Source organism: Equus asinus, chromosome 15 (assembly GCF_041296235.1).
Source record: "Equus asinus isolate D_3611 breed Donkey chromosome 15, EquAss-T2T_v2, whole genome shotgun sequence".
Classification (NCBI taxonomy): Eukaryota; Metazoa; Chordata; class Mammalia; order Perissodactyla; family Equidae; genus Equus; species Equus asinus.
Window position 1 is genome coordinate 42,614,069 of NC_091804.1, and position 144,179 is coordinate 42,758,247.

At 41.7% G+C, this 144,179-nt stretch overlaps 2 protein-coding genes and 1 long non-coding RNA gene across 4 annotated transcripts; 2 read left to right on the forward strand and 1 right to left on the reverse strand.

The window, feature by feature from the left end:
- Positions 1-303: 303 nt before the first annotated feature.
- Positions 304-18,219, reverse strand: CYP24A1 (cytochrome P450 family 24 subfamily A member 1). The gene is made up of 12 exons (XM_014832194.3): positions 17,293-18,219; positions 16,902-17,092; positions 15,647-15,740; positions 13,707-13,803; positions 11,191-11,282; positions 10,149-10,260; positions 8,591-8,736; positions 5,282-5,448; positions 4,394-4,472; positions 3,714-3,911; positions 3,497-3,616; positions 304-1,731 (listed from the first exon to the last, which is right to left on the reverse strand). Exons 1-11 carry the CDS (start codon positions 17,548-17,550, stop codon positions 3,506-3,508), a joined length of 1,545 nt encoding a protein of 514 aa, XP_014687680.2. The 5' UTR covers positions 17,551-18,219; the 3' UTR covers positions 304-1,731; positions 3,497-3,505.
- A 1,948-nt stretch (positions 18,220-20,167) lies between these two features.
- On the forward strand, positions 20,168-35,835 carry LOC139040274 (uncharacterized). Of its 2 annotated transcripts, XR_011494446.1 has the most exons (4): positions 20,168-20,251; positions 23,650-23,805; positions 31,950-32,274; positions 34,659-35,835. It is a non-coding gene; the product is annotated as an uncharacterized lncRNA (long non-coding RNA). The 2 variants fall into 2 exon arrangements; XR_011494447.1 differs by lacking the exon at positions 31,950-32,274.
- Positions 35,836-51,149: 15,314 nt separating this feature from the next.
- On the forward strand, positions 51,150-64,219 carry PFDN4 (prefoldin subunit 4). Its single transcript, XM_044748429.2, has 6 exons — positions 51,150-51,498; positions 52,234-52,402; positions 52,898-53,417; positions 59,897-60,004; positions 60,749-60,889; positions 64,028-64,219. Exons 3-6 carry the CDS (start codon positions 53,394-53,396, stop codon positions 64,157-64,159), a joined length of 405 nt encoding a protein of 134 aa, XP_044604364.1. The 5' UTR covers positions 51,150-51,498; positions 52,234-52,402; positions 52,898-53,393; the 3' UTR covers positions 64,160-64,219.
- The last annotated feature ends 79,960 nt before the right edge of the window (positions 64,220-144,179 follow it).

Sequence of the window (144,179 nt, forward strand, 5' to 3'; positions counted from 1 at the left end):
TTCTGCAGTGGTCCAGGCAAGAGATAGCAGTGGCCACAACCAGTGTGAAGGGGGTGGAGGGTGGAGATAGAAGTAAATGGACTGGAAAAATACTTAAGCACCAAAAAATGGAAAATTATTTTGCCATCCAAATGATCATCTTTCTTCAAAGTTCGATAGGAACTCCAGATTTTTGTAAGGGTAGATTTCGAGAAATAGGGCCTGTAAAATGGCCACGTGAGAAAATTTTCTAGTGAGACAAAGTCTGAATTTTTAAATTTTATTGTAGCAAATGCAATAAGAGGAAACATCTCGAATTTTTTTAAACTTTTATTCTTACTTTCAGAGAATTCAAAGAAGACACACAGATGAAATCTGACAACACAGGTGGATTTATAATCCTACATGTAATTCCACAGCAGGGAGAAAGCATATACTTATTCTAGTTATATGTACATACTTATTAAAATATGAAGATATGAATGTATACTTCTGAAATAGTCTAAAAATATAAACTAAAAAGAAATCTTTATCAAATATACAGAGATCCACCGTCTGCTTTTAGGAAACGTAGTAGTAAAAATATGTGAAAATAAACCATATGTAAACACAATTTTTTAGAAAGTTTTATAAGTATTGCATAAATGTCTATACATTTTCCATTTATAAAATCATATTTTCCCCAAGAAGTTCAAATCACATAAGTGTTATATGGTGAATCTATAATGTATGCACATTTTACTACTGTCCCATTTTATACATGGGAAAATTGAGGCAGGGGAAGTCCCTTTCTTAAGATCACACTGAACATTTTTAAGCTGTGACTGAACTTTACCACAGATCCTGAATCAAATACCATATATGTTTTTAAGTCTGAGTTAAGCAAACTGCCATCAGAACATACACACACACAATTTGAAACCTGTTGATCTGCTCCTTAATGCCACAGAGGAACTACATTAACTAAATAAAAGATTTCAGGGTCCTTTAACAAAATGATGTCACAGTCAATCATCAAGATATTCTTAGATAAGAGGTTTTGACTTCATTCAAGTACTTCTTAAAATAGAGATATTTTCTAATTTCCTGATGTTTTCATTTCAACACAGGAAAAACACAGTTTCCTGGGGGCCTGCTAACTTTAACCAACATTTAACTTTGATTACATTATTAGCAAGTATTTTCCCAAATACTACATTAAATGGAGTTACAATAAATGGATTGTCCATAATACCCTGAGCTCCAGAAAATTGAGCTGTAGCAGCCCTTCCATTGTGAAATGTACACTTAATCCTGAGAAGAGTCAAGCAGTGAATTTGGTAGGGCAGGAACAGAAACATTCAGTGACTTTTACCAGACTAACTGACAAGCGCTCAGCGTCCCTGTCATGTCATGGAAGATGCAAGAGAAAAGAGGATCATGGACAATTCTATATAAGTCTGGGTGGTGCTGACATTGGTTAAGCGTAAGCCAGCAGTATATACCCTGAGAGCGCCTCGGATTCTGCTTGGAATCCACTTCCCTGAGTCAGATACAACCTTAATAAATACCATCATCTATATGGACAGTACAGCTTCTGGAACAATTGTACAGAAGACAGAGTATAGACACCTGTGTCTAAATGTTCTTATGTGCTGCTTCGTGCTCTGGCTTTTGAGGTTTGCCTTCCAGGAATGTAGAAGTCATAAGCACCATTCTTCCAGGAGAATAAAAATTGCTGTTTTTGGTCTTCGTAAAAAAAAAAAAAAAATTCTGGAAAATAAAGTATATCCCAATTACATATCAAAGAAATGTAACTAAATAAGAGGAATTATTAGCAAAAAATAAACGCTAAAACCAAAAGTGCCACAGGCTCTTGCCCAAGGTGTGGTCCACTGTGATAAACGTGGTGCTGTCCTCGCTGATGCCTGGGAGTTTCTAAATTAACCTAGATTTCCGTCGTTATGCTACTCGATTCAGCTCTGTTGGATGCTCAGAATCTGACAATTGCCTAGTGGTACCAGATGCTTATAGAGGAGTTCATTTGGGCCTTATTCAGAAATTTCATCTATAACTGCGTATTTCCCAAAATAATCTATCCATCAGCAAATACCCCGTAACTTGCAGTCAGCAAACAGCAACTAGTTCCAGGCAAAGTCTAGGAGCTGCTGTTCACAGGGCAGAGTCATTGAGACCGGGTGTGAATATTGACAGGCAATTCTGTAAAGCCGTATGTCGGAAATGTCCTATTTCCACAGAAGATGATATTAAAGGTTTCCCAGGTTAACTTATCACTTTAATAGTTAAAAATTCATTTTATTGTGTAGTTGGGGAAAATAACAACATTGACAAGCATAGCATTTCACCCAGGAAATTATTGCTTGGGAATAAGGCTAAAGTATACTATTACAGCTGTGTTCATTTGAAGAAAATAATGAAGTAGTAATTAAATAGTAGTCGGTATATGGATATGACAAAAGTTGTGAAGATGGTATGAGAACACCTATATTGTCAGAAAAGGTAGAAAATGGTATACTGCAGAAGAAAGTATTACACTATATTTAATATAGGCTGGTAAATGTATACCCTTATATGCCAGGAGTATGTAAACCAAGGCCCTGTGGTCAAATAAGGCCTACCACCTGTTTTTATAAATACAGTTTTTTGGGAACATAGTGTTGGTAGACAAATAATGGCCCTCAAAAAATGCCTATGCTCCAATCCCCAGAACCTGTGTATATGTTACTTTGCATGGCAAAAGGAACTTTGCAGGTGTGATGAAGGTTATGGACCTCGAGGTGGGGAGATTATCCCAAATAGTGTCCTGTCAGAGAGATTCGACAGAAGGAGGAGGAGAGAGTCAAAGCATGGAGAGGGACTCAATTCCCTCCGGCTGACTTTGAAGGTGGAGGAAGAGGTCATGGGTCAAGGAATGTGGGTGGCCTCTAGAAGCTGAGAATAGCCCTCAGCTGACGGCAGGAAAATGGGGACCTCAGTCCTACAACCACAGGAAACTAAATTCTGCAACAACACAAACTGGCCAAGGAATGGATTCTTCCCTAGACCTCTAGAAAGGAACGCAGCCCTGCTGACACCTGGTTTCAGCCTAGTAAGAGCTGTGTCAGATTTCTGACCTACATAAGGTAATAAATGTGTGCTATATAATGCAAGTTTTAGTAATTTGTTACGGCAGCACTGGAAGACTAATACAACGGTCACACGTATTCATCGACAAACTGTTTGAGGCTGCTTTCAAGCTGCAAGGCAGATTTAAGTGGAAGTGAGAGACGCTTACTGCCAGCAAAGCCTGAAATATTTGCCAACTGGCCCTTTACAGAAAAAGCTTGTCCTCCCCCGATATTCACATGCAAAAACTCTAACAGCAGCTTGCATTACTGAGCAGCTGGTTGATGACAGACTCTGGGCTAAGTATTTAGTCACCCCTTGAATCAGTGGCGAGCAGGGATTCAAACCCGAGTCTGGCTGACTTCCGAGCTTGGCTCACCCCTTGGTCATCCACAGCTCCCTAGATGCTCACCTGAGCCTCTTATCGCTGGCAGAAAGCGATGGGGAGCTCCCGGCTGGGCACCAGGATGCCCAGGTGCAGCATCTCCACAGGCTCATTGTCCGTGGCCACGATGTCATATTTGCGGACGATCTGGAACACACGTGCACAAAAAAGCAGGATTACCCCTCCTGTCCCGCCCTGTGGAATAACGCAGAACACAAGTGCAGAAATCCAGACAGGGTTTTACCCAGCAGACAGCCAAGTGGAGCTGGAGCTCAGCTAATCGGCGGCCAATGCACATTCTTTTCCCGATGCCAAAAGGAAGATGCGCAAAAGCATTAATCTTTTTCTTCTCTTGAAGCCACCGTTCAGGCCTAAACTCACTTGAATTTTCAAAATTTTCTTCATTGGATCCCAACACCTGGGTATTTAGCATCAGCACTGTCTAAAGACACAGAAGAACACAAGGCATTTAAGTTAAACAGAAGAAAATGCTGGAATAGCAAAATTCACAAAAGTGATCACCTTCTAAACGTAAAAGTAACCCCAAAATTTGTAATAATGACGGTTGCCAAATGTACTAAGTGCCTGAAATGTGCCAGGTAACAAATAGGTAAAGAACTTACAAATTTTATATTGCTTTCTCATAACAACCCCACGTGGTAGATTCTATTATGACCCCATTTTACAGACGAGAAAGCTGAGGCTCACGGAGGTGATGTAAGTCACTCCAGGCTCTGCGTGAATCCAGGTCTCTCTGTCTCCAGCCATGACTCCCAATACTATGCTGTGCAACTATGTCCTAGAATCTACATATTTCCAAAGTGAATGCTCTCCCAGTAAAAAATTTTAGGGAGATCTGATGAATATTTGGAAAGTATATCTTTCAAAGCTCTGCAAGGTACAGACTGTACAAATTCTACTTACTCCTTTGGGTAAAGCATATTCACCCAAGACTATCGCCTTGTCAAGGGTCCGAGTTGTAAATGGCACGCTCGGGGTAAGCCTGAAAAAAACAAGATCAAAGATGTCCACGTGGCCACAGACCAAGTCCTGGCTCCAAGGTGGATGGGAATGCAGATTCTGGTTAAACAAATAGTGCTGCCTAACTTCATCCTCAAAAAGAGAACAGGATCCCAACTCCTCATAAAGAAGTTCTGTCTCTTTCTGCTCAATATTTACACCTCCTGTTTGGATTCCTGTCGTCTTGTGTTGGTTAAACCCCCAGCACAAGCCTGCTGAGCTGCTGTTAACACTGGTTTTCCCTGTTTCAATCCAGACTTCAACTGTGTACGTTTTCATGCTGCACCTTAAGCTGGATGTTTGCTCTAGGTTTCTCCTATCCACCCTTCATGAAGTTAAAGCTATTTCCTTCTCATCCTAAGGGGCTGTGAGTTTTTGTTTTCCAGAAACGGTGTAAAAAGAATTTAAAAAGAACATTTTATCCCAGAGGCTCAAAAACAAAGATGTCTCTATGTCTTATCATATAATAATATGGTTCCCTAGCTGAGCTTTCATCTCAGAGCCTTCAATCATGCCTCCAATCTTAATTAGTGCCCACAGCACTCATTAGAGTTTTATTATTACTGATTTAAAGGGGAAGGCACTGACTTTCCAAGATTTAATAGAAGTTGCCCAAATGATTTAGGAAATGAGTAATAGAAAAGGAATATGGTCCTAAGGCTCTTTTTTTGCAGTTTGATAACTGTTTATGAATCCACTGTGGGAGCTGTTTATGGGGGAGGGGCCCCTTCTTATGTACTTAAGAGAGGAGCTTTCCAACATATTTATATTGGCTTGGGCCTGAGTGCTCACCTCATAGATTCTTTCAGACAGGCTTTTAAATATGGCATATTCCTCAAATCCTCGGCCCGTGGTATCTGATTTTCAGGCAGCACACTCTGAATCTCCTTTAGAAGCTTTTGTTGCACATGGGGATTGCGGGATAAATTGTAGAGAAGCCACATTAAGCTGTTTGCTGTCTGAAAGCCAAATGGACACAAACTTGAGTTTCTGCAATAAACTGCCTTACAACCAGTATGAGCTGAACAAAAGGTGACGCCAACCACCTTGCTCTGCAAATATGTTAGTGATGCTTTTCCATGTGTCCTTATTTGCTGTGCCTTACACAAGTACAATATATGAAAAGTCAGATTTCTTTTACAAAACATCAATGAAGGATAGCTTACTTACTGAGGGAGTCAAAATAGAATCCTTTAAATAATCAGCTGTATTAGGGTTTTAATATAAACTCAAAATATAGTTTGATATAAAAATTGAGGACAAAGGAGTGCACATAAAACTAGTGAATGAAAACAAGACGGCTGGATTGTAGCCATGTCAATTTCCCAGTTATGCTAATGAGTTATTGTTATACAAGATGTTAACATGGGGGAAACTGGGTGAAAGATACAAAGGACCCCTCTCGATTTTTTCTTAGAACTGCATGCAAATCTCTAATTATCTTAAAATAAAAAAAGTTTAATTAAAGAATTGTTTAAAGGAAAAAAACTGCTATAAAAATTAAGTGGAGAGACAGGGATGGAGATCCTACGAGTATTGCTAATAAGAGTTTGCTTTTTTGTTAATTTTACAGTGCAAATGCACAAGAAACTGCATGTCTGGAATTTAAAAGAAAGCCTTTTTTTGCCACACCCTAAAACATTACCGCAAAAATATAAAGGCATTGTCTATACCCAGGGTTTCAGCCACATGCAAAGAGCCCTCAAAGGAGGGTGCCAACCCGAAAATAAGAAATTCTAGCTTCAGGTTGAATATTTCAAGGAAGCAGCCACAGTTTCTGACAAAGGCTCATTGCCTTTTAAGTGGCATCTTTTATTTCCTTTCCAAAGGCAATGAGAAGAGAAAAAAATATTGGCAGAAACAGCCAGGGTAGCTTTTAGCTTCATAATCTTCACCACTGGTAGTCATATGTATTTGTTTTTTAGGCCTTTTTTTAGCTAATTTAAGCCAAATATTCCTGTAAAAATGGTCGTTGTGTCCTCCCTCTGCAGACATGAAGACGCTTTTGCTAAGTGCCAGGTCCCACTCATGTAAACGAGCAGAGTGCAAGACGCTTTGGAGCCAACGGTATCTATTATTTTTGGAAGAAGATGCTTTGAGGCAGGCTTCCTCATGTCAGAGGCCGGCAGGCTCAGCTGCAAATACACTGTAGCCGGCAGTATTACGAGTCCAATTTACAAAACAGGAAGAGGGCGCGGCCACCAAACTAGATACACTTTCAAATTTCTCTGATTTTCCAAATGTGACTTCCCAGGACTAAAAAAGAAACATTTAACCATATCAGTGGGTCCCTTACCGCAAATGCCAAATAGAGTTCCCGAAAGGCAGATAACTGCAGCTTTCACCAAAGCCCTGTAAGACAGCCCAGGCCTGTGAGTATAATGGCAACGGCTGAATCCAGGCAAGCGGCCTGAGAAAACTCACTGATGCAAACTATCCCAGCTCTACCTCCATGGAGGAGACTGCTGGCCTTCTTGCTTCCACTCTCCCTCTGCTAGGTGCATTCTCCACCCAGCAGCCAGAGCCCACTTTACAAAACATGAATTTGATCAGGCTACTCCTTTGCTTAAAACCCTCCCAGAGCTTTCCATCACTGGTGTAATGATATCCCAATGCCTCGCTAAGACTCCTGGTTAACATGGCGCCTTGACTTCTCCAATGTCAACTTGACCACATTTTCTAGGTCTCCAGCTCCATCCCTCTTCCTGCCCCAGGGCCTTTGCACCTGCTGTTTCCTCTCTATGGAGTGCTCTTCCACCAGATCATCCCTTCTCATTCCAGAGTCAGCTCCAGTATCACTTCTTCAGCAAGGGAACCCCACCCCGCCATCTCCATCTCTGTTACAAGACCCTGATGGTTTCCTCTATGTTCCGCACCACTATCTGGAATGATCATATTTACTTGTTTGTTTACATGTCTATTGTCTGTCTTCTCCATTAGCATTTAAGTTCCATGAAGGTGAGGACCTTTGTCTCTGGCTCATGGTGGTCTCTCAAGCACCTGGAACAGTGCCTGGCACAGAGTAGGCACTCAAGAGTTCCTGAATTTTTTCATTTATTGAACAAGTGTTTACTAAGCAGCTACTATAGGCCAAGTGCTATTCCACATCCTGGAAACACAGCAGGGGAGAAACCAAGTCATCACCCTCCTGGAGCGCGCATTCCAGTGGGGGAAGAAAAGAATGGGTGAAGCTTTCCTTTGATCCTCCAAGGATCAGTGAGTCAACACTCAGGATAAGTGAGTCGATAGGAAGGTGAGCTGGAATGAATTTCCTCTGTCGACGGCCTTCTGGGGCATGAGGAGAAACTACAACCTTGCTATTCCCCATGATACAGAAAACCCTACTTTTTCTTCAGGCTACAGAAACACTACAGAAAGGAGAAAACAAGGAAAAGAAATGAACTAGGAACATTCTTCTCAGAGACTACAGGTGTATGAGATGTTGCGCCTGTCAGGGATATTAACATGCACCTGTCCCACGACAGCTCGAAGAAGGAATCAAAGACAACTAAACCACCTGGATGCTTGTCAGAAGTGGTGTTTGGAGTCTGGCTGCACTGAGTATTTACTGGGAGTATCAGCCACATCAGGGACAGAATTTTGATATTTAAAATGAGCTGTTTCACTTAAATTGAAACCAACTTTTCCCAAACTCACTATATTTACAATTTTAAGCAGAAAAAAATATTACTGGACTGGCAGAGAGTATCCCAATATTTTTATGATAAATGATAGACGAAGTTTAGGGGTAACGTGCAACCATCTAAAATATAACCAAATTTTAGAAACCTCGATTATGTGGCTATGGGGTGGAATCTTACTGCTTCTGAATTCGCATGGCGGTGCGCACATCTGTCATGGCACTGGGATCCTGCTCTGGATTTTCGTCACCAGAGGACATGAATCCTTCCACCATATGTCTAAGTACAAAGCCTGTGCATTGGGCCTCACTCAACATCCAGGAGGAGACTTTTTATTTTGCTAAGTTAGGGTTCAGTTAATCACCGTGGAACGAGTGAGCTGAATGACAAGTTAAAATTCATCACGAAAAAGATTTTACAGACTGTTTATTTAGCAAACTAAAATCAGGCCCACTCTTACCGTCTCTACTGCAGCCAGCTGGAGCTCTGTGACAGCAGCGTACAACTCTTTCTTTGAAAGCTGATTGTGGTGATAAATATCACAAAGGAAATCCACGCTGGGCTGCTCCGAATATTTTTCTAATCGGTTGTTGACACAAGATTTGACTATTGGAGCAGAGAAAAGGGAGAGGAAGTTAGCTGAAAACTAGGATGAGGAAAAGAACGAAAAGGAACCTCAGATCAAATCCTCCTTGCAACATCTAAAGGGGCTTTTCAGGGACACTGACAATTTGTTAGACAAGCTCAGATTGCCTTGCTGTTAAGTTGGCAAGGGTTGATCAATGTCCACACGAGTAGGGCTTCTCAAACCTTAATGTGCACAAGAACCACCTGGGCATCTTCTTAAAATGCAGATTCTGAATCAGGGGTCTGGGGTGAGCCTGGAAACCTGCATTTCTAACCAGCTCCCAGGGGTGCTGATGCTGCTGGTCTGCCGGTCACATTTTGAGTAGTCAGAGCTGGGAGCTTAGAAGAGAGCATCGTGAGACAGAGGTGGGACGTGGGACTGCCCTCGGAATCAGAACTTGGACCCAGATCCAGGGGTCTGGCTCATATGGTCACTAATACAGGCAAAGTGGGATTTGGCTCCCAAATCTTGGCAGTAGAGGAGGGGAGAATCCCCTCCCCTAAGTTATTAAACATACACACACACACACACACACACACGTGCAGTGCCCATGCGTGTTGACAATAATGGTAAAAATTTCTAACGTTTGTAAAGTACCTTCTGGGCATGTGTCTCCCTCACTTTAATCCTTTATATAAACCACCACCAGAAAAATAATAATGGTGATGATGGCAATAATAACAGCGATGACAATAAATGCTACAGCGGTTGGAGTCTGTCTGAGCTTTGGGAGCCCTTCTGCCCAGCTTCAAGCCATGGCTTTGCCATCAGCGAGCATGTTATCTTGAGAAAGTTACTTCTTTGTGCCTCAGTTCTGTCACTCGGGGCAAATAGACGGATCTACCTTACAGGGTTTTTGTGAGGATTAAATGACTGTGTGCGCGTGTGTGCATACTGATAGAACAACACCTAGCACCAACTATTCCCTCCATAACGTAGCAGAAATAGCTCTGATCCATTGAGATATTGTGATATGCCAGGATTTTACGTTATCTATATTAGACCTAGAAATAGTTGCATCCAGGTAGGTATTATCATTATGATTATTAGCCCATTTTGGAGGCAAGACAACTGAGGATGAAAAGGAGATAGCACATTTGGCCAACCCACCACACCAATGGCAGAGCTTGAACCCAGGTATCTCTGATTCCAAAGGCCTGGCTTTTAACCACTCCTCGTTCCCAAAGAAGACCACAGAGAGCTGCCTCCTGCCTTTCCCTTAGAATTCATCTACACCAGGCGATCCCCAGACCCAGGTCTTTGCAAAGCCTAAAGAATCGGTAGGCACAACTCCACTGAAGGATCAAGGTGGTCAGGCCAAGAAGATCATTCCAGACCTTCCAGCAGCAGCTCCAGAGACAGGGCTGCCGGGCGTGTGTGGCCAGATTACCTGACTTGAAAATGGTGTCCCAGGCCTGCGTGTGGGCCTGCCAGACCCTGGTGTTGAGGGTCTTGTGCAGCTCGACTGGGGTGACCATCATCCTCCCGAACGTGCTCATCATCTGTGAGGAAGCAAACACCTTTTCACGCCCGCTTCTCCTCTCAAAGACAACTTTTGCTCTAAGAGGAGCATTCTTTTTTTTTTTTCCTTTTAGGAAGATTAGCCCTGAGCTAACATCTGCTGCCAATCCTTCTCTTTTTTCTGAGGAAGACTGGCCCTGAGCTAACATCCGTGCCCATCTTCCTCTACTTTATATGTGGGACACCTGCCATAGCATGGCTTGCCAACCGGTGCCATGCCCGCACCCGGGATCCGAACCGGCGAACCTTGGGCCTCTGAAGGGGAATGTGCGCTCTTAACTGCTGCGTCACCGGGCCGGCCCCCAAGAGGAGCATTCTAAACAACCACCCCCAAACCGGGCTCCCCCAAGGGCTGGATTCAAAGGAGGCCCCAGGCCTCTCTGCACCAGTCCTGGAAGCTGTACCACCCCACCCCAGGGACAGATTGAAATTCATCTTTGGGATGATTTTCCACTAGATGTGTTCAAGAAAAATTTTCATCTTACCACCTAAACATAAAAATAAAAAAGAAGGAAAACTATGATTTTCATATTTACTTCAATTTCCAATCATCTGCGAACTTCAGCCATTCCTAAACCGTTTTCACAGTGTCTACCATATCCGTGTAAGACCTAAACTAAAAGTTAAAATCTGAACATTTTCAGACTCTTTCTTAAATAGTACTTTTAATCAGCTGACCTTTAACTGAAATATCTACTTTAGCTTTGCCTAAACAATCGTTGAACGTGCTTTATTATATGTTCAGCCACGAACGTACATACATGAAAATACAGAACACACGTTAAAATGGACCCTAACGGCTGTAAGAGAGCAGGTGTGTGTGCCACTCCCGGGGAAACACTGTGAGGCACGTTTGTTCAGTTCTGTGAAAGATCAATAAGGAAAAGCGCCCGCCCCGAGTGGCTGCTTACTGTTTTGATGGCCGCGATGAAGTTCAGAGCGTCAGCCCCTGCGTTCTGCTGGAGGAGCCCGAATCTCTTCTCATACAGCACCAGGCAGATGCCTGTTATTTAAAACAGTCAACACCGTTACACAATCACAGTCATGCTGGAGTGTGTGATTAGCTGGCTACGGAAGGCTCGATTCTGTCTCTTGTAGAAGTGAGGCCTTGTCTAAGAACGCAGAGGAAAGGCAAAGAGTCTGGGAGAAAGGGGCGTGATCACTTTCTTCTCTTTCTAGAAATTATCTGCGGGTGTAATGACCCGCCCCCTGCAGAACCTCCAGGTCAGAAGTGCACTGTGCCCATGTAGCTGGTTTTATACATGCATGAACCTCTCCTGGAATATCTTGCTTTTGCCATGGTTTATCCCTGATATCACGTGTGGCAGACATTGTTAACAGCCTACTCAATACTCCTTTCCCACTTCTTCCCTAACAGAGCCCCGATTTTATTTAGGCTGTCAGTGTTTCAGTCCTCAGGCAATAAAGTAGGAATGATGGAAGACTCTGATGACAGTTCTGTTCCCTGAATTCCCAGGCTTCCTGTAGCAGCCAGAGCAGCCACATGACCCAGGTCTGGCCACTAAGACCTAGGGAAATACTCATTTGCTTTTTTTTTTTTTTGTGAGGAAGATTGTTGCTGAGCTGTGCCAATCTTCCTTTATTTTTATATGTGGGATGCTGCCTCAGCATGGCTTGATGAGTGGTGTGTAGGTCTGTGCCCAGGATCCGAACCCATGAACCCTGGGCTCCTGAAGCCTAGCACACAAACTTAACCACCAGGCCACCGAGCTGGCCCTCATTTTCTTTCTTAATAAAGGGGGACAAGTATAGTTGGCTTAGCTCTTCCCTCTTTCCTTCTTGTTTTTGCCTAGAATGCAGAGGTGAGGCCAGGAGGAGTGTAGCCATTTTGCACAAGCCAACAAGCTAAGTATGGATGAGTAAAAGAAAGCATGAGCTTGAGTCCCTGATGACAACATTGAGTGCCAGCTGGCGACTGCCTTCCTTCAGACTTCTCATAATGCTGGACAATAACTTTTAAACTACCCTAGTCAGGTTTTCTTCGATTTGCAACTCAATGCATTCAATACTCCTTAATTTGGGTATTACCAGCAGAAAATTTCCAAATCATACACTTCTTTTCTCTTCTGTAATCACTCCCTCTCTTTACTCCTCTTTCCCTTAACACCTTCTGTGGATTTCTTATTTGCATGGAGCTTTCTAACATGCTAAGATGACTGCCCAAAACTTTAAAGTGAGGCTGATGTCATGAGGAAGACAGTCGCGACAAAGTCTCCATCTTGGGGTACCCTCTCCAATCCCTCACACCAGCAGCCAGAGCAATCCTTCCAGCAAATCAGACCACGACACTCTCCTGCTAAAAGCACTCTACTATCACTCCCAGCTACTCCCAGGCTCAAAGCCAAACATCGATTGCTGGTGTATGGATTTCCCCATCCTCCGCCCTCGCCAGGCCCTTCCCTTGCAGGACGTGCTGCCATCATTCTGAGCTCCTCTACTGTGCCTGCAACAGAACACTCTCTGTTCCTTCTGCCTGGAACATTCCTCCTTAACTCACTTTCACCTGGCCAACTCCTACCCATCCACCAGGCCTTAGCTCAGACGGCACCACCTCCATGAAGCATTCCCTGACCAAGCTCAGCTGAGGCAGCCCTCTCAGACTCTCCCACAACCTTCCGCCTCAGTTAGGTGCTCACTCACTAGACCGAAACTGTCCGCTCCCTTGCCTGCACCCCCACTGGGCAGCAGGCCCATCCAGGTGGGGCTCTGCTTTTATTCCCAGAGGGATCCATGGAGACTGTGATCATGCCTCCTTCTGTTAGGACCCCTCCGTGGTGCCCCATCTGACTCAGACTAGAAGTTCTTGCCAGGACCTACATGCCCTGACTTGATCTTTCTCAGCTCCTCCTTCCCTCCCCTACGATCCATTCATACTAACATCCTCAGAGTTCCTCAAAGGCATGGGGAATGCTTCCACCTCAGGGCATTTGAACATCCCAGCTCCTCGGGAACAATCTACCCACAGATACCCTTGTGGCTTACTCCTTCTCTTCCTTTAGGTCTTGTCTCAAACGTCTCCTGACCAAAGCAGACTTGCCTCATCTAGGCACCTAGGTTCTTAACTCCCCTACCCCTTGGCAGAGTATATATTAAAATGCATTTACTTGTTGATTGTCACCCCTGCTAGAATCTAAGCTCCATGTGAGCAGGGATGTTGACTGTCTTGTTTGCTGCCTGTCCCTAGTACCAAGCATGGTGTCTGGCACATAGCAGGTGTTTAATGAATGTTTGTTGAATGACTAAATAAACAACCCATAGTGAGAAGCATAACTTAAGTGCCTGAAAGGCTGCCATGGCCTTTTCTGGACCGTTAGTATATGATCACAGAAAAGCTGTCCATAGAGCCACATTTTATCTGCAAAATCACTTGCAAAATCAAATGAACAAGACTGTGAAGACAACTTACTTTCAAATGACCATTTGTTCAGTTCGCTGTACAAGTCTTCAATGTGGCCTCTTTCATCACACAGTTCATCTATTCTACCCACAAAATCAGCTAAGACCTTAAAAGAAAGAAATCACAAGAGATGCATTTGAGTCATTGAAGAAAAACAAAAGTTTAGAGCTAGTACGCTAACTGCAGGCTTGCTACCCTGTGCATTCATTGCCCATGACGTTATTCACGCCGAGGCAACACTCATTATGCGCTCTCCCTGGGTGCTCACCTTTCATCCTAACAACCTTATCCTGGGTTATTTCCTGAGCTTTTCCTGCAGCTACCTCGAAGCTTAAGTTTCAGCTTTTGATCTAAATTTAAAGAAAAAGAAAACATTTCTTCTAAACAGAATGGGGACTAAACCACGAAGGAGGCATCAGGTAAGTGTCCCTGACAGCACAACATCTCAAGGATGCTGCTGCTGTAACCATCCCGAGGCTGGTCCCTTCCACACGTGAGCAAACTCACATCTCCTCACTGGCTGGAATTGTGTTAAGCATGTTGAACTTGGAGCCAAGAAATCTGCAAATTCTGGATGCAGCTCATTCACTAAATGGCTCCGTGACCTTGGGCAAGTCATGGAAGGCTTCTAGATGCCAGCTTCCAAAATCAGGGTTTTAGATAACTAATGCTTCGCATTTAACAAGGCTTGTATTGAACCGAGCACTGCATGGAATGTGTTCTCTGAGCTGCTCCTCACCACTCCCTCACAAGCCGAGCCGGGAAGTCCCGTCGTCCCTCCCAGCTCCTGGGTAACAAATGAGAAGACTGAGGCTCAGAGGGAGGCTGAGGCACGCCCCCTTGGACACACAGCTGCAAAGTGGCCCTATGGGGCTTGAAAGAAGGTAAATGTGACTACAAAGCCCACAGATGTAACCAAGGGGCATGGTTAGTTTGCCTACACAGGGCACTAAAAAGTTCCCTAATTTGTTACCATAAAAAAATCCAGAGATTTCACAGGAACATACGAATTTTCCACTACTCATCAAAAAATAATAATAATTACAAGATCTGACGACACTGGGATCCCGTGAGCAGTCATTGCTGGAGGTGGGGCAGCTGTCCCCTCTACGGGCACGCACTGTTCTGTTTGCCAAGATCCCTACTGGGCCTGCCTTACACGTTTATATTAGCTCCCTGGCCCCCGGAAGCTTCTGAGTTTGTGATCTGTTACCTATACGATCCCATATGGGTCCAGTTCAAAATAAACACCCAGAGTGAACAGGAGTGAAAAGAGGTTGCTATACGCTTGACTCTCTCCTCCTTTGGCCCCCCATTGGCTAAAGAGAATGTCTGAATACCTTAGCACGGCACAAAAAACATTGTCAAGATCTGCCTTCTGTCCAGCATCATTTCAGAGAAAGCCTCACTTCACCTGCACTGAATGGACCGTTCTCTGAACACACCATGCCATCTCATGCCCCCAGATTTTCAGCAGGCTATTCTCTCTGCCTGAATGCCTTTCTCCACCTTCTCCGGCCTATAGACTCCTACTTATCCTGCAAACCCCAGCTCATATGTCACTTCCTAGGAATTTTGTAAGTACTATCTCATTTAATCTTCACAGCAAACCTGTGGAGTGGGAATTGTTATAGATTGGGAATTTGAGTCTTAGGGAAGTTAAATGGTATAGTCAAGTTACATAGCTAAGGGCTGGAGAGCTGAGGTTCAGATCTGGACTGCGGAATGCCAAAGCCATGCCCATAACTGCTCCCTCGTTGTGATATTACTTAAAAAGAGAGTGGAGGAGGAGGAGTGAGGGTTTAGGGGGAGAAACATGAGGAGAGGAATGAGGAGAAAGGGAAGCCCCCTGAATCATCCAAATTGCCTGTTCTTCCCTCTGTACTTTGTCGCTGTGACTTGAGCCCCATAAACGTCCCTTCCTGCCTCCGGAGCCCCAGCCCACAAACCTCATTGATTTTGTTGTCCAGCTTCATTATTTCCACCGGTTTCATCAGTTTCTTTTGAAAGGCGCTCCGAACCCTCTGCCAATCTTCTCCCTCCCTGGGCGAAAAACAGAACTATATTCAGATAAAACTGAAAAGAAAGAAGGGGAAAGCAGATATACCTCCAGCTCTGTAACTGTGTGAACTATATAAGCAAATGAACGCTGATAATCGTGCCCAGAAATATCCAGAGAATATGAGCATTGGAATATTTGGACTGGTTTGACAATAGGATGAAAAAGCGCATTTTCTCCCAGCCAAAGATTGCACCAGAAAGGGGAAGCCAGATGATTTGGGCTCAGGGCGTTTGAGGTGCCCTTGCTGGGGCTGGGCTGGGAGGTCAGCAGTCTCAAGTCCCTGCGGTGACCTTGGGCATGTGAACAAGCTCCCCTCACCAACCCAAATCTGTTTGAGGAAAAATCTTGTCACATTCACAAAACACCTCAAATGCCGAATTCTGCCATTGCCTTTGAACAACACACAGTCAGAGGTTCAGTGGCGTCGTAAAAGCCTGTTCTCATCACGCACCCTTTTCACGTGCCCCGCAGCAGACCACACAGCCTGAGACGCGCCACGCTTTTACTACGGCTTTTAATTTCAGTAACTATATCCTGAAAAATACAACTATGAGGCATTACATTGTGGGAGTAAAAAAAGTGCTAACTTGTTAAATGCTAACGATTAAAGCGCAGAGGACTCGCATCACCGTATAGCAATTGTCTGTCTAAAATGCAGGTTTGACACCCCTCCTCATTCCCCCTTTCCAAGCAGACCTGGGTCATAAGCCCCCACTCCCCTCCAGAAAGGAAGGTCACTGTCAAAACCCAAAGAAGGTCAGTTCTGGCGTTTGAGCTCCCAAGAGGGGGTTACACAGAATTCTAAGGGGTAATTTTGTTTGTATAAGACGTTTGCCCGGGACGCCGACTTCAGAACCTCATCTCGCCCAAGAGTCTGAACGCCCCAGTTTGCATAATGCTGTTTGCCGTTTCTTTGAGGACAGGCACGGCCCTGCTCAGGCGCCAGGGAGAAGGCAGGTGCTGGGTGCGCAGCATAGCTCTCCCTCGACCCACTCTAGTCCGTGCAGAAGCCCGCGACTGCGCCGGGGAGGGGCTTATCCTATTCGTCCTGCGTAGGAGCGGTCCAAGCCCAGGGAACCCCTTTCCAATTTCCAACCGCATCAGGCCCCGCCACCGGGCCCCATCCTGCCGCCTGGACTCACAGAATCAGCAGCCCGTAGCCCTCCTTGCGGTAGTCGCGATAGGCCTTCCAGGGTTTGATCTCCAGCCGCTGCGGGTGGGCGCTCTCGGTGCGGTACAGCGCTTCCAGCAGGCACGGCGAGCCCAGGTGCACCGAGTCGAAGGAGCCCAACTTCATGCGGAAAATCTTGCCGTACTTCTTGTGGTACTCCGCCTGCAGCGGGCCGGGCGTGTCGCGAAGTCAGGGCGCATCCCCTGCAGTCTCAGGAGCGTCTCTCCCTCCTCCTTCCTCCCGGGGGACCGCCGCTGCCGGGATACCCGAGCGCCCCGTGCGCCCCGGCTGCTTGCCTTGGGGAGGGTTTGGAGCGCAGGGAAAGGAGGGGAGAAGGAATTGGGGCGCGACGAGGCATTTACCAGCGTGTCGTGCTGTTTCTTGAGTCCTCCTTTCCAGAGAATCTCCAGCAGGCTGCCCAGCAGCGGCCACTTGGTGGGGCCGGGGAGGTCGGCCGCGTTCTGCGCCTCGCCGCGCTCCATCAGCGGGCAGAGGGGCACCTCACGTGGCTGAGCGGGCGCGCACGCCCTGGATGTCACGGCTCTGGGGGGCTGCCCGAGGCTGCGCAGCTGCTGTAGGAAGGCTGCAAGGGAGCGGCTCTTGCTAATGGGGGAGGTCATGACAGTGCAGGAGACCGGGCACTTGGGAATGCACGGGGACCGGCAAGGGCGAGGTTGCTAAAGAGGCGCCGGCGGGATTTGGGGGCTTGACGATTCTGGGAAAGAGAGGCAAAGAGGACCAGCAGGTGTGATGGAGGGTGCGGAGGAGGAACAGACAGCAGAAAGGACCTTGGCGAGGATGCTCAACGCTGCACCGGGAGGCAGGCTCAAGGTGCGGGTGTTCCCCGAGCGGTGGCCGCGGGGGCTGGAGGAGTGCAGCCGGGAGTTGAGTGGCTCTTGGAAGAGGAAAGAAAAGGATGTGGGTCTGCCTGCCGGTCTGCAAGTCTGACTTCCAGATCTGGAGCCACGAAGTGGAGGTGTCAAGGAGTAGAAGAGATGCTGCTGGCGCTGCGGTGTCCTCCTGTCCCTCTTCATGCTTCATGCTCCGGGGACCAAGTATTTATGGAGACAGGGCAGGCCTTGGGTGGCCAATGAGCGCGCCGAGTAGGGCGGAGTGGGCCCCAGCTGGCCTGGCCCGCAGGGACGCGGGGCCCGGGGGTTGGGGGCGGAGGTGGAAATAGGATGGAGTCAGCGAGGTGAGCGAGGGCGCCCGGGCCTCGGGTGACCGATGCGCTGTTCTCCGGGCGGGAGCGCTGCGGACTCCACCCCGGAGATAACCCCCCCGCAGGCACGCTGAGCAGGGAGTTCACCGGGTGCGCGCCCGGCGCGCCTCCCCGCCCTCCCCCGGCGGGCAGGAGCCGGTCCCGGCGGCCGCGTCTGCAGCCCTGCGCTTGCACAATCGCGCTGCTGGGCGGGCGAGGTCTCCGAGTGCGGCCCCGGGAAGGCAGCCGGCGCCTGGCGGGGGCCCCAGGAGCACGCGCGCCTCCCCGGAGCCAGGTTTTGCCAGCCTGGATGGAACTCTTTTTGGAGGAAAGTTCGCTTTCTGCACCTCCCAAGGTGGGGAAGTTTTGAGACTTCCTGAAATGCAAGCATTTCAGGTAATAGGGGATTTCACTTTCGGGTCTTAACTTGGGCAAGGAGGGCCCGGTGAGTTTGTAGAATTTCCTTCCTGGCTGCTCCATTTTTTGGTTGTTATGAAGATTTAACGAATTAATGCAGGTAAAGTGCCTACAACAGAGCCTTGTCCGCAGTCAGCAAGCACCATGAGCACGCGGAATGCGATCTAAAGGCGTGGCTGGCAGTGGCGGGGCCGGGCTACTTCTCCAGGTCCATCAGCCCCCTCCCTCTTTTTGGACACCGACGACTCTGCGCAAAGGATACGCACGTGCTGCTTCAAACCACCTGGCCCCGCCATCCCCACCCCTCTCCACAAAGTCCATCCTAAGCAAGCTCTAGGCGCGCGCCCGCGCGCGCACACACACACAATTTCTAGAGTCTTCGTAGCTGGCAAGAGTAGAACTTGTTTTACTAATTCAGGAAGAGATGTTGGAGATTTTTGTTGATTGTTTTAAAGTGGTTTTAAATACAAGAACTGCCACCAGCTAGGGAAGAGCTGAGAGAAATCGTGTTTCCTCGCCCTGCCTTCCAGTCACGTGACTGGATCTGTTTTGACCCTAGTGTTCGCAAATCCTTCCCTGGTAAGCTTCTTGTACACTTTTAGTTTGTTTCTTGAAAACCTTCTGTAGGCCAGCTTGAACTTAAATACTGTCATTCCAGATTTTTTCATTGTCCAGAGAGGTTAATAAAAATAATAGCTATTGATACATAATACAATTTACATATAATGTATTATCTATCTATACACTATGTAGTACGTATTATATAGCATATACTATAGATTATATACCATATGTGATATACGCTATATCTTATATACAATACGTTTCATAGTGTACAAATGAAAGCTTTCTAGAGCTTATGATAAACCAGGCACTGAGCTGGACATTTTACATACATTTCTTATTTAGTTCAGCCCAATAACAATAAATAAATAAACAAATAAATAAAACTGAAGTTTAGGGAGTTAAATAATTTGCCCAATGTCACAGATCTTACTATTGGCTCATGTGGGATTCAGACCCAGATTTTCTGATTCTAGCCTGGGCCCCTACTATAAACATCCATGTATGTCATGCTATATTATATCACTTTTTCTTAAGCCAGGAATATCGGAAATACTCCCAAAGCAGGGTGGGTAGTGTCAGTATGTGTGGGACTATGTGACGCAAATGTTGTTTCATACGCTAATGATGGTTAAAAAGAATAGCCCCAAGGCTGCCTTGGTGGTGCAGCCGGTAGGCTTACACATTCTGCTTCAGCGGCCCTGGGTTCGCCCGTTCGGATCCCGCGTGCGGACCTACACACCACTTGTCAAGCCATGCTGTGGCAGGCCTCCCACATATAAAGTAGAGGAAGGTGGGCATGGATGTTAGCTCAAGGCCAGTCTTCCTCAGCAAAAAGAGAAGGATTGGCAGCAGATGTTAGCTCAGGGCTAAACTTCCTCAAAAAAAAAAAAAAAGTCCCAAAGAGAAGATCCATTTTAGTTCCCCACTGTGTGCCTTACTTCTACCGCTCGCTTAGCACAGGGTGAATGCTCAATAAATGACAGCTCCTATTGCTATGTCAGCCATTGAGTAATTTTCCCCCCTTATTCTCCCCTTTCTTTCTCTCTCTGCAGGTGTGCTCAAGAACAAAGGGAAATGATTCCGGGTTTGCTAGGTTTTCATATGAGGTTAGCACTGTGTTGCTGTGTAAACTCCAGGTGGGTCCTTGGAAGTGCAGGCACTCCTTAGTCTCATAATAGCCAGCAAGAAAATTCTTATTTCAGGGAAGTGGTTTCTCATGTGCATTGGAGAAAGTCCTCAGTAATGTTTATACTGGATTGCAGAAGAAAGCAACACTGGTCCTTTGAAACTTAATGGCCATCAACACGTAGCCAGCCTTCATGAAGTGCAGCTAAATTCAAAATGACTGCTTTGCGCCTGGTGCCGGAAACCCACTCTCCCTCACTCGGCCTTGTCCCTAACGTAGCCTCTGTGAGTCATCCTGACAGGGATCCTGCTGGGAATTACTGATGAGAGATCTTGAAGTGGCTCGTAAATGCCCACCGTCATTACTGAGGCAGGCCCAGGGCCCTCTTTTGTTCTGAGAAATCTTACCAAGTCCTGAATGGATAATTATACTCCCGCCCTCACACCAAGCAAGCACAGATGACAAAGTGTGTGTGCACACATGTGTGAGCGCGTGTGATGAGGGTGGGCCGGAGGAGCCCTTAGGAGGGCAATGGCTGGTTTCTCTGCGATGAAAAGCACAAAACTTTCTCACATATCAAATGATGACATAGTTTTGTGCTTAAAAGCTTTGGCTCAACTTGGGTGTGAGTCCTAATCCACTTTCTGATTGTGGAAATTTAGAGGATTTACTTTCCAGATCTGTAGAATGGACAGTGTTGTGTAGGGAGGAAGAACTATTTCTCTGCCCTCTGGGTCCTTCTGGCTGGTCTAGGAATTAAGTTGACATGAGACAGAATAACAGGAGAAAATCAAACAGAGTTTAATAACATGTGCACATAGGAGAAACCCAGGAAAACTGAGTAACTCGCCAAAATGATAGAAGCCACCACCTTAAATACCATCTTCAGCTAAAGACAAAGGGGGATGTTGGGGGTAGTGGTTTGGGACTTGAAATGGGAGGAAGGCAATTTACATGGAGAGGAAAAGCTAATGTTTGATAAACAAATGTTTGCTGGGCCATCTATAGATAATGCTTTTAGGCAGTTAGGAGGATGGTCAAAGTTTCCTTCAGAGTCTTTTGTCTTTAAAAATAATCAAGCCAAAGAGACACATTTTGGGGTGGCATATTCTGATGCTCCACAGTTGGAACCAGCTTCACAGTAAAGCTCAAGCCTCATGGAAATAGCAGTCATAATCACAGCCAGTCTCCTGGGGTTGCTGTGAGAAGAATGCACGGACAGTTTGTAGCACAGGAAAGTGCTCGCAAGTGCTCGCAAACGTGACCTCCAAACGTGACCTCCAAGCGCTACTGTATTGCAGGCCTTGGTTTTTGCGTGCAGAAACTATTTACTGGAGAGGCAACTTAGATGTCTCAATTATTATACCTTGTGTTCCACTTCATATTGTAATTTCAACTAAGGAAACTGTATAAATGAATAAAGCCAAAGGAAGATTAGCAAAGGGACGCTGGTGAGTTCCCATCCCAGCTCAGCCACTTAGCAGCCAGACGAACCAGGCATAGTTGACTCATCTCTGTAAGCCTCAGTACCTTATCTCAAAGTGATGATAAAGGTGCTACCCACCCAATAGGGTTTTTCTAAGGATAACGAATCATCGAAAGTCCCTGGCATAGAGAAAAGGCTCTAAAATGTTTATGGTTACTTATTAAGAACTACAGAGATTGGGCTCTCAAACAATGAAGGTCGCAATCTCTATTGCATTTGTCTTGGGGTTCTCTGCCTAATTAGATGAAAATCTTGAAAGTGCAGACATCGTCTCCTTGTTATTGTCTCTCCCAGAGAATATGACACAGTGCTATTTACCTTGGCCAGCACCCAAGAAGCAAATAATAGGCAATTGATTATTGATTATTTTCTCATTTGCAAGTGAAAAGAGAAAGATCAGTGTCAATATATTCTTTGTTTTCTGAGGAAGAAGTTGTTGGTAAATCCTGGAGGGCTTTATTTGTGTGTCATATAGAATGCAATTCTATGTAACAAAGATAATAGTTTTTGTCTCCAAAGCTTGGATTGAATCCATGGCTCCACTGGTCACAAGCTGTGTGGCCTTCGGCAAGTTATCTAACCTCTCTGAGTCTAGTTTCCCCCTTAATAAAATTGGGGATTACTATACCTATATCTCAGGAAGGTTAAGATGAATACTTGAAATAGGTGAAACATAATTAACCATTGTCTTCACAAACAGCCATTTGACCCCATATATGCTTGATAATTTCTGAGTAGAATTCAGTCCTGTTGGCAACTTAAAATTATATTGTGGGAAAAAAGTATCTTAAAAAGTCCTCCAAAGCACAGTTTCATGGGGAGAACTTTCGGAGAGAATTATTATTAAAAGAGCTGCTCCATTCTGAAGGAGATGAAAAATATAGGATGTACATTCAAGTTTATGAATCGTTTTCCTCTTACTACAAATTATAATTTATTGAGGAGCTACTATGTGTGTGCCAGATATTTTGGCTATCTCTGCCCACACAATAATACCGTAAGGTAAGCATTATTTTCCATTTTATATGAGAAAAACTGTCTTTTACAGAGTTTAAGCCAGACCTGAGTTTGAATCTACCCTGCTAGTTAGTTCACTTTGTCCTCATCTATAAAATGGAAATAATAATAGTGACTCAGATATTATTAGAATGTTATAGGTATAATAATATTATGTATTTACCATCTTGTAACTTGAATTCTAGCTTGCTTCAGGATGTCAGCTCCCTCAGGGCAGGAAGACTGTCTGTCTTGTTCTCTGCTAAATTCTTATACCTATAACTCTGCTTGGATCAGTTTTGGTTCTCAATAAATATTTGTCAAGTAATATATTGCAAAATAACAGATTAAATATCTTGCTTGCTACAACTGTACTTGTTCGATTTGATTGATTCTATGGTTCCAGTGAAACACAGTTCCTGGTAAGAGATGTGTTTAATTACAAAGCTTATATATAAAGGAGAATTTTATTTCATTTTTCCTTTTTTCGAAATGTCTGGGAAAATAAAGATCTGTATGAAGATGTGCCTTCTTTAAAGCAATAAAGTACCTCCACAGGAAAATGGAAAGAATCAATTAAATGAGTGAATGTTTTGAATATTATTTGGTACATTGAAAATAGTATTAGCTCTTATTATTATTAATAATAATAATTTTGGAAGATATAGATGTAACTATCTGATCTAGATAAGTTAAGCTAGCTAGTAAAAAAGATCCATTGATTTTGAAGAGTTCCATTGGTACTATATATGTTTCATAATTGGCTTTTAAAATTACATCATCACATGGATACCTATTCTATGCTTTCTTGCATGATATTACTTGGTTAGTTCCATCAGGGTGAAAATCGGGGAAATTCCATAACAGAATTATTATGCAAATTATTTTGGACCCAAAGTACATTTTGTTTCCTCCTCAATGTCAAGAGCCTGCCTTGACATATCTGATGATGGCCGTTGTCTTGGATGAAGCTTTGCTGAGCTCTGACGGATCTGCCAGCGCTCTGATGTGAGCCACCAGGTGCGAACTTCATGAGGGATCGGCCCGAAAGGGAACTGGTGGAAAGCACCTCCGTAGTCAGGGTGAGTAAATTCCAGGGGGAATGGAAATGGATATCTGGTTGTCCGTCAATATTCATGGAGTGGGCCGAGTGAACAATTCTAAATCGAGAAAACTCTAGAAGAGTCCTTTTATCTTTGGGGAAAAAAAGGTTTCTTTAGCAGAGTACTTAAGCAGCCTTTGTGTAGCAGGAAATGTCAAATAGCTCTCACAATCTAGATCCTAATACCGGATTTTCCACTGACAGAGAACAGCTATGCAACCTCCTATGTCTTGGTTGTTGTGCGACATAGAATGACGACGTTTACAGTACCAAGGAGGAAGTCACTCAGAGTGCAATCCTATTGCAACTTGCATAGAATAATTTGGGATCTCGTATGTTTCCATGAACACTCACAGATTCCTCCAACATAATGGGATTTTCCATTGAAAAGGAATTTAATGTACATTTCCAGTAATTTGTTTTTTCACTCTATCCAGCTAGTATGTAATTCTTTGGAAGTGGAGTCATTCAATAAATGGTTATTGAGCACCTACTGTTTGCCAGGCACCATTCTTGGCACTGGAGCTACAGTGACAAAGAAGACAGACAAGGCCTCTGACTTCTTGGAGCTCACATTCTGCTGGGGATGACAGGCAACATACATGTAACCAAAGAAGTAGTGTAATTTCAGATAGGCATGAAATAGGGAGAATGAATGGAGATGAAATGCGAGTGTGTGGTTCCTGTGCTTCGGCTTCTACTAAGGCCTTTCCAAGGAACTGACATCAGAGCTCAGACTTCAATTAGGAGACGCAATCAGCCTCATCAAGACATAGAGGAACTGAGACAGGTGCCCCTTAGCGTGACAGCTGACAGCTCAAAGAGACCCACACAGAGTCACACATAGAATCCTGATCAGAAGCACAAATATATGTTATTCACCCCAAAGGCAAAGGGACAACATTTCCTACTGTCATCTTTAAACCTGATCATCAAATGGCTCCTGGTTGCCATGCTCTCGTCTTGTAGAGGTGTTTCATTATTTCCAGGTTGTTTTGTTCGGTGGCACAGGTGTAAAACTTAAGATTATTTAAATATACATGAGTCACTTAAAATAAGAATTAAACTGAATAACGCTGTTGGGACTATCTTCTGTGCTTTCTTCAGTTCACAGGTGGAGCAAGCTTCTATAAGGTAAGCACTGGAACAAATGAACTTTGGTCAGTTTCTTAGGTCCCCAAATATTGCCTTTAGAAGTTATTTGTGGGCTGTTTGATCAACCAAACACTGCAAAAAATACTCTTGAGCACTGCCAAGGTTAGAAGCACGTGATCAGCCTCTCGGCTAGTCCCTGAGAAATATGATTGTTCTCAGGGCATTTGTTTAAAATAAAACAAAACAGGGCTGAGATCAGTGTGATGAAGTTTTGTGGGTTTTGCCTGCCCATCATCCAGGCTCTCTTGTGACTTCTGTTCGAGTGGCTGCTTCTCTCACCAGCAGTCTAGCTGATTATAAGGGCTCATCTCATCCTCCAAGGGGGCCCGTGACTTAGGACCAAGTAGCATATTCCATCCCCTCAGCTAAGATTGGGTGCCTCCATCTGGGATGAGTTCATGACCCAAGTCAGTCAAATCAGTGAATCTTGGGACTTTTGTTGGAGCAACTTGGAAGAAGAATCTTCCCACTGGGAGGGTTAGCTGATAGCTGGATTTGCTGGGAGCCACCATGTAGAGAAGGCTGGCCTAATGGCAAAGCCAACACACAGGAAAGCAGAGCTAAGAGGCAGAGGTGAGGGAGAGAGAAGGGAATGTGGAATCCTGAGGACATCATCGGGACCAGCCATCCACCCCTGATTTTCTGGTCATGGGCCAAGAAATGCCTCATTTTTGCTAATTACATTTTAATCCAGATTTCTCCTCTTGCATCTTAAAGGGTGCAGACTCCTACAGTCACCCTAAACATCGTGTTGCAATCAGACCTTCTTCACTTTCAATAATAAGAAAAATCATCCAGAACTAGTATAGGATATAAATTTTCTGGCCTCAGGCAGTTTAATGAAACACAATTCTGCATGGACCTAGAGATCTCAGTCCTGAAATAAACAGTATTTTATTTCTTTGCTTTTATTCATTTTACATAAATGTTCCATACAGTCTGCTTTTCTTTTCTTTTTCTTTTTATTGAGTTAATGATAGGTTACAATCTTGTGAAATTTCAGTTGTACATTAACGTTTGTCAGTCATGTTGTAGGTGCACCACTTCACCCTTTGTGCCCACCCCCCACCCCACCTTTCCCCTGGTATCCACTAAACTGTTCTTAGTCCATAATTTTAAATTCCTCATATGAGTGGAGTCATACACAGATTATCCTTCTCTCGCTGGCTTATTTCACTTAACATAATTCCCTCAAGGTCCATCCATGTTATTGCAAATGGAATGATTTTGTTCTGTTTTGCAGCTGAGTAGTATTCCATTGTATAAATGTACCACATCTTCTTTATCCATTCGTCTGTTGCTGGGCACTTAGGTTGCTTCCACGTCTTGGCTATTGTAAAGAGTGCTGCAATAAACATTGGGGTGCACAGGACTTTTGGGATGGCTGACTTCAGGCTCTTTGGATAAATACCCAGTAGTGGGATGGCTGGATCGTATGGCAGTTCTATTTTTAATTTTTTGAGGAATCTGCATACTGTTTTCCATAGTGGCTGCACCAGTTTGCATTCCCACCAGCAGTGTATGAGGGTTCCTTTTTCTCCACAACCTCTCCAACATTTGTTATTATTAGTTTTAGATATTTTTGTCATTCTAATGGGTGTAAGGTGATATCTTAGTGTAGTTTTGATTTGCATTTCCCTGATGATCAGCATGATGAGCATCTTTTCATGTGCCTATTGGTCATCAGTATATCTTCTTTGGAGAAATCTGTTCATGTCTCCAGCCCATTTTTTGATTGGGTTGTTTGATGTTTTGTTGTTGAGTTGTGAGAGTTCTTTATATATTATGGATATTAAGCTTTTGTCAGATATATGACTTGCAAATATTTTTTCCCAGTTAGTGGGTTGTTTTTTTGTTTCAATCCTGTTTTCATTTGCCTTGAAGAAGCTCTTTAGGCTGATGAAGTCCCATTTGTTTATTCTTTCTATTGTTTCCCTTCTCTGAGAAGACATGGTGTCCGAAAAGATCCTTTTAATACTGATGTCAAAGAGTGTACTGCCTACGTTTTCTTCCAGAAGCCTTATGATTTCAGGTCTCACCTTTAGGTCTTTGATCCATTTTGAGTTTATTTTGGTGAATGGTGAAAAAGAATGGTCAATTTTCATTCTTTTACATGTGGCTTTCCAGTTTTCCCAGCATCACTTGTTGAAAAGACTTTCTTTTCTCCATTGTATGCCCTCAGCTCCTTTGTCAAAGATAAGCTGTCCATAGATGTGTGGTTTTATTTCTGGGCTTTCAATTCTGTTCCATTGATCTGTGAACCTGTTTTTGTACCAGTACCATGCTGTTTTGATTACTGTAGCTTTGTAGTATGTTTTGAAGTCAGGGATTGTGATGCCTCCCGTTTTGTTCTTTTTTCTCAGGATTGCTTTAGAAATTCGGGGTCTTTTGTTGCCCCATATGAATTTTAGGATTCTTTGTTCTAATTCTGTAAAGAATGTCATTGGGATTCTGATTGGGATGGCATTGAATCTGTAGATTGCTTTAGGTAGAACAGACATTTTAACTATGTTTATTCTTCCAATCCATGTACATCGAATGTCTTTCCATCTCCTTATGTCGTCATCCAATTCTCTCAGAAAGGCCTTGTAATTTTCATTATATAGGTCCTTCACTTCCTTAGTTAAATTACCCCAAGGTATTTTATTCCTTTTGTTGTGATTGTGAATGGTATTGTGTTCTTGAGTTCTTTTTCTCTTGGTTCATTACTGGAGTATAGAAATGCTACTGATTTATGCAAATTGATTTTATACCCTGCAACTTTGCTGTAGTTGTTGATTACTTCTAACAGTTTTCTAATGGATTCTTTGGGGTTCTCTATATATAAAATCATGTCGTCTGCAAACAGCGAGAGTTTCACTTCTTCCCTCCCTATTTGGATTCCTCTTATTCCTTTTTCTGGCCTGATTGCTCTGGCCAGGACCTCCAGTACTATGTTAAATAAGAGTGGTGATAGAGGGCATCCTTGTCTCATTCCTGTTTTCAGGGGGATGGCGTTCAGTTTTTGCCCATTGAGTATGATGTTGGCTATGGGCATACAGTCTGCTTTTCAAAAATATATTTAGGGGCTGGCCTGGTGGCACAGTGGTTAAGTTCGCACATTCTGCTTCTCAGTGGCCTGGGGTTTGCTGGTTCCGATCCTGGGTGCGGACATGGCACCGCTTGGCAAAAAGCCATGCTGTGGTAGGCGTCCCACATATAAAGTAGTGGAAGATGGGCACAGATGTTAGCTCAGGGCCAGTCTTCCTCAGCAAAAAGAGGAGGACTGGCAGTAGTTAGCTCAGGGCTAACCTTCCACAAAAAAAAAAGAAAAAAAAAATATATATTTAATTGTTCATTTGTAGGTATTATGTGGTGGCTATAAATGTGGGCTCCGTATTAGGCTGGCATCTTTATTCTATCACTTTTCAGTTGTGTGAGCCTTTCTTCATATCTCCTTTAAAACTGGGAAAGTAATATTTACCTCTTAGAGTACTACAAAAATTATTATCTGGCCACAGATAATATAAGTCAATCACTTAGCATAGTGCTTGGTAGAGGGTAGGCACTTACTTATATCAGCTCTTATTATTTAGTTGATAATAAGATGACATATCTGATTTGACATGCTTCAATATGGTATCATTTATGTTCACCACATATATTTTCTTTCCAAATCAACCACAGGTCACTTCCATTTATCACTCGGTTTTTCCTTTTGGGTCCCTCCTCTTGAGATGAATACAAGTTCAATGGACATGACCTGTCTGGATCATTAGTAAGGAGTCTGTCCACTCTGATGTACTTGAAAATGACATGACTCGTTAACATGCATTGAGAGTTTATTATGTACCAGTCACATCTCATCTCACCTAATTCTCACACCAAACTTATAAAGAAGATGCAGCTGAGGTCAAGAAACTTAGGAAGACACTAACTTACATAGCACTAAGTTGCAATTTGAATGCCCAGGGCTACCTGACTCCTGAGTCGTCACTTCTTCTTCTTTTTTTTTTTTTGAGGAAGATTGGCCCTGAGCTAACATCTGTGCCCATCTTCCTCCATTTTATATGTGGGACACCTGCCACAGCATGGCTTGATAAGCAGTGTGTAGGTCCATGCCTGGAATCCAAACTGGTGAACCCCCGGCCACCAAAGCAGAGTGTGTGAACTTAACCACTATGTCACTCGGCCAGCCCCATGAGTTGTCACTTCTTGTTCTCTTTGAAAGTGCCTGGGCCTCTGCCTTTCCACAAAGAATAGTAGTAACCCGTAGGGCTTAAAATGCACATGCCTTGACTTTGATATGAAAAAAGAATAACTCTGTTTTCCATAACTGGCTTCATGTGGCCCTGGAAACTCATTCTTGTTGTGTCACTCTTGGACAAACACTTAGGAGTAGAATGGCTGGATTGTGTGGTGGGTGAGTGTTTCACTTTTTAAGAAACTGCCAAGTTGCTTCCCAGAGTGGTTGTACTATTTCACATTCACGCCTGCAGCATGTGAGGGTTCCAGCTCCTCTGCGTCCTCTCCAGCACTACAAGTGGTCTTTCTTTTTGAGGAAGATCAGCCCCGAACTAACATCCTCCGCCAATCCTCCCCTTTTTGCTGAGAAAGATTGGCCCTGAGCTAACATCTGTGCCCATCTTTCTCTCTTTTATAAGTGGGATGCCTGCCACAGTGTGGCTTGATAAGCCGTGAGCAAGTCCGTGCCAGGGCTGCCGAAGTGGAGCACATGAACTTAACCGCTATGGCACCAGGCCGGCCCCTACATATTGTCTTTTGATTTTAGCTATTCTCATAGGTATGCAGTTCTACTTATTGAGTCAGTTTTTATATTGTGATTTGCAAGGAATTTATCCATTTTGTCTAAGATATTGATGTTTGATATATAATTGTTCATTGTATCCCTTTATTATCGTTTTAATGTCTGTCAAAGCTGTAATAATATCTGTTCTCATATTCTTGGTATTGGGTTTTTGTGTATTTCTCTTTTTTTTCCCCTTGATTGGTCTTAAGTGTAGTTTACCAAATACGGTATTTTTTAAAAAAATATCCAATTGTTGTCTTTGTTAATTTTCTCCAGTATTTGTTATATCATTAATTTCTGCTGTGATATTTATTATTTCATTCCTTCTACTTTGGTTTTAATTTGCGCTTAACTTCCCAATATTTGGAGATTATTTTGATGATCTTATATCTTTATTGATTTCTAAATTAATTCCAATGTAGTAGAGGACATACTCTTTAAGATTTCAATCTTTTAAACTATATCGAGACTTATTTTTTGACCCAGGATTTAGTTCATCTGCGTGAACATACCATGAGCACTTGAAAAGAAGATGTATTTTGCAGTTGTTGAATGTAGTGTTCTATAAATATTAAAATTTAAATAGATGTTTATAATATAAAAATAATAAGCTTAAATGTTACATTAAGATATTTGTTTTCCATTCATTGCTTTTGTTGTTGTTATCGGTATTGGTACAACTGCTGTTTCACTATGGCTCCTTTCTTGCCAGTGTTTGAGAGCGTGAATCAAATCTTTTAGGATTCCATCTTATTTCTTTTATTGGCTCCTTTGCTGCATCCTTTAATTTTTCTGTCTCTCTAGGGCAAATAATTTGCATCCTTAATATACAAAAGTCCCTTTAGAGTCAGAAGATGTCACGGCCTTCAATAGTATAATTCTATTTACACACCCCATTTTTTGTGCTATTAATGTCATCTCAATTACTTCTATATATGTTATAAATCCCACCTTACAATGTTAGGAATTTTGTTTTAAATAGTCATCTGTCTTTTAAGGGAATTACCAGAATTAAAATAAGCATAGACTTTAATATTTACCCATTTATTGAATGTCTCTGGTGCCATTCTCTCCCTCTGGAGGTCCACTGGTTTCCATCTGGTGTCACTGTTTTCAGCCTGAAGACCGTCCTTGAACATTTCTTCTGGTGGAGCTCTGCTCCTGCCTTTCCACTTAATCCAGCCATTTGGGAAAAGGCATCAGTCCCTGGGTTTTGTTTCCTGGTACATTTTCTTGATGTCATGCCCTAAGGGTGCCTTAGCCAATATTGTGAAAGTGAACAAAAGCTAAGTTTAAGCAGTGCTTGGCACTCCTCTCAAAACTTCAAGTCACCATGCAGGAAGTGGACTGGAGAAAAGGATTGGCCATCTCCCCATTGACCCAGGCTGCCTTTCAAACCAATAGCTGATGCAGCCAGTTCTACCCTCAGAGAGAGCCCTGGCGTTCCAGTTGTTGTCATCCCACATATTATACCAGAAGTCATGTGGGGAATTGGATTTGATAGTTTGGGATAGTCAGTGCAAAAATCTTAGGAGTCTGTGTCTGCAGAATGAGTTTAAAAGAGTTGAATTAGGTTGTTCAATGTATCATTTAATAATAAGCATGACAACTGCCATTTATGACTTATTTATTGTTCTACTATCCCCTAATACTCAAAAAGTACTCCACGGACCAGCATCATCAGCGCCACATGGGAGTTTCTTGGAAAAACAGAGTCTCGAACCCGACCCCAGACCTACTGAATGGGAGTCTGTATTTTCCCAAGACCACCCTGCACATTAAAGTCTGAGAAGCATGCATAAGTAGTATTCTCATCTTACAGGAGAGAGAAATGAAGCTCAGAAAGGTTAAATATTTTGTCTGAATTAGAAAGTGGTAGATTCAAGCCCAGGTCTGTCCATCTCCAAAGCTACTCTGCGTTATTGCCCAAAAACAAGTTTACTGGCCCTAAAATATAAGTGCTTCCTCTTAGCTGCAAACACTTCCATGCTGGCACCTTTTCTTTCTCTTTTCTTTTTTCCTTTCTTTCTGCTCTTCTATTATTCTTAATGAATGAGTCCTTATATTCTCTTAAAAGTCAATGGTAGACATGTGACGATTTCTTACCGAAAGGTAATAAGGGAAAAGAAGAGAAGCCCACGATTCTTACTCCAGCAATAACCTTTCTGCCCTGCCAACAGGAAAACTGGATGGATATGTCAAAGTGAAGGAGTCAGAAACTCTGTCAGAAGTGAAATAAAAAGAGAAAAGTTTCTGACAATCATCCTTAGTTAATTTATGGCCACTTAGATGACTACCCCAGGAAAAGTCCAGTTCACCACTCAGGAGTTCTCTGGGACCTGACTTCCATAACCTACTAGAAAAGAAGTTATCACCAGAAAAGCTCTTCCCTACCAGCTAGAAACTTGAGATAAATGAATATTTCAACAGGAATCATTTCACACAGTGATTATGTGAAAGGATATATTAGTGGCCAGAATCGTGCTCCTCCTTCTCGATGGAAAGGTAAAATTACGGGGACCTTCAGAAGTCTCATACAGCAAGATTAAATCCTGACTTCATCTCAAAGTCTCAGATACTCAAATTTGCACTACAATGTTAGAAACCCAGTGTGTTCCCTCTATGGAGGAAGCTGTTTCAACCACAGAGCACGCACGCCTTTCCCTCACACGCACACCCCCCTGGGGCACTCCCCTACGCACACGCCCACATACGTACCTGTGCGCCCACCCATGCCCCCACATTCACACCCTCCCATACACGCACATTGCCCCCAAACCTGCCACAAGCACACCCCCCAGCAACTTTTCCTCCAACACATGGACACATACCCCTCCCACTTATGCCCCCCTAAAAGCACACCTTTCCACACAACACCCCCTGAGGCACAACCCTCATGTGCACACCCACACATGCACGCCTCCTCCACATCCCTCTGTCTATACCCCCCTTACACCCTTTCTCACATGCACCTACAGATTTAACAGCACTAGCTATTCTGAACGTCTAAGACGTCATTTTCCAACCTGTTTTTGGAATCACATGTGATTCTCAGTCCAAAAGATAATGGGTCTGTATTTCCAGAAAAACATGAAAACAGGAATTATGCATTCTCCTAATATCCCCCTCCCAAGACATTTCTTTGAGCCTGACTGTACGCCATTCTTAATATCAGATACAACCCTTGGAGGCCTCAGCATCATACAGCAAGAAGGGGGTGTCCTCGGATCTGGGACCCACCTCTGGGGAATATCTTGCTTAAGTGACAGATTGTTGATCTTGTTACCTTTGTTGCTGCCACCCTTTAAGAGGAAAACCTCCATAGGTTAGAAGGAATGGTGTTGATCAAGCTGGATCTGATCCTTTAGCAGCCCAGCCACAAGTGACAAGCTACAGGGAATTGGTATTTTGAAAGAAGGCAATGCTTAACCCAAAGCATCAACAGCAACTCTACCGTGGCACTGTAGGCGTGGGCAGGAGGACATTCCAGGGTGAGGCTGCCTTTCCAGCATCCTTCAAATCGAACACTGTATGGCAGTGGTTCCAAACCAAAGCTGTGCCCCAGAAGTCCCTGGGAAGCATTTTGTTTTGTTCATACTGATTTTTAGCTCCTACCTCAGACCTATACAATTTGAGACTCTGGAGATGGGACTTCCAAATCAGTATTTAGTTAAAACCCTCTGGGCAATTAGAAGGGGCCATCCGCTGGCCAATATGACGTCTGTCTGGAGACTGGAGTCCAGAATCCAGTGATGTCTACCACCGAACATTTCACCCGTTGTGCTTTGAGATGTGGATCCACGCACGGGGGAGCACTCCACCTGAACTGAAGACTCTGATCCAGCTCCCCAGGGGGTCAATGGTGGAAGAGAGTCGGGGGTGGCACCTCCCTTGAGCAGAGGGGTCACTGTAGCGTGGTGGAACACCAGAGGGGATTTCTCTGTGCCCACGGTGGTGTGGAGAGAGGCAGAGCCCCTGTACTGTGCAGGGGGGCTAAGGACCGGGCACTCCCCGCCATGTTTCCCTCCCTTGCACCACCCGATGGAAGGTAGACACCCCACACGCAGCATCTAACTAACGCCTGAGAGGGAATTTCTTGATAACCACAGGAGGGAACATTGAGAAACTTTCCATTTCTGGTACACACCCAAGTTTGTGGGGAAGAGGTGAGAGTAGCTATGTTAATTCTGCCTCTAGTGGAAATGGAGAATGACTATATAATGGTATGTTAAACATTTAGGTGTAACTTTTAAAGGTCGTGGATTTCCAAGTCTCATCATCTCCACAGATCATCGCAAATCCATGAGGAAAATACTGCATTGACTATTTACAAATGAAGAAATTCAGGCTCAGAAACTTTAAGTGACCTTCCTAAGGTCACACAGTGAATTAGTAAAATTGCTAAGAATCAAAATCCCGTCTTTACTCAGCTTTTTTAATACTCGCCCATTTTCCATCTTCAGCATAGTATCTTTCCATACTTTTGATGATTATTTTTTCCTTAAGCCTAGATGGCAGATGCACCACTGAAATGCGCATGTACCTTTAGTTTAGCTCTTTCCTGCCCAGCATTTGAACCTAGACTATTTTGAGAAATCCTAAAACAGGAGCCAATTTGCATGAACTATGGAAGCTGAAAAGGCTCAAAAAAACCCCTCCCAGTTCTCTGATGGCTAGAGATCATGTGACTAACCTCAGCCAATCAGGTGCTCTAGCTAGGGGTTTTCGGTGAGGAGCCTGTGAAAAGAAGCTGGCAGATTTGAGATTTATTTGGTTGGTGGCAGCGACAGAATTCAGTGTCCACTGCCAGCAGTGCTGTTGCTGCTTGTCGTAGTCTCAGGGAATACGAATCTAACCAGACTTTTCTTTCTGTTTAATTTTGGCCACAGATTGGCTTAACCTCCCTTGAGGCCTGCTTATTTATGTCCAGCCTTCCTGTCAATTCTGGGGACTCTCCAATATCCATCAACAAATTCCTTACCTGCTTTTGTTAACCACACTGGTCATCTGTGCTTCACAAACAAGAAATCTGACCAACTGCAACCACGTGATAAAGGAAACAGGCCGTATTCTTTCCAAATACTTCAGGACATCTGTGATCAAACCTTTCACAGATTTGGAGCAGCTGCCTATTTCTGAGATGTGCCAAACCATGACAGTAAACAGACTTTTAATAAAGACTCTCTGAATATTTAGATTTTTCTTTTTGAATTAATAACAGAATGGTCAGTTTTCTTTTCAGATCTTAATAAATACACGCAGAGCTGAAGGACATCCTCAGTATAGTTCGGAGGCTGACTAGTCGCTTTGTGCTTCACCTTGTCTGTGCAGTGGTCTTGTCTCCATCTGGCACCTCTCCCACCCCATCTCAATGGTCTAGTTAGTGGAGTGGTTAAGAGGGACTGACTTAAGCCAGACTGCTGTTTGAATCCAGCTCTGCTGCACCCTGGCTGTGCAACCTTGGGCAAAGTGCTCAGTATCTCTGAGTCTCGATTTCTTCATCTGTAAAATATGGATTATGATAATACTTACCTCCTAAGGCTGTTAAAATGATTAAATAAGTTCATTCATGTAAAGCGTTTAGAACAGTGCCTGGCCAGTAGGAAATGCAAAGCAAATGTTGGCTTTTTATGTATTTTCATGACATCAAATGCACACTTGCTCTCTTACCCTTTCTTTTATTAAAACCAGCCCTCAGAAAAGAATCCAATATTGCTTATTGATCTCATTCTGAATTTGTTTCTCTCCCCGGAGCATCCTTGAATGAAGCCCTTTCCCTAATTGTGAAATTTCTGGTGAGGGAATCTGAGCCATTTGTAGGTCAGGAGGCATTTTCAAGGGCAGAGGAGTCTCTACCCATTGAATTCGATGAGAATCCCACCTACACAAGGCCAAGGCTGCACGTGGATGCAGAGGAATTAAATTCAGACTTCGAAAGGTACCTGAAGACATGGGATGGAGGGAAATTATTTTTTATCCTCAAGATAAATAGCCATTTTAGGCATTGCAACAAGCAGGCTCCCCTGCCCTGTTCTAAAGGCTTGTGATCAATAAGTCCAGAGAGTTTCATCGCTAACAATATCCCTGGGGGTGTCAACCTGTTCTCTATTACTTATATAACACTCACAATCAGCTCATCTCGTGAACATAAATAAATATATTATCTTCATGCCTGAGCTTGTGACTTGATTTCAAAACCATTCAATTACAAGTAAAGCTCTGCATGTTTGTTCTATATGAAGCCTAAGTGACTCAGATATTTTGTTATCCAACAAGAGGACTGCCGTGACTCAGGCAAATGGGCCATTAACATTTTCTGAAGTCTACAGTCTGCAGTCTAAAATAAAATGAGTAGTTTTATAAAATAACTTTTCTCTAAAATGAAAATGTGTGTGTTGCTTGGCTGTCAAAGTCCTTGTTTGAATCTTAAAGGAGAAAAGTAACGGTTTGGAAAGTGGACTTGGGCATCAGATATAGTTGGGATCTAATCCTAGCTCCAGAATTCATCAGCCTCTATGTCTGCGGGCAAGTGACATTACCTCTCCCAGCCTTGGCCTCCTCATCAGTGAAAAAGAGAATCTTACCAAGCTCATGAGTGGTTGTGGGGGTACCACGTAGCAGAGTGCCTGGCACCTGGCAAGCAGGTGCTAGAAGGCTCTGTTTGGCTTCCAGCTAGAACTTGATGGCACAGGAAGACAACACACTCTGATGCAGGAACATGCCCTCCTTTCTGTAGAAAACCGCATTTGCAGGAGGGGAGAATTCTAATGGAAGTGGTTTTGTCTTTAGCCCCAGTTTAAACTTCACACTCTGGAAAGGTAGCCCGTGTTCTGGAGTCGATTCCAAGCGCAGGTTTGCTGGAAAGGGTTGCTGGGAGCTCTGCTGCTTCAGTGGCCCGGGATTTTAAAGAGTTGGAACAAGGTTATCAACACTACTCTATTGGGGAGGATTGTTTTCTATTCTGTTCTTGCCTTTTTCTTTTTTTATGGTCAAGACTTTGTTTTTATACTGTTGATTTTAGATTTCAGCTTCTCTGGTTTCATGTCTTTCCTTAGCAAAATGAGTGGGCTCCTCTCTGATGTTACTGCTCTGGAGTCTATGTTTCAAAAAATTGACTGGGATGCGAAATTCAAATGTTTGAGAACTACTCGTATCAGTAGCAAGCAATTCTCCCTTTTATCCCCAAGTATAATATTCTTGTATGTTCCTCTGCTTCCTTCATGTCTATAGCCCAGGAGATACAAATAGACCAGTTCTTTTTTTCAGATCAGGTAAAATGAACAAGGACATTTTACTTAGAACAATGAACGAAGGCACAAAAGACCAAGCCTAGTTTCTAAAATGATTATTTTGTATTGTTTTATTTACCATCAACTTTCAAGAAACTATCTTCCATGACACTTACAAAATTATGGTCTCTGCTGATGATCTTATGAAACGCAGAGAGGACCATGCCAGGTAGCAGGCAGTGATCACAGATCTCAACGCAGAGCTTCCCAGATTCATGGCTCAAGGAAGCCCATGTGGAAAGACAAAAGAGTGAGTGTTAAAAACCAGAAGTTAAAGGCAGTAGAAATGCTTCCAGGGAAACATGTCACTTCTGGAAGCTCTAGAAGAGCAGGAAGAGATTAAACATGCAGTGGTTAAGATGTTAAAGGGTTAGGAGGAATGTGGGAAAAAACTGGAGGTAGAGGTGAAAAGGCAGAGAAGTTATCCAGGGCTACATTTTGGAGAGCAGGAAGATCACAGAAAAAAATCATTATAGAGGTAACAGTGGCCTCTTGAATGAAGCGGACCTCTTTGACGGGGTTTGCTCAGCCTGTGAAGGGGTACGTCTCTGCCCCAGTGTCTCGAAATGGCTTCTTTCCCTCACCCCAAAGGCCTGGGCCCTTGGCAGGCATGATGGCACAGCATGGCAATGGGTTCTGGCCATAGATGAACAGGGAGGGGTGAACAGTTGACCCAAGCTGGGTCACTTGGAATCTCACTCTGAAGCATTGCTTTGGGATTTGGGAAATAGCCAGCTCATCAGTGTGAACTCATTTCTTGATCAGGAGGTATGGGGAGACCATTTTTTGCCCCCACATAACTGAAGCAGTAGAAGAATGAGGTTTTCAGAGATGAAGAAGGTTGAAGCAGCTGAGTAGAGAGCGGAGAGGAGGAATGAGGCAGGGGGTGGTGACGACCTAACAGTTCCCATTTTCACATCCTTTTTGAGGCCTGGTGGAGACTGAACTTTCAGATTTGGTTGCAGCTTAGAATCTTTCGATTGTAAGCAACAGAAACTGCCCCTGGCTATCCTAATCAATAAGAGAATGTATGGGCAATTGACAGAGGCTTGCCAAAGTGTGGCTGGATGGCCAAGCTTGGGATGTGGAAGGATTCCAAAACAGAAACCCACCCCTATAGCATCGTCAGCCCCGTGCTGTAGGACATCTCGATCCAGACGGAGAGACACTCAGTCAGTATCATTTGAACACCAGCAGGATACCTGAATAGCATTCTTAAGACTCAAAATGCTTAGCCATTTTTATTTCTCAAACAGCTGGGTGAATTTAACATTTTGGTGTCTCTTTGGGGCATCTGAATTTGAGGCACGAGATCATTTACAAAAGTCATCCGGCTCTCATTCAGAATAAACGGTGTTCTGCAGATGGATACCAATGACCCCACAGATTTTTCTCCCATGAGTCCCCTCCAAACTTCATAGGGAGCCAAGACAGAGGAAATAACTGAGTGGAGGTGGGTTTATAATGAGAAAGCATTTCCTTTAAAATGATCTCATAAACGTCCTTGCTTTGTTCTAGGTAACTTGGAAGCTTTTGAAACTGATTTATTTCGCTCAGGAGAACAATGTTATCTAAGCGTGTGGGTCGAGGTGGCATCTCCTTTCTGGTCTGAAGAGTGTTCGACCTAGAGCACTAGGTGGACAACATTTGCATGATCAAATGCTCATTATTTGATCATTGATTTTGGAGAAGGTTTATGTGGGAGTCAGAGAAAGAATTAAAACTTTAGCAGCTCCTTCCTGGCCGTTAGGAAATTCAACAAAATTTAAAATAAGCCAACGAAAGTCACCTGCAATCATACCATCCAGAAAACACCAGGGGAATTGTCTTAAAACTTTTATTGAAGTATAATATATACACAAAAACGGAATCACTTTTGAAATTTAAAAGAATATCTATCGCTTAATCAGGATCTATCTTCAATATTTTAAACTTGAACATAAAGCATTATACTTTTGGGTATGAATCAGAGATTTTCCAAATGAAACGTACCTTAGGATTCAGTTGTTTTCTTTTCTTACATGTTTTTTAAAGTATGTTTTTTGGTGAGGAAGATTGGCCCTGAGCTAACATCTGCCACCGATTTCCCTCTTCCTGATTGAAGAAGACTTGCCCTGAGCTAACATCTGTGCCCGTCTTCCTCTCCTTTGTATGTGGGATGCCACCATAGCATGGCTTGATGAGTGCTGTGTAGGTCTGTGCCCAGGATCCAAACCTGCGAACCCTGGGCTGCCAAAGTGGAGTGTGCAAACTTAACCACTACACCACCAGGCTGGCCCCATATTTTTCTTACATTTTAAACAGAATTGCTGGGTAGCATTTCCAGCAGATGAAGATGCCTCCTTTAGAATTAAGATCTTCAGAGAAGGATTCCGAGAATTTTAACCATTAACTGACGGAACCCATCCCAACATAAGCTAAAGTGAAAGTTCCTCCAGGTAAGAATATGATAAGAATAATTCATGTAACCCAGTGACAGGCATTTCAAGTTCCTGTAATGTAAACAGTGTTATCTACGGCAGGGTAGGGCCAGGAAGTCCCGGATTAAGAACACCTGAGTCATGAATGGTACCTCTGACTGCACCTGAACCCCCTCACACCTCCCAGTGGCTCCTGCCCTTCCTTCCCCAATTCAGGAGAACTAGTTGGGGCTGCTGCTTTATCTGGCCTCTCTCTTCCCTTACATAGATGTCAGCGTTTGGTAAACCTTAGAGGCTGCAGAGAGATGCTCCCTGAAAATGTATGTGAGAAATATTGTAAATATTAGCTGGTGAGTATCATTGATTTCAACAGTCCTGGACTCAAAATTTCCAGGGACTGTGCACTCAGGGTCGCTATGTTAAGCGCCCAGGTATAAATGTCAGAGGAAGTGGCGGGAACTTCCTGTGCGGTAAACCGGGAACTCCATGGAGTCACAGATTACTCAGCAGTTAGCTTCTAAGTCACATTATAAATCAACTGTTGTTAATAGTTAAAATTACACTTGACAATCCCTTAAGAAGCTGCCCCTCGAAGAGCAACGTGCTTCTTGGAGACACACCTGACGTCCCTCAACATAGCCAGACAGCCCCCCAGCCCCCCGCCACTGCACCAGATTATATCACCGATTCTTCAGTTGGGCTCCAAAAATTTAGGGACGAGGTTGCATGAAAAAATATTTAATGCTAGAATCAAACTCACTATAGCAAGTGCTCATGCTGTGAAAGATACCAGGGAAAGATACTGATGGAGGGAACAGCATGAATCCCAGCCTGGACTTGAAGCCCCATGAGGACAGGTACCACGTATGTTTTGTTTGCCAGTGTATGCCCGAAACTTAGCACAATGATGGACACATAGGTGACATTCAGGGCTAGCTTCATAGGCATGTGACCTGTGGAGCCATCAGTCACACAGGGCCCCTCGCTCAGAAGATCCCCACACTTGGTTTAATGCTTTACTGCCACCATCTTGAGATTCTCAATAATGTTTGAATAGAGGGCCCTGCATTTTCATTTTGCACTGGGCCCTGCAAGTTATGCGGCTGGTCCTGAGGACATTCAATAAATATGTGCTGCATGAAGGAGTGAGGGAATAAGACCCAGATTACTCCCTCTCCCCCCACCTCCTAAAACTCTGGGTTAAGGTGAGAAAAATAAATTTTTTCTTCCCCTGGTCTAAAGTTCACTTCCTTAGCTCTCATTTGCCAAGTCCAAACCAGTCCCTTCCAGTGAAGAATGACGGCAAGGCCATCATTCATTTCAGGGGAGAGCCCGCCTCTACCTGCATACAACTGGTCTACCCAGTTCTGCAACAGAACAATTCCCTAAAGCTTTAATCCAGGAAATTCCCCGAAGTGGACTGTAGTCTTAAGCAATACTGGTGGGAGACATCAATATTTAAGTCCTGGTTGGGCTCCAGCAGATTCAGCCTTATTCTTTTCCAGGCTCATAAAAAATTATAGAGTCTAATCCTACAGGACTAATTTGTTCTGCTGAGAACTGATATTAATGGTGTTGGATATCTTTAACGTCTTGTCTTATGTCCTCCTTGTGCTGTCTTTTTGCTCTGGCCATTGAGCTGACAAACAGCTGTGCACGGGTGCCCTTACCTCAGTTCTGCCTCACCTCCTGGGGTTTTTCTGCTGGTTACAGCAGCCATTCTGGTGCAAGAACAAACCTGGAGGTGCAAGCGAGTTAACACCCCAGGCCAACCCTTGACCTAACGAATGAGGATGGGTGCGTAAACGCTGTCTCTGTGGTGAGAATAATTCTGAGACACATGGTGCACAGCACCCCAAAGGGTTCCCAGGGGGAATAAGCTCCAGTTGCCCATAGGGTAACCAGCTCATAACCAGCCCTTGGAACAGCTTCCTGAGCCTGCCTTTTTCACTTCTCCCAGTGTCCCCACTCTGGTTCCCCAGAATTACTTCCCAGAATTGAGTCCCTGAAGCAAGCCTTGATCTTAGGCTCTGTTAAGACATTGATGCAGCTAAACTATATCAGTCAACACTCTGATTATAAGCCACAGAAAACTAAACCAATGTCCCCTTGGCAAATAAAGAATTCATAGACCCACATCATTGAAAAGTTAGCAGGAGAGCTAGCTTAGCTCACTTTGACCCCGGGAACACTTTTGTAAAAATCAGGCCCTCTTTTATCTCTCCGCATTCCTCAGTTTCACTTCTGTGTTGGCTCCATTTTCAAACGAGCTCACTCCTTCTATGGCAAGATGCTGGCCACTGCTTCAGAACTTTCATTCCTACAGCTTCACAGCCTGAAGGAAGACAGCTTTTTGGCCCCTGTGCTTATCAGAAGCCCTGGCTCTGATTGGCCTAAGTTTGGTCCTGTGCTGATTCCTCAACAATCAAGTAGCCACAATTTGCTGATTGGCTGAAGCCTGTTCTCATGCTCCATCCCCAGGGCAGTGTTAGAGCCCAACCAGACCACATGGCCCAGTGGGTGTGTATTAGTCAGGGTTCTCCAGAGAGACAGAAACAATAGGATGTGGATGGGTAGATAGACAGACAGATAGATAGATAGATAGATTTATTATAAGGAATTGGCTCGCTCAGTTATGAAGGCTGAGGGGTCCAAAGATCTGCAGTTGGCAAACTAGAGATGCAATGGAGCCAATGTTTCAGTTTGAGTGTGAAAGCTGGAAAAGATGAGTGTCCTAGCTCAGTCAGGCAGGAAGAGCTCCCTCCTACTCTGCCTTTTTGTTCTAGTCAGGTCTTCAATTGATTGGGTGAGGTCCACATTAAGGAGGGCCATTTGCTCTACTCAGTCTACTGATTCAAATGGTAATCCCATCCAGAAACATCTTCATAGATACGTCCAGTCCAGAATAATGTTTGGCCAAATGTGTCAGCAAGTTGATACATAAAGCTACCTATCACAGAGAGTAAGAGGAAAACCCTTATATTAAAACCAGGGCTATTGCCAGAAGAAAGAGAAGTGGATGTGGCAAAGCAAATGCTGCATATTCAGGAAGAGCAACTCTTCTTGGGCAGACCATCACATGTGGTCTGATGCACACAATTATGCTATCCCTACCCTCCCACCACTTGAGCAGAGAAACTATGAAACAACAAAGTCTGTAACAAAGAGTTACAATTGAATATTAAACCTAATAAACCCAATCCAGAGAATATGTATTAATTATAAATTAATTTCTTATTTATGCCTTATTCAAGTGCTTTTTAATACAATTCCTTTTTGTTGGAGTGGAATCTTAAAATATAAAGGAGGGAAGTTTTCATTGTCATATTGTCCTATATCACTTGCCCAATTACGCAAAAAATATAGGTAGATTCCAGTTTTATAAACATAAGCAGACATCACAAAAAGTTGGCTTAAAGTTTGTTTAAGCAGAGTTGGTCTTAAAGGAAATAGGGCGGGTTTATTTTTGAGAGGTGGAATACTCCATGTTTTCTTAGAAGAGTGGGGCAGTATGGTATCTGTGAGAATAATCAGGATTTGTATCCTTATTTTATTGTATAATATCTCTATCAGCTATGAGAACTTGGAGAAATTACTCAATTGTTTAAAGGTCCCCACCCATGAAATCTAAATCATATTTGTAATTTGGACTGAATGACTTTGCAAAGTTAAAAACCCAGTGCATACTAAGTGCTTAATAAAAATAGAGCCTCTTCACACCAGTGACAACTTAGGGACTGTCTCTCCTCCCTATGTCTTTGCAAAACAGCTCTTCCTCAGCTCTGCAAATAACGACTCATAAATAATAAACAACAGTCTTCTCATGGAGATCCGTGTCCTCCAAGGGCTACAAGAACTAGTGAATACGTAGGTTTTCAACATTTTTTAGATTAATGGAATTCACACTGGCCAGAACCTCACCCCTCTCCCCGTGTGATCGTGTTGTACCTGACAAAATACAGAACAAGGCTCGCTACATAAACACCGACATTACAGTGTCTGTTATTGAAACAAGATTTTACCTAGAGGAAGATTTGACCATTTGATTTGGCTCATGGTAACATCTTCACCCGGAAATTAAATTTCACTTTGCTATTGGAGCCAAAGTGTGTTTAGGTCATCAGTGGATATAGGAATAACTTAAAAAACAATGATACACATATATTATTACTAACTCTAAACTTTTATTTGTTCACTTTAAATATAGGCTGAAAAAACATCCCACTGGTGTCTAAAATGACTCTTATAATTTATTCTTTTAACAAGAGGTAAAATCCTTTGGTTATTCTTTAATTACTCTCTATCTCAAGTTCAAGAAATTCCCAAGTTGGATTTGTTCTTCCTCTCTCCTACCCTTCCCTTCGTTTCCATTGCTACTGCAGTGCGATGTGGGGTTAAGAGCATGGAATGTGAGAGATGCTGGTTCAAATTCCAGCTGCCCTGTTTGCAGCTCTGTGTCCTTGGGCAAATTACGTCACCTAACTTTCCCTCAGCTACACCATCCACGTACAGTAGTGATAACACTTCCTGCCTCATCTGATGGTGGAGTGAGTAAGATGAACTCTCTGCCCGTCTTTTTTTCTTGATCTTTCTCACTGGATCCCAAATCCCAAACCCAAGTTCCCAGATGTTTCATTGGACCACTATTTGTAAATACCATTCATCAGACCACCTTTCCAAATGTTCCAGGGTTTTCTTTTCCAAGGTTCCTTCCTTCCTCCAAACCTTCAATTTATCCCTTTTGTCTGGATAATAAGGTACAAATTGGTTCCTGTGGCATTTAGGCTCTCTAAAGTCTGGCTTCATCTATATGATTTCATCATTTCCTTATTCAAACTTCCTTACCTGATGCTAATATAAGAGTCTTAACTTTTTTCTTCCAATCCTCATTAATACAGAACTTACTCTAGCTATATCCAGTTTCAAACTTACTACTGTTACTTTCTCTGATCTTCCATTTTAACTTAAGAAAGTATATAAGAAAAACACTTGAATGAATCTGCTTTAATTTCCCTGCACACTCACAAAAGCAACTCCCTCTTACCTTTGGTACTGTGGGAGAATAAGGCTCTGTTTGGATTTGAACCGGCTAGAGACATCCTTTATTCTGAGCAGTGTATTGGAGAAAACCAGACCCACTGAATCTGAAGCTTTCTTACAAACGAGAGAATATGTATCTGTATCTCTACCTCTCTCTCTCTAATATTGGGTTAATTATTCAAAAGTACATATATTTAGTAACAGCTTAAGTGAGCAAAATACTTTCTGCTAACAAACAAATTTTGACAGATTAAGTGAATCAGTTTAACTTCTTATAGCAATCATGTTTTGTGAGATTTGTGCTTATCATATGAAAGATTAAATTAGTGGAATTTAAAAAATTGTAGTTAACTGTTTAATATCTCAGGGAGCTTCTTGTTCCTTCTCAGAAACTTAGGACAATAATGTCAAGAACCTATTTAGATTTAAATCCTTTGCTTCTGATGCTTGAGCGCCTGTGATGAGTGGAATGTGAGAATTATCTAACTTTATCTTTTTTGAGAAGGGTAATAGCATAGTCATGTCTTGAAAAAGAAGTTTCCCAAATATTATTAAGTAATAGACAATCATTAAGAAAACTTGAGAAAGTACAGATAGAAAAAATAATTGGATTTCATGTCACCACCCAGTGACAACTACTGAGAATAGTTCTATTTTCTTCCCCTATGTTCTATCTACGGGTAGATTTTTAAATTCTAGCTAGAATTACAATGTGCCTATTTTATCACAGTACATCTCGCATTATTACATATCAGTTAACATTAATATTGATTTCTACCTGAATAAAAAATTAATCCATGTTCACACTCAAAAACTTAGAAAATATAAAAAATTGTAAAGATGGAAATAAAACATCATCTTTAATTCCTGACACCTAAGTATAAAATCACTGTTATATATTAACATTGTTATATATTTTATTTCTATATTTCTATTTTATTTCTATATCTATATAGATATGCTTTTTAAAAATGAAATTAGAACCATAATTTTGCATTCTACCTGTTTTGGGCATGTTTTTCCATGTCACCATTTTTCAACACTGGCTTCGTGATAAACGCATATTACCGTGAGTATCTTCTCGGCCACCTGACTGGTCACTTTTGTCAAAACCTAGAGTAGTTCAAATGCTACATTCTTATACACACGGCTTTAATAAGCACTCTTGTATAAATAGTCTATTTCTGGTTTTAGACTATTTTCTCAGAAAAGATGGCCAGAAATAGAACTATTCTTAAAACAATAAAACTTTTTATTCATTCTCTTCAACTGCTCTCTAAGCATCCCTAAGCATCCTTTCTTTTCCAGGTGGCAGTGTGTGCGCACGAGGGCACAGACCGCTTTTCTATTCCTTTCTTCGTCCTCAGTGCCTGCAAAGTATTTTGCTCAGAAACAGACTACAGAAACATTAATGATTGACAATGGTTCCCACGATGTCTTCAATGTCATCCTTTGCTTATTGCCAAAAACGAATGAGTTTTCTCCAAACAGACGAATCAGACGCCTTTTGAGACGTCACAGGCATCAAGCAGTGGCCGAGACTTCACTGCTGCTTCTCTTTCTCTTGATTGTTTTTCCATCACATGTGTAATCCCCCACTAGCTGATTACTGTTTGGTGGTGGTTGGTTGTGCTGGTCTTGGGGGTGTTGTTGGCTTCGTTGTGGTTTTACATACTCTCAGTCTATGTCTCTTCATTAAGGTCCATGTCAATTCGACACAAATGCAACCTACAGGTTGCTTGAGTAGGTGACATGATATAAAAAGTGTTGAAAATCAGCTCAATGTGCACAGTCGTAATCGGTGTGCCCCCGTGGCAACGTAGTAAGGAGGATATTCTTCTTAGATAGAATTTCACCTCTGCAGCTGTCTCTGGTCAGCAGCGCCTCACAACAGCCTCAAGAATAGTGCATGATTTTGCCTTGCCATCCCTTCCTGATTGTCTCGGCCGAATTTACAATGATGGAATAACTTTTCTCTAAAAGAAACATCTCTGTAGAGTTCTCTGTGCCAAACATCATTAACTCCCAGTAGCTAGATTCAGCAGGTGAAGAATTTGGGAAATGGGGTTGGAATGTTCACAGAGTCTTTGTGAAGGCCGGGGTATCTCCAGTGGAGGCAAACATCTAGGGACGACATTGAAATGACCTTGCAGGACTGCTTGCTGCTATGATCTCAGCCCCTCTGGGTCTGAGTCACTGAGGCCAGGGCCTCCCAGTAGGACCACTCTTCCTGCTGCTTCAGAGAACTCGATGGTTCCTCTGTGGGGCTGCCCTCATCACCAGGAATGCATTCTCCCTGGCACCTAACACCGCCCCTCCGTGTTCTCTTAGATCAAAGTCCCCCACTGGTGAATCTGATTGGCTGGATCACAGGCCTGCATCTTAGCTCAAAAGATGCTAGAAAATTGAGTTCTGACTTCTACAATGGAGAGGTAACACTCATGACCTTGAAATTTCTCCAAATATAGAGAAAAGTCTCCAAGAGGTATTAGGTAGTCACAAATACGTAAGATGTCCACTTCACTGCAAAACAGATCCTTTTATGAGCAGCATTGGTGTGAAGAGGCTACCTGGCTCGATGCTAGGTGCAGCAGAGGTTCTGAGCTGATCCTTGTTGAATGAATCACAGTAGGGAATTTACATTTTAGTTTGAAGATATGCTGTGACTGCTCCTTACAACAAGTTCCAACTACTTTCTCAATATCAAAATTGCTATAAGCATGTACCCTTGCAATAAACAGGTTAGTTAATGGTCTATTTTATAAAGGCCTAAAAACAATGCTTACAGTGGGGTGCTTTGGAAAATGCTATGCGTTTTTCCAGGTAAAAATTAGGGTGAGGATTCCAACTGGGGAGAGATGATTATATTTTGGCCCCTAGACAGAGAGGTTTCCTTGATTTTGTGCAATCTTGCTCTGTGGAGTGTAGACAAGAATGCAACAGTTCCTGAAGGTTTGCAAAGAGAAAAAATAAAACGTCAGATTCTGGGGTCACAGCGCCACCTGGTGAAGAAGGGAGGAGCTGTTCGGGCAATGAGTCCACACCATCACAATTGTAGTACTAGCTCTAGCAGAAAATGTGAACGGAAATACTCTATGGACTCTCGTATGTGGTTACTGAATGAATTCATCAATAGCTCTATTGTGTTATATATTACAGTGCTAATTCCTAAATACACAGTCACTCATTCACATGTGCATTTATTTATTCATTAGCTAATATTTGTCAAGCACCTACTTCCTTGTTGGTTCTGCTATTACAGAGGCGAGGAAACAGGCATGGTCTGTTTCCCTTGGTACTTCCAGTACAATAGGGGAGACAGAGTTCAAAAGGAAATGCACTAAAGGGAGGGCTACAGGGTGCTTAAAGGAGGGGAGGCTGCTCTTTCTCGGTGGCAGATGTGTTTAAGGAAAGCTTCCTTGATGGAGTGACACACAGGCTGAGTGTTGAGGATGAGTAGAATTTCACCAGGTGAACAACAGGAGAAAGGGCATCAGGAACAGCAGGATAAGCAAGTGCAAAGGCCCTGAGGCAAAAGGGAGCAGGTCCATCCACGGAATGGAGGCTCAAGAGGATGGAGCACAGTGAGGGAGGGGAAAGATGGCATGAAGTAAGGTCAGAGAGGGAGGCTAGACTTTGGTAAGTAATCGAAGTTATACCCCAAGAGCAATGGGAAGATAGTGAAAAATTTCAAACAGGGGTATGACAAAACTATTCACAAAATCGTTGATCCAAATACAAACTGATACTACCTTACCCACAGTAAGAGTCAAAAGAAGTACAAGAGAGAGAAGGTAAGGCATACACAGTGGCAGCTTAGAAAAGTACCAAAGTGTGTAACCAGTGCAGAATTTAAAGATGGAAGAGGTTAGCTAGAACAAAGGAGTCTTCAGAGGACGGATTAAAACTTGAGTTAGGTTTAAAGGCACCACTGGCTGTCAAAAGGCATGAAGAGAGAATTCTGGGGATCAGAGAAGAGAGCGGGAAGGAGGCAAGCCTGAGAGAGAAGTATCAGATGGCCCCGGGAGGAAATTTTTCTGTAAGAGACAGAGTCTCTGATTTGTATCTGCTTTTTTACTTCAGAAAACCTAGGGGATTTTTCCCCCAATTCATCGAGGAATGGGAAATTGTCTTAAGAACATTCCAGAAGATGTGCACACGGGGAGGTTTACCAGAGGTCAAATGGGAGCGTGGCCTGAGCTCTCCATGTGGCTGGTATACATGGTAGGTTTAGAATTAATCTGAAAATAAATTTGAGTGAAAGTTTCAAAATCAAGAGACTTTACATTAAAACATGGGATTTCTGGCTTGTAGGAAGAAGGGGGAACTTCTGGTAGCACTGGGTCCCCATTCCCTCATGGCAACAATTGGCTGGAGAGGAGGGGCTGCCTGAATTGGGTATGGCCAGTGGGATGGAGCGCAGTCCCCCAGCACGCCTGCGTGGCCCCCGGGCCATTGGAATCGCCTCCCACCCCTCCCCGCAACGGTGGGAGCAGGAGAGAAGGCACATCGGCTCCTCTCCAGCTTCATCTCATCCCCTTCTCGGCTTGTTCCTCTGCAGCCCTTTTCTTCCGTTTCTTTAAACACGCCATGATACTGGAGGTTCCCTCCACCTTACCCCGCCCCAGGGCTGGGACCAGGGCCTCGGAGCGAGGAGAGCGTGAGGAGGCCCGGGCCCTGCTCCGCTTCCACCGCCTGGTACCTTCCGCGCTTTGACCAAATCTCGGCGGAAACGCGACTTCAGAGCCCATCCCAGGGGGAAGATTTCGTCAAAGCCCCTTCAGATCGGCTCCTGTAGCAAGTGAAACTGGTATTCGCTTTAAGTCAGAGAGTTTAAATGTCCTTTTAAAAGGTATTTATTCTACTTTTTAAAAACAGATTTTTTTTTTTTTTTAAATTGAGAAATTACTAGTTCTGTTGGTATTCCGGCAAAGTATTACCAAGAGGGACTTGAATGGCTTGGGTCTGGGAACCCTACCACGATCCTTGGGCGCCCCCTGCAGGCCCTGCACAAACTACCACCTGCTAATAGCGTGGGTTCCTCAGCCCCTCGCTCCTCGTGGCCTGCGTGGAAGGGCAATGCCATCCAGGTTTCCCTTTTAAGTCTTAGACTCAGGAGCCCCGAGCAGATGTGGCCGGTTTTGGAGGGTGCTCAGCACGTACTGCTATGGAATGAGCTCATTATCGCCTTGTGACAGAATCTAAATTAAGCTGGGACACGTCTGGACAATTTTGTAGCTTACATATCAATTCAAATAGGTTTCTTCCCCCCTTAATTTTCCAGTTAACATACTTACCATTTCTTTCATTGTATCTTCTTCATGGAATGTTCATGCTGGTAGTTACAGTCTTTTATTATTATTTTATGTGTTCTTGTTATAGCGATTAATAACATCTCACCTTCTATCATACTGTATAATTTACTTTTATGTTTTAAGTCTGGTCTGACTCCCATCGCTAGAACCTAAGCTGCATGAGGACAAGAAATTTTGTCTCTTTGTTTCAGTGCTGCAGCCCCACACCCTCGCACCCACCCTTCACGATCCAGTCAACATGTCACCAATGTCAGAGGCTTCCTTGGCTATTCCAGCCAGACACAGCTCTTCCTCCCTGGGACCCCTCAGCACTGGCCCCAGGACTGTGGCTCCAGGTGCTACGAGTAGTAGTGACATATGTGCGTCAACTGTAAGCTCCTCGATGTGCGGCATCTTGTCATCTTGTCGAATTCACCTTTTTTTTCTTTTGCAAGAACATCTACAGATTTCAAACAAACAATGCACTCACAAACCTCCTCATTTAGATCTGTCAGAACAGCAGCCTGGGGAGTGACAAGTTCACATCCCTGGAGGGCCTGGCAGGTAAGCAAAGGGATGAGGCAGGTGGGGATGTGCAGAGGCCCTGGGGAGGGCCTGCTGGCTAACCGGGCCACGCCCAATCAGCATCAGCAGCCGCTGTCAGGCAGGAATGTAGGCTTAAGGTCACCAGGACTCTGATCTTACAAGCTCAGGCAAAACAAAAATTCTGGTATTGTCGACTGAAATCTCCTAATTTTCACGTTGGTTCAATTACAGAAAAATACTGTGTGGGTCAAAAAAACTCATATCTTGAATCCAGTCAGTGGGTGGCGAGTGTTTGACTTGGTGTAGGAGAAACGTGTTCATTCACCCTCAGTAGGGACGGTATTTTCAAGGGGTTATTGGTGATTTTCCTTACTGACCTGGAGTCTCCAGTTCGTTTCCATTTGCACCCCTCTTCTTTCTTTTGCTGGTCCAAACAGGTAGGGACAGCTCCCAGCCAGAGAAGAAACCAGAAGCAAAGGTTGGATGCTCAAAATTAAGGAATGAGAAGTTGCTCTGCACAAGACTTGAAAGTCCCCATTTGTACTTGCAGGACTGGTTTTCCTGCTAGGAAAGAGACTGGCTCGAAGGACCCCATGGGCTGGGGAGGGGAGGAGGATAGGGATGGGGGGTGAGAAGGAGGACCTCAGAATCCGAGGGTGCCAATTCAGCACCAAGGTTGGGGGGGGAGGGGGGCGGGGAGGGCAGGCCACTGTCCGTCTGTCCAGATCAAATGACACTCTCCTATGCCACGGGACTCTGCCCAGCCCCTTTCTGGCCAGCCCTGGTGAACGGCCCCATCTGATGACCCAGAGCCCCCTCGCAGAAGACACTGCTGGCTGCTGACCCAACAGCCCTTGCGTCCTTGTTCCTGTTTGTTTTCAGAAGCCCAGCCCAGTTTCCTATTTAGATAGCCGTACTTCCAGCTTCGAGGAATTAGTCACCATTGTTTAAGGTAATCATTAATCCTGCTGCTTTCACTAGTGATTGAGGCGGGCGTAAGACAGACATAAAGGCAAGAGGGCTGGGAGATCCTGGGAAATCCTTTCCTCCTTGAGAGCGAGAGAAAGCAAAAGAGAACATGAGCACAGGAGAGTGAGAGAGAGAAAGAGAGCAAGAGCAAGCCAGAGGAGCAGACGCGAGGTAAGTGCGTCCCCTTTCCTCTCTGCCTGTTGCATGCTCTCGGGTGAGGACCTGATACTTGGGGAAGCAACAGCCGGAGGCCAAGGACCCATACAACACCTGACTGAAAGCCTTAACTTCTGCTACGCTCTGAAAGTTTGTGTCCTCCCCAAATTCACACCTTGAAATCCTCATACCCACTGTGATGGCATGAGGAGGCGGGGCCTCTGGGAGGAGATTAGGTCATGAAGGTGGAGCCCCGGTAAATAGGAGCAGTGCCTCATAAAAGAGACACCCAGGAGCTCCCTGGCTCCTTCCTCCATGTGAGTCACAGCGAGAAGGTGCCTGTTACAAACCAGAAAGACAGCCCTCACCTCACCACGCTGGTACCCTCACTCAGACTACCAGCCTCCAGAACTGTCAGAAAGAAATTTCTATTGTTTGTAAGCCACCGAGTCTGTGGTATTTCGTTATAGCAGCCTGAACAGATGAAGACAACTTCTTCGAGCTGCTGATCCAGCCCAGCCATCCCCCTCCTCCCTAATTGACAGCGACGACCCCTTTCCTATCCTCTTCCCAGGCTGGCTCCTCCCACTCCATTAGCTTAATAGCCGCCTCCAGGGAGCCCCTCCCAGACCACTCCCTTCTGTTCTTCTCTATCTTGGCACTTCATGTGTTTCCTTCATGCACTTGGCAACATTTATGATGATTTTGCACTTCATATCTTGTCTCCCCTTCTGCTGTCTGTTTCTGCAGTGCCTTTAAATTTTGCTATTATTTGTGAACTCTGAAATGAATGTCATTGATGGAGCATCTACTATGTCCCAGGCCCTGTGCAAAGATTTAACCCTGAAGAAACTCCTTCATTCAACAAGAATGTATTGAGCACATGCTAGCTGGACATTGTGAAGCCTGAATGTAAAGGGTAAGGAGTCTGGAGCCGAGACCCCGATAGAACAGGCAATGCTCCTGTGGGGCTGAGGGCTTTGGTAGGGAAAGCAGAGCATGCTACAAAGTCCCGTTACCCTGATTTAACCAACGGGGAAACTGGGACTTTGAAAAAAAGGAGACTTGTCCAGAGCAGTTCTCAAACTGTGGTCCATGGACCCTGGGGTCTCTGAGATCTTTTCAGGGAATCCAAGAGGTCCTCCCTTTTCCAACTACATATCTGTGTGAGACCAGATTGTCTTCATATACATCAACTAAACAACATATCGCAGAGATTGAATGCAGAAGCAGATATCTAACTTTCCATTAAGCCAGACATTAAAGAGATTAGAGAAAATATAAAACTATACCCTTCCCCATTTTTTTTTTTTTTTGAGGAAGATTAACTAAGAAGGAAGTTAATGAGGAAGATTACCCTAAACTAACATCCACACCCATCTTCCTTTATTTCATATGTGGGACGCTGCCACAGCATGGCTCGATAACTGGCACATAGGTCCGTGTTGGGATCCGAACCTCTGAACCCCGGGCCGCCACACCGGAGCCCCAGGAACTTAACCGCTAGGCCACTGGGTTCTTACACGGTTTGTGAGATTGACGGGAAACAATTCCCCTTCCGTCTCCTCAGGGCCCCGCCCCGGCCCTGCCCGCCGCGCCGGGCGCCCCCTGCTGCCCGCGGCTGGAGCCTGCGGCCCTTGGCCACACCCCCCGTTTCAGTCGGCCCACAGGGAGCCGCTTGTCCCTTTAATTGGCATGTACCAAGTCCTTCCAGGGTCCGTCTCCTCCCCGGGTCCCAGGCGAGAGGAGTCACTGGTCGGAGATCCCGCAGGAGGGGATGTGGAGACGGCGCGGTGCTCCGTGGGGCTCTGGGCCGAGCGGGAGCGGGGGCGAGCGCGGGCCGAGGCGCGCCGCCGCCGCCGTTCTCCCGCCGCCGCCCCCCCCGCCGCGCGCCGTCGCGCAGTCCCAAGATGGCGGCCACCATGAAGAAGGCGGTGAGCGGGGCGCTCGGGCAGCGGGATGCGCGGGCGCCGGCGGCCTGAGGGCCGCGGCCCCGGAACCCGGCGTGGGGCCTGGGCCGGGGTTCCCGACCCTGGGGGCGGCCCCCCGGGCGAAGCCTGTCGGCGCCCCGGGCGGCTTCGGAGGTCCCCGGCGGGCGGAGGGGGAGCGCCCGGGCCGGGCGCTCCGGAGGGCTGGGGCCGCCCCTCGCGGGGCTGAGGAGGGCCTGGAGAGGCCGGGGACCCCGCAGCCTGGCCTTGTCCCTGGGCTGTGGGCAGCCGAAGGGCCCATGGACTGCGGTGGGCCGCTACGCCGGCATCTCCCGGGGCTGTCACGTTTAACCCTCACATGCTCACGAGGCTGGGTGCTACTGCACCGTCCTTTGCAAGGGAGGAAGCTGAGGGCCAGAGAGGTGGAGCCACCTACCCGAGGTCACGCAGCTCTAAGGAGCAGAGCGTGGCCCGCATCCCCTGTGCCCAGCCCCAGCCGCCCCGATGCCCCGGCGTCCCCCAGGCCGAAACCGTGTCTATTGAGGGTAGATGATGGGCCCGGGCCCAGAAACGGCCGGTTTATGATCTCTGCTCCTCCCAGCAATTTAGCAAGGACCCGGGTGTCCCTCCACTTTATAGATGGGGAAACTTAGACACAGAGAGGTTAGTGCCTAAGTGATTAGCTGATAAAAAGCAGAGCTGGAATTCAAACTCAGGTTTTGTTTTTTCCAAAACATATCTTTTATCGTACTAAGTAAGCTAAACTCCCATTCAGGGTTTATAATCCAGTAAGTCTAGCCAGAGGCTTAAAGATATACAGAAAGAAGAAAAATAAAATGGGGAGGGGCAAGGAAATCGTGACATCGGATAATTATTGTGCCTTTACTGTACTGTGTGCTAGCACGGGTCTAAGCGTGTTGTGTACATTATTTGTTTTAATGTTATACTCCTTTTAGGGAGATACTGTTTTTATTCCTATTTTACGGATGAGGAAACAGGCACAGAGGCAAAGCTAGGATTTAAATGAACACAGGCATTCTGACCCAGAGCGAGTGTTTTTAACTTCCATGGTGTCTGATGAGAGTCCCCTGGCTGATGGGATTCGCTGCCATTCCACTTCAAAGACCAACAGGAGAACCTGCTTCCTTTGCTGTCCTACTGTGCAGGACCGCACAGGCTGAGCCACCTGCCTCTAGTGTAGGGTGACCAGCCATCCCGGTTTGCTCAAGATTGAGGGAGAGCTAAAATGGAAGGCCCCGGGCAAACCAGGATGAGTTCACTCTGTGGCTCTGTCATCCACAAATTCGTACTCATTGCTGGAGTAGGGTTCAGGGCCATGGTGATTCAGAGAAGTAGGAAACTGAGATTCACTTCTCCTCTATTTTCTGTTTAAATTGGGCCCTCTGTTGTTAGATATGCCTTTAATTCTGGGGAAGACGCTGGTTGTGGTTTGCTTCCCAAATGGTGTGGAAACTGAAGTGCAGAGAGGTGAAGTAAAGGTTGAGGAAATGGTAGAAGAATGATTTGAACCCTGGACTTTGCAGTGTTTTTGATTACCTACATTTTCTCCTTTCTTTCATTCAGCAGACTTTTTGAGCATGTAATAGGGCGCAGTCTCAGGTTTAGGTGATGGAGATAACCATGGCGAGCTACGATAATGAAGTTCTTACTGCCTTGTCCTCATAGCATCGCAGAACTGATGCTCTGGGTGAGGCGCAGGCATTGCTCAAATAGTCACACAGAAAACTGTAAAGTTTCCAACTCCGATGAGGGCTATGCAGGAAAGGTGCTTGTGAAATGAATGCTGGAATGAGGTCTGTTTTGTAATCTGAGAAGGGGGAATCTCTCAGATTACCTAAGGATGGGGAGAAAAACTCAGGAAAGGAGCAAGGCGTTCTAGAGAGGGGACGTCTCCTGCAGAGACCATGCGTGCAGTTAATAAAAAGGAGGCCAGAATGACAGAGGATCGGGGAAGGAGAAGTTGAACCATGGTGGGGGTCGACATAAAGAGGGGCAGGTGGTGGCCAAAACACGAGGGACTTTCTTCTTTATCTTAGACTGGCATGATAGGTGCAGCATCCTTTAGTGAATGTTTCCAGTGCTGTGAAACATTTCTGATAGGTTAGCTCCACATGCGGTATGCTTTTCCTCTCCGCTACTCTAGGAGAAAACACAGGCATGCCAGTGGGTGATAGTGAGAGGTCACAGTGCCAGCCAGCCCTCTGAGTGAAACCGAAATTGTGTGCACGCTGGAGTAGTTTACATGACTGGTCGTGACTTTCCTGGTGAGAATGTTTAGATGAGGGGATCCAGGCCTCTCCTCTCGTCTGCTCTCCAAGACCTGGTTCTTGGTCCTGGGAGGGACTGCAGTCTGATTTCTGTTTGTTGTCGTGAGTACAAATGTCCCCTCCCCAGAGAGAGGCCATCTTTGACCTTCCTTTCTAAAGAAGCCCCCATCAGTCCCCAGCCCTTCAACACTTTTGGCCCCTATTTTTCTTTCCCCATCACGTGTGTCACTGTGTGACATGATCTGGCTCCCCTTGTTTTCTGCCTACCTGCTCCACCAGAATGTCAGCTTGCCAGTGTTCATGAGGGGAGGACTGTGGCTCTCTTCACAGGGCCTGGCGCAGAGGAAGCACTTACTAAATAATTATCAAATGAATAACTGTAGGCATGAAGGGCGAATAAGAGTATAAAGCAGAATTTTATATCACAGAGACTTGGTAGATACCTTTAAGAAACAAAAATAAAAGCAGACTGAAATTGGCCAGAATTTCCTTCTCCTTGGCTTCTAGAACAAAGAGCGACCCAGCTGTCCATCCAGACTCTGCTGGTAATACCCAGACTCCAGTGTGGGGCGTGAGGAGTATGGTGCACCCTCCTCCCATAATCCCCTAAAATACTGATTCTCAGGAAGAGGGTACCGTCGGGCTTCCGGGGATTTTGATTTTCATCTTGAGCAGTTATATTTCTCTTAGGCCCAGCAGGGTTTTCCTCTAGATCTGGTCTCTTCTTCCTTTGTAATGATTTTTTTATAAACGTTATTCTGGAAATAAAGCACTTATTTATCATGTATTGAAAGGTGCCTCTATCCCCAGGCCCTATGCTAGGTGCTCATTTTATCCTCCCTTCAAGGGAGGAACCAGTTTCCCCATTTTACACATGACGAACCTGAGGTGGCTCCCAGGAACTGAATACTGTACAGTAGTTGCCCTCATCCGCGGTTTCGCTTTTTGAGGTTTCAGTTACCTGCGGTCGACTGGTCTGAAAATATCAAATGAGTGAGAGAGAGCGAGAGCACATTCACATAACTTTTTTTACATTATATTGTTACAATTGTTCCATTTTATTATTAGTTATTGTTGTTAGCCTCTTACTGTGCCTAATTTGTAAATTAGACTTTATCTTAGCTATGTATGTGTGTATAGGAAAAAACATAGTATATATACGGTTCAGTACTATCCCTGGTTTCAGGCATCCACTGGGGGTCTTGGACCATGATCCACCACATCTGGGTGAGCAGTGCGGGATGGGTTGCCGAGAGACCAAAGAAAAGACCCAGAGAGAGCGAGCGAGACATATGGGTTTATTGGGAGTTACTTTCAGGGAAGGTCCAGTGGCGGCTGGCTGGATAGCAACATGCACCTGCTACCGTCCCATGAGAGACGCTGGCTTAAGTAGGCAGAGGAACAAAGGCTGCATGCTTGCCAAGGGGGATCGTCCCTGTATGACCTGCATTCCAAGGACCAGAACCCCCCCACCCGCTGAGGGCCTCTGTGTTCCCTCAGACCGAGAGGGTCTCAGTGCTAACTCTCCCAGGAGAAAGCAGCTGGGTTGACCAAGCCCAGGAAGACTGTTACCATCATGAGTGCAGGCATGTAGCCCAGACCAGAGCCTCAAGGCCACATGGTCTTTAAAGGGGCACACCAGCTAATGCCCCTACAAACCGTATCCCCTGCAGATAAGGGGGGGGCTACGGTAATTTGTCCAAGGTGCCTGCTTGCTTGGATTTGAATCCACTCTTAACTATTTCCACCACTCTGTGCTGCCTCAAATACTGCAAAATAACTCCTTCCTCCTTGAGTTCTTATAACTTCGTGAATGGTCGTAACTACGTGTGGCTTCTCTTAGAGCAGGAGTTCCTACCTTTTAGGGGTGTGGACCCTTTTAAGAATCTGATGAAAGCTATGAAGACCCTTCCAGAAGAATGCACATACAATACACATCATTGTACATACAGTTTCAGGGGGCAAATGGACCTCTCAATGTCCAGGGACCCCTAGTTAAGAGTTATCCCCTCCCTGCAAAAATGAAGCTTCATGCAATGTAGGAGTGTTCTAGCTCAGCGAGATTAAGCAGAAGCCGCTACTGTTAGTTGTGGCAGGTGCTGACTTCTCACTTTTGCTGTAAACAGCGCTGCGCTGGGTGGCGTGTAGTTTAACCTGAGCGTATTCGCCTCCCACTGACTTTAGCCCTTCATGCCAGAGAGAAAACCACAGTTAAGGAGTGAACTGCGGGGGCGTGTGCTGCTAGGGGCTGCTGTTGGGCGAGGCTGCAACAGGAAATGCCTGCTTGGGAGATAGAAAGCAGGTGGCCACATTCCCTCGACAGCTTTTCAGAAACCGTGTGTGTGTGTGTGTGTGTGTGTGTGTGTGTGTGTGTGTGTGTGTGTGTGTGTGTGTGTGTGTGTGTGTGTGTGTGTGTGTGTGTGTGTGTTCAGAAACAGTGCATTAAGCCTCAGATGCACGTCGGGCAAGCCCCGTGCTAGGTGCTTTCCTGGGAATTACACGGTTCAACCTCATGATGACAAATGCATCTGCAAATACACATTCAGGTTTTCAGGGGCTCAGTATTTAAACTCTGCAGGCAAGCAGGAACTCTGGAATTCTCTGTTCCCTGTCTGCTTAGGGAATTGATAGTTCTCATGTAGCCAAACCGACTTGAATGCCTAGATATCTGCACTTGGACTTCCCTTTGGTTTTTGTCGTGTAGCTCAGTGCTTCCCAGCTTCCATATTCATAAAAATTAGGCACAAGGTTGAACATTCAAAGTTATACATATCAGGATGTAAAGGATCTTGTCAGTATGTTCTCCGGGTCTCTGATGATGGGCCTGATCATGTATGATGAGCGCCTGGGCCAGGGGAGGGCTGAGTTCTAGGTGTCTGCCCTTATGTTCTAAACAGTGAGCTCCATATTGGCCTGAGACAGCAGGGGATAAAAGCACCCCTATCTTATGGCATTGTCATGGGAGAGACCAGGTGAAAGGATGGGTGGGGTGTGGTTATTGTGAACCCATTACTGTTATTGGCAAAAGAGCCCAAAATAGTCCTTCTTGAAGCTATATATATATATTTTTTCCCCCTTTAAATAATAATCAAGTGCTCTTGTTTCTCTTTTATAAATGTGGGGAAACTCTAAAGAGACTCTGGGATTAATTTCTTTTCCTAAATATGTGGTCCCCCACTAAGAATCTGATGAAAGCCGAGGACCTCCTGCTGCTCCTCATGCACACACACACACACTTTTGCCTTTAACTTCTAAGAGCTCATGGACCTGTCTGGACTCTGGAGCCAGACTACCTGGGTTGAAATAGAGCGCTACCACTTACTGGGTGTGTGGCTTTGGGCAAATTATTTAACCTCTCTGTGCTACAGTTTCTCCATCTAGAAAGTAGTGGTACTAGTGATCCTACTTATTAAGATTGATTGGAAGATTAGCAGAGATAAAATACTTAGAAAGTTCTTTGCATGTAGTAAGAGCTCAATAAATGTTAGCTATTATTTTTATGATTTCATACATATTTTGTCATTTAAGCATTCCAATTTTATTTACTAATTTAGTCATATTAAATATTTTTAAACATTCAGTTTTCATCATTTTACAGTAAATTACACCTTATTCATTATGAAGACATAAACAGATTCTACATTAAAATAAATATAGTTTTTACTATTTGTGGAGTGTAGCCACTGAAATGCATAGTGACCCTCTAGCCAGTGTTAGCAGTTAGATTGAAAATTATAGAAACTGTCAGATTTCTGATAGTCTTAACAAACTTAAGCAAGTTTTACCTCTGAGAGAATAAACTAGTATAAGGCATTTACCAAAATTAATTACCACATCACTTTTTGCTCCCTGGGTTATCTTGATGAAACTGTTCCAACTTGAGAAATTCTGCTCCAGGCCAAAAGTTGGCTGAGTTGATTCAGGACTTATTCTTAATTATTGTTTGTGTTGGAAATGCTTTTCTAGCTTAGGCATGATTCCGTAGAATATTGAAAGAGGTTATAGATTTAGGAACAAATCTTAAGCTCGTGGAGCGAAAAGTTAGTAAGGCCTATGTTTGTGATATTCTGTACCTCTTGTGTTTTTTGACTATATGAGGACGAATAGTTTATTGAGTTATTTCAGAGTTATATAAAAAGCTAACCTGTAACTTCTCCATTAAAATTAATTCTACGAAAAATTAAAATGTTTTTTCAGGCTGCAGAAGATGTCAATGTTACTTTTGAAGATCAACAAAAGATAAACAAATTTGCACGGAACACAAGTAGAATCACAGAGCTGAAGGAAGAAATAGAAGTAAAAAAGGTATTGAAAAGATGTATCTCATTTAAGAAAAATAAAAGTTCTTTGTACTATGGATTTTTAAAACTGAATTCAATAATATGCGATTATATCTCTGGGTCTTTGTTGCGGATGCCATAATCCATTCCAGTGAGTTTAAGAAGAAAGACATTATTTAAGGGTTGTGAGATGGTGTCGAGATTGTTGAGGGTTTGAGGAGCGGGTCCCAGGACCACATCTCAGAACTTGGCTGGTGATGGAACTGCTGTTGTCTCCACCGATCCCAGAGCCAGCTGCCTTGTCCACCGTGAGGAAGCTGCCCCTTCAGACCCAGGAATGCTGGGCTGCCACTGCTGCCGGCCCCGTACACTGGGGGCCTCATGCCCAGCCCCCTCCTCATCGACTGTTGAAGTCCAGTTCAAGGGCATTTGCTTGGTGGAATTTAATTTACCATTTGCTTTCATCCTATCATCAAGCAGGTCTGAGAAATGTCATTTGGTGTTTTTGTTTCTCTTCTAACCTAGGAAGGCAGAACTCACAAAGTAGGAAACGCTTGAGTGGCCATGGATACCCACTGTCCACCTCAGGTGTTAGGTAGCTGTTAAGTGCTTCCTTATGAAATGTCATGTAAAAATGTAAGAAAGTCTTATTTTAGGGTGATAATGCCTTTGTGACAGGGTCCCTCAGAGAGTCGATGTCCCCAAATTAAAGTTGGCTTGTAGTCTCTTCTCAGGGCATTTTGAATACGTTTTCCATTGCTGTTTACAGAAACAACTCCAGAATTTAGAAGATGCTTGTGAGGACATCATGCTTGCAGATGACGACTGCTTAATGATACCTTATCAAATTGGTGATGTTTTCATTAGCCATTCTCAAGAGGAAACACAAGAAATGTTAGAAGAAGCAAAGGTATGTTGGAGTCTTTCCCTGACTGATGAAGTCTAACTCAAAAAGTAGGATTTATATCATTATAAAGAACATGTAATATAGATGTAGGGAAGCTAATGGAAACTAGCTAATATTTCACGGGTTCTTAAAATGTCCCAGGCGTGCTCTGAATGCTTTGCAAGCATGATTTTATTTAACCCTAACGGTGAGTCTGTGAGATAGGTACCCTTAATCCCACTTTCGAGTTGAAGAGGTTTAGAGAGGTTATAGGACTTACTCACAGTCACACAGAGGGAATGGCCTTCTGACTCTAGAACCTGTGCTCGAAACTAAAAGTATTTAAAAGTACGGAATATTATAAAGTAGAAAAGAAAATCACCTGTAATCCACTACCCAGAGATAGTGATCCACAGTGAACGTTTTCATCTGTGTCTTTTATGTTCTCTCCTTCTCTTTCGCTGTGTAGTTTTGCTTCGTGTTTTGGTCGGTTAACATCCTAGTAGGAGTACTTTCTCGCTCCGTTTAATGTTCATTCATTTATCCGGCAGATGCCCAGTGGGAGCCTGCTCTGGGCCAGGGATACCTGCTTGGAAAACATCATTTTTGGTGACCGTTTAATGTCATGTTGGTAGACATTGATTTGGCTCACTGTCCTGTTGTTAACATCGATTTGTTTCCAGTATTTTCCGATAGTAATATTGCAGGGAGCATTCTTATACCGAAAGCTTTGTTCACATTTAGGAAATTCTTTGAAGGAAATAATCAGAAGTATGATTAATTACTGGGTCGGAGTGTGGATCCATTGACAACGTTTGAGGCATTGGAGAATTGTGTGAAATTAGTTTCCAATTCACATGTCCTCCAGCCGCATATGAGAAGGGCAGTCATGTTTGTGTATGAGAAGCTGATGGCAGTTAAACATTTTCTAAATCTTTTAAAATTTACTTATTTAATGTTGAATACTTATTTGATGTTTATTGAATGTTATTTAAAATGCTAGTCTCCCTTCTTCAAATGTCACAGAAAGCAGTACTTTCCATGAATTAAAGCTGCATTTAAAAACCTGGAGAGGAGCTAGTACTTTTGCTCCTGGATCCTTCCATGCGGAAACACTCACTGGATGTCTCCCCTTATGTTTAAATCTTTTCTTTCATAGTAAAATTTTGTAATTTTGTTTCTTTTTTTTTAACCATCCTAAAATATTCTTGTCAAAAGTATTTCAAGATAGTTTGTGGTTTTTGTCATTGTTGTGAACATCATCTCCCCCTCATACTGAACCTCTATTTTTTTATTTATTCATTCCAGAAGTGTTTATTGAGTGCTTACTTTGTGTCAGGTTCTCCCATGTACTAGGGACACAGGAGACAACAAAACATGCCTGGTCTCTGCTCACATGGAGTGTATAGTCTAAATGGAAAGAGAGAAAACTAAGCAAAAAAACTAACAATGAGTAGAAAGTGGTATGAGGATAGAGCCACCTTTAAGGTCATAGGGCGGGGGCTCTGTCCTAACCTAGATGTCAGGGGTCAGTGAGGGGCTCCCTGGGAAAGTGACGAGGTGACAACTGAAAAATCAGGAGGTATTACGTAGAAACGGGGAGGGGCTGTTCCAGACGGAAGAAACAGCATGTGTGAGTAGTCATAGAAAGATTGTGGTGCAAAAGTAGAACTGAAAGAAGTTTAATTTGCAGGAGATTTGGGAGCATCTCAAAATGTGGTCAGATCTTGAAGAACTCTGTCAGTTGAGTTGAGTAAATGACTTTATTTTAGCAGAAGTCAGCAAACTTTCTGTGAAGGGCCAGATAGTAAGTGCAGTAAGATAGTAGTAAGATAGTAGTAAGATAGTAGTAAGATAGCAGTAAGATAGCAGTAAGATAGCAGTAAGATAGCAGTAAGATAGCAGTAAGATAGCAGTAAGATAGCAGTAAGCAGATAGTAAGTGCATTCGGCTTTGTGGGCCATGTGGTGTCCGTCACAGTCACTGTGACAGGAAGACATGTCACCGAGTGCCATGGCTGTGTCCCAGTAAAACCTTCCAAACCCAGCTCCAGGCTAGATGTGCTCACCCTTGTCCTGGGGCAAGAGGAGCCTTTTATGCCTTTTAGGAAAAGAGTAATGTGATAGGGCTTGTGATTTAAAAATAGTTTTCTTGTATGTTGTGGTAATTTCACTTATTAATTAGGTTTCCTGGGTATAGAAATTTTACCTCTTTTCTAACAGCTGTCTGTCTGATTTCTAGTTCTTGTCTTATAGCAGTGGTTCTCAGACTTTTAGCAGGTGTCAGAATCATCCACAGGAGGGCTTGTTAAAATTCAGATTGTTTGGCCCAACCCCCCAAATTTTTAATTCAGGAGGCCTAGTGTGGAGCCCTAGAATTTGTATTTCTAACAAGTTTCCACATGATCAGGGGTCCAGACTTTGAGAACCATTGATCAGATCCCTAAAACAATAACGTTGTCAATAATAGGCATTCTTCTTTCATTCCTGATATTAATGGATATACCATTTGTATGATTTCATATTTTCCTGGTTGTATTTGGGAAAAATCCTTTTCTTGGTCTTAGCCAGGAAGGAATTTCTGATATTTCATGCATTTCATGTGGGCAAAGCTGCCCTCTCCCATGAACAAGGCACTCATTACTGCTGTCTTTCAAAGTCTAGCTCAGGGGCCTTGTAGTTAGTAAGAATTTCTGCCAGATTTTGACTGTCAGTTATTATTTTTAATTATTATTTTAATTATGGGTGGCAGTGTGAATTTTTATCATTTCCTCTGGTTTCTTAGTTATTTTTATGGGAAGTTGGAAGAGGCTGTGTCAGAAGCCAGGCCCGTGATAAACTATTTACCAGAAGTGTTTATATATGGTTCTTTCTTTATTAGGATATGATAATTTAGAAATTAATTTTATCTGTTGTGTTTTTTAAATCAACAAAAACTGAGGGAAAAAAAGTTTGATTTATTCTATACTAAGCAAATATAGGCCATGGATTAAAAATGCCCACATCCAGACTCTTGGTTTAGATTTAATTATCAGTGTTATTTAGCTGCCTGTCCAAGTTTAGAAAGTTTTTGACCTAAAATCCTTCCCAAATATTACTTCATCTGCAGATGCTCAGAAATCATTCTGTTGAGTAGAATTAATTTAACTTATTTTTTTTCCAGAAAAATTTGCAAGAAGAAATTGCCGCCTTAGAGTCCAGAGTGGAATCAATTCAGCGGGTGTTAGCAGATTTGAAAGTTCAGTTATATGCAAAATTTGGGAGCAACATAAACCTTGAAGCTGATGAAAGTTAAACATTTTATAATACTTTTTTTAATTTGTTTAATAAACTTGAATATTGTTTAAAATGATAATTTCCCTTCTTCAAATGATATGGAAAGCAAAACTTTCTTTTTTTAAAATTTTCATTTATTTAATGGAAACTTGCCTATTTTCACATGTCTTGCTTATTTATTTTATATTTTTAAAAGAAAACAGTAGTCATCTATGTATTTTGCATAACGATTATATCAAGCATAGGGACTCTATGTCATGTTATTAAAATCAGTTAAGCAATCTTTTATGTTTCTATATTGTCATTTAGAATATTTGTTGCAGTCTTTATTTATAAGAAAATTTAACAGATGTGTCATGTTGTTTATATGTCTGAGTTGCTATTTAGAGACGGTGAAAGCACCACAGAAAGATCCTGTGCTACAGCTGTCTTCTTTGCTCATTCCACAGCTAGAACTTTGTCATATACTAAAAACTATGTATATATTTTATTTGAATATATGTAATATATATTATATCTAAACATACATATTTCACATATCTCTTACATATATATCAATGTCATAGATCTTGGTAAAAGAACTGGATAATGCTCAGACAGGCATTTGAGCTTCATACAAACAGAGGAGAACAACAGAAGAATATTTTGGAAACCAAGAGATCCATCAATAGGAAGAAATGTTTACTGTTTATTTATTTATTTATTTATTTAAAGATTTTATTTTTCTTTTTTTCTCCCAAAGCCCCAGTACGTAGTTGCGTATTTTCAGTTGTGGGTCCTTCTAGTTGTGGCATGTGGGACGCCGCCCCAGCATGGCCTGATGAGCAGTGCCATGTCTGCGCCCAGAATCTGAACTGGCGAAACACTGGGCCGCCAAAGCGGAGCGCGTGAACCCAACCACTCGGCCACGGTTCCAGCCCCCTACTGTCTTTTTAAATTACAAGTTTTAGAGTTTATTTTAGTGCTTTGAATAATTGGGTTTATATTGGTAATGATGCAACTGTGTATTTAAAAATAGGGCTTTTTTCTTAAATAAAGAGTACATTTGCCCTCTACCACCCCCAAAAAGATTTTGATTTGGAATGCCTGATTGTTTGAACTTTCCAGCAGATGGCAGTGGTATGCCAAAATACCAATGGAAGGACCATAATACAAAAATGAGCATATTTCTAGGATTAAATATGCATAATTTTAGAGGAAATGTTATTTTTTAACCTTCGAGGCTAAACATTGCCTATGGATTTTTTGTTAAATGTTTAGCAACAATTCAGGCTTAAAGATAGAAAATATAATTTTTATTTATTTATTTATTTTGAGGAAGATTAGCCCTGAGCTGACATCTGCTGCCAGTCTTCTTTTTGCTGAGGAAGACTGGCCCTGAGCTAACATCTGTGCCCATCTTCCTGTACATTATATGTGGGACACCTACCACAGCATGGCTTGATGAGCAGTGCCGTGTCCGCACCCAGGATCTGAACTGGGCCGCCAAAGCAGAATGCGAACTTAACCGCTGCACCACCGGGCTGGACCCCTAGTAAATATAATTTTAAAATTCTTTATGACATAACTTATAAATTGCTGCAGAATTTTCCCAAATAGTGATACTCAAATTCTAGAAAATGACTTTTACAAGGATGTTTTTTCTTGCATGCATCTGGTTCGCGTTCAGTTAGAGGAGTGAGACGGGGTGGATATATCAGTCAGCTTATAACAGGACACAGATAACACACTCAAGTCAGAATAATTTGAGGAGCTTTATCCAAGATTACAAGGAGGGTTTTGTACCCTTGAGGCTGGGGAGGGAGCAGCCACCTCTTTCATCCTGGAACCCAGGCAAGGGCTGCCTTCATCTGAAGAGGGACATAGCCAGCCTTTGACATCCCTGCAGTAATAGAGCTGGGGGACTGGACACTCCAACCTCATCCTCTCTCTCTCTCCCCAAAATCCAGCTGGTGCCCAGCATTGGCCAAACCCAACTGGAATCCAGAGGTAGTCTGTAAAAGTTGGTCTTTTGCCAGGCCAGAGAGCTGGTGAATGGATGGGTCCGGGGGAGGCTGATGGGAGATCTGACCCGGGAGGGTGGCTAAAGTTGAGCTCTTCAGAAATGTTAACAGTGAAGGCTCATCAACTTATGTGCCAGAAAGTGAATTATATAACTGGTTGGGACTTAAAATCTTATCAGCACGTTAGCAAGTAAGCCTAATACAAAAAACAAACATCTAACATGGGGAAGAGGGGAGTTACATTATACAGTGTTTTCCTTAATTTATTTGTGAAGTTTTAGGACATCAGAAATCTTTTGTCCCCCTGCCTTTTTTTTTTTTGGTGAGGAAGATTGGCCTTGAGCTAACATCTGTAGCCAATCTTCCTCTTTTTGCTTGAGGAAGAGTGGCCCTGAGCTGACATCTGTGCCAATCCTCCTCTGTTTTGTATGTGGGATGCCCCCACAGCATGGCTTGAGGAGCAGTGTGGAGGTCCACGCCTGGGATCTGAAGCTGCAAACCTCAGCTCACCAAAGTGGAGTGCGCAAACTTAAACACTATGCCCTGAGCTGGCCCCTTGAGTCCTGTCTTAAAATCGTTCCTGAGGTGTCCATAAGCCTTTTCTTATTTTTGTTAATAGTAAATTCATTGAGCTAGGTGAAGACTGGGAAACAGCATGTACTGTATCTGAAGAGGCAACTAATACACAGCTTGAGCCAGTAGTTGCCATGTAGAAGTTTTGATCTGTGTCACCACTGTTCGAGACAAGAGTCCTGAGTTTTATGTACAATCACTATTTTTAGACAGTGCAACTTTTTTTTTAAGGATTGCAGGCTAAACAAAAGATCTTTGTAGAACAAATCTGACCATCAGGCTGCCAGTTTGCGAACTTGTGCACAATATGCTGCATCTTACCCAGGCTTTTGATGGGAAGTAGGCAGTAGATAATTTGCCTGTACTGAGGGTCTTAGAGCTGTTATACTGAGCCGCTGACTTTCACTTTTAAATACCTCTCAAATCTGTCCATTTCTTTCCCTCTCCACAACCACCACGACGCTGGTCGAGCCTTAAGAAAGCTCTAGGCAAAAGCATGAGTGATTAGGGGCGGGAGAGGAAGAAAATGCCATTCAAGACGGAATTTTGTCAACTGGAGGCCAGAGAGCGTCTCTAAAGGGTTTGAATCTGAAGGTGGCGTACATGACTGGAGCAGTATTTTAAGTAGCAGGTCAGTTGTTAGGTGGGTTTTTCTACTAAGAGATGGAGGTAGGGATGCCAGGTGTTACTGCACTTTCCCTGGTGCGTCGAGTCAGTTGGCAGAAAGAAACGGAAAGAAAAGGCAGCCAGGACTTAGCGAAGGTGGAGTGTGTAGGTCTTGATAGGTTGGAGAGGTGAAGGGAGGGGGAGAAAGCCAAAGATACCTTGGTTTTGAGCACAGGCCAGAGACAGCCTGCAGCAGGCTTTCTTTGGCTCTCATAATTAAATTTTTTTTAAAAAATTTCTTGCCACAATAAAATCAGGAGATCTCACATAAAAGTTCACAGTTGCCATTTGGAAATAGGCTCCCAATGTTGTGAGTCTTCAGCTGCTCGCCCGTTAGACAGCAGGCTCTTTCCAGTTCACCCCAGTCCCCACCCAGCGTGCTCCCCTCATTGACATCACCTGCCTGGCACCTGTTCACCTGGGCTTTGTGAGCCCTGGCAGCCTGCTGGTAGTGTTGATGAGGGCAGGGATGTCAGAAGTGTCCGGTTTGCGTGGGCCGGGGCCGGGGAGGGGAGGAGGGGAAGAGCATGAGTTTGGCTTTCGACGCTTGGACTCGGTGGGATGTCAACCATGTGGAGATGTGCAATTGGCTGTTGGAAAGGTAGGTTGAAACTGGAGTATGCGGGACTGGGGAGGTATATTTTAGAATGGTTTTCATCCTAGAGAAGTGCTTTTTAACATTTAAGGTACGTGCACATCACCTGGGGATTTTGTTAAAATGCAGATTCTCGTTCAGTGAGTTTGGGCTGGGGCCTGAGGTTCTGCATTTCTAACAAGCTTCCAGATTATGCTGAGATTGCTGGGCCATGGGCCATGCATTGGACAGCTAAGGTAGCTTGTCACGAAAGAGACGAGGACTTGGGAAAGAGTACAGGTGGGAGGAAAAAGAATCAACAAGGGAGACAGAGCTGCAATAGTGATGGGAGATCCGAGGGAGGGTGGGATCCTAGAGGACAAATGGGAGGCTAACAGCAGGAGACGGTGGTGGATATCAGAAGTACAGAGACGCCAAAAAGAGCTGAGCAAATGGAGCTCTAGTTGATGACTAAGAAGTTCTTAATCTCCTTCAAAAAAAAAGGTTAACTCCCCCCACCCACGTGCACACACACCTGAGCCCCGCACACACCTGAGGTAAGTGGCTCACTCCCATCACAGTGGCCCACACAGCAGCGATTCTCAAGGGGGCCACTTGTGTGGTTTGCAAAAACCTTCCAATGCTTAGGACCAAAGACAAATCAAAATGTTCCCTACTTCAGTGGTTCTCAAAGTGTGAACACGGGGCCAGCAGCATCAACATCACCTGAGAACTTGTTAGAAATGCAAAGATTTCACAGGACTAAACCCTGAAAAAAATCTCCCCCACTGGGCCTGATGTTGAGGGACATAATGAACACTGCCTTCAACAACTGTTTCATACAAACTGGGAGTGGAGCCCAGTGTTTTAACAAGCCCTCCAGGTGATTCTCACTCAGCTAAAAACTTGCCTGGTTCAAATAATTCAGTCGGTTTGGGGGCCAGGGGAAGAGACTGAACGCCGGCTGAGAATTCTTAATGCACAATTACAGTGATGAAAAGAGTAACAAGATACAGGAGCTAGACTGTCTTTTAATGTCGCTGCAGTGTAGATGGAAGGGCCTTTGTTTTGTTTTTAAGAACAGGGAATAATTGAGTTTTTGTAGGAACAGATAGCAAGGAATCCAGGAGAGAAGGTGATGACAAAGTCAAAAAAATGTTTTGGAGGATTTAACCCTGAAAAAACTTTCCCCCCATTGGGCATTGACTTTGAGCAATGTCATGGATATTTACTTCAACTCCTGCTTCAGGGCAAATGCAGGAGCAGAATTCACATGTCCAGTTCTTGTAGCCATTTAACTGTTAACTTCAATCCAATGGAAGTAAATCAGAGAGAGGCTGATAATAACCAGCCAAGATCACGTAGCCAGGCATGGTCTGAGCACTTTCTGTGTATTGACTTAGTCCTTACAATCCTGTAAGTGACATGCTGTTGTTGTCATTGTCTCCATTTTATAGGTGAGGAAATGGAGGTGCAGAGAAACCAAGTGCCCTGCTCAAGGTTCCACAGTCCTTGAGTAGAGAAGCCAAGACTCAAATCCAAGCAGTAGGTCTTCAAATCTATGCACCCAGCCACTCCATTGCAATACTGATATGTAAGTGTAGAATCTTCTAGCAATCCCCCTAGAGCCGAGGACAACCCTTGGCTAACTTCAAATGCAGAATTTCCCTTAGAATACGGAATTTCCCCTAGAAATGGGTAGGAATTAAAGAGTCGAGTAGTGATAGCCTTGGTCTGTGAGCCGTCTTAAAGGACCCCTGGAAACAACCCAATTTCCATCAACAGGCGAGTGGACAAATAAATTGTGGTGAGTATTCCATTTCCATAATGAAATACTACATAGTGATAAAAAAGAAGAGGTTACTATGACATGCAGGAGATCGATGAATCTCAGAGACCTAATATTAAGTAAAAGAAGGCAAACACCAAAGAGTATGTTGTGTATGATTCCACTTATATGAGGAAACACTGAGGGGTAGGGAAGGCCACCTTTTAGGGAAGGGTAGTAATAACTACCATTTATGGAGCACTTGCTAAACCACAAGCACTGTTTAGAGCACTTGACCTGCCTTAACTCCCCAAACCCTGTGACAGTTGATTCTTTTATGATCCCCATAGAATTGTTTGTCAGATAAGGAAACTAAGGCTCTGACAGAGGAAATACCTTGCCCAAGCCTACACTGCTGCTAAGTGCAGAGCTGGGTCCACTCCCACTCCACGTGATCTCATTGTGTCTTGACAATTATGTCACACCTCTGCCCAAAAACCATCGCCTGAGCTGCTGTGCCAAAAGACCGTGTGTGATGTCACACCCTAAGCCTTCCCCACAAGACCTGGGAGGTGGTAAGAATTTGATAAATATTGTCTATTAGGGTCAGTCCTGTGAAAAAATGGAGCCTCAAAGAGGTTGCCCAAGGCCATATAACTCAGTAACGTTGCATTTGTGTGGTTTTGACTGTGAATTCTATTGTGTGGACTGATTCTAGGTGACTCATAGTTACTTCAAATGCAGCGCTGTGTTATGATTTTCATGGGCACTGAGCCTGCCTGAGCCCCTTCCTCCATAAGATAAATATTGAAAAGTATATTTTACGACTGCTTTGGTGTAAAGACAGATGTAACCCAGGCTGGATGATACTCATTATTTTTTCTGATTTTGAAAGAAATGAAAACATTTTCACGGGCCCCTAAGCTGCCGTGGGCCCTAGGCACCATGTCCACTGTGCCCAGTTGAGAAGTGGGCCCTTCTGAATGCAGGTGAGATTGTCGGGTGCTGGTGATGACGATGGTGGGTTTCTTTGGGAGAGTCAGGGAGAACCTGTGGTTGAAAAACACACCTGAAGACATAATTCTTTTTTGATGAGAAGAGATTCTATTTCCCTGTTCTTTTTTAGATCACTGTAGTTACCATAAAAGATTCAGCCATCAGCATGAAATGACAGTTGAGTTCAAATGACAGTCAAGACTTTTTAATTTAATGAAAAAGCAGAAAACAATCCAGAAAAAGAGACTACGATTCATGGAAATGGTGTTTTGTGTCATTTTATCTGATTTGGAATGGGGTGGAAAGAAGGAATTGATGAAATGCTACAAAATGCTAGCATGTAAATAGGCCTTGAATAAATAGTGAATCATGCTTTCAGGCTTTCAAAACACACAATTCTGGTCTCAGGTTAAATAGTAGTCCATTGGAGCCAATTTAAATATGCAGAGATTGATAGCATCAACCATCACATGGAAGACGTGTTTCCCTGAAAGTTTTAATTTACCTATTTGTTTCGAGTCTGAACCACTCTAGAAGGCCTTTGAAAAAGCACAAGTCCCTGAAGCAACTTGGATGATATTTGTCCATGGGGTTTGGATAGCTCTTAGCTAGGAACTGGTGTTTGCAACCCTTTATGGAGGCCTTTAAAAACAAACAAACACATAGGAATGAGGGAACTGAAGTAATTCGCTGAATGAGTTCTCCGTTTTACCCAGGACACAACCGAGTGCTTACGCATCTTCATTCTGTGCACCTAATGACAGCTGTGTGCCACTCAGGACAACGGGTAAGTGTAAAATATGGGTTAATTTCGGCATTAGAGCTGCTATTAGTACAAAACCAAGACAGCACAAAGACCATAACATACCTTCCTATTCTGTCAAGAGTGGTGGGTGTAATTGCTCTAAGGACCAAGTAATATGAAAACAGATGAACATGAAACCAATAGGAAAGCTATTGTCAGTGCAAAGAAAATAGGGTAAGCCACAGCACAATTATCTGATGCTGTTGGCCCTCATCATGATGAATGAGATCTTACCCCGAACCAAGGTATGTTCACACCAGAAATGCCACCCCTGGATCTAACCCAGGTGTCTGCTCCCGTGACCCTGGAGCTCACATAAATGAAGGAAGCAGGCTGGGTGAGTAGCAGCTGCCCTGTGCGGAGGTAGCAGAACTCTCTAGTTTACCAGTTTACAGCAGCACTTATTGTCTCCTCAATGAGAAGGTCACTGTGGCTTTTACAGAAGAGGAATTTCTGATTGTCCTTTATTTTAGGTTAATATTAAAACTGTTGGAACACTTGGAGTTGGGGAGATGGCAGTGACAGGCAAGGATGTGCCCCATCAAAAGGAATTCAACAACCCTTTGGCTTCACCCAACTTTTCTCATGTTGGAATGTAGGCAAGAGTTACTGAAGCTTCTGATTGTTCAAGGAAAGCCGGAAATCTGAATTTCTTTCAGTGTGAAATCTCCCAATTTTTAAATGTTGCCAAATCATTCAAAGATTTACATGACATTAAGAAGAGAACAATAAGGCAAAACAACAAACATCTGAAAACCCCAGTTCACAGATCATCAACTCATTCACAGGGGCGTGTAAACATCAGTAGGAATCGGTGAGGGCTGACAAAGCCTTTGAATTAATAGAAATTCTCATTTTTCCTTTCGAATTTTAACCAAATGACACTTTTCAACAACGTGTTCTCTTTCTTCAACCCAAAGGAAAAGTTAATAAATATATGGCAGGGATGTTTTTTACAACATCAGTCAATGGTTTAATTGTGTTTGTAGTTTACATCTTAGTTGCTATGATGGGTTAAAAGAGATTTCAGTACATTTCTCAAAAGGAAAAGATAAAGTTTCTTTAGCAGATGAAAAAACAGTAGTGGATAGAGATTTTTTTTAATAACTGTCAAGAAAACATCTAAACAAACTTAAATAACACCAGAGAGTGTTCGTCAATAGTCAATAAAGTAAAAGGGTTATTAACCTCAACACAGAGTTGCTGTTGGGATCAGAGGAAAACCATCCGCCACGCACCTTTTTTTATTGACACTTCAGGGTAAACTAATAAAACTCTCCATGTCAATTAAGTTTTGGAAACTCATGTTCCCTCTTTCCCAAATGCTGTGAATGGGCATATAACACTGCAGCTCCCTTTTTTCCCCCTTTTTTCTCCTCTTGACTTAGGAAGTAGGGCCAATGGCACATTCTAGTGTTTTCCTCACTATAGTCATTGACACAGAAGTCTATGAGATGTGATGTTGACAAAAGGGAGAAAGGTTAAAACTATTTTTTTGCAGGTGAGCTTGTAGAACCGTTTTGAAATTAAATGTGACTTTACAGTGTGCTTTCTGTTTCTTGTCGGACCTCCTAAAATCATAGATTGGAGCTGAAAGGGATCTTGGAGAATTATAATACAGCTTTTATGGATAGGAGAATTGAGGCCCAGAATGGCTGACTCCATCAGGGTCAAAGAGCAAAACAATATCAAGTTCAATTCCATGTCTGGGGTAGGCAGCCTTCTAATTGACTCCCAGTGACCTCTAACACTTGGTATTCATGCACTTGTTTAATTCTCTCCCTTTTAATGTGGACTGGACCCAGTGACATGCTTCTGATGAATAGAGTATGGCAGAAGTGATGGGATGTCTCTTCTGTGTAGGTTACAAAAGACTATGGCTACCATCTTGCTTGCCCTCTCTCTTATTGGTTCTCTCTCTTTTTCTCTGGCTCTTCTTGCATGCTTGCTTTGATAAAGGCAGCTGTGACAAGCTGCCCCTTGTGACAAGAAACTGAGGAAGGCCACCCACCAATAACCAGTGAGGAACTGAGGCACTCAGTCCAATAGCCCTGGAGAGAATGAATCCTGTCAACATGGGTGGGCCTAGAAATGGATCCTTCAGATGAGCTAGTAGTCCCAGATGACACCTTGGTTGCAGCCTGGTGTCATCCTGAGCCAAAGGCACCCAGATAAGTGGTGTATGGATGACTGACCCATAGAAACTGGCAGATTGTCTCTGTGTGCATTTTCAGCTGCTAAATTTTGGGGAAATTTGTTACGTAGCGTTAGAGAGCTAATACAGTGTCCTAGGACTCTTGACTCTTAGGCCACTGTTCGTTGTCTATTTGGCTGCCTTTATAGTCTTTGTAGATATTTTTTCAATTAGTTTGTCCTCACTCTGTTAATAATCACTGTCAGGACACTGTACTAGGTAATATCCAGGATACAAAGATGAAAGACACAGAGTCTTTAGGATCACATAATTTTGCTTCAGTAATAGAATTAAATTTTAAAATGGCCATCTTAGTGGGATGCAAAAAGACTTCTGTCCAAGACCACTTTCTTTATTGGGAGAATGAACATGACAATGCTTACATTATCGGACTACTGTAAGAAACAAGAGAAGCTAACGGAAGTAGTGCTTTGTGTGAGCAAGGCACCACATGAAGCACTTTGTGGATGTTAACTCATTTAATGCTCACAACTTTATCATGCAAACAGTAGCAGCACCTCCGTTTTTATAGACAAGGTCTGAGGCACAGAGATTTTAAACAAGTTCACACTGGTAGGAACTGGCATAAAAAAAGATTCAAATCTGGGGTATTTTTGTTCTAGAGTCTGTATTTTAACTACTTTACTCTCCTGTTTCTATAAAAATGAAGAATAATGGGATAACATATGTAAAGTGGTAGCACAGTACCTGATACAGATTAAGTACTCAATATGTGGTTGCTACGATGATGATAATAATAATTACTATAAAAGATATCCTGCAGTTATTACATTGGCCTGCAGCAGAAGATCCTGTATATGACAAAAAATTTTATGAGGTTTTGATGAAAACTGACCCAAAGCCTTCAAACTCCTTAGGATACTTGTCAAATGAAAAAGGCTAATATTTTTAAAAAGTTTTACACCTGAAGGTACTAAGATACTTTCTATTGAAAGTGACCCAAAAAAAACCCCAAACAAATAACCAGCTAAAAATGTCTCCTCTAACTGGTTTAAGCTAAGAAGGAAATTTATTTGGTGTGTATAAGGGAACATTCAGAGGCAGGGTTGTTTTCAGGCAGGCCGGATGCAGGGCTCAACAACAGTGTCATTTGGATTTATCCCTGACACCATCTTCTGTGCTGGCTTTATTCTAGCTCCGTAGGAATAGTGCCCAGCATCTCCAGTCCATGCTCTTCTGTCATCACGGAGAGATGACTTCAGTGGCTCCATCTTTGTATCTTACCAGGTCCAAGCTGCATGAGAGAACAAGAGCCTTCCTGGTAGCTCTCATAAAAAACAGAGATCCATTCTGATTGGATCAGCTTAGGTCACATGCCCGTCTCTGACCCCAATCGGGAGGCTATGGTGATTTGATTGGGTAGGCCTGGATCACGTGCTCTACTCCTCAAGCTTTGGGTAGAACCACACCTAGAGTCACAAACTGAGAGCAGGGAGGGGGCCACTGAGCAAAGAAGTGGGAGTTGGTGTCAGGGAGGCAAATAGTGAATGCGCGCTACGAAGTGATGACGCCTTGAAATATCTCCGTATTCTACAACCAATACATTTTAGGTAGAGAGTAAACACACGAGCCTCAATCATTTTGATCTTTGCTTTTGTCCTGTTCAGTCTCTTTGGGTCATAATTTTCAACAGTCTTCTTTCTTATATGATGCTACATTTACAAGTTATTCTAGCAAGTCCTTTTATATAAAGCTGCAAAATAAGAATTGACTCCTTTTTCTGGGAATGTGCCTGCTGCAGAAATGTAGACTTTATAATTATCTCTTAGTTTTCTTGTTTAACCTTTTAAAGTGTGTGACAGCCTTCTCTCCTACCATATTTATATCTCAGTTGACACAAGAGCAAAATGAGATGAATTCTTGGCCTCAGAAGGAAGTGAATACCTAACAAAATCGCATCGCTCTGGAAATCAATTCAATGAGCAACTGCACTTCGGCTTTCCACAACACAGTTATAAAGTTGAATCCTTCCTAAGGCTGACATATCTTGGACATCGCATAAGGAATTCAGTTACTCTCCTACTAGTTATCTGTGGCTGTCTAATAAATCACTCCAAAACTTAGTGACTGGAAACAACAAACATTTATTATCTCACAGTTTCTGTAGGTCAGAAGTCTCGGAGCAGCTCAACTGGATGCCTCTGGTTCCAGGTCTCTCACAAGATTGTAACCAAGGCATCTTCCAGGGATATAGTCATCACAAGGCTCTACCAGGGGAGGCCTGCTTTCAAGCTCACTTAGGTGGCCACTGTTAGGCCTCAGAAGATCTACATCTAAGCTTGCTCACATCCAGTGGGTCTCTCCACTGGCCTCCCTCACAACATGCCATCTGGTTTCTCCCAGAACAAGCAATGCAAGAGAGAGTGAGAGCACCCAATATAGAAGCCACAGGTTTTTTCGTGACCTCATCTCAGAAATAACATCCCATCTCTGCTACCATTTTCTGTTCAGAACATCATAGTCTGTTCCTTAGAAGTGTGGGGGACTGGAATTGGCCGCCCCAAGATATGTTTCTTTGGCATCAGGATTATTTGAGGCTGATTGCTTTTGATAAACTGGGACAGGGAAGGAGGCTCTGAGGAATGGAACTTGCCCTTTGTTAGGACACATTTACATTTGTAAGGTAAATCTCTATCTGTAAAATGTGTCTCCCTCTCTGTACCAGGAAGAAGAAAGGAGATGACCTTCTCTCTAGAAACTCTTAATCAATGCCAAAGGCAAGGACTTAAATCTGCATTATATTGTGCTTGTCTGGTAACCTCCTACAACTGACTTCCTTCCCCCTCCCAACGTTGGCATTTCTTTAAGGATTAAGCATCTTTCCTTAGGCTAGGAACTGATTGCTGCGTTCACCTGTGACCACCCAGCTCATGACAATAGACTTGCCTCCGGCTACGCCCTCTGAGACAGCAGACCACTACCTGCTGTGTCCATTAAGCACTGTGCCAACAGAGCAGTCTCCAGACTATTGTGGGAGGGACGTTTCAATCATATGTGAAACATCCTGTTTGGGGGTATATAACCACTCTGTACACCTCACTTCTTTGGTGCCCTTTCTTCCTTCGGGAAGAAAGGCCCCGGGCCATGGTTCCTCATAAATCTTTGTTTAATTTTCTCTTGCTATTCTGTCTCATGTGAATTTAATTCGTTCTCCGGCCAGACGAACCCCCATTTGGGAAGAGGAAATGTCCTCCTCCCCTACAGAAGCAAGTCAGTAAGTCCAGCCCACACCCAATGGGAGGGGATTACCCATGGGAAGGAATACCAGGAAACCGGAGGTAGGATCATTGGAGACCATCTTAGAAAGCTGCCTATTCATCCTCTACTAAGAGGGCTGCGTCATAGGACAGTTTGATCTCAAAGCCAACTGAAGAACAGAGCCTAGAAGGTGAACACTTTTATAAAATGTCAGTGTTGACTGTATGAACATTTATTTTTCAAAATTAGATTGACATTTTTTTCTGTCTAAGTAACAACATTGCCCCAGTTTGAGTAAAAAATACTAGCTTGATTTTATTTGAAAAGACTTTTTAATATTTGGTGACTTGTGGCTATACTTTGGGAGTAGAAAAAAGAAACACAGAACTGTGTATTCATACTGAAGAAATGACTTTCAATTTTCTAAGATACACTTTATAGCTTTGTCCAAATAAAGCATCTTGAAGAAAAATGGAAAGGAAGCAACTTGGAAATGTCTGAATGAATTAACAAAGGCTGTGTACTTAAGAAAACACTGTTGTGTTTGGTTTTATGGAAAGTGGGGTTACAGAGATGAAAAATGCTGTATAAATGAACTGATACAGGGCAACTGTACTGTTTTTCACTTTGGCCTGTTAACATGGTTTTGATTCTATTCAGTCTGGCTTTTCTAGGAAAGGAAGGAGTAACAGCAGCTAGAAAGGTATTCATTCTTCTTTATGCTTGAAAGTAATAGAAAATGTGTTCCTCTTTCTAAAGGTGTGTGTGTGTGCACCCACGCACATGCGTGTGCTTTCCTTTTCACGGGGGTTACTTATAAGGCACACGGAAACAACGGAATTAAATTTCCTCCTTTTCTTATGCTATAAACCTTTCTAAAGGTTGCTATAAATGTCATAACTACTTTGTTTCCTGAAAAGTAATTTTCCTGTCAGTCTGATCTGTTCCTTTGAGATACCATATTATTAGTCTATGATGATTTCTTTAGAGTACATCAAAGTGTGTGCTTCAGTGTATTTTTATCATTTCACTACCTTACGGTGAATTTTCACTAACTTCAAGGCTTGTTTCTAAGTCACTAATTATTCATAAAGGATAGTGAGATTGCTTTATTTTATCCTTCTAATGAAATGCATTAAAGTTTAAGGAAAACCCTTAACAGAGCTTAAAATGCCAAAAGAGCTTAGGAAATGAAAAGTCATTTCCAGCTCAAATGTGAATTTAAAAGAAGAAGAAGAAGAAGAAAGCAGACCATGCTTAGAGATATGATGAGGCATTTAGGGAGGTCAAGAGAAGGAGAAAGGAAAAAACAAGCCCTAAGTGAGCATTTATGGTTTCTGTATCATCAGTGTTCACAAGGTACATTAAAAAACAACCCCAGAAATGGACAGAAAGTCCGAGAAGGCAACAGTGATTGCCATGGTCTTAAAACAAAGCACCTAAACCTTTGCTTTCTGATGTTAGGAAGAATATTCCCTAAGAAGGAAGATGATCACGAGGAAGAAAAAATCTAATGTTTTTAGTTGTACATCAAGAAATCATTGGCTCAAGCTCACAAATTGCAAACATATTTTATTTTCTAGTTATTCAAGATTCAACCTATAACAGAGTCTTTTAAACAACACATTTAAACAGAATGTGAACACTTTTTATTACACAGCTTAATGTAATTGATTTAGAGTCCATAAGAAAAATCAATTTTTCTTTTTTGTGAGACATATTGATTTAAGACAAAAAGCAGTAATTGATCGTATCTTTGGAGGGCAAAGGTGAGCTGATGAGAGAGGAAATTGAAAAAGAGACAGAAGAAAAAATGTATGAAAAGCAATCTGTACATAAACATCTATGTCTGAGATTTAATTTATTATCTCCAAGTTTTATTTTCCTCAAATGGTTATCATCATTCAAGGAACAGAGTTCATTAAAATTCAGATACACACACACATATGCAAAGAATCTGTATGTGTGCCGTTTGGTTGAGTCCATCTGTAAAACAAACAAGAAACATAGAGCTATTACCAAGTAAGATGGGCCAAGAATTATAGGCACAAATGTGCTATTCTCTTTTTTGGATGTTTATATTGAGTTTTCTTAAGCCCTCAAAACCTTGAAAGGTTTTTAAGATGCTCCATAGTATCATTTGTCTAATTGGATATCTAGGAATGCATGAGGAATGCATGACTTCTTCAAGAATACATTAATTCAGGGAAAACTAAGTTATTTGTAATTATAATGACTGGATTTCTCTGCCTCCTTTTGGAATTGATAATGAGCTTACTGGCTCAGTTCCTCATTGTCTGCATCTTTATCTCTTTTTTAAATCTTCTTCATTATCTCCTTCATTATCTGCTGTTCATTTTACTAAAGGTAATCACGGCTTGACTAACCACAGTGGGATTTGAAATGAGCTTATTAGGATTGTAAAGACCACAAATGCAGGTAGTGGCTCAAGGTTGGACCTCTTGAAGTTTTCCTTTGCCCCTTGACTTCTACAAGAACTTCCATGTGCTCTTGAAATGTTCCAGGTGACCTTGAAAAGAATTTGTATTCTGCTGTTCTTGAGCAGAGTGTTCTGTGATGTCAATCAGGGCAGATTGGTTGATAATCGACTCAACTCATCTCTATCCTTACTGATTTTCTGTCTACTTATTCTATCAATTTTTGAGCGAGGAGTATTGAAATCTCAGACGATAATTATGGATTTGTTTATCTCTCCTTTTAACTCTATCACTTTTGCTTCATGTATTTTGAAGTTCTGTTACTGGGTGCACAAACATTTATAATGCTTGGGTTGAAGGACACCTCCCCATAAGGAGCCAAATTCCAGGTAGTAATTAGAAAGGCAATCACATGAATCAGATATAAAGAGTAACATGGGGCAAAAAATGAGTTTGAATTCTCATGGCATTGTGTGACATGGCAAGTGCAAAGCAGGATGAAGTTGTTTGAGGCAAGAGCTACAGAAATAAGACCGAGGACTGCAAATATGACCTAGAATGTGATGTTTAACGTGGAAATAGCATCTGATACAGTAGTTGAAAGAAGGCGAGCGAGACTGGACATCTTAGTGGTATAATATATTTCGTCTTTTGCCCCTGCAGGCCCCCCAAGCAAATATATGTCATATTAACACATTATGCTGGTACCAGGCACAAAGAATTGATACCAAAAACACAAGGTCCTCTCCTCATGGAGATTTCAGGTCAGTGGGGGTGGGGAACAGATATTCATGGAACATTCCCACAAATCATATAGAACTATGAAGGAAAAGTCAGGGTTCAACCACAGCATATCGCTGAAGACCTTCCTCTACTCTGTTGGGTTAAGAAAAAAAATCCTTAAGAATTAGCTCTTTGAGCTGAGATCTAGAGAAGGAGGTTTCTCAGTCAGCTCGAGCTGCCGTAATAAAGTAACTATAGACTGGGGGGCTTAAACACCAGGAATGTATTTTCTCATAGTTCTGGAGGGTAAGGGTCCAAGATCAGTGTCCCGGCATGGTTGGTTTCTGGTGAGAGCTCCCTTCCTGCTTTGTCTTCACACGGCTGGGAGAGAGAAAGAGCAAGCTCCCTGGTGTTTCTTCCTATAAGAGTGTTAATCCCATAATGAGGGTCCCACCCTCATGACCTCATCTAACCCCACTTACCTTCCAAAGGCCCCACCTCCACATCCGATCACATCGGAGGTTAGAGCTTCAACACATGAGCTTTGGGAGGACACAAACATCCAGTCCCTACAGGAAGTGTCAGTGAAATGGAAGGGGAAGACCAAAGGAGTTTTCCAAAAAGAAGGTCCGTGCTGCTCCTCCTCCCCAGCATCACTCTGCTTTGACTGTTCCTGAACCCAATTACCTTCATATCTGCAGCTCAAACCCAGAAATTACAGCATACAAAGGTGCCAGCCTCCCACTCTCTTTCATCCTCTCCTCGCATCAGACCTCAGATGAGGGAACCCAGGACCTTTGGACATGTCAAGAGTATGCTTGGGTTGAGTGACAGTCCTCCATACAGTAAAAAATTCTGCGTATTTGTGGCCAGACTTTTTTTTTTTCTCCATTTTCTTTATTCCTCATCTCCATGGTGTTCAATGAAACCAGAACACAAGCAGACAGATGGTCTGAGTGGGTGAGTGTTTTAGCTTAATGCCAAAACAGTTGTCATCAGTCCCATCTCTTTTTCCTCCCTCTCAGCTTAAATTAGTGACTTCGAAGCTACCCAGCTCCCTGGCTGGTGACCACACGGGAATCTTTCTGGTACATTTTTGAAAGATAAGGTCAATCAAGAAAATTTCAGAATCTACAAATCTTTTCCGGAAGAACCTTACCCAATTAAGATCTCTTGATGACTGATTGTAAAACAACACTAATAATGATAAATAATAATGACAACTAAAATTTATTGTATACTTCTTAGTATCAAGCACTGTGCTGAGTACCTTTCAAAGATTTCTTTCTCACACCACTTATCAGATAAATACTCACAGGCTTATTTAGAGAAGAGAGTAACTTATAACCAGCTGATATTTTAATTTATGGATTGCCTCTCTCCTTCCCTCAAGTATTTATGAAGTATCTACCACACTTGAGGCACATTATATACAATTTGTTACAGACTTTCAAGGAGCTTTTAGCCTTCAGAGGGGGGAAATTAACAACAACTAACATTTACTGAGTCCATTTATTGAGTTCTTACCACGTCTCAGACACTGTGCTTTTCAATCTTTAGTTATTTAGTGCTTTAGACAGTTCTCTGATGTGGGTTCTGTTTTCTGCCCCATAATCTACAAACAGGGAAACTGGAGCACACACACGTTAAGCGACATGCCCCCTCAAACCACATATTTTCAAGCGGTAGAGCTCAGATCTAAACCCTGGAAACCTGTCTTCGGATCTTTATATTCTTCATACCTAATCACTATGCCATGCAGACTTTCCTTATTTAAAATGTGCACAGACACACACACACTAAAAATAATCTGTAACACAAACCAGCGTGGAATAAATCCTGTTCGCTTTTTTCTCCCTGCAGTGGGGTTGTCAGCTTCTTTAGGCAGGGACTTTCACTCATCTTTTTGTCCCCAGTCCCCGAGTGCAGTGATTCAGGGGGCGATGGTGTTGACTTTGTTCCCCAAGCAACGTTTGCAATGTCTGGAGACATTTTGGGTTGTCACAGCTTGGGGGTGGGTTGCCACGGGCCAGGGATGCTGCTAAACGTCCTACGTTGTACATGACAACCCCCATGTCCGAAAATTACCCTGCTTCAAATGTCAGTAATAGTGAGGCTGAGAAGTCCTGCCTTCATTTAATGGTTAACATGGAGTTGGTGCTCAATATGTATTTTGTTAAGTGAATTTCAGATCACATACCAAGCACCTCCGCCAAATAACAATTCCTGAAAGATAAACTTCCACTTATCTTTCAAAACCCAGCTCAAGCATCATCTCTTCCCAGAAGGCTTTCTGATACCCTCAGGTAGCACTTTTTTTTTTTTTTTTAATCCTAGTAAAATATTAGCTGATTTTGTTAACTTTCTCTTTCACCACTTGGCTATTCAGCCCTGCTCAGTGAATGCTGATGCTAGCTTCAGGATGACACAATTAGGCCAAAATATGTTTCTTAAAAGGCTATATGATACATTTCAAAGTAAAAAATAAATTATCTGTGGATTTTCCATGGCTCTGTAGTTAGCAGGACAGGATTTCAATGGTAAGTTCTGACCCTAAGCAGTTATCCAGCTCTTAATGAAATGCAAACCTTCTATCCACTTGCTAAATCTCTTGAGGTGGTTTCTCCTTTCTTTAGTTCTCAGTAGGGCTTTCTTTTATTTTTTCAAAGTCAGGTTTATTGAGGTATAATTTACATACAGCAAAATTCACCCTTTCAATGTACATAGTTCTGTTTATTTCGACAAATATATACAGTGAGGTAACCATTGCAAAACCAAACAACGCCCTCACAGACTGTTCACAGAGAACATTTACGTTATACTGTGTATTTTAATTTTTTAGAAGAAGCATACATTACTTTAATAAGTATTTTCTGTCTGGCCTATTGTGGTATAATTTACAGCCAGTAAAATTTACCCTTGGCAGTTCTGAGAGTTTTGACAAATGTATATGATCATGTAATCACACTGCAATCGCGATAAAGAGCATTTCTAAAGACTCTAAAAATCCCTTCAGGGACCGACCTGGTGGTGCAGTGGTTAAGCTCTCATGTTCTGTTTTGGCGGCCCGGGGTTCGCCGGTTCAGATCCCGGGTGCGGACATGGCACCGCTTGGCAAGCCATGCTGTGGCAGCATCCCACATATAAGATGGAGGAAGATGGGCACGGATGTTAGCTCAGGGCCAGTCTTCCTTAGTAAAAAGAGGAGGATTGGTAGCAGATGTTAGCTCAGGGCTAATTATCCTAAAAAAAAAAAGAAATACAAAAAAGGAAAAAAAAAAAATCCCATCATGCCCATTTGCAGTCAACGTTCTGCCTTCCCTGTGCCACCAACATCGGCATCTCCTGACATGATTTTTGTCCCTGTACTTCTGCTTTTTCCAGAATGTCGTATAAATGGAATCATATAGTAGTATGTGGCATTTTGTGTCTGGCTTCTTTCATTTAACAGAATACTTGAGATTTTTCCATGTTGTTGAATGCATCTGTAGTTTGTTATTTTTATTCCTTTTTATTCCATTGTATGGAAGGGCCACAGCTTCTTTGTCCATTCACCAGTTGGTAGATATTTGGGCTGCTTACAGTTTTTGGAAATTATGAGTAAAGCTGCCATAACCATTCACATATAGGGTTTCTTGTGGACATAAATTTTCATTTTTCCTGAATAAATCCCAGAGGTGGGGTTCCTGGGTGGTATGGTAAGTGCATATTTAACTTTATAAGAAACTTCAAACTGTTTTCCGAAGAGCTTGTACTATTTTATTTTGCCTTCCCACTAGCAGTGCATGACAGTTCCATCTGCTTCACGTCCTTGACGCGTAAATTGTCAGCGCTTTATTTTAAGCCATTTTAATAGGTATGCAGTGGTATCGCAACATTGTTTTAATTTGCGTTTCCCTGATGATTAATGATGTTGAAGATATTTAATGTGTTTCTTTGCCATCCACGTCTCTTCATGTTGGAAGAGGTCATTGAGAGGATGTGACCTCTGGTTGACCTGTGAGCTGGACCCAAGCTATCGGAGGCTCCTTACCCCTTCCCGGCCTTGGCATATTTGCTCTGCCCACTGCTCCCACACTAGGAGCCGCTTGAGGGGCGGCCTTGAGAGAGCAAGGCGTGGCTGAGACCATCTGGATGATACACGTGACTGACCCCCGTTAAGGTGTCTCTATAAACTTTAAGATTCTGGTGGGCCGGGGTGGAGACCCACTCGTCTTGCAGCACCCAAGACAAGCCCAGTGTGTAAGTTCCCTGGATGGTTAAAATTGCCCCCTACCAACCTAGAGAGGTCTGCCTCTTTCTTCTCCCTCTCCGTGCCCCCTGTGTGTTTTGCAAACAATTTCTTCACACTGTGGCTTGTCTTTCATTCTCTTTATAGTCTTTCAAAGGCAGAAGTTTTTACTTCCGATGAAGTCCAATTTATCAATTTTGTCTTTTGTGATTTATATGTTTTGTGTCCTCCATAAGAAATGATTGCCTACTATAAGGTCACAAAGACTTTTCTAAGTTCTCCTCTAGAAGTTATTTTCTTTTTGTTTTTGTTTTGCTGAGGAAGATTAGCCTTGAGCTAACATCTGTGCCAATCTTCCTCTATTTTATATGTGGGTTGCCACCACAGCATGGCTGATGAGTGGTGTAGGTCCGTGGCTAGGATCTGAACCCATGAACCTGGGCCACTGAAGTGGAGTGTGCTGAACGTAACCACTAGGCTACAGGGCCAGCCCCACCTCTAGAAGTTTTATCATTTTAGATTTTGCGTTTAGGTCTAAGTTAAGCTTTGTATGTAGACTGATGAATAAGTCAAGTCCCCTATTTTTTGGTATATAATAACCAACTATTCCAACAACATTCGTTGAAAAGACAATCTTTTTTTCATTGAATTACATTTGCAGCATTGTCAAAAATTAACTGACCAATATGGTTGTGGGTTTATTTCTGTATTCTCTATTCTGTTCACAGCAGCTTTTTAATTAATCTATTTTCTTGAGCAAACACTTAATATGTACCAAACATCATTCAAAACACTTTACAAATAATAATTATCTTAGTATTCGTTAAGACCCTAACGACAGGTGCTTTTAATAGTTCTATTTTATTGACAAGGAAACTGAGGCACAGAGAGGTTAAATAGATTTCCCAAGGCCACATAGCCAGTAATTGACGGAGCTTAGCTTACATTTTCTTTTCTCATTTGTGAATCAACCTTCAGTATAATTGTTGGTTTAGTTGTCTGAATTCCTTACTGGTTGGTAAACTCTTCGAGGACAGAGATTGTTTCTCTTAGCTTTGTGGCCTGAGCACATTGCAAATGCCAGCCCCAGAGAACATGTTCCATGAAGGTATATAAATGAAGGAATGAGTGAATGAATGAATGCAATTGCACAAAGTATGCACCAAATAGGTACTTTGAAGATTATGCTCTTTGGAGGCACTGCCACTGGCATCATTCTCCAGTAAAAGTGCCAATGACCCGTCAGAAAGCGAGGTCAAATGGAACCCGTAGACTGTCTCAATTAAAGACAAGAGAAAATGTGCCTAGGACTGTTCATTGCTGGCACGCAATAATGGCCCAGGTTTCAATAACTCAATTTTTATATGCTGGTATGAGGCTGTTTGTAGAATATCCCAACCTCAGAGGCCAAACTGGAGGTCTCAACCAGAGAGGTGACAATTGCCAGTGTCTCATGTGGGAATTAAGGGGTAGGGATATGAGGTTAATGGCCAAGGGTTCAAAGATGTCAGGCAGGAGCGGGAGGAGGTGACAGAATTGCTAGAATCATGTTGATTTTGTTTAGGGAAAGAACCAAGGCTCTGGGGTTGGCAAAGAAGATTAAGCTGTAGGTGACAGGGGTGTGTGGAGGGAGACCCAGGACATTTAATCCTCCCAAGGTGACCTTTCTTTTCTGTTTATGATTGAAGCACGACAGTATATGCTTGTGGCTGAAATTATCAACAGAAAAAGAAGGGAGAAATTGAAAAGTAAACGTCATCCGAACTTCCCTGATGCCCCAAGGAAGCGTTCTAAGATCTTCTTTGTTTGATTGCAGAGACTTTTCTGGGCACACACAGCTATCATCAGATATGTCCAAAAATCAGGCAATTTTTTTTGTTCCCCTCACCTCAGGGAGCCATCTTACTTTTAGGTCCTTCCAGAGTCTCTCATGTTTTGAGAGCTCATCCCCTTATATTTTTTGAGTAACACATGGCTTTTCGTTGTTTACCTTAGCTGCACATTAGAATCATCTGGGGAGTTTTATTCTGTTCTTAAATGATGGACGCTCAGGTCCCACCCCAGAGAATCTGACGGATTCAGTCTGGGGTGTGGCCTGGACGTTGGGGTGTCCCCACATGATTCTATTGTGCAGCCAAAGCTAAGTACTACTGGTTTTCAAGTCTGGTTGTATCAGAGTCACTTTATTTCTTTTATCTGTGACTGTGCAGGCCACATCCTCAGAGAGTCAGCTTGATCATTCTGGAGTGGGGTGAGGGAACTGGTATTTTTTCAATGCTCCCCAGGTCCCAGCTAGAATTGAGACTCATTGCTGCCCGAAACTTTGGCGATGAGTGCTCGTGGGGCGTGCTTATAGACGGCACCTGACAGAATCGGTACAGAAGGAGGCGAAGCTGTTGAACGAGCTTCAGTCATTATTCTCAGTACGAGCTCACAATTATAATTAGTGGATGCTGTAAACAAGCCGTTTAAAGATCATTTTATTTTATTTTATTTTTTTAAAGCTTGGCACCTGAGCTAATAACTGTTGCCAATCTTCTTCCTTTTTTTCTTTCTGGCCTTTCCTCCCCCAATCCCCCCAGTACATAGTTATATATTTCAGTTGTGGGTCCTTCTAGTTGTGGCATGTGGGACACCACCTCAACCTGGCTTAAAGAGTGGTGCCATGTCCACACCCAGGATCCAAACTGGTGAAACCCTGGGCCGTCGAAGCAGAGCGCGAGAACTTAATCACTCGGCCACGGGGCCAGCCCCTAAAGATCATTTTAAAAGGCAGAACAGTGATTAGTGACTGTGTGGTGGTCATGAATATCCACCTGCAAGATAAAGCAGAAAAGTAATTTCACTAATGTATCTGAGTGGAGACTGGTGGCTCCAGATCTCGCCTTGAGGAAGAGCATCACTCATTTAGATAAAAATGAAGATCATCTGCTCTGGGTCATTATGTTCAGTCAGTGCTTCTCCAACTCGAATGTGCATAGAATGTGCACATGTGGATTTTATAAAAATGAAGTTTCTGATTCAGCAGGTCTGAGGTGGGGCTCAGAGTCTGCATTTCTACCAAGCTCTTGGGGGATTCCAGAATCAATCCTGGGACGACACTGAGTAGCAAGGTGTAGGATCACTCAGAATATGGCTCTGATGTGAGAAGAGTTTGAATATAGTTGTTTTTTTTTTTTTTTGAGGGAGATTAGCCCTAACTGCTGCCAATCCTCCTCTTTTTGCTGAGGAAGACTGGCCCTGAGCTAACATCCATGCCCATCTTCCTCTACTTTATATGTGGGACGCCTACCACAGCATGGCTTTTGCTAAGTGGTGCCACGTCCACACCAGTGATCTGAACTGGCGAATCCCGGGCCTCTGAGATGCGGAATGTGCGAACTTAACCACTGCGCCACCGGGCCAGCCCCGAATATAGTTTTTCTTTCCCAATGAAAGAGTGGGAAATATTTCAAATTGACTTTATTTTATATACAGGATTGAAAATGGATATGTAGCCAACATAAGTGAATAGACATTGAACCATTCAACTATATATTTAAGTTTATATATTGACCCAAATGCTTTTTATTTACTTTTAAAATCTTTTTTGCCAGGTGTGGAGTTTTGCTTTTTACTTTTAAAAGCTTTTTTTTTTTTTTTTACAGGAATGGGGGTGGTCCTGTAATATGCTGGCACGTAGTATGTCTGCTTCAGGGATTAGCATCTGTAACCGCAGATGATTCACTGTAAGCATCGAACAGGCGGCAGAATGAAGTGGGAGTCAGTGAAAATCTGGGCTGGTTAGCAGCTGCCCTCATCTGAAGAAAGGAGGTAACTTTAATACTCATCTCATAAGATTGCTGTGAAGACAAAACGAGGAGAAGTGTGTGCAAACGTATAGCACAGTGCCTGCTTCCTAAAAGGCGCTCGAGACCTGCGACTTTCCTTATTGTGTTGTCAGTCATTCAGGAGGGTGTGCGACACTCAGAAATGTGGTTGGACGCTTTTAGAACAAAATGGGTTAAAAAATATTTTTCTTCATTAACAGCTATGCGTTTATAATTGTGCATAAATTCGTACACGTGAATGTTTCATATATATCTTTGTATATTAGTTTAGTCTTTTTCTTTCCCTTTGTTGCTTGGATCCTCCATGCTCACATCTCAGCACTGCCCCCACTCCTAGTTAACCCAGGTTAATAATCTAAGTTTTATGTTTTTTTTAAAAAAAGCAGTTTTGTTGAAGTATAATTCACATACAATATATTGCACATATATAAAGTGTAAAATTTGCTAAATTTTGACACATGTACACCTATGGAGCTATCACCACAATTAAGATAATGAATTTGGGGCTGGCTCCGTGGCCAAGTGGTTAAGTTCACGCGCTCCACTGCGGCGGCCCAGGGTTCGGATCCTGGGCGCGGACATGGCACCACTCGTCAGGCCACGTTGAGGTGGTGTCCCACATCCCACAACTAGAAGGACGTGCAACTAAGATATACAACTATGTACAGTGGGGGGTTTGGGGAGATAAAGCAGAAAAAAAAAAAAGATTGGCAACAGTTGTTAGCCTAGGTGCCACTCTTTAAAAAAAAAAAAAAGATAATGAATTTATCTATCACTCCCAAAAGTTTGCTCCTGCTCCTTTGTGACTGATCCCAACTGTTCCGGCTCACACTGCTTGTAGGCCCCAGCAACCACTGATGTGCTTTCTGTCACTATAGAGTAGTTGTATTTTCTAGAATTTTATAAAAGTTGGATCATACAATATATTACCTTTTTTTGTCTGGCCTCTTTCACTTAGCATAATTATTTTGAGATCCATCCATGTTGTGGTCATTGATTTGAGACCTTTCTTCTTTTCAAGCGTAGGCATTCAGTGCTATAAATTTTCCTCTGGCAACATCTCACACATATTTTTTGTTGTGTTATTTTTAGCTTTGTTTACCTTCAGTTCAAAATACTTTCTGATTCCCCTTTTGATTTGTTTCTTTGGCCCTTGCATTATATTGGAGGTGTGTTATTAAGTTTCAAAATATTTATGGATTTTCCAGAAATCTTTCTGGTATTGATTTCTAACTTAATTCCATTATGGTCAGAAAAATATCTTGTATGAATTAAATCCTTTTAAATTTCTTGAGACTTGTTTCGTAGCTTGGGATATGATCTAACTTAGTAACTGTGCAGTGTGTACTCTGTTGTTGGGTGGGATATTTCATAAACACCAATTTGATCAAGTTGATTGATCATGTTGTTCAAATCTTCTATGTCCTTACTGATCTTCTGCTTACTTTTTCTATCAATTATTAAGAGAGGGACGTTGATATCTTTGACTATGATTGTGCATTTCTCTTTCGTCTTGGAATTCTACCAGCCATTGCTTCATGTGTTTAGAAATCTATTATTAGGTGTATAAATGTTTAGGATTGTTATGTCCTTTTGATGAATTGACTCCTTTATCATTTTGAAATGGCCTTCTTTATACCTGGTAGAACTTTTAATATGAAATCCACTTTTTCTTATATTAATTTAGCCATTTAAGCTTTCTTTTGACTAGTGTTATCATAGCATATTTTTTCTATTCTTTTATATTTAACCAATTTATGTCATTATATTTAGAGCTCATTTCTTATAGACAGTATATACTTCTTGGGTGTTGCTTTTATATCGAATCTGACAATTTCTGTCTTTTAATTAGAGTATTTAGACCAATCACATTTAATGTGATTATTGGTATGGTTAGGTTTAAATCTATCATCTTGATATTTGTCTCATCTTTTTTTGCTCTTATTTTTCTCATTATGTACCTTCTTTTGGATAAATTGAGTATTTATGTAACCTTTTAAAATCTCCTTTCTTGTTTTATTAACCACAATAGTTGATTTTGTTATTTTAGTTGTTACTGTAGGGTTTATAGTACACATCTTTTACTCATAGTCTACTTGGAAGCAGTGTAACACCACTTTACATATAGTATGAGAACTTTACAACAGTCTACTTCCACCTCCCCACTCCTTCTCTTTGCGGTATTGTAATATATTTGTTAGATATATATTATAAATGCTGTATGTATAATGAATATTATTCTTATTTTTCTTCAAACGGTCAATTATCTTTTAAAGATATTTAAATAATAATAAGATCTTATATATTTAACCATGTAGCTACATTTGCAGCGCTCTTGCTTCCTTTGTGTAGATTGAAATTTCCACCTGGTATCATTTTCCTTTTGCCTGAAGGGACTTCCTTTAACATGCCTTGTAGTATGGATCTGCTGGTGATGAATTCTTTCTACTTTTGCATGTCTGAAAATATCTTTATTTCGTCTTCATTTTTGAAAGATATTTTCAAAGTCTTGAGCATTTATTGAACCCATGTTCAAGCACTTTACATATATTAATCCATTTAATCCCAACCAGTACTTTTTTAAAGGTAAATTATATTATTATTCCTATTTTATAGAAAGAAAACTGAGTCAGAAAGAGATTAAACCACTTGCCCAAGGTCCCACAGCCAGGAAGTAGGGGAGCTGGGTTTTGAAGCCAGTCTAGCTGCAGTGTTGAAGCCAGAAGCACTTTGACTTTGCAGTCTGAACCGCAACTTGCTTGACGTTACTTAATAATATGTCTTGGATGTCTTTTCATTTTAGCACTTAGAGATTCTCTCATTCTATTTTTCAGCTATATTGTTTAAATGCACTAGAATTTATTTCTCTAGTCTCCTGTTGATGAACGTTTAAGTTGTGTATGGTGGTCTGCTGTTACAAACAATTTTGCAGGGACGTCGTTGCATGTATGCACGTTACAGTATCTTTGCGAATTTGTATAATTGTGTCCAAAGAATAAATTCTTGGCAGTAGAATTATTCATTCAAGAACGTGTGCCTGTACGTTTTGACAGGTGCCTTCCTCCACCCTCACCTATAGAAATGAAGCCAACTTATAAATTTAAACTTTCCACAACTATGTGAGAGTGGGAGAGTGATTTTTAAAGGATAGTTTAAAAGATGCTCTGGACATGATTCACATATTATTTCAAAATGAGAGGTCCTTGTTTTCCTTCTTCTCCCTAACGTTTTTCTCCTTCATATTTCAGTATGAAATAGAAAAATTCAATAATCCTGCTCCAGTTGAAAAGTGCCAAATAAATCACTAGATTTCTCTTTTTAGAGACATTGCCTTAATTATCTGAATGTAGTAATTATGTCAACTGGGAACCCAATTCGGGCTGTTGGCTGCTCCAGAAATGTTCAATCCTAATGGGAGAAATAGGTACATTTCCAATTTCCTTCTGGAGTACAGAGGTATTAAGAGTCCTAGGAAAGTGACAGCTTTCCATTTCTATAGCATCTGAAATACAACTGAAAAGAAACTGAGCTCAGAGCTTTGGTCTCAAGGTTAGATGTTTGGAATGGCAATTCATAAGTCTTGGCTCAGACTTGCGCCCTCAGAGTCCCAGCGTTGTTCTCTTCTCCTTACATTTTCCTCTAGGACAACCTCTGTGCTTAGTAGATGAGGAATAAACAACATCCCTCTCTCTCTCTCACAGTTAGTACGCAGAAATATTTCTCTGCTTTTTTCTTCTTTCTAAAGTGAAATTAGTCATATTGTTTAAGTTTTGTTGGAAAAACTTATTTTCCCTTCCTTAGAATAGTTGAGCATTGGACAGTTCATGGAAATAGTAAATCTACCTAACTTTATTACATATTTCTGAATAGAAATAATAAACCTGGCCAATAATAATAGCTGTAGAGTTGAACATATTTGCTCAGAGGGGCACTCGGAAGGGAGATTTGCTACTTATAGTCAGCAAACAGCCCTTTGCTTACTGAATGTCTTTCTTAAACGCTCAACAAAAATAATTGTGGGGAAAATAAAAAGGCATAATCCGTGAAATACTGAATGCAAACTATACCACATGACCTAATTAAGCTGATTGCTATGGAAGCTATTTCCAAAATATTCAATAAAATGAGCCTCATTATGGCAGTTTGGGGAAAGGGAGCTTGTTGGTTTTGGAGGTGCAAATTCCTGATAGTACAATATGAAAGAAGATGGATTTAAAAGCAAGAGAGGTTACTGTGAAGAGCAGACAAATGAAGTGTAAGCACATTTAGTGTTAAAGATCTGTTTTTTTCACAGCTATAGTATCTGGTTCTGCAGACACACGTGAAGTTGACTCTCTTTTTTCACAGTGAAGACACTATGTTTAGCTTGCAGGTTACTATCTAATATCCTTGATGTGAGTCTTAATAATATTGAAGACGTTATTCAGCATCCTAAGAGTTTCAAAGCTGATATATGACCTGTCACTGATTGAAGAACGTGCGGGTACTTATTCATGTTAATGACAAAGGAGATGATTGCTCTGTTGCTTTGAATCGGTTCATCCACCTGTCTGTCCATCCATTCATTCACTCACCTGTCCATGTTTTCATCCAAATGTTTATTAAACATCTTCTATGTCCCTGGTGCTGTTGTAGGTGCTGGAGACACAGCAGGGAATAGAACAAACAAGGTCCTGCTCACATGGTGCCTACAGTTTAGTGGAGGTTGAGATGGAGAGAGATAATGAACAAACAGACAAATAAGTATAGAATATTTCATGTAGGAATAAATGATAGGAAAGAAGATGAAGCCTGCTAAGGGGATAAAGCCTGATGGAGGAGTGCGGTGTGTGTAGGTGTGAGTGTGTGTACACTCATGCACTATTTCAGCAGAAACCAGAATGAAGCTAGGGAGAAAAGCTTGAGGTTACCTGGGGGAAGATCACTGGAAGTGGTTCAGAGGCCCTGAAGTAGGAATGGGCTTGAGACGTCCAGGAATAACACGGAGGTCAGTTTGACTAAAGCAGAGTTTTCAAGAAGGAAAGCCCTAGATGTCAAGAGCAGAGAGAGATTTCACAGCGAGACCATGTACTCAGGGCCTTACAGGTAATGGATTTTATTCCTGAGGGGATGGGAAGCCAATAGGGGGTTTTGGTCTTTTAGTGGTTTGATCTGATTTATGTTTTAAAATACTCCTTCTGGCCCTTTTTGAAGTGATGGTAATATCCCATATCATGGTCATCATGGTAGTTACGTGACTGTATGTGTTTGTCAAAATTCATGGAAATGTACATCTGAAAAAGGTAAATTTTACTGTATGCAAATTATAGCTCAATAAACCTTCCTTTAAAAATCCTCCCCATAAGTGCTCCATAGATTATACACGGGCCAGGGTGAAAGTAGGGAGACTAATTAGCAGGCTGCTGTAAAAATTCAGGTGAAGTACAATGATGGTTGGAACTAGATTGGTAGCAGAGATTTTGCTGAGAAATAGTTGGATTTCAGGTAAAGTTTTTAGATAAAGCCATTGGGATTTTGTGATAGATTACATATAAGTTCTCCACTCTTCAAATCTCAGCAAATGCCATCACTACAAACCGGTTACTCAAGCCAGAATCTGTGAGCCATCTTTGATAGCACCCTCTTTCTTAGGCGCTATTGTCTAATCCATCACTAAATTCTGTAGGCTCTTCTTCCAAAACATGGTTTGAATTCTTCCATTTGTATCCATCCTAACTACCTAGTCCAAATCCCACTATTTCTTGCCAAGACAACTGTAGTAGCCTACTGCCCTTTCTCTGCCTTTATATTGCTACTCCACTGAAATCCGTTTCCTGTATGGAAGTCGAAGTAATCATTTTGAATCTTTTATTTAACAAATATTTGTTGAGTATCTATTTGCCTGGCTGATTTAGAAATGGAAATCTATCAAGGAACAAAATAGACCAAAGTCTTTATGTGAGCCTATTTAAGTGGGTTTATGAATTAAAATATGTAGTTAAACTCCTACTTTAACCCTTAAAAAATGAAAAGTGGTTTACAAATATTCCTGCTAGGAAACTATGGATCGAGGAGAATACCAATGCAAGCACAAGAGTATTTCAACAAAAATTTGTGCATAATTGGTAGATGGAACTAAAAGTTTCATGATTTATCAAGTATGGTCAATAATGCCCTTCTTATCTTTGGAGCTGTTTCACATATGACAGACATTAAAGCAAGCAGTGAAATAAATCAAACTTAGAATGAGACCTTGGGATTGCATTATCTTGAGGTATGCAACCAAGAGTTTCAAAAAAATGAAAGCAGATTCATTGACGCTTGGCTTTTACCAAAAAAGATTTATTCTTCATCTCAACTTTTTATAATTTGTGTGTGTTTTGTAAAGTATGTAATACATTAGTATTGTAAAACATATATATAATTTATTGGTAAAAAATAGCCTTGTATTGGAGTGCGTGCTCAAAATTTTCTTATTGATGGTACGTACAATCAAAAATGTTTGTGGACTACTAATTTAAGTCATTGACACTACATCAATATAATGTCACTTTCCCAAGTCATCTTTATTTTCTAAAATAAAACATCTGTTTTCTATCCCTCTGAATTTTTATGTCATAAGCCATCCACTGCCTCTCCCAGAATACCGGGATAATATGGCTTGCATGTTGAGATTGAGAACCCAGGAGAACGAGCTAAGCTACCTGTCAGCATCTACACGTTCTAAATTGTTCCAAATGCCAATGGAGTTGAAATCCCTTAGTGCAATGCAGCACGTTTCATCTCAGACACATGCTGTAATTAGTGGACTTCTTAATTATAGAGCGCATGAAGTATTTCGTGCTGGGGAGGGGTGGAGGTGAAAATGCCGCTGCCGTTGAAGACACTAGGTGAGCAGACTCTCGATTTGTTTGGAACTGCAGGTTCACTCTGAAGGCAGCACAGATGCTTTTGAATGAAGAGGAGGTTCATTGGAAGCTACTCCGTGAATTCTTATTTAGAAAAAAAAAAAAAAAAGAAAGGACTTCATATACTCCTGCACGTGATGGCTTAATTTGGTGTTAAGATCAGGTGTGATGGCAAAGTCAGGTTTTGGTTTGTTTGGTGGAAAAACTGAGTTCATTTCCCTGCCACCTCCGTATGTGTTTGTTTGGGCCAGATGGGGTACCACTTATCGAGTGTTCTCTAGGAGCCAAGCCCGGGTTGAACACTTTCCAGGCACTGGTAGCTTTTATCTTATGAGGCGGGCACTTCTCTACTCTGCCTTTCCCAGGTGAGGAAGCTGAAATTCAGAGAGATTTCTGTTAGTTGTTGGTGACAACGTCAGGGCAATGCCAAACTGTGGCTCTAGAGCCTGCACGCTTACTGGTGACTGTGTTGTCGTTATATTGCTTTGTGCCATCTTTAATTGTACTGGTGATGTATTTATATACAAGCTGAGGGACAGCTAATTTTCAGGACAAGAGTGGGCCATTTTGAGAGATTGTGGCAAGGAGGACAGGGAGCAGATGTGATGTGGCCGGCAGCGGGGTTGGGGGGAACTTGGGAGTGGGAAGAACAGAGAGATTCTCTTAAATCTCCAGTACGTGCTCAGTGACATGACCCCTCTTCCTCATCTCCCTATGATACGTTCAGTAAAATACACAGTTCTTGTTAAACAACTGTGAGTTGGATTCTCTTGCAGAGATGTGTTTAAATATTGAGCCATGCTTCTAATTGGATTTGGGAGAGAAATGGAAAGCGCCCAGATGCTGCCCCGCCACACCCTACTTACACTGTTTTAGGACAAAGGTATTTAAAGTCCTGGTGCTTATTTACTGGCTTGTGGTACATGGGAGCCACAGCTAAGACTGTCGCGTTTTTGTAGGACCAAAAAGAGGAATCCTTGGGATGATTTGTTCTTTCTAGAATCAAGATCCAGTGCCAAAGGTGAAACTTGTTACTGTAACTTGGTCAAGGTTTGCAAAGAGAAACACCATTTCTCTCCCTGCAGGAATTTCCATTGAAATTATACGGAATTTATGGACTTTGGAGGAAAGATAAAATCTGGCAGTGGGAGGAAACTCATTAGTGGTATCACTCCCATGGTTTAGGATTCCATGACCATGAGACACATAAATCTGGAAAACGGCCTTAGTGAGCATCTGGTGCACTGATAAATACACACAAGACCATGAGCCAAGATTTGTAACCCATGGAATCTCCTTCCCTGAGTGGGCGACTAAGCCATGCATCTTCCTTTAGATTCTCCAGAGCTGCAGGAACAAGGTTATTGGTTCATTAGTTCCTTTACACGTCTCCCCTTCTTTCCAGCTTCCTCACTCAGCCTTGTAATCTCAGCTACTAATGTCATCCAAGCTAATTTTTAGAGTGGGGCTGGAAGAATTGGTTTGTAATGGATGAGCATCTCAATCTGGGCCAGCACGTTTCTAAAGAGGAAGTAGTGTCTATCCATTTAGAGTGTCAAGAGTTTCGTCTCTCAAGAACAGCCCTTTTTCCCATAGTGTATAACTCCTCTGACAGCTTGAGAGTGCTGAGTTAGGATGTGTGCTCTGCAGATCTCAGAGAAAGAAATGGAAAAGAAACACAGTTATATTCGATCCTATAACTTCTGCCTGCCTTGAAGAAATTAGCGGCTCACTCCCAAGATTGCATATTTCATATAGTAACATTTTCAGGTTAACCAACAATGTCTTTTTTTCTCTTTATTTTATTTTCAGCAAAAGTCTCTCATTTCTGTCAGGAACTCTGAAAAGCCAGATTTTATTCTGTTTGCAAGCTAACAACTTAGCCTGCCACAGCTCTTAGATGCTGACAGGAAATCTAAGACTGCTGGGTCAGAGACAAAGGACTTTCACTACTCACAGCACAGCAGGAGCATGAGTCTCATGTTCACATCAGTCCTCTTTCTCCAAGTTCCATGGGAGCGATGGGAAGCAGGCCAGCTAGATGCTGCTCATTCGGGAGTTTGTAGCACAGCTGAGGAACCCCAAGCTTGAGAAGCTCTTTTATAAGGTGGCGGCTAGCAAACCTCTCTAACCTTTGCCTGGAGGGAGAAATTATCTTTATTATACTGGTCAGGAAACAAATTTGCCCTCTGCCCCAAGATACTATCTCTCTCTTCTAAGGCCTTTTGCTAGATAAACATCCTTGAAAAGATAGTCTGGAACAACGGCTTCCACAAGGCGTGCAGAAACGAGAGAAACCCAACAGTTGCGGGAAAGAATTCAGCAAGACTTGTTTCCTGATATTACAATGCATACCTCCATTTCAAATGGGAAATACTGGCCGTTATTTTTGAATGAAAACAAATGTAAAAACATCTTCATGGGCTCAAATGTTAAAGCAAACAAACAACAAATAGTAGCATAAAATTTTGCCTAAAGAGTACAATCTGGATAAGATCCTGTCATTATATTTAACATCCCTTCAATTAAAGTGCCAATTAAAATATGATTTGTTTCAAGTAAATGTCCTACTTAGTTTTAATTGCAGTATGCTCTGTCACTTATTTATATTAGAAACAAAATCATTAAAGGATTATTTGCCTCATATATTGTTAAATAAGGCAAGGCCCCAACTCGCAACTTCCTCTGATTTGAGAGGAGCTGGGAGAAAAGAAAATAATGATGTATTTTATCTTCTAGAAAGTGGAGGTTCATCTAAGATGTAGCCGTTTGAATTGCTCTCTCAGTTTTGTGAACTGCCGCTTCACTTTTACAAAAGAGAAAGAAATTCCATGAAGAGATTAATAAAAGACTCACTACACTATCTTCCCACTTAAGATTGATCTCCACGCTTTTTTCTGTATTGGATATTGTAATTATATGATGCTTTCACGCTGATCAGTGTAGCATGCCAGAAGCCCCAGTTCTCTCGAAGATCTCTTGGACTTTATTCATTTAACGTAGATTCTCTCTTTCTTTTTCTTTTTAAAATTTCTTTCTTTTAACGGCTATAAATTAATCTCAGTAATAGTTCTTATTGGAGAGTCCATGACATGTTTTGACACAGTCACCTTTCCAAAAATTTAAATTTCCAAAATTGATGTAACTTAACAAACCTCAGCTTATTTTACCAGCATTTTGTATCTTTTGAAGGAATAATGGATAATTCTACATGGTCCTTTGAAGCACTGACAAAAGAGGTTGTTTTCTCTGTCCTGAAAATCACCCACAAATGTTCCTCCAGCAGCTTTTCTCTTCTTGATATTTTATCTCTCTCTATGGAGATTTGAGAGAAAAGAGAGAGAGGAAATATATCTTTGGAAAAGTACATTGTGATTTTCTTTTTAGTAACATTTAAGTCGAGATGTTTGGTGCCAATACAATAGTTAAAACAACATCTGATGATAATATTTGTTCTGGCTAAATCTACTCTGAATTGCAATAATATATAACTACAGGACCCCAAGAGGAACAAACCACCAACAAGATATCAGGCAAAATTCCTAACACTGAGCTCCTGGGCTCTCCAAAATATATCATTCAAGTAACTGAGAACTTGGAGGGTCCCCTCCATGTGCCCCAATTTTGTTTTCCGTATCTTTATTCATTGAGCAATGTAATTGAGAATTCTCAGTTATCATGAACCAAAGCACCAACCATATCAACTCAAGAGTGAATAATTATTAAAATGATTATTACCATCATTAGGCTCCTATTGTAAAGAAGAGTAATAGGCATATATTTCTACTGTTTTTCTACAGTTCTAAAATTACTCTCTTGAGATGGTTCTCTCTTTCTCTTTATTTTACTAAAAAGACAAGGTTGAAGATTGCAGATCCATTTGGTTCAGGACTTTTAAAGAGCAATTACTTTGATTTCTTTTTAAAGGTGTCACTTCTTGCTTTCTTCCATCCCATGGTTATTTGGCAGACAACTCTAAATTGCCACTAACAGGGGTAATAGGGGACTAGACAAGTTGTCGCTCCGTGGCAATAGTCACACCATCTTGCCCATACTAAGGTGATGATATCACGTTCATGTCTGCTCATCCTGTCTCCCTGTCTAGATGGGCAACCTTCCAGGAAGAAATAGACCCCAAACAACAAACTCCAACCCCTCCTTGCAATAACTCGGAATCCCCGTAGCTCATGGTGGCTTATATGACCAGTGCCTCAGCTACGTCTTTGGCACATAAGCTGGACGTGAAAATAACAACATCAAAGAAGACAGTCCTGCTCCTGTGAGTGATTTTCCTGATTGATCTAGTTTACCTTGAAGGTTAATGTATTCTAAACTAATTCGGAGATTAATAACCACTTAAAGATCTATGAAAGACATTTAGCTCTCTGTGAGCACTGTGTCATAACCTCGTTTATTGCCTCTTCAATGACTTGGGGAGTTATTTGATGAGATTTAAAGGGAAATTTGATTGTAGGATATGGAGAGTGACAGGTGCGATGCATAAAGGGCTTTGGAATGTATTCTTGTTAATAATAAAAACAAGCATGTAATTTGATTTGTAGGAATGTGATCTTCAGAAGCAAATATTTATTTTCAAGGTGGAAATCATTTTTATCTATTGAATGAGATAATTGAATATGCTGTTTTGCTAAAAGGGAAAGATTGCTTTTAGGATAAAAAGTGACACGTGTTTTTATTTCACTTCATTTCATTTATTTAATCAAAACAAGCAGCCAATTGCTGAGGCAGCCCTTCACTTGGGCGTGTTAAATAGAGGTTCACAAAGAGTGTGTTCTCTCCTTGTTTTCAATCAGTTGAAAAGTATTGGGGCATGCCCCATGGCCGAGTGGTTAAGTTTGTGTGCTCCACTTCAGTGGCCTGGCACTCACCAGTTTGGATCCTGGGCACCGACCTACATACCACTCATCAAGCCATGCTGTGGCAGCATCCCACATAGAAGAACTCGAATGGCTTACCGCTAGGATATACAACTATGTACTGGGACTTTGGGGAGGAAAAAAAAGTAAGTATTTACCAGCATGATGTGGTTAAATTCATTTGGGGATGCTTAAAGATGAGGTCTCCAAGCCAAAAATGGCAAGATCATCCCCTACAAACTTCTTTCTCTTCCTCTTCTAGTATTTTCCCTTGACTTTTATTTACTTTCTTTTTTGGTGGTTGTTCTCTTTTTCCATTCATCGAACTCAAGTACTTCCACTTCCTAAGTTCAAAGTGAACACTGATAATGTAATAAATGGGATTGCACTAGTGAGGGAAGGCGTGTCGGGGAAGTACTGGTAGGATTTATAGTCATTGGAGAGGCATGGAATGAAAAACCCATATTTCCTTCACCTCCTCTTTGAGCTGTGATCTGTAGCTATTTGAAGAGAAAAGCGTTGAATTTAGGCTTTGGATAAATCATCGTCATCATCATCATCATCATCATCATCCCTACTTCACCGGACCTGAGAAATTTACTAAGCATTTTCTCTGCATTGTCTCTTTTGTTACATTTATTACTTCCACAAGGAAGGTGACTTTATTATCTCCCATTTTATAGAAAGGGAAGCTGTCTTTTCCTGTTTCCCTGCAATTTTGCCTAAGATCCAAACTGAAAACAAGAGGTAATACATACCATCATATTCTTTCCCCAGTCCAAACAATTGAGTTCTTCAAGGGAATCATTAATAGCATGATTGTATCCATGGGAAGAATCCATAGTTTTATTTCCTGATTGGATGCTGCTTAGGCAGTGACCTTTTGCTTTTGTGCCTCTACTTACCTGAGGAAGGTAATGAAGGGATTGGAAGAAACTCAAGGGCTGAGACTGCAAGTCTTGGCCTTGGAGATGCAGTGTTGATGCAGCAAAGATGTGGGAATTCCCCTTAAGTCCTTTAAGTGGCAGGGAAGCCCAGGTGGCACTTCTTTACTGAGATCTGCCCCTATGAGCCTCTGACTGGGCAAAGAAGCTGTGGGAAGTAGTAGGTAGAATAGGGTTGTGAGAAGACCCCAGAGACCCCTGCAAAACACCCAGACCTGTGACCCAGGAAAAGCAGCATTTGGATGCTGCCACACAGAAGGTGCGACAGCCAGAACAGGAAGTCAGAGAGGCAGCAAAAACCACTGATGAGAGAATGAAAACTCTGCTGGTTCAGGAAGGAGACATGTCCCTTCTTCCTAATCCTTGTCCCAGCCCCCAACGCAAGAAGTATGACAGCCAAAGAGGGGGAGATTGGGAAGATGGGAAAGGAGGTGTCCATGCCCTTCTTTCCCCTCCAGGTGCCTCTATCCACAAGGTTATCATGCCCTAGGAGAGAGGAACTTGGGACTGGATATGAGATTGAGGTTTTAAATTGTGCTATACTAAGTTTTAGTAGCCAAAGTGGTCAAGGATTTTTGAATCTCAACAAGACTGCTAAGAGATTTAGAAGGAGGGGCCAGCCTGGTGGCTCAGTAGTTCAAGTTCTGCATGCTCCACTTCCGCAGCCTGGGGTTCACGGGTTCAGATCCTGGGCGTGGACCCTCTCCCCTCATCAGCCATGCTGTGGAGGCACCCCACATACAAGAATAGAGGAAGATTGGTACAGATCTTAGATCAGGGTGAATCTTCTTCACCAAAAACACCCAAAACAAAAAAAGAGATTTAGAAGGAAGAATTCAACTACTCAGAGAAAAGGAGTGATTACGGGAAAAAAAAGTTTCCTGTTTATACCCTCCTTAAAGAGTTGACTCTACCATAAATTGTAAAATGTTGTATATATGTAAAGACTGTTTACCTCTCAGCTATGGTGAAATTATTAGCTACATGTGCCAGGCAGTCTACCAAATGTCTTTTTGATAAATACACAAAAATAGCACATATGCAAAAGATATTTGAATTATGGAGCGTAATAATAAAATGAACAAACTTGACCTCACCACCCAACGTAAGAAGTATTGTACCGCCTATATCATTAAACTCCTTATGTGTTCCTCTTTGGTCTCTTTTCCCTTGACTAATTTTTTCACCATTCTAAATTTTATGTTTATTATTCTCTTGATTTAAAAAAAGTTGTTTCACTGTTTTAGGTTTCTGGAAGCCGGGAACTGCAGTTGACCTTTCTGTCTGTGGAATGCAAGGCTCTCTTACTAGAAAATAAACTGCATTCCATCGGGAACATAAGATGTTATCTGCCTTGTTCACTCTCCTCACTGTCTAGCTTGTTGCCTGGCACAGAGTTGGTGCACAAAACAATATTTGATGGACATCCAAATGTGGGATGCAGATGATTATTGTGAAGACCATGACTATGAGGGCCTTTCTGGAGCATATTCTATGGGCCAGGCTCCATCTGTCTGTCTTTTTCTCCTTTTCCAATCCTCACAAATATCCTGTGAAGTAGTTTGTATTATTACTATTTTAGAGATGAAGAAACCAAATCAAAGAGAAGTGTAATTGTTTACTAAAGCTACATATAGTAGTAAATGACTGGCCCAGAATTGAAGCCAGCTCTTTCAGGTGACAAAGCTGTTCTCTCTCCATCATGCTAGCTTAATTAATTTCTTACTTCTCAGTGTCTCTCACAGGATCAGGTCTTGGGCTTATTCTATAATTAATATCCAGAGACTTCCAAGTGGCCTGTTGATTGACAGAAGTGTGGCACGTGGTTCCTGGCTCTTCCTTCCTGGTGAATTCAAGGCTTTCGATTGCTCTCTTTGCGCTGGCATAAATTGTATCTTTCGCTGATAACTACCAAAAAATGATTTAAAGGGAAAGTTGTTTCAGGAGCTTGAAACTGGTTATTTATCAGCAGGCTTTGTTGCATAAACATCGAATGTACAATGGGAGTTATACTAAGAAGATGATTTATCTCCACGAGTTATTGATTCTCTCATAAGTCAGGAATTGTGGAACTGAGCAAAGCTATGAGTGATTTATGGAGAGGTATCGATAAAGAATAGGAAATAAGACGTCTCCATAGTGGGGTCCATTTTGTGTTTCCCTTTGCCACACTGAACCCAGATAAATTTCACGATTAAATCAATTACCTGATGTGGGTACCATGCCTCAGCCTACTATTTAGAGAGGCAGGTTTAATCGTCAACAAGAATAATCTATCATTGATAAGATCCTTTAAATTGTACTTGTTACTTGAAAAGTGTTCTTTAAAAATGCTATAAGGTTTCATATCTCTTCTTTCACAATGAATTATGTGCTCAATTTCTTTTAAGCTTGAGGCTTTTAATTGGAAATTCTTGTTGCAGGACTTTTACCTTCTCTGGGGTACTCTAGTATCTTGCTTCATCTCCTTGAATCTTTGATGAATATACTTATAATATGTATGCATGTATATGTATATATATGTATGCATATATGTATGGATATATGTAGGTATTAATTGTGGGAATTTTATTTTGCTGTTTTTTTAAAAAAATAATTATTGGTTGGTTAAATGGTTCAGTTGGGGTGAATTACTTAAGGAAAAAGCAGTCTCGTCCCATGGAAATGAGATAAATTTCTCTTAAGGAGGTATTTTAGAATGATTTTGGAGTTCCAGTGCTAATATTTATGAGCTATGTGATATTGGGCAAAACTTCACATCTTTGAGTCTCAGTTTGCTCAACTATAAAAATGAAATAATTATTCATCATAGAGGGTTTCTATGATCAGATTGACTGGCGCTGATACGCGGCTGGGGACAGTGTTTCGCCGATAGAGCCCTCGGTAGACGATAGCTCCCGCAGTTCCAGGTTTGGGCTGTGGTCATACACTGCATCCCGACTATCAGTCAACCTTGAAAACACATGCTCTGGTTCACCAGGAAAGTCCACCTTCACATTACAAATCTGTTACTGAAAAGGACAGTATGTAAAAGACCAAAGAATAATCCTGTGGTACAAATTCCCCGGCCAAGAGCCAACAAATAATGAGGCCCACCAACAGAAACGTGAGTGAACTTGGAAACAGATTTTCTGGTCTCATTTGAGCCTTGAGATGAATGCAGTCCCTCTGACAGCTTGACAATCACCTGCTGGGAGATCCTCAGCCAGGACCAGCCAGCTAACCTGCTGTGGGTTCCTAACTCTGAGAAACTGTGAGGAGTAATATGTGCTTGTTTTTTTAATTTGCTGAGTTTTGGGGTAATTTGTTATGCAGCAATCGATACCTCACCACCCATTACGAACTGCACCCCCAGTTTTTCCCTTGACATTCCCAGCCCCTTCCACTGCTTGCTTTCTTAAGATCTCTCTCTCTGCCTCTCCATCTCTCTTTTTCTCTTTCCATCTTTTTTCTTCTTTATTTCTTGTTTTATAGCACTTGGCACCTTCTAACATTTACTTATTCTTAATTATGTTTCTTGTCTCTCTCTCTCCTTCTAAAATGGAAGTTTTACAAAGGCTGGTGTTTTGATCTGTGTTGTTAACTGCTGTATTTTTGGTACCTGATAAATAGGGACTCAATAAATGTCTGCTGAAAGAATAAATAAATAAACGTAAGCTCAGAGAAATGAAATTGTCTTGCTTTAATTATGGTTCAAAAGAAACTTTCATGTTGAGTCTTTTGTTTTGTTTTGGTCCCAGCTCAGGTCTATTCTAGACTTGGGGCATTTTAGATCAGGTTCAGAGAGCTGAGAGATAAGATTCCTGTATTTTAAGGAATTTTTTTTTTTGACATCCTTAAAAATCTGATTCTTCTTCTAGTTGGTTATAAACTTTAGTAAATTTGCCTGCTGGAGAAAGATGGATGAAACAAATGGACTTCTGCTTCAATTTGATTTGAATTTCATTTCATTCATGCATGGCTTCCATATCAAGTTGCTTTGGGATTCTCTTGGTAAGAAACAATGCAGAAGAAATGGGAGCAATCACAACACAGGCGGTGGGGGGAACCAAATACCTTTGGCCTTCCTTTTTGTTCTTTATTGGTTCCAAGTTTTGTGTGTTTTTTAAGATTTGCCCTAAGCTAACATCTGGTCATCTGTTGCCAATCTTCCTCTCTCTCTCTCTTTCTCTTTTCTTTCTTCCCCAAAGCCCCAGTACATAGTTGTATATTCTAGTTGTTGGTCCTTCTAGTTCTTCTATGTAAGCTGCTGCCACAGCATGGCTACTGACAGATGAGTGGAGTGGTTCCATGCCTGGGAACCAAACCCGGGCCTCCAAACTGGAGCACACTGAACTTTAACCATTAGGTCATCAGAGCTGGCTCTATTGGTTCTAAGTTTTCATCCTCTCTGCATTTCCAAAGAGATGCTGAATTTTTGTTTGCGCCTCTTGGACACATTGAGTGTGCTCCTATTGTTCTGTCTGCTTTGCTACGAGTAGTTTGAAATTCCTGTGATTAAATATGCAATAAAGACAAACAAAATAAAGCACAAGAAATTGTGTAATTAGGGTGAAGCTCAATGCTGGTGACAGATTTAAATGTCAACACCTCCAATCAGAATCAGAAGTGGGCTTTTCCTCTCTCAGTTCTAGTCTGGAAAACCCTGCTTTGCATGTTACTGAACAGAATCTGATGAAACCGGAACTCAGCGTACTGATAGCAGTTCCCTTCCGGCTTGTAATGGATTTACCCAGGGTAATTTTTGGAATGATCTGTAGGCTGCCAGGGTACAAATGACGCAGCGCAAATGATATTATTTTAGCTTGTTTATCAATGTGTCATAGCATCTCTCCTCGCTTGGCGCATTGCGTTGTAAATCTGACATTCACAGGTGAAATCTCTGAGATCCACGAGGCTGGCTTGAGTTGCAGCAACATTATTGTGAAAAATACATTCATTTGTCTATATGGAAAGGATTTAAGGGTTGCTGCATTCATTTATTACCACAGTCTGAGTAGTTAATCATATGGACATTGTTCGGCAAGAGAATGATCTCTTCCTCCACTCCATTAGCAACATTCTTTCAGTCTTAAGAAATATAAATATTGGAGCATATTAATGAAAATGACATCCAATGCTGATATATTAGAGCTCAAAAAGTATGATTAAATGTGCTGTTAATTAACTCTTTTGCCAGAATAATTGTAAATGCGTTCTCATACTTTAGAGCTATTTGAACTGCTGGGAAAAGGTTAGTAGACTGGCCCGAGATAGTTGGAAGTCAGACATCATTAGTTTAATTAAATTCCATTAACATAACAAAAACAGAGTTTGAGTCTTAAATTTTAAAAAGGATCCTTAAAGGGAGAGCCATGGTAGTTACAATAGCAACTAGGAGATATGAAATTTCTTATTTTTTATTTTATTTTATTTTTTGCTGACAAAGATTAGCCCTGAGCTAACATCTGTGCCAGTCTTCCTCTATTTTATATGTGGGTCACCACCACAGCATGGCTAATGAGTGGTGTAGGTCTGTGCCTGGGATTTGAACCTGCGAACCTGGGCTGCTGAAGTGGAGCATGCCGAGAAAGTTCCTATTTTTTAATCCACAACCTCCATCACTTCTCCTGTGTATTTTTCATCACTATCATCACTCATTCATGCAACAAATATTTATTAAGTATGTGCTGGGTTTAGGCATTGTTCTAGGTGGTGGAGATAGAGCAGGGAGTAAAATATTCAAAGTCCCTCCTCACATGCATGTTCATCCTGCTGTGGAGAGCAGACTATAAAACAGATCAACAAGAAATAGGATGGTAGTACAAATGCTATGCAGGGCAAAAAGCAGGTGATATGATAAAGAGGGTGTGGGAAGGATGTGAGTAAACTTTAAATTGGGTACTTGAATACCCACTCTCTGAGGAGGGGACGTTTAAACTGAGACCCAAATGATGAACAGATTGAAGAGCTTGTCAGGGGGATGGAATGGTCAAGGAAAAGGCCCTGAGCTGGGGACAGGATTGGGGTTTAAGGAAGAGAAAGATCAGGCCAAAGACTGGAGTCTGTTGATAAGAGTGGATGTTGAAAGATGAAGGGGCCAGACCCCAGGAGTCTAGGCGGGTACACTATGGTGAAGAGTTTGGGCTTTGTTCTTAGGGCAATGGGAAGCCATTACAGGGGAGTAATATGATTTGATTTATATTTAAATTGACTTTGGTGCTACTGTTTGGGGAATGGAGATAAAAGATCAGGAAGCAAAGTGGGAGGGCCACTTAGGAAACTAACGCATTATCGCAGTAGTAAATGTTGCAGCCCCAAGTATGGAAATGGCTACCCGGAAGTTGAGCATGATGATCATACTGGATACGCCTCATTATGGCCTGAGCCTCCGCAGTGTGGCCCCTCCCTCCTTTTTCAGCTTTACTTTCCTGCTACTTCTTATCGATAGTTAATGGAGCCCACTCAATACTCCCCAGAGACTACGTGCATTTCTGTCCGTCACCTTTGCTCAGTTATTGGTCCTGCCTGAAATAGTCCACCTATCCATTATCTGGGTCATTCTCACCCTTCAGGTTGGAGATTGGCATTGCTACCTCCAGAAAGCCCCAAGGGACAAAGCCAACCTCTCCTCTCAGATCTGACTCTGGATCGATCAATTTGCAAACCCCCTTCAACAAAAGCCCTGGGATGCTTGTTAAAAGTGTACATTTCTGCAGCTCACTCAATATCTACCAAATCAGGTGTTTGGGTGGGGATTAGGAATTCGTAAATTAAGTATCCTAGGTGATTCAGATATCCACTTAGGTTCGAGAACAAATAATGTCATACTTCTTGGGTGTTGTTTTATCTTTGCTTATTTGTCTCATTAATGAGTTTGCATGGAGAAGTTTGTTCTTTGGGTTTAGAATGATCTGGGTGTGTATCTCTGCTATGCAGTCAGCAGCCATGTGATGTCAGGCAAGTCAGTGTCTCTGAGAAGGGATAACACCCTCCCCTGTCTAGATTGTTAAGATTAAATAAAATGGTATATGTGAAGTGACTGGCACTGTGCCTGGCACTGAGTGTTTGTCATAGTGACAGCAACAACACTAAATAATTAGTGTGTATTATGTAAGTGCCAGAAATATCCTAGGCAACATTTTAATTGCTTTATGTGGAAGAACTTACTTAGTTCTCACAATGACCCTATGAGGTCAACTCTATTGCTATCTTTTTCCATTTTGCTGATAAGGGAACTGAAGAACGGAAAAGTGAAGTAACTAGCCCAATTGTACATAGCCAGCAAATAACCTCAGATAGCTGTAAACTGTAAATTTCGGTAACTAACAGCCCATATTCTCAGCTTGTTATGCTACCCTGCCTTCTAGTAGGGCAGCAGAGAATCTCAGGTAGGGACTCCATACATGGAACCTTTTGTTTACTTGCTACAGCTTTTCATTAAAGTCGGAGTGCTATTATGACATGGACCCAATATATAGTAATCTAGTTGTAACTCTAACAAATCCTCCTCCTCCTCCACTTCCTCCTCTTCCTTCTCTTTATCATACCCTTGAGGTTCTACCTTCCAAAGCTTTTGTTTTCCAAAGCAACGTACATGGTCATCTCACAAACGAAAAGAGGTCAACAATATTTGTTGAAAAAGAGGAGATGAATGTACCTCTGATATAGCGCATGCCCGAGAGGGGAAAGGTGCTCAATGAATATTTCTGAGTTAAGAGAATGAACCGAATCTTCTCTACTTCTGTTCACTCTTGACCTTCCTTAAGGTTGTTTCATCTCTGACCTTGGTACCATCGTCTATATAATCAATGAGCTGGACCTTGCATTGAACTTACCATCTTTTCCCCTACCCCCGAAACACACACACACACACATGAAGTAACATATTATCTGTCCCCCAATTTTTCATTTGCTAAACTGAAACATCCAAATACCAGGACGTGGTTTGGAAAGTCATGGGCTTGTGTGGCAGTTGATTTTAACGAAGGCACAAAGATAGCTTTAATTTTCTCTCGCACACTGAATATATCTACCAAGAAGAATGAATCTGTGTTGCTATCAAGTTCTGAAGTCCTGCCTAAAATATATCGCCTCTAGCAGATGGTGGCTGCTGTTTCTCTATAAAGAGAAACGAAATGCCACTGATGGACAGATGTATTTAATGGGAAATAATAGGACTGAGATTTCCAACAGCTTGGGTGTCTCTTTTGATTGTAAATGACAGAAAGGTGCACAAATAAGCTTGAGCAAAAAAAGGAATTTATTATAAGTCTTCTGAGGTATCTCACACAATCTCCAGACGGGGGTGTGCCTATGCCTCAGGGAAACTGGAGTCAGAGACTCATACATCATAGACATTATTGTCTTGCTCTTTCGTCCTGCTTCTCTCTGTAAATGTAGTTCATCTCTTTAGTGTTCTCTTGGTCTCCTCTTGGCTGGCACCCCTGGCCTTTTCACATGGTCTCTGGGAGCTCCCCTGGGCTTCACAGCTTCTAGCCTAGAACATGTGCCCGGCTTCTCTTTCTCAGTTCTAGTTCTCTCTTTCCCAAGGAGGTCCCTCGTTGGTGTGATGTGGCTGGGGAGCCCGCCCCTGGACCAGTGAACCACAGGATGTGTTACTGTAACACCGCTGCTCCTATTACAATCATACACATGGTCTGAAGAAGAAATTGCTTCAGAGAGAGGTGAAGAGGCAGCTTGCAGATGGAGGCCAGAGCTGGAGTATGACACTGGGCAGATTAAGCAGTTAAGTGTTTGCTAAAATCCACCAGGAAGATCTAATTAGTATTGCCATAAGGGTCTGCAGTCGTACAAAATGATTGTCTCTGGCGGACGAGAGCTGTTGTTTTCTCTATAAAGAGAAATGAAATGCTACCGTGCTACAGATGCAGTTAATGGGAAAGGTTAGGACTGAGGTTTCAGATGGCTAGAATGCCAAAAATGATTCTTTAGCTTTCAGAGGGCCCTTGTTTCATGCAATACAGAGCCACCTGGATCATAAATTTCCAGGACATAACAAAAAAAAGTAAACAGAGTGTTGATTATTTATCTAACACATCTTCAATATCTTATTATTTGATCTTTTCAACGGCATAGTGGAGTAAGTTTCATTATGATTCCTGTTTTACAGATGAGGAAACAGAGACTCAGAGAGGTTAAGTTGCTCAGAGCAGGGAACAGAGGAGCCAGGATTCAAAGCTCAAATCTATATCAGAACTTTCCAGCTAGTGTCCTATGGAATAGGGATAGCTCTTGCGGTGACCGGGAAAGATCTGGGATGGCCGGAGCCCCTAGGGGGTCAACTTCAGCCTCAGCAGCCTGATACAGGACTACAGACCCTCTCCCGTTTACCCCAATGTGCCACACAAAGATTATTGTCTTCCACGTGTGCCACGATGTGAGGATATTTGGAAAGCACTGCTCTACCTCTGCTAAGACTTGACATACTTTTTTTTTATGTCAAAGGAATGTCACTTAAAAAACAATTTTTTTCCAGGTGTTAGGATTTAAAGATATAAATATAGCTTTGGTTTGTGCTAGCCCAGTTAAGGGTATACAGAACCACAGTTACTCACCCCTGGCACAATCACAACTAAAGCCACCATTTCTGAAGGTCTTACTATGTGCCGACCACAGAACGAAGTGCAGACATCACATTCACTTTTCTACATTCTTGCCTCTTACTCATTCCTAACCCAGTATGATCTAACCCTTCCCTTCACCCCATTCTGGAAACTGCTCTTATAGGAACAGGCCTCACAGGGTAGAAAGCACCTGGGCTTTGGCATCAGACCCATGCGGGGTTAGGCAAAGGCTCCTCTACTTTCTAACTTATTCTAAGAAAAGGAAATAGATGCTGGACAGCCACAAAACAACCATATTCACCATAGAGACAGTGATGAGAACAGCAAACAGGACAATCAAAAGGATTAAAAAGATGTTAGGGTTTTGGAGACAGAGATTAGGTCAGGGGGATAAACTCAAACAAAAATGACAATGAACCTGAGAAAATACACCACCAAAAAAAGGCAGTCAGCAATTCCATACAATGGTAGAACTCACCAGTGAGGACACAGAAATAAAGGAGGGAATTCCTTCTTGAAAGGAGAGGAGTGGCAGGCACTTTTTTTCATTGCTAATGCCACTGCATTTAATTCTGTGCCCGGCACTGGGGAATGAGTTAAGCTTGGAAGTCCGATTCCCTTTCCTCTGTGGCTGGTTGAGATTCACATATCACAAGGCTCAGGATGAAAGGAAGGGGCTTCTGGAAAATATTTTCCCTCCTGAAACAAGGAAAAAGAAACATGAGGAGTGTTTGATCACTGTCCACTCTTACACTCCGCTTTAAATTTGGTCATATAAGTTTTTGCGCAGCCATCTTATGTGATTAAAGCAGCAAACCCAAAGCTGAAAATCCAAAAATGCTGAGGAGAGCAGAGGAGAAGAAGGGAGAGAGCCTGGGTGCTCCTGGTCCACCTTCTACCCCAAACAAACCCTAGAACCATCTGGCTACAACTTGTTATTTAAATAGATGATAGCTGGAGAGGAGGAATGGAAAGCTGGTTGGATGTCTTATTTAAGAAGCCACTGGTTGGGTATTTGCAATTTGATGAAAGCATCGTAACTGAAACAAGTGGATTGTTACATAAGAAGAGGCAGATATATTAAAGATGAAAAATACTGAAAAAATACAGCTGTTGAAACAAAAATACCTATGTGTGATATGAAATTCAAATATTGCTAAGATTCATAATGCAGAGTGTATTAGTCCCCTGTAAATAACTTCCAAAGAAAAATCTTCATTAATAGTTTGGTACATAAGCCTTCCTTTTTTCCTCTTCCTCCCTCTCTCTCTCTCTAATATTATATATATAATAATAATTATTATTTTCAATTTCTTACAGTAATTGTAACATACTATTCATAATGCTTTACAACTTCCTTTTTCACTTAATAGTATGTCTTTGTACTGTAGGGGAGGAAGACATTTCCTCTACCCTCTCTGGGTTCGTCTGGCTGGAGAACAAATTAAATTCACATGAGACAGAATGGCAGGAGAAAATCAAACAAAGCTTTGTCACATGTATACATGGGAGGCTCAGGCAAACTGAGCAACTTGCCAAAATGGCTGAAGCCCTCACCTTAAATCATCTTCAGCTAATGACAAAGGAGGATGTTGGGGGTGGGGGGAGTCAGTTATAGGAGGTTACCAGAAACAGGAATAAGATTATTATGCAGATTTAAGTCCTTGCCTTTGGTATTGATTAAGAGTTTCTAGAGAGAAGGTCATCCCCTGTCTTCTTCCTGGCACAGAGAGGGAGGCACCTTTACAGATAGAGATTTCCTTTACAATGTAAATGTCTCCTAACAAAGGGCAAGCAAGTTCCACCCCTCAGAGCCTCCTTCCCTGTCTCAGTTTATCAAAAGCAACCAGCCCAATAATCCTCATGCCAAAGAGACATATCTTGGCGTGGCCAAGACAAGTCCCCCACAGTACAGACTGTGGATTTCACTCAATCTTTCTAATGGCTATGTGATAGTCTATAGTACGGTGTGTAAGTTAATACATCCTTCACAGATAGCATTTGGCCTTAGCTATTAAAACTGAAAATGTCCAAAATTTGTATCTCTAAGAATTATCCTATAAATATGCCCCAAGCAATCCAAAAATGTATACAGCCTGGACTATTTATTGTAGCTTTGTGTTTACTATAACAACAATAATGACCACAAATTAAGGAAACAGAATATGACTCTGTTTCAGTTCTTGATCACAGTTTTAGATTATGTGCTAATATTTTCCTGAATGCAATGGCCTACAAAGAATTGCTAATTTTAAGCCCGCTTTTTAGCTTTCTTTTTAAACAAGCATTTTGCTGCTGCAGCTGCTGAATATTTTGTCACTTTGATAACTAAATGCTTTCACTGAGAAAGCAATATGGAATCCTGAGTCACCTGTACATCACTGGTTTTACACTCTGTGATTATTATTGGGCTAATGGACTGTAAGGTTTTAATGAACAGAACGTAAAAGCAGAGATACGAAAAAATATTAGCTTTTCTCTCCAGAGTGCTATGCCTTCATTACACTTAACTTCTCAGGTTATTAGCTGCGTAACTACCTATGGTAGAACTTATAATCACTCTCTCATGAAACTAATCAATTAGCTTTTACAGATTGAATACTATTTTATCATTTATTTCAGAGACAAAAAATATTGACTGTATTTTCTGTGAAAATGATCATTTCATGTCATTTATTCAAATATTAGAGCAGCTGTCACATTTATTCAATACATATTTATTGAGTGCTTCCTTTGTACCAGGCACTGTTCTGGGTACCAGGGTTATAGCAGTAAAGAAAACAGACAAAATCTATATCTTAAAACCAATTGCATTCTAGTGACATAGGAATTAAATGAAAATTCTATGAGGATTGCCCCAGCTGAAACTTAGGGGAAAAAAATTCATGCTTAGAAATCACCTGGATATGACTAAATGGCTTACATTTTTATTGAAGTGAGCATTCTTTTACAAATAATTGAGAAGAATCAGTTTCAAAATTAAAATTCACAACTATTAGTTGAGTGATCGATTAGAAATTTAGAAGCATTTCTGTAGTAATAGACTAGTATTTAAAACTTCAGGCAGGAGAACCTGTAGTGAGATTATATTGAAATTTACTTAAAATCTAGTTTTTATCAGTTGATTTTTGCTGCATAACAAACCATCTCAAAACTTAATGGCTTAAAACAGCAATTTTTCCCCCTCCCTATTCTATGGGCTCGCAATTGTTGCTGGGCTCAGCTGAAATGGTTTTCTGTTCCACATGATGCTGGCTTGGCTCATTCAGTCGAGGAAGAACTATTGCTCTACCCTCTAGGTCCTTCTGGTGGGTCTAAGAATTAAATTGATATGGGACAGAGCAGCAGGAGAAAATCAAACAGAGTTTAATAACATGTGTACATGGGAGCCACCCGGGAAAACTGAGTAACTCACCAGAATGGCTGAAGCCACCACCTTGAATACCATCTTCAGCTAAAGACAAAGGAAGATGATGGTGGTAGTGGTTTGGGACTTCAAAGGGGAGGAAGGCAATTTACATGGAGATGGAAAAGCATATGTTTGATAAACAAGTGTTTGCTCGGCCATCTATAGACAATGGGACCTGAAAGAGATCTTTTGATACAATGGCCCAGCTAGATGCCTTCCTGTCTACCACACCTAGAGTTATCTATGGTGATAGTTCTGTCCTGGGACAGGCTCTTCTCTCAAATTCTTTTAGGGAATTTAGGGGAAGGTCAAATGTTTCTTTTGGAGTCTTTTGTTCTTAAAAATAATCAAGCCAAAGAGACACATTTTGGGGTGTCAATTCTGATCCCCCACACAGCTTTTTGCATTTAGTTGGCAGGTCAGCCTGGGGCTGTCTGCTCTCAAATGGCCTCATTCACATTCTCGCAGTTGGCTGCAGCTCCTCCATTCTCCTCTATGTTCTCTCTCCAACAGTCTTTCTTGGACTTGTTCATATAGCAACTGTAGTCCAAGAAAAAGCAAGCAGAAGCTATGAGGCTGCCTAGGCTCAGAGGTCAGGCAATGACATGTCAGCTATATTTGTTAGTTCAAGCCAGTCATGAGGCCAGCCATATTCAAGAGGGTGGGGAAATAGACGCCATGTCTTCACGAGAGGAGCTGCAAAGAATGTGTAGCCATTTTAAATATGCCACATTCTATTTTATTCTGTTATTTAATAACAAATTGGTAGCAGCTAAATATAAAATAGCACCTAAATTTTATGATGTTTTGATCATAATTTGGTATAGTTAAATTTGTCTGAAAGCCAAATTAGAATTCTCCCACTTAGGCATCACTATGATGGAATGGGGAATAAATTCTCCATTTTCTTCATAGCCAGTTAAGCACAACTTATCATTTCTAATAAACTACACTCTCTTTCTTCCCAGATGACTTCTGCTAGTCTGTTCTTGTCAGAAAGACACATGAGCAGCAGCTCACCAGGTGGCTAGGTTAATTTTTAATTGTCATGTTTATTCCAGTGAAAAATAGATTTGCCTGATGAGCTCAGTAAAATGAAGGTGATGCGAAAATGGTGGGTTGAATTCTTATAGTGCTCAATTTACTCTCTTGGAAGATATGCAATTGTCATGTTGCTGATGGTTTGGGGAATGGTACTCTCACACCCTGACGGTGGGAATATAAATTAGCAGCCCCCTTTTGGAGGGCACTTTGGAGATTTCTATGGCATCTAACCATATATTTTATTTTAACAATCTTTACCACTTCCCTCTTATTGGGCATATTGAGGGATCCTTTCCCAAACTGTGTACCAAAGAACCCTAATTCCAGTAGAAAAAAGTTAATAAATAGCTCGAACAAAAGGTTTGCCTGGCCAAACTAGTCTGGGAAATACTCGATACCTTGGTCCTTCTTTGAGATTTGCACAATCTTTTAGCATTTTGAAGGCTCCGGGGAGCTGAATAGTAGAGTAATCTATATAATTGTGCCTCACAAAGCACATTAAACTTTGCCAACTTAAGTACAGGGTATTTCCTTCACCCTTCCCAGCATACACACCCATACACATAACACAATTACTCACTTTCTATGCCCAACCTCCTAAAGGACCCATCTGGGAAACTGCTATAGAAGGAATTTATGCATCAAAATAATGACCATACTGGAAGATCTGTTAGCCTACGATTCTGTTTCCTTAGCCTGAGCTAAAATTTTGAAATATTTTCTCCTTAGCTTCTACCTTTTAATGTCCCAATTGTAGTGACTAAACTGTTGTAGTTTGTAAATTCAAGGACAGTGTAAACTGGTGTTTGTGTTGGCGAATATTTCTTACTTTCAATATAAATAATGAAGTTAATTCATTACAGTTGAACCATGCCAATGTCATCTAAAATCTTTTATTGGGACAGTATGTAGCTGGCCCCATTCAGTTCTGCTGCATCTGTTTGTGATTAAGTAGTTAATACAGGTTGTAAATGAAGAGTGTTTGAGCTGGGTAATTTATCACCTAGTTAGGCATTTTAAAATATTAATTACGAAATCTAACGCCTGTGTCCAGTGATGGGGTACTTAATGGGAAACAGTGCTAAGCAATGTCTGGGAAGGTTGAGAGTCTGCTGAATTTTTTGATTCCAGTCTTGGAAGATCAGTGGTCTAAAAACCCTTGACTACTCTGAGCCACGTTTGTCTGTGTGTGGGCAAAGTAGTAACTTAACGGAAAGAGAGCTCTTCTCTGTGGGGCCTTAGGGGAAGGGAGGCGCTCCCCCCAGTGGCTCAGATTGCCCATGTCTTTGAAAAGGGTGAAGGAAACAAAGGCATTCCCAGGGATATTGTTGTATTGTGGTCCCTTAACTCTGAAGACCTCTTGCCAAAACCATAATGCAGGTGGATGTCCACGGGCAACACCAAACTCTGCCTTCCAGTGATGCACTGTGCCAAGTTGTTTGTGCGCTAACTAGGTGTAAAAAGTAAATGGTATTGAAAGGCATATGTTAACTTGGGAGTTTCGTCATGAGCGAAGTGTGTCACCAAGAATAATTAATTAGAAATTTGCTCCTAGTTCATATTTGGGCCAAAAAATACAGGTGAAATTGCCAATGACACAGCATTTTTCTGTCACAATTATTGTTTCCTTATACCCCAGCCTAGGGCAGAGAGCTTATGGCCCAGGGCAGTTGGTCAGTCAGTCTGTGAACTAACAAAGCAACATTAACTAGTCTCTATTGAGACCTCAGATTGCACAGTACTTCTTCAGCACACATTGGAAAGACGGTATTGAAAATCAAGAACGTTCCAGCAGAACTCTGAGCTCTGCTCTCTAACTGTTTCCCACTGTGTTTTTTATTCTCTTATCTTGAGACAATATATGGCAACATGGTCACTCATATAAGGAAAATTGTGAAAGACTGAAATTTGGTGGATATCCTGACCAACTCATCCATCCAGGTTCTTTCACATGAGACAGAATAGCAGGAGAAAATTAAACAAAGCTTTATGAGGACCATGGCCCGAGGCCTTTCCTCCCGAAGGAAGAAAGGGCACCAAAGAAGTGGGGTGTACATAGTGGTTATATACCCCCAAACAGGATGTTTCACATATGATTGAAATGCCCTTCCCACAATAGTCACAAGATTGCCCTGTCAGCACAGCGCTTGATGGACACAGCAGGTAGTGGGTCTGCTATCTCAGGGGGCATAGCAGGAGGCAAGTCTATTGTCTTGAGCTGGGTGGTCACAGGTGAGCACAGCCATCAGTTCCTAGCCTAAGGAAAGATGCTTAATCCTTAAAGAAATGCCAACGTTGGGAGGGGGAGGGAAGTCAGTTACAGGAGGTTACCAGACTAGCACAATAAAATGCAGATTTAAGTCCTTGCCTTTGGCATTGATTAAGAGTTTCTAGAGAGAAGGTCATCTCCTTTCTTCTTCCTGATACACAGGGAGATATCTTTACAGATGGAGATTTCCTTTACAATGTAAATGTCTCCTGACAAAGGGCAAGCAAGTTCCACCCCTCAGAGCCTCCTTTCCTGTCCCAGTTTATCAAAAGCAATCAGCCTCAAATAATCCTCATGCCAAAGAGACATATCTTGGGGTGGCCAATTCCAGTCCCCACATTTTCATAGATCTTAATCTCATTCTACCCAATGTTTTTGGTAATAGGGTGGCTCTTCCTGAAAACCAAGATTGACTGTTTCCTTGGGAAAACATAATCAGCTCTTAAGGACACAGGCCATGGGGCACTCCAAACCTTGCTACTCAAAGTGTGGTCCAGGCTCAGAAGCATCAGCATCAGCATCACCAGGGAGCTTGTTAGAAATGCAGAAGCTCAGGTGCTGGCACAGACTGAGTCAGAATCTGCATTTTAACATGTTCCCCAGATTATCAGAATGTTCATAAAAGTTTAAGAAGCACTCTTCTAGAAATCTTTCCTAATTATCTCTCCCCATCTCATCTCTAGTTATCTCTGGCTGGATTTATGCATCAGCCACACTCAGCACTCAGCACTGTTGACATACATATTTCTTCTCCTTTGTTGCAATTTCCTTGAGATGTGGAGCCACTCTTCACTAATTCACCCTTAGCAATTAGCATTGTGGCAAATCGCACATTGTGAGTTCTTAATACATATTGGTTGACTGCCAGAATGGATCTAAATTTCCCAACATCATTAGTTCTCTAGAACCCCACATTGAGCTGGACTTTTCCAAGAGGGCAATCAGATTCACACAAAGCTCCTCAAAGACATAGAGAGGAAATGTTGTAACACGGGGACCTGATGAATTACTATCTTTTTGATGATTCATTACAGAAAGAGGAAAAGGAGGAGCATAGGCTTACTGTGTTCTAGGAAGCAGCACTGGTCAGGAGTGAACACACAGTTTTTGATCCCTAGTGGATCTAGGCTTGAACCCTGCCTATGTTCCCTACCAACTTCATAACTTTGGGCTGAATTTCTCTGAGCCTCGATTTCCCTAACTGTCAAGCAAAGGTTGTGATGAGATTATATCTTAGCTTGGATTCCCTTAAAAGTAGAGCCTGAGATAAGGGCTTGGATGGAGGTAGATTATGTGGGGGAAGATCCTTGGTATTGAGAGTGAGGTGGTGAGAAGACTGAGCAGAGGAGTAAGAAAAGTCATTATGAGGGTCTTTCATCAAGGACCTCCTGAGAAGCCTAGGGAACGTCTCCCAGAATTGTCCGTTGGAAGGATAGGAAGCAGAGTCGCCACTGGTTGAAGAATGTCTCCAGTAGTGTTAACTCTTTTGCTCTAAGGTGAGGGTGCTCCTAGGAGACAGAAGCAAAAACTTGAGGTTGAACTCTGTTGATATGAGGTGAACCTGAGCTTGAATAGAATGGGCCACTGCAGCTGCGGATGAAATCAGAAGCCAAGGGGATGTGACGTGGAGCGCCAGCCATGTCTATTACAGGTTGCCATGAGGGTCCAATGAGATCAAGCTTACAAAGCCAGGAATATGGGAAGTGCTCAAAAAATGCCAGCAGTCTGTCCACCTGCTCAGTGCTGCTTTGGGCAGCTTCAGTTTCACTCCCCTATTTTTGAGAAGCATAAATAATTCTGTTGACTCTTTTCCATCTTTGCTTTCTCTCTCCTTTCTCTTCCCCTCACTCTGTATTCACCAAAATAAGAATATTTTTTTTGCTGGGATCTCAATAAGAAGCAGGCCTGATAAGATTTAGGAGATGTCAAAATTCAGAAAATAAATGGTTAAAGATCCTTTCCCACCCTCTCTCCAACCTGTCCTACCTCAATGCCAAGAGAAAATAGAATCACTATAGATATAATGTGCGTTTATGTGTATATATATACACATACAAATAAATCTTTTTTTTCTTCCCTGGGTATGTAGTAACCGTGAAAATTATAAATAGTCGTTGTCAGGGGCAATGTGTACAGATTTTGTTCTGCGCCCTGAAACCGATCTTGCTGTTCTAAATGCATCACCATAGCTGCCCTGATCTAGCCTGGCAGTTATGATTCCTACTCAGAGCCAAACACCTCCCAGCCAAGACCCAATGAGCTTGCCAACTTGTTTCACCTCTTTTACTGTCAGAACTCATTGGCCCTCCTTACATTGCTGTGCTTTCCTATAATATTTTAGGAATATTAACCATAAATCCTAGTATTGTTTATCTACAAAAAATTGAAGTCAGGAAGTCATGGAATAGCCATTCATCATGGGCTTTGGCTCAGTGGCTTGAAACTGAAAGTATAATAAAAACAAAAGCACTGATTGTGTAGAGGTGGCCAAATGCCTGGAGGTTAGGTGAAATGGAATTAAAGGAAAAAAGAAGTCCTACCTAATCCGTGTAGAACTTCAGCGGAGATTATTTGCTTTCCAGAAGAAGCCTCTTCTCTATGAGACTCATATTCTGGAAAGTAGGTTATGGATGCCCTTTTTGTCTGTTAATCTGCTAAATAATCACTTAACAATCATTAGAGAATGTTTAATGACAATAAAAACATTGTTTTCTTTGACAGAATTACTTTAATTATGATGATTCTACAAATGTGTTCTAACTAGTGTTTGGTGTTTGAGAGGAAGGTTGTTAAAGCAGTGGATAAGATGTAAGCCTGGGATTGCTAGCAAACTTATTTTCTCCAGAAAGAACCTTCTTGATAATGAAGCCAATGCGAGCAAAGCAGAGCTTTGACTCTGATACTCGATGATATAATTTATGTCCCTGGATACAACCATGCCTGAAGCTGTTTATTTCTTACTATAAGAGCCAATATATTCCACTTTTTGCTTAGGTCACTTTGAGTTAGTTTTCTCTTACTTGCCATCAAGAGTTCTTATTAATACACTTTTCTAACACATAATTTGCTCTTGTTATTTTTAACATATAAGTTATCTAATTCAGTTCAAAAAGTTAAATCCCCAGGAAATAAGTATTGTATTTGTGCTGCTGGAATGTGTACTTCCATCATTAAAAAAAATCCACCTGAAATTTTAATTTAAATAGTAGATTTATAGCTTTCATTAATATTTAAAATAACATTGTATGATTTGCAGGATTATGTAATACAAGCAGAATCAAGGTTATTAGTTAATAGGACTGGTGAATTTGTCAGTTCATTTACTATTTTAACTATCTCCTCCCCTACCCATTTTCCTTAGGCACTATCAGGTTACAGAAAAGATTTAAGGTATAAGGGCAAAGAAAAATACAAGATAGATAGCAAACCTAAAGGTAACAACTGAACCAGAAGAAACCCACAAAAAAAATCCTAGAACATATGGATGTATACACTTATACAAATGTGCAGCTGAGGTACAAATTTGGCTCTGAGCTTCCAGCAGGTAAGGAGAAAATTGAAACAAATTATTGACCTTAGTAATATAAAAATTATGCAAAATGCTCAGGAATTCATACATCTCTTTTGATAGTAAGAGGACACAGAAAATTTCACTTAAAGACCTGCAGCCTCATAAAACAGAGAATATGGTATCATAAATCCAATTCGGTAACAACTTGGGGTGGAGGTGGAGGGCAAAGGAGGAAATAATCGAAGACGGTGAGGTCACAGCATCAGCTTGTGCTGACCTGATTCAGGAGAAGGTCTTGAAAATACCTGGAAGAGCAGATGGACCAATTGTGATTCAAGCATATCTTTGCTGAATGTCATTACTCTAATCTCACTTTTAAGAAATGGGTTTGTAACAGCCTATATAATCTACATTTCTTTAGACTCTTGAATATCCCTATTCTATATAGATACCTATCCTCAGAAATTCTAGCAAAGACACTGTACTTGTGAAACACATTAAAAAGTTATCGTGGGAATTTTACTGTCCTGCAGGCTAATCAACATCTGATGCATGGCAGGTGCTTCTGAAGTCGGCTCTAAACAGGCAGACTTGGAAATAAGCCTATCTCAGCAGGGTAATTTACATTTTGCAGACGCTAATCAGGAGAGGCCGTTGAGCAAAGACGCACAAGGTCAGGTGACAGCAGAACAGAGAGGTGGAATCTCGTTATCAGAATGTCCTGAGCATATTTTACCTTTTTTTCTCTGAAAACTGAGAAAAGGAAGCTTGAGTGTTTGTAGACAACCTTCTACATAACGCTCTTCCGTGGACACTGCCTTCTGGCAGTCTGCACACATTTGTTCTCGTTATGCTCTTCCTATACTCCACTCAGGTCCCTTAGAGAGAGGAAAAGGAGAGATCGGGTGTGGACAACCTCAGGTCTAGATAGTGAGAAATGATTAAGTAGTGGTACGTAGCCGCAAAGCATCTTCTGTAAAAGGGAAGGCTGTGCAGCTGCCGCAACCTTGTTCTGTAGTTATACTTGAAGAAACATCAGTTTAGAGATTGCTTTCTGGGGTTGTTAGTGTGCTAGGTTATAGGATTAGCTGTGTGGTTACTGCATTTAGTTTAATTAACTCCAACAAGTGGGTGTTGAAATTGGGTGACGGGTTGAATGCTTGTTTCGTAGCATAGGATCCTACTGTCGAGAGTGTTTATGCTGTCAAAGGATGTTTTGAAAAGGCAAAATCTTCATTCTCATACAAATAGAAGATGAAGATGTGTTAAAGATTTTATTTCACATATTAATTAATGATGGAACCATAAGAAATTACATCTGATTCAAAGCAGAATCCGAAGAACAGACAAATAGCCCATTAGAAATGCTGAAATGAATTTGCTTGATAGCTGCAAAACTCGTCAATATCCACAGAGCAATTATTGATTGCATGCCACCAGACACAACTGGCATTTCTATGGACAAGAATTATTTACATTACTTTCAATTTTTAGCTCAAAGGCATAAAAGATGGAGATAACCCAGATGTGTGAAGTAGATAGGGCACCCGCTAATCTGTTTTCATTCCTACTTTAAAATCTTTCACAACTTTTCTTGACAATGCCTCAGCATAAAATGCACCTTTTATGGGAAATTTTGGCTTGCTATCACATTCAGAATAAAATCCCAACTCCTTAGCTTGGCCACAAAATCCTTACGATGTGCATCCTTCCTGGCTCCCAGATTTTCTCTCTAATACCTTCCTATTTCTTAATTTGCCACGCCCTTCACTTTTTTTTCTTGCATATGTCAGAAACCTTCCAAAGCAGAGCATTTGTTTCCCCAGCTTTATTCAGATATAATTGACATGTAACATTGTGTAAGTTGAAGGTATACAATGTGATAATTTGACACATATATATTGCTAAATGATTACCACATTAGGATTAGTTAACATCTCCATCTCCTCACATAACTGTCTTTGTTTATGTGTGGTGAGGAGAGTTAAGATCTAATCTCTTAGCAACTTTCAAATATATGATAGCGTACTGTTAACTATAGTCACCATGCTTAGATCCCCAGACCTTACTCATCTCATAACTGAAAAGTTTGTACTCTTTGATCAACTCCCCCCAAATCAGAAACTTTGACAACTACCGTTCTACTCTGCTCCGATGAGTTTGGCTTTTGTAGATTCCACATCTAAGTGATATCATACAGTATTTGTCTTTCTCTGTCTGACTTATTTCACTTAGCATACTGCCCTCAGGGTCCGTCCACATTGTTGAAAATGGCAGAATTTCCTTCATCCTCATGGCTGAATAATATTCCACTGTGTGTGTGTGCATACATATATCACATCTTCTTTGTCAATTCATCCATCAATGGCCGCTTGGGTTGTTTCCATATCTTGGCTGTTATGAATAATGCTGCAGTGGACACGAGTGTGCAGATATCTCTTTGAGATCCTGATTGCATTTCTTTGGATATATACTCAGATATGTGCTCTTTTCCATAGCAACTGTACAAATTTGCATTCCCACCAGCAGTGTGCTAGGGTTCCCTTTTCTCCACAGTTTCATCAGCACTCGTTATCCCTTGCCTTTTTGATAATAGCCATTCTAAAAGGTGTGAGGTGATGTCTCCTTGTGGTTTTGATTGGCATTTCCCTGATGATTAGTGATGGTGAGCACCTTTTCTTGTACTTGTTGGCCATTTGTATGTGTTCCTTGGAAAAATGTCTATTCAGGTCCTCTGCTCATTTTTTAATTGTATTTTTTACTTTTGCTGTTCAGTTGTATGAGTTCCTTATACATTTTGGTTATTAACCCCCTATCCCATAGATAGCTTGCAAACATTTTCTCCCATTCCATAGGTTGCCTTTGTTTTTTTTTTTGAGGAAGATTGGCCCTGAGCTAACAACTGTTGCTAATCTTCCTCTTTTTGCTTGAGGAAGCTTGTCACTGAGTTAACATCTGTGCCAGTCTTCCTCTATTTTGTATGTGGGATGCTGCCACAGCATGGCTTGACAGGCGGTGTGTAGGTCTGCACCTGGGATCTGAACCCACAAATGCCCAGGCTACCAAGGTGGAGTGCACGAACTTAACCACTATGCCACCAAGCTGGCCATGTAAGTTGCCTTTTCATTTTGTTGATTGTTTCTATTGCCGTGCAGAAACTTTTTAGTCTGACATAGTCCCACTTGTTTATTTTTGCTTTTGTTGCTTGTGCTTTTGGTGTGATATCCTAGACATTGTTGCCAAGACAAATGTCAAGGAGTTTTTTCTCTCGGTTTTCTTCCAGGAGTTTATGTTTCATGTCTCATGTTTAAGTCTTTAATTCATTTTGAGTTAGTTTTTGTGAGTGGTGTAAGATAGGGGTCCAATTTGATTCTTTGATGTGATTATCCAGTTTTTCCAACACCATTTATTGAAGAGACTATTCTTGCCCCATGGAATATTCTTGGCTTCTTTGTCAAATATTGGTTGACTGTAGATGCACGAGTTTCTTTCTGAAGTCTTGATTCTGTTCCATTGGCCTATATGTCTATTTTTATGCCAGTACCATACTGTATTGATTACTACAGCTTGTGATGTCTCCAGCTTTCTTCTTCTTTCTCTGGATTGCTTTGGCTATTTGCGATCTTTTGTGGTTCCATTGGAATTTTAGGATTGTTTTTAATATTTCCGTGAAAAATGCCATTGGAATATTGATAGGAATTGCATGGAAGCTTTAGAGGGCTTAGGGTAATATGGACTTCTTAACAATACTAATTCTTCCAATCCATGAACATGAGATATCTTTCCATTTATTTATGCCTTCTTCAATTTCTTTCTTCAAACTCTTATAGTTTTTGATGTACAAATCTTTCACCTTGTTGGTTAAATTTATTCCTAAGTATTTTATCATTTTTGCTATCACTGCAAATGGAGTTGTTTTCTTTATTTCTTTTTCAGATATTTTATTGTTAGTGTATAGATACACAACAGATTTCTGTATGTCAATTTTATATCTCGCAACTTTATTGAATTTGTTCCAACAGTTTTTTTGGTGGAGTTTTCAGGATTTTTCTCTGTGTAAGATCATGTCATCTGTACACAGAGACAATTTTACTTCTTCCTTTCCAGTTTGGATGCCTTTTATTTCTTCTTCTTGGCTGATTGTGCCAGGCATTGTGCTGGAGGCAGGGACGCAGTTGTGAAAAAATGAATTTTTTAAAGAGTTACAGTCTTTATGAGTATTAGAATACGTTGTTTTGGACAATAATACTTATCAAAAGGTTTCTAAGAGGGGTCACACTTTGTTGAAAAACTCTAAGAGGATGGGGCCGGCCCCCTGGCCGAGTGGTTAAGTTTGCGCACTCCGCAGCAGGCAGCCCAGTGTTTCGTTAGCTCGAATCCTGGGCGCGGACATGGCACTGCTCATCAGACCATGCTGAGGCAGCGTCCCACATGCCACAACTGGAAGAACCCACAACGAAGAATACACAACTATGTACCGGGGGGCTTTGGGGAGAAAAAGGAAAAAATAAAATCTTTAAAAAAAAAAAACAAAACTCTAAGAGGATATAGGAGGGGGATTGCAACTTAATATTTGGGAATAATATTTTCAGACGAAGCCTAAAAACAAAGGATTTGAAAAGAAAGTATAGCAGAGGGAATTTCAAAGCGGAAATATATTGGATTAAAGCAGCTTTTGGCTCTCAAAGCTGAAATCAAATATAATGTTTTCAAACACATACTTCAGGTAAAGTTGAACTTTTAGACTTAACCTATCTGAATTATATTCTCTTTCCTGTTAACTCCACTCTTAACTCCATAACGATAATTGAATCTGATGAGATGCAAATACTCATGTTAACTTACGTAAAGTCAATTTTATAGACACAAGTTTTATTAGATTTCCCTATGAGAGTGACAACATAATTGAATCGCATCTTTTGATTCTTTTTCTTAGCATCTGTTTAGTCAGACATATGTAAAGAATTTTATCAATAAGAACACATTAAACCAATTAATTTCTAGTTCTGTAGGACATTTTTTCCTCCAACAGAAAATGCAGATATCCACTCAATACAAATCTCCTATGACAAATTAGCCTTTATCCTTTGTTCACAGCTCACAGTAGGAAAAATGTGATCAGGTATTAGCCACACTTGTTCTTCCAATAGAGTGTAATTTTAATGTCTTGCAATTTGAAGACTTTACAAAGAAATCACACCAAAGCAAATCATTCCTTTCAAAATCCAGTAATAGAACTTGCCATGAAGGTCAAAATTATCTAGGAAAGAGAGAGCTAATTCATGTGTGTAAATGAAAAGTGCGCTGTGGGTTAATACTGAGGCTTAGTGAAATATTGACTTTTGGCTCCTGGGTTGTTATAGCTTATTAAATAAATCAGCCTAGAGAATTATTTATTTCACTAAAACCATGCTTGGCAAGCAATACAGCAACCAAGCCAAGCCTAACTTTTTAGTATCAATCAAGTTTATAGTTTTGGATTTGACTATCTTAAAATACTTGCAAAACAATGTTCTTAAAGATTGTTGGGATTGTAGCTACTTTGTAATTTGCAACCAGAATTTGGCCCATGTCAAATAGGGAGTTGCAGCATGTGCCTGTCTTCTAAGATGCTTACTATGTATTAGTTATCTATCACTACTGAATAAATTGCTCCAAAACAGTGGCTGAAAACAACAAACATTTGTCACCTCACATGGTTTCTTGAGTCAGGAATTCAGCAGCAGCTTAGCTGGGTGGTTCTGGTTGGGGTCTCTCTTGAGGTTGCATTCAAGATGTCAGCTGGGGCTGCGTCAACTGAGAGCTTGCCTGGGCTGGAGGATCCGCTTCCAAGAAGGCTCGCTCACATGGTACTGGTTGTTGGCAGGAGGCCTCAGTTCCTCAACGTGAGGACCTCTCCACAGCTGCTTAAGAATTTTGTGGTATTACAGTTGGCTTCCCCCAGAGGGAGTGATCCGAGAAAGCAAAATGCTAGCCACAGTGTTTCTTATGACTTAGCTTTGGAAGTCACACTCTGTCTTTTCTGCAATATCCTAGTCAGCCCTATTCAGTGTGAGAGGGAACAACATACCAGGAGGCAGGGGTCACTGAGGACCATCTTGGAGACTGCTACTGCAAGTTTCTTGTGAAGTCAATTGTAAGACATATCATATTTTGAGGATCCTTAAATTGGTAATAAATAAATATAACCTAGAAGAAATATGGTATTTAGGTATCTAAGAGCAAGCTGCTTACCATCAGATAAGCTTTTCACTGACCTTGAAATGCACCAACACTAGACCTGATAGAAACAATCACCGGTTCTAAATAATTAATGTGCTGGCTCAGAAAAACAAGTATCTAATTCTGGCAGGGAGAATAAAACAGAAAACAGTCACTCTAGTTTTCTCTGGAATGCATTGGCAAATGTGTGCTTTTCTGCATTCTCAATTGGTGAGCATCCAAGAAGCTATTCAATTTTCTGGAGAGACGGTGGGTTATTGTTAGAGTCTAATTCTCAACTATGTTGTTTGTTACTGGGCTGTCTCAAAATTTTCCTACATTTAATGTTCGAAAATATATTTTCTGAAGCATTTAGTATGAAGTTTGTTGAATTATCTGCAGGTAATTTGTGCAATCCGTACATGGATCCAATACATGTGGTATGATCAAAAGATGCAATTGTTCATGGACTATTAAGCTTTCCATTTGCTGCTGTAATAAATCCTTCAGTTCACCTTAGATTAGATTAATTAAACCTCAAATCATAAGACTGTGTTTCATATTAAATCATCTGGGACAAATCATTTAAACCTCTCCAAGTCTTGGTTTTATCATATGTGATGTTTCTTAATTTGTAGACATTTCACAAATATTTATTGGTGCCTATGTGCCTCCTCGTGTTCTAGAAACTGGGGATGCAGAGATGACCAAGAGACAAGACCCCTCTCTCATAGCCTTTACATTTTAGTGGAGGACACAAATAAAGACAGACATGCTACAAAACAGAGGATGATAAGTGCTCTGAAGAAAGATAAGCAGGGTCATGGGGATTGCGATTTCAGATCAGAAGTTAGAGAAGGCTTCCCTGTTGCGAGCAGAGATCTGAAGAAGGATGGTGTCAGACCATGCAGAAAACTGGAGCAATGGTATTTAAGGCAAAGGGACAGTAGGTGCAAAATCCTGAGGTAGGAGTGTCCTTGGTGTGTTTGAGGACAGGAATACGGTGTGACTTGAAATGAGTGAGTGATGGGAGGAGAGATCGAAAAGGGAACCGGGGACAAGTTCAGAGGTTTTGAGTTTCACCATAAGGATTTTGAATTTTAGTGTGAGCAATAAGAGAAGCCGCTGGAGGATTTTGAGCAGAGAAGTGACATGATCTGACTTAGGTTTTAACAGGATCAGTGTGGATGCTGGGTGAAAAATGGGTAATAGAGAATTCAGCAGGGATGAATTCAGCCCATCAGTAGTTGGAACAATGCTCTTATTAGCCCAGGAGAAAGATGATGATGACAATGTGTGGGGGCTGCCGGTGCCGAGAAATGCTTGCAGTCTGGGTATCTTTTGAAGGTAGTGTTGCTTGTCTCCAAGATTTCTCAAGACCATTAAATAAAATCAGGACATAAGAACATACCTTGTGCTCTGTGCTGTTAAGAAGAGCTGTCTCATATGCCTATCTATTTGGTTGCTGCCCAATCCCCTTGGAATGCTCATCTAGTCCATGCAAAAATAGTCTTACAAACTATTAATATGTATTAAGTTGAATATTAAACCAAATGTGCAAACCTGGTTGAAGAGCACACATTTCATAATTATCCACCCCTTCTTTATTTACCCAAGGGGTTTTATAGTCACTGTAAAGGCAGAATGGTGTAAATACCCGGGCATCTGCAACATTTCTTGTTCTTTGAGCATAAGAATTGCTATATGAGGAAGAATGCTGTATCTTATGGGTGATTTAAGGGAGAATTTAGAGTTATTTTTTCTGTGCTCTAGATCAGTACTGTTTAAAAGAAATATAACGCAAGCCATTTATGTAATTTTAAATTGTCTAGTAGACACATCAAAAAAAGTAAGAATAAATAAAGGAAATGAATTTTAATGATTTATTTTATTTAACTCAATATATTTAAAGTAGCATAATTTCAACAAGTAATCAATATAAAAATAATGAATGAGTTAGTTTACATTCTTTTTTTTCATAGAATTCTTTAGAATTCTGTTTGTGTGTATTTTACGTCTTCAGCACATTGCGGGTTAGACTAGCTACTATTCAATTGCTCCATAGACACATGTGGCTAGTGGCTACCATTTTGGATAGTGCATCTGAAGACTTTAGAATCTAACTTCAGTTTAAGAGGAAGACAGTCCTGAGGGGGAGGTTCTCTGGATTCACAGATTTATCAGGGAGATTTTTTATAATACCAAAGTCTGGGCCTCACTCCTGATCCATTAATCATAGTCTTTGGTGCCAGTGGAGGTCAGACAGCAGTGCTTTCATTTCTCCCGGTGGTTCTAATTGGGCAGACTGTGTTGAGAAGCCTTACAAAAGAATGAGGTCATTTAAAGAAAAGTTACCAACTAGGGGCTCCACAAGGAATCTGCATGCATGGCTAGTTTTAAGAGAATCTTTTTCAAGAACCTCAACTTACGTTTGTTCTCTTTCCTACAACTGAGAAAATGCCTTGGTTAAAGCATCATATTTGTTCTCCCTTCTTGTCTTTCTTTTACAAATTGTCCTCTTCCCAGTTTACCAAAGAAAGGCCTACCTCATCCAGAATTTTACTCTTGCGCATTGCCCTGAAGACTAAAATTCCAGAAATCTCAAAAAACAAACAAAAGCAACAAAGAAAAAATAAAAATTGGTATAACAGAAGCAGCCTCTGATTAAGTCAAGGCAAACCATCCTCACCTGTGCGCAGCCATTCCTCTCATTGAAGAGATGCACTTGGCCTAAATTTGCCACACATGTATGTTGTTTTGCTCAGCCACGTGCTAATAATAATTGTAATTACAGATCAATTTAGTGAAACATTTTAATGCCAAGGGGATTATGGTCACAAGAAATTTAAACAAAGTTTAACATTTTAGTTTGTTCTTACATGCTTACATGTTTTTGTTGCAAAGAAGTAGATTGATCATTAGAATATTTTAAAGCATAAAAATATCTTCTTTTGGAGTAAGAGCCTGTGGTGGATGTGAAATAGCACAATTCCAAGGGAAAAGGCAAGCCAGTTAAAATTTCTGGCTGCCAAAGGAGTGTTCTTGTTCTTGTATATTTGAAGTGGATGATGGTAGATGTTAAATTGGAATGATATTTATATTCCTTCAAATAAATAGAAAAGAGTGATGTAACTTTTTTTAAAGTCAGTACTTTTAATACTCCAGAAATTATATCCTTTTCAACTTACGATGAAAAGATGTAGATGTCAACTTAACATGTTAAGGTATATGGATATTTTCAAAATTTTTTGTAGGGCTGGGGAACAAAAAGCAAATGAAGACCATGGGTTAGCATACCCGCCCACCAGGGTTTAAATCAAAGTTCTTTCATTTCCTACTGAAATGCTCTTTTTCAAGTTGTTTATCCTCCTTAAACCTTAGTTTCTTTACCTGTAAAAAGGAATAACAATGGCTGCCTTCTTTAGTCTTGTGTGGGGATGAAATGTGATACTGTAAATTGACATGTAATAAGTGCTAAAAATTGACATCCTTCATTATCACACTAATAATTCTCAGAACGAGTGGAAGAAATGGTGCCCGTTATAAGTGTAAAACCCATGAGAAACTCACGCAAGGTTCCCAAGAGCAAGTTCCAAATCTTGTCCACTCTGCCCACCCCTAGCTTCTAGCATGCTGGTATATAATAAGTGCTCATTAAAACAAGCTGGATTCACAAGGATTAGATATAGCTTGTCATAAATATTAATTCAGCTGAAGAGCAGTCCACTGGAGACCATCATGGTCTCTTTCTCACACTCATAATCGCTGATGTGGTTTGCAAATCTGGGTAATTCTGACAAAAAAAATATAACACAAGCAAACAACAAAAAATACAACTGTTAGATCAGAGTTTCTTATAGATGCAGAAGGTATTGCTCCTGTTGTCCCTAAGAAGGGAGGGTCCTGGAACATCCAGGATGTCTGCTTCTGGCAGAGAGTTGTGGGTCTCTTCCTATTGACTGAATTTTCTCTTGACTCTGGGTCACCTCTCACTGCTGTGCATGTCTTGTAAGTTTTAAAATTATGTTCAGGACATTGGACCAAGAAGAACAGTGCAGGCTGAAATGGAATGCCCTTTCCTTTCTGAGCCAGCTAATGTGAGGTGTTTATCAGTTTGTTCAAATCTGGGGTTGACCAGATTTGGGAAAGGTTTGTGACTTTGATCACCTGGCAGCAGCTTAGCTTTCAAGTACCTAGAATCAAAATACTTTTGCTTTTTAAAAAAAATTGTGGTGGGACCAGCCTGGTGGGGTGGCAGAGTGCTTAAGTTTGCACGTTCCGCTTCGGGGACCCGGGGTTTGCTGGTTAGGATCCCGGGTGCGGACCTATGCACTGCTTATCAGGCCATGCTGTGGCAGGCATCCCACATATAAAGTAGAGGAACATGGGCATGGATGTTCGCTCAGGGCCAGGCTTCCTCAGCAAAAAGAGGAGGATTGGTGACAGATATTAGCTCAGGGCTAATCTTCCTCAAAAAAAAAAAAAAAGAAAAGACGAATAAAAAATAAATAAATAAATAAAATCATGGTAAAATACACATAACATAAAATTTAGCATATTAACCATTTTTAAGTGTATCGTTTGGTAGTGTTCAGGGCATTCACATTGTTGTGCGACCCATCTCCAGAACTCTTTTCATCTCGCAGAACTGAAACTCCATACCCGCTAAACAGTAACTCCCCATTCTTCCTTCTACCCAGCCCCCTGGCCACCATCATTCCGCTCTCTGTCTCTATGGATCTGGCTACTATAGGTATCTCATATAAGTGGAATCATGTAGTATTTGTCTTTTTGTGCCTGGCTTATTTCTCTCAGCATAATGTCCTTAAGGTACATCTGTGTTGTAGCATGTGTGAGAATTTCCTTCCTTTTCAAGACTGAATAATATTCCATTGTACGTATACCACATTTTGTCTGTCCATTCATTTGTTGTTGGACACTTGAGTTGCTCCTACCATTAGGTAGAATGACGTGAATAATGTTGTGAATAATGCTGCTGTGAACATGACTGTACAAATATCTCTTCGAGACCCTGCTTTCAGTTCTTTTGGATAGATACCCAGAAGGGGAGTTGCTGGATCATACGGTAGTTCTATGTTTAATTTTTTGAGGAGCTACCACACTGTTTTCCACAGCTGCGCCATTTTACATTCCCACCAATGGTACACAGAGTTCCAGTTTCTCCACATCCTTGCTCATATTTGCTATTTTCTGTTGTTTTGGTAGTACCCATCCTAACTGATGTGAGGTGGTTCTTTTGGTTTTGAGCCCAGCACTCAAATTCCTGGGCAGCCAGAGTGATGATGTCTTTGATCTTATGGGAAGTTGAGCTCCGATACTTTGAAACTGAGTTTAGGCCCCTCCTTCAAGTAGAGCACAAACACCGCAAGAATTCTAGACCTTGAACCTGGTAGACTTCAAAAATATTGGACATTCTGACGACAAGATCAGGATTCAGCAACACTGGCAGATGGCAAGACAGGGAGGCCATAAGACTGTAGACAATAAGACAGTGGGACCATGAATCTCCTAGACTACAAGGTTGTGAGAGCTTAAGGCCATGAGACCAGAAGACTGCAAGCTCATGACACTAGAGATACTCATATTTCAAGACTGCAAGTGGCCCCAGTGCGACAGCATATGTTTTTATGAGTCCAGCCCCATCCTTTGCCTCTGTTTACTCAGCAAAATTCTCAAGAGCGTTACTTGAATGAGAGAATCTTCTTTGCATTTGTGGCTCCTCCAGATTGAAATCTGAAGTGACAGTCCACAAGTTCATCAAAAGTTTGGTTGCTTTCTATTTGTTCAAGAGAAACTCTTGGTTGCTCTTCCTCCTGCCCTGCCCTCAACGTCAACAACTGGCCCCAGGTGTGCAAACATCCTCTACACCTCGCCCCTCCAGGAGGAGCTTATTCCTTTGGAATTTTTACTTTTAGATGTCTGCGTGTCCACATCTCTTTGATGGTTTTCAATAAAAGTATGATATTTTTCTTCGTATATCCGGTGATTTCTTTTTGATTAGCATAAAAGTCTTCCCGATCCTTCTCTGTTTGTTTTCGATTTGGTTTTGTTTGTTTAAAAGTAATGGAAATCCTTTCAAATTAGCTTGGGAAAGGAAAAGTGAATTTGTTGTAAGTACCCCCAGCTGTCTCCGACTTCAAGTGAAAAGGTAAAGCCGTGTCTCCTGAGGAACAAGAATCAGGAACCAGAAAATCGTCAAGAAGTAGGGAGGATGCTCGACCTTACTACTCCGTCTCTTGTTCTTGTTAGTGTTCTTACTAAATGTCTGATAGCTGTGCATTTTTGCTTCATTTTCCTTCTTCTCTCTGAAGGTTTCTCTGTTTCTTTTCACACAAAGAAAGATGGCCTCCCTTGCCGTGGAGTAAAAGCATTTCCCAGCTCTTGCCCTGAAATTGACCAACATTCCAATGCTCCATTCCAGATTCCCAGGATGGAGAATTCGGTTAGCACAGCCTCGGTGAGGGGTCTACTCCTGCAACAATTGGCTGTTGCCAGGAGGTCAGGATCTTCTAATATCAACTGGGCCATAATGAGTCACTAAACACTGCTGTGTTTAGATGGCTCTTCTCAAAGAAGAGGGATGTGACACGTGCCATCTAGATATTCCAAAAGGTGACGTAAAAATAGAGCCCTCTAACCCACTTAGCTTCAGTGATACATCCACTAAAAAGGGCCTTAGTGTAAAGTCCTATTTGGACATGATTGCAGGAAATAATGGCATATGCCTATGAAATGTCTGACATCAATTAGCATACATATTAAATGTTGGTCTTATTTTCTAAACCTAATTTAGAACTGTCTAACCATCCTCTTTTCAGAAACTAATTTGGGATTGTCTAACCAGTTATCTCCTCCAAAAGCAAAAAACACTTCTTACTAATTTTATTGAATAATCAGGAAGCAATTCTTATTTATTGCCTACTGGTTAGATAATTAGACACAAGTAGCTGTATCTCCTCCTGTGCATACTTGTTGAAGTTTATAATATTATTCACTGATTGATTTTTAATTAAGAAAAGTGTTGAAGATCTATATTAAATTATTATTATGAGTATCTTATTAAGGCCCCAGGGGCAAAGAACAAAGTATGCAGGGGTGGTTGAATGAATGGGAGTGAGTGAGTGATATTCCTTCGAAGTCTCAATTTAAATTTTAAGTTTGGGAGGATTCATTTAATAATTTATTAATAAAGAAGTTTGCCTGGATGTGGCTTTCATTCCTTAGCTCATTTGATGGCACTCTACATAGAGATGAGCTAGAAGGCCGTGTCTTCTCAGTGATATCAACAGAAATTACTTATCTGTTATCTCCTTTCAAAACACTTGGCAACATTGAGTCTATGGGGGTGGTAACTAGTGTAGTGGTACCCTAATAAGCTTCCATGAAGGAGGCAACAGGTTTATGCCTACTCACGTTAGGAGCAAAATAATGTGTCCATTCAGTCAAATCCTTCTGGAACTGAGAAGTTTCCTCTTGGAATCTGGAATGCCCCATAAATCAACACAAGGCCCTAAGTACTGAAGTCACTACAGAATTATGGGTAAAACATAGCATTTGAATATAATGAAACACAGGCCAAACGCATGTCCGTAAAATGAAGCCCCTGTAGTTCAGCAGTTACAAGCCCGGAGTGCTGTCTTCTCGATGACGGTTTTCAAGATGAAGAGCTGTATAACTCTACGTTGTACTTAATATACTGAAGATTTAGAATTGATCTATGGTCCTCCGAGGCCCTTGATTACTCACTTATGTCAGCATTGCTCATGAATTATGTGTCTATGTGTTCCTCATGAATATAAATCCCAATCTCTCTGGTGTAGTTATATGTAGTTAGATCATTTATGTGATGACATTTCCCATGTGCTGAAGGGAAAAGGGACACACTTTATAGTGTTTAAAAAACATGAATAGTTTTCTGGCACCAAGAAAATTATCAAGGGCCTAGAAAAACATACCGTGCCTTCCGACTGCTGCTAACGTACAATATGTCAACTGAGACCCTAACAATAATTTTATTCCAGATCATATTTGCCTTCCCTACTTCTCAGCTTCTGCATCATTTCTTGCTAAATTTAGGGGAAAAAGTGATAGTCTCAATTAAGATAGTTCACTGACAATCTTTATTTGGAACACCTTAGCTTATCGGTATAGATCATTTGGGCTTAAAATTAATTATTTAGTTTCTCTTTTCTATCTTTTAAACATAGTATTAGTAAGGATCTCTATCAGCCAGGGTTTGCCAGAGAAACAGAACCAGTAGGAGGAGATGATAGATAGATAGATAGATAGATAGATAGATAGATAGATGATAGATTGATAGATAGAAAGATAGATCATCGATAAATAGATGATGGATGATAGAGACTTATTTCAAGGAACTGGCTTACATGATTATGATGGCTGGTGAGTCTGAAATCTGCAGAGCAGGCCAGTAGGCTGGAAATTCTGGGGCTGATGTCTTGAGTCTTGAGGTAGAATTTCTTTTTCTGCAGAGAAACCTCAGTTTTGCTCTTAAGACCTTTCAACTGACTGGATGAGATCCACTCAGATTATCAAAGATAATGTCCCTTACTCAAAGTCAACTGATTGGAGATATTAACCACACCTACAAAATACCTTCATAGCAACACTTAGATTGCTATTTCATTGAATAACTGGGAAGAATAGCATAGCCAAGTTGACACATAAAACTAACCCCCACAGGATCTTTCGATTGTAAGATACAAGACAACTAATAAAATTGGCTTCATAATAATGGCCAGTGCATACTCAGGGTTAGTTATATGGTAAGGCACTGTTCTGACACTTTTATGTGTCATCTCACCCAAGGTCTTACAGCTAGTAATGGCAGAGGGATGACTTGAAATCAACTGGTCTGGCTCAACAGGTTGGACTTTGAACTGCTGTGCTATACTGACTCAAGTATTTCAAGAGAGAATTTATTTAATTATATATTTGGATAGTCAAGGGGTAGCTCTACCTTCAGGCATAGCTGGATCCAGGGCTCAAATTATGCAGTTAGTACTTCATCTCTTTCTCCATCTGCTTTGGCGTCATTCTCAGGAAGGTTATCTTTAAGTTACAGCTCCACGTTTATATTGTCTGAAGTCAATAATTCCAGAGGGAGGAGAGAAAAAAGAACTTCCCTTTCTCGATAGTTCAAACATAAGTCCTGGGATTGACCCTGAGATGCTTGCATTTGTCACGCACTCATCCCTCAACCAGTCCTCAAGTTCAGGAGGTTGGAATGTGCTGATGGACCAGGCCTGGGTCCTTGGTCTACCTCTGAGGTGGGCAGTGGTGCACTGACACCACCTGAATGACTTAGGATGAGTGTGAAAAAAGCTGTTCCTCCAGAAGAATCAGAGTGTCAAAATCAGAAGAGGAAATAGATGCTAAGCAGGCAAGAAAAAACATGTCCCCTATAATTTTGCCACTACAGATTAAAAATGTCTTACTTCTACAGGATAAACTTCAAATTTCTTAGCAAGGCTCAAAGATCCTTCTCAATCTGAGCCCAATTCTGTCTCCAGCCTTATCATCCTCTTCTTTTAGTTTGTCCTGTCAGTGTGACTTCCTTCCCCTCGCTCCCCCTTATGCTGTGCCTTCTTGCCCCCATGCCTTTGCACAAGCCGTTTCTCCTGCCCAGAATGCTTTTCCAAGACACATCATCTTTTTGCAAACGCTGACTCACATTCCACTTCTTCAGTGAAGCCCACACCATGCTCGCCTTCAGGGACTGATTCATTCCTCGTTAATTCATTCATGAGCTCATCTTCTTTCATGACACTTGGTCATGATCCAAGGGTAGGGTCTGGTTCATCTTTGTATCTCTAAAACACACAAGGTAGCCCCAGAGAAGAGGTAGGAGCCTGGGGTCCTGAATCAGGCAGACCTGGACTCCAGTCCAGTTCTACTGTGTGAACTTTGGTGAGTTGCTAAACTCTGTACTTCAATGTCCTCATCTCTACAATGGGGATAATATTCCTATCTTGTTAGATGGTTTTGAATATTCAATGAGTTAGTGAATGTAAGGTGAGCATCATTGTATTTATTATATCATAAGCACTTAATATTAGACAGCTAGTATTATAATAAATGTTCAGTATATACTTGAATGAACACCTGATTAAATTAACTATGTAATTGTCATGGTGCCACTTCCCTTGAATGGGTAGGAAACAGCTCCCATGGCATTGCCTTCTTTCAAAGTGAAAGCCCTGATTTTTAACACAAAGATTCGAAAAACTTGAGGGGCTGGCCCCGTGGCCAAGTGGTTAAGTTCACCCACTCCAGTGCAGGCAGCCCAGTGTTTCGTTGGTTCGAATCCTGGGCGCGGACATGGCACTGCTCATCAAACCACGCTGAGGCAGTGTCCCACATGCCACAACTAGAAGGACCCACAATGAAGAATATACAACTATGTACAGGGGGGCTTTGGGGAGAAAAAGGAAAAAAATAAAACCTTTAATTAAAAAAAACTTGAAATATTATAACAACACTATAATTCAAAGGCATTAACTCTTATCCCCATAAAACAACTTCTCTAACAGAAGATGATTGAACTGTAGGTGAGTTTGATATGAAATCTCACTGTACTTCACAATCCAGATTCTTTCCTTCGAAGTTTTCCTTTATTCATGGAGTCAGGATTCGTGGTACCTTTTGAGAATAGGGAAGGAAGCAAAGTTTAATATTTTCTCCCTCAAGCAATGTAATGATTAATGGAATGTTTAACTGCCTTCTCATATTATCAAGCCATTTTCCCAGTACCATCTTTTAAAAATGATTTCCCACTAAATGAGGCATGGTGCCCTACATCTGGAGACTTGGATTCAAATCTGAGCTGAAGTTATAAAAAGAAGCGGATTTAATCGTCTCTATTTAGCCCATATCAGCAAATTCATCACCGGGTCGACACTGTCTCAGGAGGAAGGCTGAGGAACTCCCGGTGAAGGTCGGAGGGGAATTTGTGAACTGAGCTGAGGAGAGTTAAAAAGAGAACATCACTTGTGCACAAGGAGACTAATGCAGAGATGTTCACTGCAGCTGCTTAGCCTGGCTAAAATAGTGACGCAACCTAGTTTTCCATCAACAGGGGACCTGATAATAAACAGCAGTGTATTCACGCAGTGGATTATGCTTCAGCAGATCTATGTGAGTTCTACGTTCATAACAAGGATAAATTTCAACAAATTATTGAGCAAAAAAAAGTTTACTATTTATCTATATTTTTAAAGAACAGGAAACCATACTATATGTTGCTTAAGGAGCATATAAGGAGATCGATGCACGTGCAGATGTGTAGACGTATCTCAAAATCTAAAAACACGTAGAGTAATTATCTCTGGGGAAGGAAGGAGAGGAAAGGGATGAGAAGAGATTTTTTTCTCTATTTTCATTTTACCATCCCGCCTCAAGCCCTTTTCTCTCTGCCTCCTATTTCTCTCTCTCTTTCCATCCAGTTTACGTTTTGCTGCTCAGTTCATTTCTCTAAAACACGGCTTTGATTAGGAAGTGATCCAGGCCTGGGGGCTGAAGTTTGCTCCCACTTTGAATACTGTCTTCCTTTTGGATGTGTTACTTTGGGGATTTTCTTACACCTTTCCAGACCCTGTCCTCACCTGTCAGATGGAATTATAGTAGTTCCTACATAATAGGTTAGTAAATGTGCCGTGGATAGTTTACAAAAGGATTTTTAGGTAGAGTGTCTAATTTTAATTTTTTAAAAACTTCTATTTATGACAAGAAACACGTGTTTTCCCTTTATGGTGGTGACTCAAAATTTCCCTCATAAATAAAATAGTAGTTATGTAAAATGACTCTGACTTTCTATGATGGTTAATTTTATGTGTCAACTTGACTGGGCCATGGGGTGCCCACGTATTTGGTCAGACATTATTCCGGGTGTGCCTGTGAGGATCTTTCAGGATGAGATTAACATTTGAATCGGCAGAGTGAGTTAAGCAGATGGCCCTCGGCAATGTGGATGGCCCTCGCCAGTCTGTTAAAGGCTTGAATAGAAAAAAAAAGCAGAATAAGAGAGAATCATCCGTCTCGGCCTGACTATCTTTGAGCTGGGACATCCGTCTTCTCCTGCCTTTGGACTCAAGCTTGCACTGGCATGGACACCGTCAGCTCTCCTGCTTCTCAAGCCTTTGGATTTGGACTGGAGCTGTACCATTGGCTCTCCTGGGCCTCCAGCTTGCTGACTGCAGATCTGGGGGCTTCTCAGCCTTCATAATTGTGTGAGCCAATTCCCTGTAACATAGATTATATACATTGTCCCTTACGATAGATAGGCAGATCTCTGATTGGATCTATTTCTCTGGAGAACCCAGACTTAAACTCTTCCATCCTGCAGCGTTATCATGAGAATAATTTCTAAAATATTATTGTCCTTATTGCAAATGAATGTTTACTGTTTAAAAAATTAGGAAATGTAGAAAAGCAGAAGAGGAAATAAAAATTACTTATATTTTCGCTTTCCCAAAATAATCAGAGGTGACATTTCAGAGGGCGCCCATCAAATTGTTTTTTCTCTCTCTTCTATATATCTATCTGTCGTGGGTTGAATAGTTTTCCCCCCAAATTCACATCCACTGGAACCTCAGTATGTAATCTCATTTGGACGTAGTCTTTGCGATGACTTAATTAGTTAAGATAAGGTCATTGATTAGGGTCAGCCCTCAGTTCAATGACCGATGTCCTTATGAGAGCAGGGGAAGGCACACGGAGAAAAGAATACTTGTGAAGATGGAGGCAGAGAGTGGACTGATGCATTGCAAACCAAGGAGCACCAAGGATTGCCAGCCACCACCAGAAGCAAGGACAGAGGCAAGGGACAGATTGTCCCTCAGAGCTTCCAGGAGGAACGAACCCTGTTGACACCTTGATTTTGTACTTCTGGCCTCCAGAACTGTGACAGGAAAAATTTCTGTTGTTTAAAGCCACGCAGTACTTTTTCCTGTGTGGACTCATGCAATCTAACTCTGGCAATTAAATTTGTTTTTTGTTCCAAAGTCCTCTCATATGCAATAATTACTTAATGAGCCCGGAAGTAGTTTGACATGCAAGGCTCCTGATTTAGTTATTTTAGGCTACCCATGACGTCATCAATTTTTTGATTTTGTTGTATCTTCTCCTCTGGCACAAATCATATCTCATACCATCCAATTAGCTCAAATTTAGAAGGTAGGCACAGAAGATAGAAATTACTCAACAACTTGGCACTTGTTTTGATTTGAGTCATACTTATATTTTAAAAGTAATGTTTATGGATCATAATTCAATGAGTCTTTCTGTATGTTATCAGAAATATTAGTAAGAGAGGCAAGAATATGTGTAGTAATAAGGATGAATTCATCACTAACTATTGAAAACTATTTTCAATGATTTTTATTTTTTTCCTCAAGTAACAGATGGCTTAATTCCTTCAACCAGGTGCTGAGAAAAGAAATATATTTGAATGATAGGGAGCATAAAATTAAGTTCACCCTTGTAACATCTACAATAAGAAAGTTTCACTAGCGCTTATATTTATTTTCACTCAATTATCACACAAAAGAAAATGAAACTTGATCAGCAGTGCCTAAGTCTGGACAAAATTCTTTGTATAATTTTTTAGTGGTTGTTCTACGAATTGCAATATATATATATATATAAATCTTAACAATCTACTTAGAAGCAATTTTTACCACTTGACAGGGAATGTAGAAATTTGGATAACCACATAGGTCCTCGTACCCTCCCCATTTTATGTTTTAGTTGCCTTGTATATAACATTTACATACATTGAAAACGCCACCAGACAATGTTATCATTTTTGCTCTCATCATTCGAACATATTTTAAGGAAACTTAAAGGAAAAGATAGTTTGTTATATTTGCCCAAATACTTACCATTTCTGTTTCTCTTTCTATAAAAATACACTTTAAATAGATGTTAGAAGATAGGAAGAGTTAATAGAGGTACTCGTCAGATGATCTAGAGCAAGTATTAAGACCTTTTATTACTCAGGATTTTTAGTTGCAAGCAACAGAAATCATCACTTATTTGTTTTAACAGAAAGGGATTTACTAGGATGTATGAGGTAGCTCGCAGATTTCCTGGGAGGGCCAAAGAAACAGGCTGGGAGATTATGCGGCCAGAAGCAAGGCCCCAAAGTAGTCCTTTGGAGACATAGGGACTCCATTGTTTGTACTATCATTGCCACTGGTGGTGACCCTGGGATGCTGCTGCTAAAACCGCTGTTTGCTGCCCCCTGGAGAATGGATGTAACTACTGCTCTTTAGCTCACTTGCCTTCCGTGTATTACTAGTACTTTCCTTATACTACTATTCTGATTCAAAATCAGGAGTGGATGTGCCTGAATCACAGAGCTTAGAACATGTGCCCTAGTATGTTTTAGCTGTAACAGAATCTAGGAATGTAAGTATTTATTTATTTATTTATTTTGAGGAAGATTAGCCCTGAGCTAACTACTGCCAATCCTTCTCTTTTTGCTGAGGAAGACTGGCCCTGAGCTAACATCCATGTCCATCTTCCTCTACTTTATATGTGGGATGCCTACCACAGCATGGCTTTTGCCAAGCGGTGCCATGTCCACACCCAGGATCTGAACTGGCGAACCCTGGGCCGCCAAGAAGTGGAACGTGTGAACTTAACTGCTGCACCACCGGGCTGGCCCTAGGAATGTAGGTATTTAGCTTTTCAGTTTCTATAATGAAAAGAAAGCTCTGGCTCATAAGGTAGGAATATTCCCTGAACAGAGAAATGGAGGTTAAAAAAAAAGGACAAATTCCATTAGATTCAAGCTTTGAATCAGACATTCTACTAGCTGCAATGTATGTGGTCTTGGTAGGATGAGTTACAAGTTTTTCTAACAAGTGTTGCCAATTTTCCTTTTTTTTAAGGATTGGCACCTGGGCTAACAACTGTTGCCAATCTTTTTTTTTTTTTTTCCTGCTTTATTTATTTGCAGGTCCTTCTACCTGTGGGATGTGGGACGCCGCCTCAACGTGGCCTGACAAGCAGTGCCATGTCCGCGCCCAGGATCCGAACCCTGGGCCGCCGCAGCGGAGCCCGCGAACTTAACCACTCGGCCACGGAGCCGGCCCCTACAAGTTTTTCTAAAGAACAGTGTTCTATAAGATGGTAAGTTTCACGCTGAGTCTGTTATGATTAACTGAGACAATGATTGTCAAACGTTTATTACAAAATCTTGCACAGAATGGGTAATTACATATAATCTAGTAGTATCATAGTTGTTATTGAATTAAAAGTCATATCAGCAGGGAATGAAGGGCTATTTTGCGGGGATAATGATTAATTTCATTTTAAATCCATTCAGCTTGAGGTATCTGAAAATACAGAGGTTGAAATGCATTGCAAAAAGATGGTGGCTATACTGGTCAGGGTTTCCAGAAAGTTCAAGACTAGAGATATTAAATTAATTCTCAACTTGGTGGTAGTGCATAAATATACGGGAGAAGCCTCTGCAGAATTAAAACATTCACAAGATTTTCTTTTTGCCTGAAATGACCAAATCAACAACCAAAGAGCCCCTTTACTTGCTGATTAAGATTTAGATCCAACATAAAAGCAGAATGAAGATGATACATATTTTATGCCCTGGCTTCTCCAGTAGTGATTAATATTTTTTCGTGCCCTGGGGATAAAGCAGAAACCATTGTTTTATAGGCATTTTCCCAAAAGGCGTAAAGCACCCAAAGCTGTAAAAGATTGGCTATGTACATTTATGGTTGGGCTCTTCGATGTTTTCTCAGAGATTACCACAATTTGTGTATATACATATAGATCACATTTTATATTATATATTAAAATATATTCATATTATAGTTATTACATTATGTATTTATGTTATGTTAATATAATAAATATAATAAAATTAAAATATATTTATATAGTTATTTATCAATATAAATACATATAAATTATTTAATTGATATAAATTATTCATAGTATAAATATGTAAACATTTGCCTGTGATTTATGGAACGTTATATATGGGCTTTCATTTGGAGAATAATGTAAAATTTTCTTTTCAAACCTATTTATGTATAAAATGGGATAATTTAAAAAGAAATATCAAGTAAGCGATGTTATAGATAGTTTAGAGATATGGCAAAGTTATAAAGGAGATAAGTTGTGAAATTTAATAATGCATGAATATAGCAAAAAGCTGCAAAGATAGTGTTTATATGACTGACAGTTAGGAAAACTGAGCTATATGGTAATATCCAAGCTCCTTTATTTTTAGCCCTTGGCTGTATCCCTAACTGCTTGTGGCAAAGCCACTCCCCACTTTCTCCCTTGGTAGCAGAACCCCATTTTTTCCCTCCACCATTGGCCATGCCCATTAGAGGAAGCTGAGTGAAGCTTGATTGATCCAAACCAGTTGTGATGTGGTGGTCTCACTCCTTCTGTTGGATGACTGGGTTAGGCAGAATCTTGTAACCCCCTTTTAACCAACAGACACAAGGGCTGGTCTCCTTGGGTGGTTCTTGTCAATTTAGAGAATTTCTCCCATGTTCCCCTGGATATAGTTACGAAAGGAAGAAATGCCTGAAACTGTGGCAGCCATCTTGAGACCAGAAGTGTAAGGCCTGAGGGCCAAAGCCAATATCCTGAGGATGGCAATACAGAAAGATGGTAAAAAGCTGAGTCTTTAAAGACAGTTTTGGAACCTTAAATTAAGTATTCATGAACTGCCCTACCTCCAGACATTTTGTTCAATAGAATAATACATTCCTTACTGTATATGTCCCTTATTTAGATAGATTTTTCTCTTCTTTGCAGCTGAATGCATCCCAAATAATTCATTAATATCCTCTCTGTTATTGCCTCATAATTTACCCTCCAGAAGATTTTCGACCTGTCATTCCTCTCGCTCTTCAGCATGTCTCTGAGCCTTTTCTCATGTGACTCCCTCTGCCTGGAATGCTATCCTTCTTCCTCCCATTGTGCGTGGCTAGGGTCTTTAAAAACTCAACTCAGAAGTCACCTTAGGAGCCTTGCATGATCCAGGTGAGGGTACCCCTACTTTGCGTACTCAGTATTTACCATCGCTTTACCATACTGGCTGTGATTTTTCTGTTTATGTGCCTGTTTTTCTCGCTAGGCTCTGCTCCTGGAGGATAGGAATGATGTTCTATTTAACTTGGTGTCCCAAGATTCCCATTATATCCGTGGGCAGAGCAGATTATTAGAAACATTTAGCCAAAATACTTCTTCCATGGAGCAGTAGTGTGTATTCACGAAGAGCTTG

What these genes read in the sequence shown, in the direction of transcription:
- CYP24A1 (XM_014832194.3), bottom strand. Translation starts at nt 17,550, where the DNA reads ATGACCTCCCCCATTAGCAAGAGCCGCTCCCTTGCAGCCTTCCTACAG. An exon ending in GGACACCATTTTCAAGTCAG is followed by an intron (nt 8,737 to 10,148) that starts GTAATCTGGCCA and finishes CTGCTCCAATAG; the next exon opens with TCAAATCTTGTGTCAACAAC. An exon ending in TGTCTGAAAGAATCTATGAG is followed by an intron (nt 4,473 to 5,281) that starts GTGAGCACTCAG and finishes TGTTTTTTTCAG; the next exon opens with GCTTACCCCGAGCGTGCCAT.
- PFDN4 (XM_044748429.2), top strand. Translation starts at nt 53,394, where the DNA reads ATGGCGGCCACCATGAAGAAGGCG. An exon ending in CGGCCACCATGAAGAAGGCG is followed by an intron (nt 53,418 to 59,896) that starts GTGAGCGGGGCG and finishes ATGTTTTTTCAG; the next exon opens with GCTGCAGAAGATGTCAATGT. An exon ending in AAATGTTAGAAGAAGCAAAG is followed by an intron (nt 60,890 to 64,027) that starts GTATGTTGGAGT and finishes TTTTTTTTCCAG; the next exon opens with AAAAATTTGCAAGAAGAAAT.